Raw genomic sequence first — 125,577 nt, 5'->3', positions numbered from 1 at the left:
GGTAACTTAGGTTTTAGGCATAAATGTACTATAATTAAGCAATTAGGCACGACGCAACGCAGCCTTTAGCTGTGGTATATTGGCAATATACCACAAACCCCTGAGGTGCCTTATTGTTATTATAAACTGGTTACCAATGTAAATAGAGCAGAATTTTTTTAATGTTTTTGTCATAGCCATGGTATACGGTCTGATATACCACAGCTGTCAGCCAATCAGCATTCAGGGCTCGAACCACCCAGTTTAAAATCTTGTTTATAAGGTGTCTGAAGTGAGCTAACACAGAGCACAATTCCATAACACCCCATGGATCACTTTTTGTCATTTACATTTATTAATATGTTATTTTATCACCTATACGTGAAATATTTCATTGTCTATAGAAGTATAATACGTTTTCTACTCTGTGAACATTGTATGAAATGTTACATTACAGCATTATGATTGATATTTCCTCATGGTTGCGAAATGTATCAGAAAAGTAAGTGATTCTGGGTCAGTCATTCTTTAGTCTTGTTTGCTGAGAAACTTTCCTGGGAAATGATGTGCTAATGTCCAGGTGTAATGGAAATGGAAGATTAGGCTTTTTAAAGAAGATTAGTGTAACACTGTCTAGCCAGACCCTCGCTGGATAAAAGCGAGAACAGATTTAAAGTTTCTGTCTTGCAGACGGCTTTGTAAAGTTGTTCAGACATGGTCTAAGTTTTCAGATTAATCCCAAGTGTTCATCTGTCTGCATACTAATATTTGTCTGGGACAGACAGGGATAGAGACAGTCAGAGCAATTGGAAATGGACTTAACTACTTTTTAAATATAGTTTCTCGCCCGAGACAGAATGCTTGTTGTTATAAGAATGATTGAAGAAAGTAAAAGTACCATTGTTTCATTTCAAGTAATTAGCATTTCTCAGCAGTGAGAGAATGTTTTCAAGCTCTGTTAAATCTAGAAACAAAGAGAATGACTTTTAGTACAAATGAGGAAAGAATTTCTCTATCCTGTCCTTCAAACTGTGGTTCTAGACAGCATATTTTGGGAAGGTTTATATTCTGTTCAGTAGCATTGATTTGATCATATATCTATGTACAGTATTATATAACTATAAAATATATTGATTGGATCCATCAATCCATGCAACATCAAGGCCAACTAGTGTATGACATTTCAACCATGAACAATTTACTTAGTCTGACACACATATCATATAGATTTCCATCGAACGGTCATCAACCAAGCGGTGTGAACTCCTACATGTATGAATGTCACCATTTAGACATGCAAGGACATATCACTGAATATAGAACATAGTGTTACATACAGTCAGGGTTTACCCCAAACAAACATCTGTCAATTGTCCTGGCATTCAGATCAAAGAATGTAAAAAGATAGAGACAACATATCCAAATAAGGACTTCCTGACAGAAAACTACCCTGTGACCTCAACATGGTATTCACTCGGCACGAAACGGAAGAAAATACGACGAAACGGTAAGGTACTATCTGAACTTCTGAACTCTATCCAATAAACACTCATTTTAGTTTTCTGTTGCGCAGCGGTTTGCAACATGTTGCTACTATGTGCCCTATGAAAAGGACCCATGTTTGTCAAGCTAAACAATGACATGGTACATGTAATAGGGACTTCCTGACTAAAAACGAACACCTGTGACGTCTTGTCTGGCACGAGATATACAGTGGGCTCCGAAATTATTGACACCCTTGATAAAGATGAGCAAAAATAACTGTATAAAATAAATAAATCAAATACTGAGCTATATTTGTATTTAATTATATAATTATGATATTTTATACTTATACAATTGCTCAGAGAAAGAGATTTTGTTCAACAAGTGATACCATACATTTTTTTAAAGGTGGGAGTAAAAATTATTGACACCCCTGTTTCATTTCCTCACCTTGCGGATAACTGCACTGAGACTTTTTCTAAAATGTTTTATGAGGGAGAACACATTCGGAGGGAGATCATTCCATAGAGAATCCTTCCAGATTATAGATATCCTTCGTCTGCGCTTATGGACTTGCCCTCTTCAATTCAAAACACAGATTTTGAATGGGTTTCAAGTCCAGAGACTGAGATGGCCATTGCAAAATGTTGATTATTTTGTGGCCAATTAGCCATTTCTTTGTGGGTTTTAATGTGTGCTTGGGGTTATTGTCTTGCTGGAAGATATACTTTTGACCAAGTTCTAGCCTCCTAGCAGAGGCAACCAGGTTTTTGGCTAAAATGTCCTTGTACTAGGTAAAGTTCATGATGCCGTTGACCTTAACAAGGGTCCCAGGACCCTTGGAAGCCAAAAAAAGACCCTTGGAAGCAGAAAAGGACCCCATATCTAATGTAAAATATGGTGGTGGATATTTCATGTAACAGGGAAATTTTGCTTCCACTGGTCCTGGGGGCCTTGTTAAGGTCAACACTCAACAGCATCATGAACTTTGGACAGTACCCAGGACATTTTAGTCGAAAACTTGGTTGCATCTGCCAGGAGGCTGAAAATTGGCCTGAAGTGGATCTTCCAAAAAGATATTAACCCCATGCACAGATCAATTGGCCACAAAATCTATATTTTGCAATGGCCATCTCTCCGGACTTGAAACCCGTGCAAAAGCGGTACCGGAGCGCCATGTCTAGGTCCAAGAGGCTTCTAAACAGCTTCTATCCCCAAGCCATAAGACTACTGAACATCTAATCAAATGGCTACCCAGACTATTTGCATTGCCCTTAACTCTACCTACATGTACATACTACCTCAACTAACCGGTAGTATGTACACACATCGACTCTGTACCGGCACCCCCCTGTATATATTGTTATCTTTTACTGCTGCTCTTTAATTACTTGTTACATTTATCTCTTATTCTTATCCGTATTTTTTGAAACTGCACTGTTGGTTAGGTGCTCGTAAGTAAGCATTTCACTGTAAGGTCGACTGTTGTATTCTGCGCATGTGACTAATACATTTGATTTGAAGACCTGTGGTTTGAATTGAAGAGGGCAGTCCATAAGAGCAGATGAAGGATATCAAGGATCTGGAGAGATTCTGTATGGAGGAATTGTCTAAGATCCCTCCCAATGTGTTCTCCAATCTAATAAAACATTTGAGACAAAGGCTCAGTGCCGTTTTCCTCATAAGGTGAGGTAGTGAAAGGTGTTGAAAACAGTGGTGTCAATTTATAACCCCTACATTTTTGCGAATTTTTCTTTTTTTGTTGTTGAACAAAATCACTTTCTCTAAACAATTGAATAAACTAACATAATTATATAATTAAATACAAATATAGCTCAGTATTTGATTTATTTATTTTATACAGTTATTTTTGCTCATCTTTATCAAGGGTGTCAATAATTTCGGAGCCCACTGTATATCTCGTGCCAGACAAGACGTCACAGGTGTTCGTTTTTAGTCAGGAAGTCCCTATTACATGTACCATGTCATTGTTTAGCTTGACAAACATGGGTCCTTTTCATAGGGCACATAGTAGCAACATGTTGCAAACCGCTGCGCAACAGAAAACTAAAATGAGTGTTTATTGGATAGAGTTCAGAAGTTCAGATAGTACCTTACCGTTTCGTGCCGAGTGAATACCATGTTGACGTCACAGGGTAGTTTTCTGTCAGGAAGTCCTTATTTGGATATGTTGTCTCTATCTTTTTATATTCTTTGATCTGAATGCCAGGACAATTAAGATTGTTTGTTTGGGGTAAACCCTGACTGTATACTGTACTACTGTATGATTCATCACTGTACACAACACACACACGCATGCATGTACACACACACACACACACTTGGGGTAAGCCCTGACCGTAAACTGTACTGAATGAGTCACCATTAGAGAAATACTATGAGCAGTTCCTCTTGCTTATGGCTCTAAGTGTAGCAGGCTGCCGGCAGAGGGTTTGTGGCCTCAGTGTAGCAGGCTGCCGGCAGAGGGTTTGTGTCCTCAGTGTAGCAGGCTGCCGGCAGAGGGTTTGTGGCCTCAGTGTAGCAGGCTGCCGGCAGAGGGTTTGTGGCCTCAGTGTAGCAGGCTGCCGGCAGAGGGTTTGTGGCCTCAGTGTAGCAGGCTGCCGGCAGAGGGTTTGTGGCCTCAGTGTAGCAGGCTGCCGGCAGAGGGTTTGTGGCCTCAGTGTAGCAGGCTGCCGGCAGAGGGTTTGTGGCCTCAGTGTAGCAGGCTGCCGGCAGAGGGTTTGTGGCCTCAGTGTAGCAGGTTGCCGGCAGAGGGTTTGTGGCCTCAGTGTAGCAGGCTGCCGGCAGAGGGTTTGTGGCCTCAGTGTAGCAGGCTGTCGGCAGAGGGTTTGTGGCCTCAGTATAGCAGGTTGCCGGCAGAGGGTTTGTGGCCTCAGTGTAGCAGGCTGTTGGCAGAGGGTTTGTGGCCTCAGTGTAGCAGGCTGTTGGCAGAGGGTTTGAAAACCTCAGTGTAGCAGGCTGTCGGCAGAGGGTTTGTGGCCTCAGTGAAGCAGGTTGCCGGCAGAGGGTTTGTGGCCTCAGTGTAGCAGGCTGCCGGCAGAGGGTTTGTGGCCTCAGTGTAGCAGGCTGCCGGCAGAGGGTTTGTGGCCTCAGTGTAGCAGGCTGCCGGCAGAGGGTTTGTGGCCTCAGTGTAGCAGGCTGCCGGCAGAGGATTTGTGGCCTCAGTGTAGCAGGCTGCCGGCAGAGGGTTTGTGGCCTCAGTGTAGCAGGCTGCCGGCAGAGGGTTTGTGGCCTCAGTGTAGCAGGCTGCCGGCAGAGGGTTTGTGGCCTCAGTGTAGCAGGCTGCCGGCAGAGGGTTTGTGGCCTCAGTGTAGCAGGTTGCCGGCAGAGGGTTTGTGGCCTCAGTGTAGCAGGCTGCCGGCAGAGGGTTTGTGGCCTCAGTGTAGCAGGCTGTCGGCAGAGGGTTTGTGGCCTCAGTATAGCAGGTTGCCGGCAGAGGGTTTGTGGCCTCAGTGTAGCAGGCTGTTGGCAGAGGGTTTGTGGCCTCAGTGTAGCAGGCTGTTGGCAGAGGGTTTGAAAACCTCAGTGTAGCAGGCTGTCGGCAGAGGGTTTGTGGCCTCAGTGAAGCAGGTTGCCGGCAGAGGGTTTGTGGCCTCAGTGTAGCAGGCTGCCGGCAGAGGGTTTGTGGCCTCAGTGTAGCAGGCTGCCGGCAGAGGGTTTGTGGCCTCAGTGTAGCAGGCTGCCGGCAGAGGGTTTGTGGCCTCAGTGTAGCAGGCTGCCGGCAGAGGATTTGTGGCCTCAGTGTAGCAGGCTGCCGGCAGAGGGTTTGTGGCCTCAGTGTAGCAGGCTGCCGGCAGAGGGTTTGTGGCCTCAGTGTAGCAGGCTGCCGGCAGAGGGTTTGTGGCCTCAGTGTAGCAGGCTGCCGGCAGAGGATTTGTGGCCTCAGTGTAGCAGGCTGCCGGCAGAGGGTTTGTGGCCTCAGTGTAGCAGGCTGCCGGCAGAGGAGTTCCTTGTTCCTACACACAAGAGGCTCAGTCTAGTCCAGGGGAAGAAATAAATGCAACAGAACAATAAAACAAATCATGCTTTTTCAAATGTCAAACAAAATCTGATCGAGAGAATAATATTAAAAACATCCTATCAATGACTCCAGAATAACAATTAATCTTTAAGTTGCATAAGTATTAGATAGTTCTTGACAGGGCCATATCTCTTTATATGGCTCTGATTCTTGATACTTAAGGTATCCTAGCAACCTGACACAATGAAATAATTGATGGAGTGTACACAAATGTCCTTTTTTTTTTGCCTTTATTGTCCATGTTGCCAAGTGGAGTTATGCATAAATTATGTATATACACAGTAGACCTTCAGAATAGACTAAGCCAGTAAAGCAAACCGCTAAATGTAAATTTCTTCTTCCAGTATAAACACAGACATGTGCCTGCCCTTGCAGATTATAACAAAACCATCTGTAACAAAATGTACAAATTGATCTTGATATAGATATAAATGAATTAGAAAACAGGCAGCTTGAAGAGTTTGGCTATCAGGGTATAAACACTTGGATCGATACATTACTATAAATACAACATGTTTAGATATTGGTATACTTCGCTCTAAAAAGACTAAACATATACCAGATATCCTACTTCTAGCACTCGAGACACACCTGTGGCACACGGCCGGTCTGGTAACCACGGAAACCAGGTGGGTCATCTCAAAGGTTCAGGGGGGCGGAGCAACCAAACATATGACGTCATCAGTAAGGAACAGCAGTCGCAGATAATTGACAACATTGGTAATAATAATGAATGATTGACAGCATTGAGGCACTAATTGACAACATTAGGTGTTGACATGCTCAGGTACAGGAGTGTTTTTCTTACATTCAAGTGACAGTTGCAACATCATCACTGTACACGAAACACACACCGTCCACTGTGAAGACTCTGTACTATTATTTGAAAATCTTCATCCTGATATAAATGTAATTGGCTGTGCCGTGCAAACTGCATCCAATCGCACACTACACTTTTTCTTAAAACACAGAGGGGCAGGAGTTTTGCCCCTTGTTAACAAGACTATCACATTTTTCAAATACTTAAACATAATATCTAAAGTTAATTCTACACAATATGTATTTCAGTGAAAACAGTGGGAGAAAGCTTTTAACTCAAACTAAAATGAAGTCTCACCTCTATCTGCATCCAGCAAATTGATGTTGTGGAGTTCTAACCAACACTTGTTTGTGAAGACACTTATAAAAGGCTTGGCTTTAAAACACATTAAGGCAGTGAAGTAGAAACATTTGTTACAGACCAGAAAGTGTTGTGGGACAAATCACTACTGAGCATGATACACTGAGTGTACAAAATATTACAAACACCTTCCTAATACTGAGTTGCATCCCTTTTGCCCTAATACTGAGCCCCAATTCGTCAGGGATGCTGGCCCATGTTGACTCCAATGCTTCCCACAGTTGTATCAAGTTGTCTGGATGTCCTTTGGGTGGTGGATCATTCTTGATATAGATGGGAAACTGTTGAGTGTGAAAAACCCTGCAGCATTGCAATTCTTAACACAAACCGGTGAGCCTGGCACCTACCACCATACCCAGGTCAAAAGGCACTTAAATATTTAGTCTTGCCCATTCACCCTCTGAATAGCACACATACACAATCCATGTCTCAATTTTCTCAAGGCTTAAAAATCATGATTTAACCCGTCTCCTCTCCTTCATCCACACTGATTGAAGTGGATTCATAAAGGGATCATAGCTTTCACCTGGATTCTCCTTGTCAGTCTATGTCATGGAAAGAGCAGGTGTTCCTAATGTTTTGTACACTCAGTGTATATTTGTATAGAAAACATATTTGCGTTCTTATCTCTCCCCTTAAGTTATTTTATTTGTCAAGCACTTTGAAATGCATTCTCTGTAAGAAATGTGCTACAGAGATAAAGCGTATTCCAGTTATTCTAAACGCCACGCAAACGTGTTCACTTACTACAGACAGTCTAGTAGCAATGTGCAACTATCAGTCATTCAATGTACAAGAACAATTATGAGTGAATAACAAGAATTATAATAACACATTACAGATAGTGTCATACTAGTGTTCTGTAAGTCTTAAATAGGGATATTTATTTTGAGTGGAGGCAATGCATTTCCAACATGAAACGTCCTTCTTTCGTGGAGTCCACTAGGTCTCTACAGCTTGAAAACCGTAGTAGACTTTTCCTCCTCTTACCATGAAAACCCTGGAGGCCCATAGATTCTCGGTGCCGGGGAATGACTCCATGCTCTATGACTCCTCTGGGATCAGGTTGCTCCATTGTGGTTTGCCATCCCATTGGCTTTGTAGCTATGATGTAGCTCCTGTTCGGTCCGACTATAGACCGATGTGGGGTTCATAGTTCCTATGGTTTAACAGGGCCTGTGGGGGTTTGTAGTTCTTGTGGCTCAGCACGTCCTGTGAGATCTGTGGGATTTGTAGTCTCTGTAGCTCAGCAGGTCCTGTGGGACCTGTTAGTTTCGTAGTACCCAGAAGATGTACAGGACCTATGGGGATTGTAGTTCATGTACTCGGCAGGTCTTCTGGGATTTGTAGTTCCCTGTAGATGTGCAGGTCATGTGGAGTCTGTAGTTCCTGTGGGATTTGTAGTTCATAGTAGATGTGCACATCCTGGCTCATATCCTGCCTGTGTCTTGGTCCTTGTCCTCCAGCAGCTCAATAAGCTGAGTGAAGCTCCGCTTCACGGCATCTATGTTGTCCACTGAGCTGCCCTCTAGAATCCAGCTCTTCCCTCGGGCCAGGGGCTCCAGTTCAAAATACTTCTTTATCTAACAGAGAAGCAGACATAGAAGGAGAGAGGACAGAGTTTTAACACCATCATTTCAAGTAACATATCAACAAGACAGAGAGAGAGAGAGACAGAAACCGACAGAGCAGAGAGAGAGAAACCAACAGAGAGGAGAGAGAGAGAGAGAGGAGAGAGAGAGAGACAGAAACCGACAGACCAGAGAGAGAGAAACCAACAGAGAGGAGAGGGAGAGAGAGAGAGAGAGAGAGAGAGCAGAAACCGACAGACAGAGAGAGAGAAACCAACAGAGAGGAGAGAGAGAGAGAGAGAGAGAGGAGAGAGAGAGAGAGAGACAGAAACCGACAGAGCAGAGAGAGAGAAACCAACAGAGAGGAGAGAGAGAGAGAGAGGAGAGAGAGAGAGACAGAAACCGACAGAGCAGAGAGAGAGAAACCAACAGAGAGGAGAGAGAGAGAGAGAGAGAGGAGAGAGAGAGAGACAGAAACCGACAGAGCAGAGAGAGAGAAACCAACAGAGAGGCGAGAGAGAGAGACAGACACAGAGAGAGAGAGAGACACAGAAAGAGGGAGATTGAGAGCTCAGCGATTTGGACACATTGAAAAACACATAACAGTGAATAAATATCTGTAACAGTATCTCATTTGGTATTTCCTTCTTGACGCGCGGGTGTACGGCATAGTATAAGATAACTGATTTTGAATAAATAGTTTTAATTCCTATGTAATTACACCAATATCTGCCAAAAGCTTGCATTCCATCTAACAAGAGCCAAGTGGAGACCACAAACTAGTCCAAAGTTGTACAAAAAGAGTGTCTAAAGAAATTAAGCAATACAACTACGTCCAACCATGGAAGCAGGTCCCATGTTGAAAGTCTGCACGAGAGCAAAACAATACCAATCAATCCTGAATCAAACGGAAAAGTTTACCCTTGTGGTTTCTGCTAACTCCCGGTTGAGCTTAAATACACACAATTTTGAAAACAAGAACAGCGTCCAGCTATATCAAAATGTTGGAAAAGACAAAAACCCGGCTACGATTCTCTCAACACTTTAAAAACTTCTGCAAACACTTGACTCACATTGATAGGTGGTCAAGCCATCATAGCAGACAGTTTCTGGGAAGGTTTACTACTTGGTACCAGGCATCCCAGGAATATATGTGAACCACACAGGACCCCTTATATATGAGTCAGTAAGCCTAAGGCCGTAGTGGTCCGTCTCTGTGGTGGTTTACTACCGGGGGGGGGGGATGAGGCAAGGCCACCAGGCCATAACCTTATAAATAGAATGAGGGGCTTTTCCATTCTACTAGTTATATTTCTATAGCCATAAGTAGGGCATCAGACAGTTTCAGTGAGGGTTTACTACCAAGGTGATGTAAGGCCATGCTGGTCTCCTAGTCATCAGACAGTGCGGTGACAGAATGCTACTTGTTGCCCTCTCCGGGTAATAATGATCTGAGAGAGCAGAGTAGTGTCTAGAGTACCTTTACCCCACAAAGTCCCCCCCCCCCCCCCCCCCCCCCCCGAGTGTCAGGTCAGTACTCGGAGGAGTCATTTTTCACATTTGGAATACAACTGGTCTGGATAGTGGATACTATAGCAGGGTCGTGGTAAGTAGGGCAAGAAAACGCTTAGAAACGGAGCAAAACGAGGAGCTGCTAAATGCTGGTTTTCGGGGGGTTAATGGCAAAATGTTTTGCTACGTTGTGCCCTAAGGAACATGACTCAGCACTTGGATAAAAGGAATAGGAAATTAGGTCAAATAAATAAAACAATTTGAGTAAACAGAGCCTTAACAGTTAACTTCTCCAACAGATTCTGTCCATCTGTGTTTAAAGAGGAGAGTCCAGTGTTTGGCTGTGTGTGCCTGTGTGTCTGTCAGTGCCAGTCAGTAGGGACAACTTCCTCTTCTCTGTGCAGACTGAGGAGGGGGGAGATATCATGTTCAAACCCATTCAGAGAACAGGACTAGGGAGGATATCATAGGATACCCTAGGACACCACACTGCACTGATGGCCAAACCGACAGGAACAAGAGAGACTAGAATCTGCACTGACAGGCTGTAAAAAGCTCTCCAGAAAGTGCTGGAGCTGCTCTTGCCCTTTTCCTTTCAGAGCAGAGAGAAAGAGAATAAATAAATAATCAAACAAAACATCCTTTGAGCCAAAGCTCCCATAGCATGCCAAGAATGCTGATTAAGATTTCCCTGTCTGGGACTTCATCGCTCGCTGCTATGAAATTACACAATCCTCCTCCTCCGAGAGAGAGAGAGAGAGAAGAGAGAGAGAGAGAGAGAGAGAGAGAGAGAGAGAGAGAGAGAGAGAGAGAGAGAGAGAGAGAGAGAGAGAGGAGAGGAGAACAGCCTTAGAAGGCGCCGCAGCTTTTGTCTATTGTTTTTATTTTTGTGTGTGTACTGTGTGTGTGTGCGTGTGTGCGTGTGTGTGTGTAGCAGTGGGATGAATGTTGATGAAATTCAACATGGAGAAATCAACAGGTCTATGAAGGAGAGGTTGAGAGAGGTTAGGGGTTATAGAGGGGTTTGAGGCTAGCCTGATACAGTACAACAATCCACTGTCTGGTGGAAAAGGCTGACACAGCAGAAACCTTCCCATTACAAGTCTCTCTTTGCTGGACATCTCAACGGGGTCATGATCGGCAAGCTGGCAGCCTCGCTTGGCCCAACTTAGCCTACATGTAGGCTGAGCTAGCTAACGCAAGACTTTGCTAACAAGCCGGAGGAGAGATGTTGGTGGGACAATCAGTAAGACCAGAGAGTTTCTCTTTACAGACTGGGATTTACCTATCAGCTAGTCTTGTGCACCAGACAATTAGCCTGGGGACAAAGTTACCTGTCAGGTACATGAGTTTCTCTCTGCTTGATGTCTCAGCAGGGTCATGATGATGGGCAAGCTGGCAAGCTTCGCTTAGCCTGACTTAGATGTAGGCGGAGCTAGCTAACACACAGCAAGTATAGGGTGCGAGGCTAATAAGATGAAGTAGATGTGGGAAGGTCATTCAGTGTGAACAACAGATAAAGGGTTGAAGACATAGAAATACAACGATTAGAAAGGGCTTGGAACCTCTAACCCTGGCAATTTGACTGGTAAACTCATGGGTACACTCGCAATGGCTGCCTCGAATTGTGATGCAATATTTTCCATGGTAATGTAGAATATTCCAGCAACTGATGCTGGATTACCATGGTACTGTAGAATATTAATTAACATTTTGCTAACTGATGTGGCTCATGCAATGGAATGTACTTGTTGTATTGTCAGTTGAGTTGATTCAACAAATCACAGCACAGACTGATGTGTACCCTTCCTGATTTTACTTCCTGCTTTGCTCCTATGGGTACAATCGCAATGTCCACCAGTCCACCCATTATGCCATCATTGACTTGAATGGGGACTCCTTTTCTATTCATTATATTTCTATTGTTTGACTCTACGGACTGTGGTGGTGTGACCTATACGTCATACAGCCCCAGAACAACCTGCTCAAAGCTGGGATCAATTGGATATTTTTCCAGGGCTGACGAGATCTAATCTGATCAAGATCAAGTCTGGTGAAAAACGGTGGGAGGCTGGGAGCTGAAACCACAATAAGATGGTGTTAGCCTGAGGAAGGGCTGTGTGCTTCATACATGATGATCAAAGTGGTAAGAGTTCATTTGAGGAAAGACAAACTAAACTCTTCCAAAACATGATTGTTCCTCCCGTGGTGACAGTTCACAACTGCGCAAATCCAGACCTGCATCTGGAAGACGACTGGGTCATGTCCAGTAGACAACATTTTTTGAAACAGGAAGGTATTACCTTAAGCTGTTCCATAAGAAATGCTTGTTTTGTTCTTCCTTGTGCCCTACTAAATATGACCCTGAAGTAGCTAGTAGAACCAGCCACTTCCTGTTCTGCTCAGAGAGTATGGTAGATTTTATATGGGTATAGATATGAAACAGGGTGCTGACTGACTGACTGACTGACTTCCTGTATAACCATAATGCTTAGAGTGGAGGCTATAGCTCTGTTTAAGCCTTTCCTCCAATGCGCCTTGAGAGGGAGGTGAGGAATCAAGGACAGGAGAAATCAAGGATTTGACCTCTTAAACACTTTGACAGACCCTATTGGTACCATAGGGTGCTGCTGAGTGACTCCTGTATAACCCCCTGTGTAGAAACAGGGGCCTCCCTCTAAAAAGGAGAGCGGTTTCCCAACAGGTCTCGAGGGGATGTGGAGGAGGCAGCGAAACACCCCTGGTAGATTTACAGTAACTCAATTTTACAGGGGGGCTACGACTACGAGCCGCCTGAACGGGCTGACAGCAAACATCTGGTCCTGAGGCTGGAGCTGGGCTGGGGAGCTGGCAACATGCCATGTCATCAGCAGTATCAGTGGAAGGGAGAGGGCCCCAGACTCCAGCCCTCACAGGTCTCCCTCCTTCCCTTCCTCCCTCACCGCCCTCTGTCCATCCATCTATTCATCCATGAATTGAGAAATCCACGCAAGGCTTCACAAAGAAAACAAACCATTGATTGACAGGTGACCCAATACTTCAACACCGAGATACTCTGAAATCTACCAATCATCCTGAAGGTGATTTACACACACATAAGGTAAAACTGATGTCTTTTTAATGGCTTACATTCTACATAACTTTCATAGTCATGGGAGACCTTTCCAGGAACGTTCTTATTAAGTGGAGGCTGATGACAGCCAAAGTAACATGCAATATTTGACTAAATATCTCACTGATTAGGGGGAATATAACCAGGAAGATCATGTAAATCCGTAATACTGAAAACATCTCAGAAAAAGAACTTCAGCCCACCAACAACACAGCTCCATCTGAAAAGTGAGATTCAATTGTGATGGTCTGACGTACCTCTCATATTTCAGACCAAGGTCTGATCTTTGGGGTAGCTCCAGTTTTGTATAAAATATGTGAAAATCCAGACTGTTCCAAACCAAACCTCCTGTAAAGACCTGTAACCTCCACAAACAAGCCTTGGGATCATCCCTGCTATTTCCCCACAGCAGTGGAGGGAATAATATTTCATGGTGGAGCAGTAGAGGGCCAAGCATTGGGGATTCCTCAGCGGTAAAACATTCTCGTCGAGGTAGCTCAGTAACCAACGCTGAGCCAAGACCTGATTCACATTTTAAAACAGCAGAGACGCTACGCACACTAATATTCCAACAAGGCCTGTGTTTATCCCATGAACTTGTTCTGTATGTACATTGACGTTCTTACTTACGCACCATATTAAATCGAATGACATATTACAGACATTTCGCACGACAGTTTTCACAGAGCACAAGGCCTGGATGAATTAACCTAGGTAGCCTATTATGTACTAGTACCTACACATGCATCGATAAAACGCTGCTTTCATACACGACTTATGAACCATGTCAAATCTAACAGCAAACTTCTGAGGAGCACTTAACTCTTTTCCTCTCTCATTCCTTCGGTCCCAGTCTCCCCTTTCAAAATGGCAGATTGAGGGTACGTCCCAAATGGCACCCCTATTCCCTATATGGTGCTGTACGCCATTTGGAATGCAGCCGGAGTCCAAAGCGAAATGTTATGTGTGAGTGGGGTTGAGAGGCAGTGATAGCCCAGTGAGCCCCGTGAGTAACAGTGGCCAACATAAGCCCACCTGAGATAAAAGGCCCCATCTGGTGCCATCATTCATCTGTGTGATGAATCTCTCCTCACGTCATGACTAGTGACGCCACTCCATTACGCAAGGCTGATGTGTGAGTTTTGGCTGCTGAGTGGAGTGGATGGCTGGGGTAGGCAGTCCATAACTCACACACGGTGTAGTAGACTGGGTCCGGCTGGTTGGGGCCCTCAGAGGCTTCAGCGCCAGAACAACTGAAACACATCGGGGGTGCGGCAGGAGCCTCCATCGGTCGGGGGCCACAGTGTAGGGTTGTGTACCAAACGGCATCCTATTCCCTATATAATGCAATGCTTTTGACCGGAGCCATTTGGGACACAACCTAGTACAGTTAGACACACATCTTGGAGCACATGCCACAGTAACACACTCCCTCCAGGGTTGGCCATCAGACAGAGAGGCCCCTGGGAACACAGGAGCTATTGCAGACCTCAATTACAAAACGCATGTAGTTCGATCCCTGTGATGTACTTGTCTATTAATGTTAACTATTATGTCATGTTTTGTGTGGACCCCAGGAAGAGTAGCTGCAGCTTTAGCAGTAGCTAATGGGGATCCTAATAAATTACTAAATCGATATAAACAACACGCACGCACACATGTACATGTTCAATTCATCCATCGATTCATGCACACACACAATGCCGTGCACCCAGTAACACACACACTCACAAAACCAGACTTCCCACTCAGACATACAGACCTGGAAATCTAATTGGATAAAAATACCTATTGGTGAAAGTTGTCTACTCTACTGCCATGAGAAGAAGTCTAGCAGTTAATGTGATTAGTCTGCATGCTCTGGCCAAATGGGATCTGGCCAGACACACATGCACACACGCACACACACACACGCACACACACACACACACACACACACACACACACACACACACACACACACACACACACACACACACACACACACACACACACACACACACACACACACACACACACACACACACAAACGGCGTAGTGAGATAGATGTCAGCAGGCTGTCTGGGTCTGGGGCTGTCTGGCTGGTGAAGACAGGGTCGAGGGGAACAGAGGGACAGAGGGCCCGTGTTGTTCCTGTTACTCGAGCATCGTGGGTAAAGAATGTGGAACTGTCGGTCTGCAATAGGTGAAGTTTACATTTAGCCCAATGCTGTTGGTTTGAGTGGCTGTACATAAAGCCTGGTGGGAGGAAATATTACGCACGACGTTGGTTTGAATGCCTGTATAATTCTCAGGAGACATGATGGCGAGACGTATACATCAGCCATGTATCCACACATATGTATGACTGCATCCTGTAATGACAGTGAAGGCCAATACGTAATGTGTGTGTATATGTCTGTAAATGCATGTCAGACACACACACACACAGAGCCTGTGTGACAGCAGCAGTCTAGACAGTACTAGCTGCTACAAGGTAGACGTAACACAGGTGGCGTTGGGGACAGCAACAAAAGGAGCCAGAGGGTTCAGCAGACCTGGCCAATGCCTCCAGACAGTGTGTGTGTGCGTGCGTGCGTGGACCTGGCCAGTCATGACAACCCCTGTCTGTGTGACCGACTGGCGCGGCAACCTTTCTCCAAGAATGGGAGCGCCACACAATGGTGTCTGGACTCCTCTCCCTTCTCTCACTCTCCCTTAAACTCTCTTTTTTCCCCCCCTCTCTCCTTCTCCCCCCTCTCTCTCGCTCCCTTTCTGCCGCTCTCCCTCTCTCAGGGCAGACAGAATGTAACACACCCCAGGACATGCCACTGTCACAGTCCCGCCTCTGTCTGTCTGTGAGACACACAACATGGCCTTTGTCTGCCGCATCTTTCAATAAGTAGAAAAGAAAATCTACAGCCCCCCCCAAAAAAAAATTGTCTAAATGATCGAGCCTGAATGCAATGAAAAGCTCGCTCGTTCTTTTCTTTTCTCCTCTCCTCTTTCTTTCCCCTCTCTCTTTTTACATCTAAAGCATGGGTACTATTCACTTTGAGCAGTGCCTTTACACCTACGCTGATCGGTTTAACGCTGCATCTTTCCGAGTAAAAAAAATCACTCACCTGCAACAGTTTCACGTATCAAAGGGAATACGAGTATCTCGGTTACGCTACACTTGCGGTACGAGCGACCTAGGGACAGAGAACACACCAGAAGGTCGCTGGAGAGATCGTTATCTGGACGAGGTCTTCCTCTACTAGCGGGCCCCATGTGTGGTGGGTTTCCTAGGCATCCGTCTCTATCAGTCAGTCATAACTCTATTAGGTGCAGATGCTGGGTAGGGATGCTCTGTCTAGTCTCTCAAACTGAGGTAATTCTATTATTATTCTAAATTACCAGCCAGCCAGATCAGGGACAGGAGGAAGGGAGATGGGGGAGGGGGGGGTGAGACCCCAGCAGATTATTTTAAAGGAAAGGCATTGACCCCCATTACTGCACAGAGGGAGGGCAGCCTCCCCAGACGGGTGGGGGGGGGGGGGGGGGGGCAGTAAATGACCCCAGATAGTCAAGCCTGGGCTGGGTAGAGTTTCAGCTGCCACGGGGGTTAGTTATGGAGAAAGTGGAGGCTTAAGGGCACCGCACATCAATAATCAAAGAGCAAAAGCCTTAGTTTTATAACGATAAGAGCACAGAGGTTTACTCACCAACTGTGCATGTGTGCTCATGATGTGCATGGGCGGAATGCATACACACATGCACACACACACACACAGCAGTACGTTGAGGAGGCAGCTGAGGTGATTGTCTTTCTTACCCCAAAATATCTGCATACGTTCTACCTAAAGCTATGAGTGAAAATGTTCTTTATAAAGGGACTGCCAAGACATGTTGCCTTGCCTTGTTGTCTTGGGCTTCAGACAGAGAAAGGGGTGTCACTGTCCCTGTGTGCTTCCTGCGGTATTACCATCCATGGTGGTTCTTCCTGACACTAGGAAGTGTCATAGGATGGGTGGGGGGGGGGGGTTCCTGACAGACAGAGGAGGGAGGGAGGACGGGGGTTGTTGCTGTGGTTTGGTGTTCCTTCTGCTGATCAGACACTGGCCTTGGCACCCATATTAGGCATCGATGCCAACGTCGCCTGAGTGAATTCCCATCCCTCTGCAGAAAACAAACGGGCCCGTTGTGGTCGGACCGGAGAGCGGAGGGCGTGCCGTCTGTCGGAATTGCTGAACACAGGGACAAACAAGGACACAAACACAGATTCCAACAGACTCCAGAGACTCTGGGTGGGCCCTCCCCCACCCCCCCAGACCGGGCTTCAAGTACTATTCAAAATAATCTGTTCTACTTCTACTGTAATAGAAACATCCCAAAAGTGCCAAACCAGCCTATCGGCGAACTCCAAGCAGGCTAAAGCAAACACACAAAGTATCTGAACACTTTCAAATTGTATTTGAACCCATTTTTTTGCCCATTGGAATATAGAATCCAGAACATTCCACTTGAGTTTCAGGAGGGAACAAGAGCAGGTTGATTCCAGACCCAAATTATTTTTCTTCCGAGTCCAACCCCTACCTACAGTGGGGGAAAAAAGTATTTAGTCAGCCACCAATTGTGCAAGTTCTCCCACTTAAAAAGATGAGAGGCCTGTAATTTTCGTCATAGGTACACGTCAACTATGACAGACAAAATTAGAAAAAAAATCCAGAAAATCACATTGTAGGATTTTTAATGAATTTATTTGCAAATTATGGTGGAAAATAAGTATTTGGTCACCTACAAACAAGCAAGATTTCTGGCTCTCACAGACCTGTAACTTCTTCTTTAAGAGGCTCCTCTGTCCTCCACTTGTTACCTGTATTAATGGTACTTGTTTGAACTTGTTATCAGTATAAAAGACACCTGTCCACAACCTCAAACAGTCACACTCCAAACTCCACTATGGCCAAGACCAAAGAGCTGTCAAAGGACACCAGAAACAAAATTGTAGACCTGCACCAGGCTGGGAAGACTGAATCTGCAATAGGTAAGCAGCTTGGTTTGAAGAAATCAACTGTGGGAGCAATTATTAGGAAATGGAAGACATACAAGACCACTGATAATCTCCCTCGGTCTGGGGCTCCACGCAAGATCTCACCCGTGGGGTCAAAATTATCACAAGAACGGTGAGCAAAAATCCCAGAACCACACGGGGGGACCTAGTGAATGACCTGCAGAGAGCTGGGACCAAAGTAACAAAGCCTACCATCAGTAACACACTATGCCACCAGGGACTCAAATCCTGCAGTGCCAGACGTGTCCCCCTGCTTAAGCCAGTACATGTCCAGGCCCGTCTGAAGTTTGCTAGAGAGCATTTGGATGATCCAGAAGAGGATTGGGAGAATGTCATATGGTCAGATGAAACCAAAATATAACTTTTTGGTAAAATCTCAACTCGTCGTGTTTGGAGGACAAAGAATGCTGAGTTGCATCCAAAGAACACCATACCTACTGTGAAGCATGGGGGTGGAAACATCATGCTTTGGGGCTGTTTTTCTGCAAAAGGACCAGGACGACTGATCCGTGTAAAGGAAAGAATGAATGGGGCCATGTATTGTGAGATTTTGAGTGAAAACCCCCTTCCATCAGCAAGGGCATTGAAGATGAAATGTGGCTGGGTCTTCCAGCATGACAATGATCCCAAACACACCGCCCGGGCAATGAAGGAGTGGCTTCGTAAGAAGCATTTCAAGGTCCTGGAGTGGCCTAGCCAGTCTCCAGATCTCAACCCCATAGAAAATCTTTGGAGGGAGTTGAAAGTCTGTGTTGCCCAGCGACAGCCCCAAAACATCACTGCTCTAGAGGAGATCTGGAAGGAGGAATGGGCCAAAATACCAGCAACAGTGTGTGAAAACCTTGTGAAGACTTACAGAAAACGTTTGACCTGTGTCATTGCCAACAAAGGGTATATAACAAAGTATTGAGATAAACTTTTGTTATTGACCAAATACTTATTTTCCACCATAATTTGCAAATAAATTCATTTAAAATCCTACAATGTGATTTTCTGGATTTCTTTTCTCATTTTGTCTGTCATTGTTGACGTGTACCTATGATGAAAATTACAGGCCTCTCTCATCTTTTTAAGTGGGAGAACTTGCACAATTGGTGGCTGACTAAATACTTTTTTCCCCCACTGTACCTACCACCCATGGTACAGACTGGCATACAGTTTGTGGTATATCATATTTGTTTCTTATCTGCCGTAATATCAAATGAAAATTCCAACAAAGTATTTTTCATTAAAAGGCTTTTGAGTTATGGAGGGATTCAACTGAGTTACTAATTTATGCCATTCCCTTAAAAGCTTGTTCATGTGAATTTACACAGTTTCAAAAGTGCTCTATTTTTGTTGACTGTGACACCAGCTGACCTCAGTCACCCACACTCTAAAACAGACTCAAAAACACACAGCTTTTCCCTATTCAAAATATTATAGATTTCTTTGTTGATCCTCCTAAAAAGAAACGTGCTTTTGTTGGCCCCGACCCAAACATTCACAAGAAAGTGGTTCTGTTGGCTTTCTAAGTCTCTTCGGCAGTGATACCTTACCTGCTTCACCTGCAATACAGACACATGGCCATTGGGACGATCACTCTGCAAAACTCATCCTTCTTGAATATACCGTGCAATGAACTGTATCGCAGTGAACGATTTACATGACCTTCTCATTTGTGTCTCCCCTTCCATACACATGTTCGTGGTATTGCACATTGTAAACACAGCGCAGATTTGCTGCGTTCAATTGTCTGTATGCTATTGAATTACACCTGCATCATCTGCTACAGTGCACATGCCGGACTGTGTGCAGAGGCACTGAAACAACATTTATACTGCAAACTAACACAGTCCATTACGCCGTGGTGTTAAAATGAGTAGCCTTACTATAACAACAGAATACTGAATTAAGACGCCACTCTTCAAGTGGACAGGTATAACGCTTTATGAGCATGAACAAGCAACTGTTACAAAACTTGCTTGATCCTTTTGGTGAACAATAACTCTACACAGCGCTTCCTCTGCAACCTGAAAGGTGCTGCTCTTACACAGTCCATATTGCTTTGTTTCATCATAATTGGGTCCTGGTATTGCTTCTGTCTGGATCGGCCCCTCTCCTCCATGACTCAACCAAAGAGTGCGTCTGTCTGCAATCGCTCTGCCCCCTGCGGAGTGATCCAACTCTGTAATAAAGAGCTTATGACACCCCCCCAGCTATGCAGCATGTTGAGGATGGAGGGAACTGAAGGGAGCAGAGTGTGTGTTTGTCTGTCTGTGGCTCAGGGACCAATGTAAGCCTGGAGGTCTGGCTCGGATAGAAAGGGACTAAAGGCTGGTGTGTGTGTGTGTGTGTGGCTGTGTGGGTGGCAGGGTGATTTGCGCGACTTCAGTCACATGGCGAGGCTATCACCACATTCCACTTGCAGTGTCCGCCTCATATCCACATAACGGACAAGGCCATTTCACCTGTAGAGCCCTAGTTACCCAGACCATGCAGGTTGCAGCCACACAGAGATAAGTGCTTCCTAGTGTCCACAACAAGTGTTCCAGCCAGGTGGGTCTTGCTTGGGTCTGCCCGTCAGTTCTGCTAAGGGCAGCATCTCATAAGTCCACAGTGGCTTACTCTCCTTGTCTCCTTCCCTTAGCTTTCCCGTCAGTCCTCTTAGAACTGGGCTCAATCTCAATAGTCTACAGCTTCTTCCTCTCCTTGTCTCTTTACCGTAATTTGCACTGATTGGAAAAGACTTGACAGGTCAAATTGTATTTGTCACATGCAACGGATGTAGACTTGACCATGAAATGCTTTCTTAAGAGCCCTTTCCAAACAATGCAGAGTAAAAAAAATTATAATACAAAGCAAAATATGAACACAAGAGGAATAACATGCACAAGAATGAAGCTACAGACAGGGAGTACCAGTACCAGACCAATGTGCAGGGGTACAAGGTACTTGAGGAAGATATGTACATGAAGGCAGGGTAAAGTGACTAGGCAAAATAAAAACAAACAGAATAGCAGCAGCATATAATGACTATAAAAGTGTGTGTGTATGTGTTGTGTCGTATGTGTTAGCACATGTAGTGTATGTGGATGTGTGTTGGTTTTGTGTGAGATACACACACACACAGTCAAAAGTTTGGACACAGCTAAGCATTCATGGGTTTTCTCTATTTTCTACATTGTAGAATAATAGTGAAGACATAAAAATGATGGAATAACACATATGGAATCATGTAGTAATCAAAAAAGTATTAAACAAATCAAAATATATTTAAATTTGACATTTTTTAAAGTAGCCACCCTTTGCCTTGATGACAGCTTTGCACACTCTTGGCATTCGCTCAACCAGCTTCATGAGGTAGTCACCTGGAATGCATTTCAATTAACAGGTGTGCCTTGTTAAAAGTTAATTTCTGGAATTTCTTTCCTTCTTAATGTGTTTGAGCCAATCAGTTGTGTTGTGACCAGGTAGGGTTGGTATACAGAAGATAGCTCTATTTGGTAAAAGACAAAGTCCATATTATGGCAAGAACAGCTCAAATAAGCAAAGAGAAACAACAGCCCATCATAACTTTAAGACATGAAGGTCAGTCAACGCGAAAAATTTCAAGAACTTTTAAAGTTTCAAGTGCAGTCGCAAAAACCATAAAGCGCAATGATGAAACTGGCTCTCATGAGGACCACCACTGTCACGTCTACTCCCGCTCCTCCGGTATACTAACCACCGATCCTGGGATCCATCATTACGCACACCTGGCATCAATCATTATGCGCACCTGCACATCATCATTAGGCACACCTGGACTCCATTACCTCACTTATTACCTCCCCTATATTCTTTCCCCATTCAGTATTGTTCATGTGTTTATGCATAGACAATACTGTTATGTTGTCTCGTTCCTTGTTTGTTGTTTTATTAAACGTTTCACCTGCTTCAACTCACAGCGTCTTTGTTACAGCCACAGGAAAGGAAGACCCAGAGTTAGCTCTGCAGAGGATAAGTTCATTAGATTTACCAGCCTCAGAAAGTGCAGCCCAAATAAAGGAGCATTTAAGAGTTCAAGTAACATGCATTTCAACATCAACTGTTCAGAGGAGACTGTGTGAATCTGGCCTTCATGGTCAAATTGCTGCAAAGAAACCACTACTAAAGGACACCAATAAGAAGAAGACTTGCTTGGACCAAGAAACATGAGCAATGGACATTAAATCAGTGAAAATCTGTCCTTTGGTCTGATGAGTACAAATTTGAGACTTTTGCTTCCAACCGCCGTGTCTTTGTGAGACGCAGAGTAGGTGATTGGATGATCTCTGCTTCCCACCATGAAGCATGGAGGAGGTGGTGTGATGGTGCTTTGCTGGTGACTGTCTGTGATTTATTTAGAATTCAAGGCACACTTAACCAGCATGACTACCACAGCATTCTGCAGCGATACGCCATCCCATCTGGTTTGCACTTAGGACTATCATTTGTTTTCAACAGGACAATTACCCAACACACCTCCAGGCTGTGTAAGGGCTATTTGAACAAGCTGGAGAGTGATGACCTGGCCATCAGATGACCTGGCCTCCACAATCACCCGACCTCAACCCAATTGAGATGGCTTGGAATGAGTTGGACCGCAGAGCGAAGGAATAGCAGCCAACAAGTGCTCAGCATATGTGGGAACTCCTTCAAGACTGTTGGAAAAGCATTCCAGGTGAAGCTGGTTGAGAGAATACCAAGTGTCCAAAGCTGTCATCAAGGCAAAGGGGGGCCACTTTGAAGAATGTAAAATACATTTTGATTTGTTTGACACTTTTTTGGTTACTATATGATTCCATATATGTTATTTCATAATTTTGATGTCTTCACTATTAATTCTCCAATGTAGAAAATAGATATTTGACGTTGAGACTGGTGTTTTGTGCACCGGGGCCTCCCACTCTTTCTATTCTGGTTAGAGCCAGTTTGCACTGTTCTGTGAAGGGAGTAGTACACAGTGCTGTACGAGATCTTCAGTTTCTTGGCAATTACTTGCATTGAATAGCCTTCATTTCTCAGAACAAGAATAGACTGACGAGTTTTAGAAGGAAGGTCTTTGTTTCTGGCCATGTTGAGCCTGTGATCGAACCCACAAATGCTGATGCTCCAGATACTCAACTAGTCTGAAGAAGGCCAGTTTTATTGCTTCTTTAATCAGAACAACAGTTTCAGCTGTGCTAACATAATTGCAAATATGGTTTTCTAATGATCAATTAGCCTTTTTAAAATGATAAACTTGGATTAACTAACACAACGTGCCATTGGAACAGTGATGGTTGCTGATAATGGGCCTCTGTACGCCAATGTAGACATTCCATTAAATATCAGCTGTTTCCAGCTACAATAGTAATTTACAACATTAACAATGTCTACATTGTATTTCTGATCAATCATGTCGTCATTTTAAAATGGACAACAAAAAAAAAAACGTGCTTTTCTTTCAAAAACAAGGACATTTGTAAGTGACCCCAAACTTTTGAATGGTAGTGCGTGTGTGTGTGTGTGTGTGTGTGTGTGTGTGTGTGTGTGTGTGTGTGTGTGTGTGCATGCATGCATGCATGCATGCATGTATGTATGTATGTATGTATGTATGTATGTATGTATGTGTTCCCACATATGCTGAACACTTGTTGTCTGCTTTGGCGTATCGCTCCAGAATGCTGTGGTAGCCATGCTGGTTAAGTGTGCCTTGAATTCTAGATAAATCACCAAAAGTGTCATCAGCAAAGCAACCCCACACCATGTTTTGTACACTCAGTGTATATAGTATAGTATGTGAGTCAGTGCAACATAAGGACAATGCAGATAGTCCTGGTAACCATTTAATGAACTATTTAGCAGTTTTATGGCTTGGGGGTAGAAGCTGTCCAGGAGCCTGTTGGTCTGAGTGTCGATGCTCCAGTACTGTTTGCCGGGCGGTAGCCGAGTGAACAGTCTATGGCTTGGATGGCTGAAGTCTTTGGCAATTTTTCAGGCCTTCATCTGATACCGCCTGATATAGTGGTTCTTGGAGCTCGGACCCCGTGATGTACTGTGATGTCCACACCACCCTCCCTAGCGCTTTGCGGTTGGGAGTGGTGCCTTTGCAATACCAAGAGGTGATACAGCCAGTCAACAATTTTTTTCAGCTTCTTGAGGGGCAAGAGGCGCTGTCGTGTCCTCTTCACGACTGTGCGGGTGTGTGATCATGTTAAGTCTTTGTGGACACCAAGGAACTTGAAGCTCTCGACCCGCTTCACTACTGCCCCGTTGATGTGGACGGGGGCGTTCTTGGCCCTCTGTTTCCTGTAGTCCACGATCAGCTCCTTTGTCTTGCTGATGTTGAGGGAGAGGTTGTTGTTCTGGCACCACACTTCCAGGTCTCTGACCTCCTCCCTATTGGTTGTCTCATCGCGGTCAGTGATCAGGCCTACCACCGTTGTGTTGTCAGCAAACTTGATGATGGAGTCGTGGGTGAACAAGGAGTACAGGAGGGGACTAAGCACACATCCTTGAGGTGCCCCCCCATGTTGAAGGTCAACGTGGCAGAGGTGTTGTTGCCTACCCTGACCACCTGGGGCCGGCACATCAGGAAGTCCAGGATCCAGTTGCAGAGGCAGATGTTCAGTCCCAGGGTCCCTTGCTTGTGATGAGCTTGGGAGGGGACTATGGTGTTGAACGCTGAGCTGTAGTCTATGAACAGCATTCTCACATAGTTATTTCATTTATTGTCCAGTTGGGAGAGGGAAGTGTGAAGTTAAATTGAGATTGCTTCATCTGTGAATCTGTTGGGGCGGTATGTGAAACTGGAGTGGGTCCAGGGTGTCTGGGATAATGCTCTTGATGTGTCTCATGACGCAGCCTTTTAAAGCAAGATCACACAGGAGAAGGCTCATCATAAGACTGGCTTTCACCTGGTCAGGGATGAGGCTAAACTAGAAAGAGACTTTAGACTATTGAGAAATAGGCTACCCCTGGACACAGGCTATCCTACCTGCTAGAGGGAGGCAGAATGAGGTCCTGGACCGAGTGAACATCTCTCTATAGCTTAACCTACAGCATACATCAAAACCTACAGACTACATTCCCCATACATAACTACTGGTCATCAAACTGTTATGGGCTTTGATGTTCCAAGAACAAAGACAGGTAGTGAAAGAAAGCTGACTCGAGCTCATTTGAACTCTAATGCTGAACAAATGTTTCGCTACAACAAATCAAGTTACAAAAGTCAACCAAGAGGACCATAATTCAATGAAGCGCTTGCCTTGCCTGTCAGGCAACCACAGCAGCGCTAAACAATACAATATTACTGCCCAAAACACAGCAGGGAGTACTGTTGGACAAAAACACATTATCAAATGGCCGTTCCAAGTCAACGTGTTCCGAGCCAGCCAGATAATCCATCATCATTATCCCCCTTAAGTATCACATAGAACAGGCCACTGGCCCCCACATCCTCGCTCATCATGTACACACACACACACGCACACTCACACCATACAAACATACACACACCCACCCATGCAAACACACACACACATGCACAGACACGCGCACACACATCCCTATCGCTTCTAATGTATCGGATGGATACTCCATCCGATACTGCCCGCATCCCAGAGGTGTTTGAATTGCAAAGGTGAAATATTTGAGGGCAGTATTTCGGAAGAAAAGTATCACCTCACAGGAACGGTAGAATAGGGGAATTGTATTTCATGCAAGTGTGTTGCACATTTTTGCACCATACATTTGGCTGACTGTACTGAGCTGAGTCTAGCTAAACTGCAGGATAAATGCTGTGCACTTCTATAGAGAAAGCACAATAAAGTTTGATTTACCTCATTGAGAAGTAGACTATTGTAACGATTCAGACTGACTGGTTCAATTATCTTTAAAAGTTAGATAAGATTATACATTGTGCAAGGTGTGCTAAGCTCCCCTCTCTAGCAGTGTGCACATGCAGGGTTATAAATCAGATGGAGTCTGGATTACGGTTGCTGATGGAAGTTTTTCATGTTAGTTTCATTGCACATCATTAGCTGTTGGTATCATATGCAAGCCTCCTGCAGCTGATCTGATATGAGACAAATCTGAGTGCAACACTGCCCAAGAAAGTGCACACACAGTGTATAAAGAGAGAGACGCACGCACACACACGTATTGGGAGGTGAGGTGATACTCTGTAAGGGGCTGATATTTACTACCCACCTAGGACTACTGCTCAGCCAGGTCATTAGAGCTCTGGGTTTTCACTTCCCCCCTGGAGCCTTCTATAGCCCCAGCCTGATACAGACCCATTTCACCATGACCTGCAGTGCCGAACACACACATTCAAGCAAGCAAATACACAAGCACGCACACGAGTGCAAGCAGACAGACACACAATTTCCATGCTCACTACAAACTACGCACCTAGAAAACATTCCATTCAAACCTGATCTACTTCCACCACAAAATGGGGGGGAAAAACACCCGAGCCTCAGAAAAATGACAATGTGAAAAAGTACATTATGACAAAAAGCATTGAGAGATAATACAGTGTTAAAGACAACAGAAAACATCTGCACCTCTGGTTAGTGCATCGAGACAGGCAGACTGCAGATCATGAATAAGGTTGCAAAGTTACCGGAATCTTTAAAACAGTTGCAGAGTTTAATGGCCGCGATAGGAGAAAACTGTGGATGGATCAACAACATTGTGGTTACTTCACAATACTAAGCTAAATGTCAGAGTGAAAAGAAGTAAGCCTATACATAATACAATTTCCCAAAACATACATCCTGTTTGCAATTAGGCACTAAAGTAAAACTGCAAAAAATGTGGCAAAGAAATGAACTTTAAGTCCTAAATACAAAGCGTTACGTTTGGGGCAAATCCAACACAACATCACTGAGTACCACTGTCAATTTTCCAAGCATGGTGGTGGATGCATCCTGTTATGGGTATGCTTGTCATCGGCAAGGTCTAGGGAGTTTTATTTAGGATAAAAATAAACAATAGAGCTAAGCACAGGCTGAATCCTTGAGGAAAACCTGATTCAGTCTGCATTCCACCAGACACTGGGAGACAAATGCATCTTTCAGCAGAACAATAACCTAAAACCCAAGTCCAAAAATACACAGGAGTTGCTTACCAAAACAACATTTTATGTTCCCGAGTGGCCTAGTTACAGTTTTTACTTAACCCATTATGTAAGTTCCAAAGCGTTAGTTGTTTTATGCACGTAATGTCAGAAGGCACTCACTCTTCCAAAATGTGATTGTTACACAACAGGACAGTTAATACTAATTATCTATAGGCTATGTTTCAATTTCAAATTATTTTCGAACAAGTTTTATTTTCGAACAGCAGTTTGAATTGAGGTGTGTTCCCGCCTACCACTTTAATTCACATGGAAGTAGCTCATTTCAGTGTTGCGGACATTTATGTTTGAGGCTTTACTGAGCCGGACAAACTTCTCTCTTCGAGGACAGCCCATGCACTTTAACAATGTTTCTGCAGATCAAGTACGCAAATATTTGCGCAGTTTTGCACATTTTCTGGCTGGCGCTTGCATTGCCTGCCTTGTTGTTTTCCTTACAAATAATAACTTTGGACATGTGTGCATTCCTATCAAAGTAAGTGCCTTATTTTCTGTATATTGTGTTTCCATTGTAGCATATGTATGGAGCATAATGTATTTACAGTTTTATTCACGTTTTCAAGTATTTGGTGACAAATAATGCACTCCGATTATTGCATAGATTGTAAAGGACACCTGTGATGTGTGTAAAATACTTTCTGGAAGATTCTACAATTATAATGAGCTTGTGCTAAGCTATTTGCCACCTATGTGTGGCGCAATGTTTGTTGACATTATACAATGCATTCTGGGTATCATGTAAACGTCTGTCAGACCTAAGATGTAATAATGAGGTGAAGGGTAAACTTCTGGAAGTGGATGATCATAGACGACACAAACCCGTCAACATGCATACTGCAAACGGACCAAACTCATCTTGTCTCCTCTTATTATCATCTATGGTTGATGAGAAAAAACAAACATGGCGGTGCGCACAAACTACCCCACGTCGGATTACTTTCGATTTCATTTTTTTTTTACTGAATTATTTAGATCAATGGTGAGCTCACCCGTGATGTGATAAATTAAACAGTAATTGCTATTGGCTAATTCATATTGCCGTTTCCGCTTGTGCTTTGTCATTTTCCCGGTTTGGATGATTGTGTATGCTGTCGCTACTGAACTGGTCACATTCAGGACATACAGTTCAAGTCGGAAGATTACATAGACTTAGGTTGGAGTCATTAAAACTAGTTTTTTCAACCACTCCACAAATTTCTTGTTAACAAACTATAGTTTTGGCAAGTCGGTTACGGCATCTACTTTATGCATGACATGTAATTTTTCCAACAATTGTTTACAGGCAATGCTACCAACTACTAATTGAGTGTATGTAAACTTCTGACCCACTGGGAATGTGATGAAAGAAATAAAAGCTGAAATAAATCTCTCTACTATTAGTCTGACATTTCACATTCTTAAAATAAAGTGGTGATCCTGTCTGACCTAAGACAGGGAATTTTTACTAGGATTAAATGTCATGAATTGTGAAAAACTTAGTTTAAATGTATTTGGCTAAGGTGTATGTAAACTTCCGACTTCAACTGTAACTTTGTAAGGACTGTGTTTCTGCAAAATGTTTCTGTGAAAAAACTGTGTGACTAGCTCAAATGCTGAATGTTGCGCGTCAATCGAAACTGTACTTTCTAAATAAGCGTTCTAGTCACACCGATTGGAGCGTACGCTGCAGGGACCACTGTAGAACGATCACACCCATTTGTTGGTATGTGTGAAAAGGTTCAATCGGTTTGAAAATATATGGCAAGACATGAAAGTGGCTGTCTAGCAATGATCTACAAGCAACTTGACAGAGTGAAGAATTTTAAAAATAATAATGTGCAAATATTGTACAATCCATGTGTGCAAAGCTCTTAGAGACTTACCCAAAAAGACTCACAGCTATAATCGATGCAAAAGGTGATTCTAACATGTATTGACTCATGGGTGTGAATACTTAGTGGACACATCATCTCAATCCAGGGTTTCTCTTATTTTTACTATTTTCTACATTGTAGAATAATAGTGTAGACATCACAACTATGAAATAACACATATGTAATCATGTAGTAACCAAAAAATGTGTTAAACAAATCAAAATATATTTTAGATTCTTCAAAGTAGCCCCCTTGCCTTGATGACAGCTTTAGACACTCTTGGCATTGCCTTGACCAGCTATACCTGGAATGCTTTACCAACAGTCTTGAAGGAGTTCCCACATATGCTGAGCACTTGTTGGCTGCTTTTCCTTCACTCTGCGGTCCAACTCATCCCAAACCATCTCAATTGGGTTGAGGTTGGGTGATTGTGGAGGCCAGGTCATCTGATGCAGCACCATCACTCTCCTTCTTGGTCAAATATCTCCAGGCTGTGTAAGGGCTATGTTGGGTCATTGTCCTGTTGAAAACAAATTATAATCCCACTAAGCACAAACCAGATGAGATGGTGTATCGCTGCAGAATGGTGTAGGAGCCATGCTGGTTCAGTGTGCCTTGAATTCTAAATAAATCACAGACAGTGTCATCAGCAAATTACCATCACACCTCTTCCTCCATGCTTCACGGTGGGAACCACACATGCGGAGACCATCCGATTCCTAACTCCTTTGTATAATATCTCTGGCAACTGCTAGACCCTACGTTAAATTACACATTTCTCGAGGTAATAAAAACATGTGATCAATGGCTCGTTCGAGAGAAGACATCCTCCTGAGATAGACATTTTCGATCTAAAAGCGACTTTACCACAGTGCTACTTAACATAAAACGGATTTCTGCCTGCTTGAACACCAATAACTCAGATACATGAAAACATGAAATTACCCAGGCAATCGATAGAACATCACTCAGAGATGCACAAAAACAATATAACATTCAAAATGGGTGAACCTTTATTTTAAGATATGTGTACCAGGCAGGGTCAGTGACTGAGACAGACAAGAGTTACATCCTAAAATAGCACCCTATTCCCTATATAGTGTACTACGTTTGAACAGAACCCAGTCAGTCCTGGTCAAAAGTAGTCCACTACATAGGGAATAAGGTGTCATTTGGGATATATAGGGACTGATCGCAAGACATAACAATGAATGTACATCCTGTTTACAACTTGGGACAGAACTTTTACTTTTTGTTTGTTGTTGGTTTTTACCTCAGATCAATATGAGAACTCTCCAGTCCCTAGCTGAAACAGCAGGAGAGAAGTGCGGTGAGGGCAGGCATGAGAAGGTGTGAGACGAGACATGATTAAAAACCTCACAGACCTTTATTCTTCCCTGTTTTTTGTGTTGTTTTATTGGGATAGGATAGTGAAGAGGAGCCAGGAAAGGTAGGACAGAGTGCGAGTCAGAAAGGCAGCGGTTTGGATTCAAACCCACACCAATGGCGACTCTCGTATACATGTGTGCCGGGGTCCACGACACTAACTCCTGGACCACACAGGCCTCACATACCTGACAAACAATTACTTAGCCTCCATGACCAAATCCTCTTCGTTGTTAAAACTAAAACACAGCAGAACCACACCGCCAGCCACAGCTGAGGCAGTAACGCAATTACCATTTACCGGCTGCTTTAAAATAGGCAGGTTAACAAGGGTAATCAGACAGCTACTTTAATTGGTTTAGCTCGCATGAGCACGGCTAACCTTAAAACAACTCTATAGTGGTATCCATGACGACAGCCTGACCCCCACTGTAATCACAGGGCTGCGCTGGGGCATCATGGAATTCTGAGAAGTTAGTGCAGGTCAGGCAGAGTCTCTATTCTATTAAACACAAAAACAATATGTTTTGTGTGAGAAGTAGGCACCGCCTACTGTTGGTCTATCGTACTTCAAACAAGGTGTAGGCAGGTTACTTAGGATTCAAAGCTCAAAAAGCCTTATTCATACTCTTAGAGAAGGTACTCCCACAATAATGTGATTTGCAATTTGTGAGTTGCAATGATATCATTATGATGTCTTTTAGAGCTTCATAGTCTGGTTGATTGTATAAAACATGTTTATTTGATTGTAATCTTGATTGTAATCTTCTCAACCAGAAGTTAGTGCAGGTCAGTGCCTTGCAAAAGTATTCAGACCCATGGATTTCTTAAAGTGGGATAAACATTTTGAATTGTAATTTTTTTGTCAACAATCTACACAAACTACTAATGTCAAAGTGGAAGAAATATTTAATAAAAAACTTTAAAAAATGAATAAAAATTAAATATGTCAAATATAGTCGCTTCCCTGAGTCAATACATGTTAGAAACACCTGTGGCATCAATTACAGCTGTCAGTCTTCTTGGGTGAGTCTATAGGAGATTTGCACACCTGCACTGTGCAGTATTTGGCCATTATTCCAGATGTTAGGGATCATGGCTAGACAGCAATTTTCAAGTCTTGCCATAGATTTTAAAGCAGATTTAAGTCAGAACTAACAGAACTAAATTATTGTTAAGCCACTCCAGTGTATAATTGGCCTTGTGTTGTAGGTTATTGTCCTGCTGAAAGGTGAATTCCTCTCCCAGTCTGTGGTGTAAAGCAGATTGAAGCAGGTTTTCCTCTAGGATTTTGCATGAGCTTAACTCCCCAGTATTTGCCGATGTCAAGCATACCCATACCACGATGCAGCCACCACTATGCTTGAAAAAAAGGAGGCAGTTACACAGTGATGTGTTGTATTGGAATTGCCCCTAACATAAGGCTTTGCATTTAGGCCAAAAAGTGTATTCCTTTGCTTTGGTTTTTTTGCAGTATTACTTTAGTGCCTTGTTGCATACAAGATGCATGTTTTGGAATAGATCTTTTCACGCTGTCATTTAGATCATTATTGCGGAGTCTATGTTGTTTATGTTGTTGATCCATCCTCAGTCGTCTCCCATCACAGCCATTGAACGCTGTAACTGTTTTAAAAACTCCAATGGCCTCATAGTAACTTATTTAGCCAAATTCTACACCTGAAATGATTTAGGCTTGCCTAAACAAAATGTGCTTAATACTTATGCAATGACTATATATTAAAAAATAGTATTTTGTATAGATTGTTGACAAAAAATAACAAATACATTTTAATCCCACTTTGTAACACAAACTCAGCAAAAAAGAAACGTCCTCTCACTGTCAACTGCATTTATTTTCAGCAAACTTAACATGAGTAAATATTTGTATGAACATAACAAGATTCAACAACTGAGACATAAACTGAACAAGTTCCACAGACATGTGACTAACGTAAATGGAATAATGTGTCCCTGAACAACGGGGGGGGTCAAAATCAAATGTAACAGTCAGTATCTGGTGTGGCCACCAGCTGCATTAAGTAGTGCAGTGCATCTCCTCCTCGTGGACTGCACCAGATTTGCACCAGTTCTTGCTGTGAGATGTTACCCCACTCTTCCACCAAGGCACCTGCAAGTTCCCGGACATTTCTGGGGGGAATGGCCCTAGACCTCACCCTCCGATTCAACAGGTCCCAGACGTGCTCAATGGGATTGAGATCCGGGCTCTTCGCTGGCCATGGCAGAACACTGACATTCCTGTCTTGCAGGAAATCACACACAAAACGAGCAGTATGGCTGGTGGCATTGTAATGCTGGAGGGTCATGTCAGGATGAGCCTGCAGGAAGGGTACCACATGAGGGAGGAAGATGTCTTCCCTGTAACGCACAGCGTTGAGATTGCCTGCAATGACATCAAGCTCAGTCCGATGATGTTGTGACACACCGCCCCAGACCATGACGGACCCTCCACCTCCAAATCGACACCGCTCCAGAGTACAGGCTCGGTGTGACGCTCATTCCTTCGACGATAAACGCGAATCCGACCATCACCCCTGGTGAGACAAAACCAGGACTCGTCAGTGAAGAGCACTTTTTGCCAGTCCTGTCTGGTCCAGCGACGGTGGGTTTGTGCCCATAGGCGACGTTGTTGCCGGTGATGTCTGGTGAGGACCTGCTTTACAACAGGCCTACAAGCCCTCAGTCCAGCCTCTCTCAGCCTATTGAGGACAGTCTGAGCACTGATGGAGGGATTGTGCGTTCCTGGTGTAACTCGGGCAGTTGATGTTGCCATCCTGTACCTGTCCCACAGGTGTGATTTTCGGATGTACCGATCCTGTGCAGGTGTTGTTACACGTGGTCTGCCACTGCGAGGATGATCAGCTGTCCGTCCTGTCTCCCTGTAGCACTGTCTTAGGCGTCTCACAGTACAGACATTGCAATTTATTGCCCTGGCCACATCTGCAGTCCTCGTGCCTCCTTGCAGTATGCCTAAGTCACGTTCACGCAGATGAGCAGGGACTCTGGGCATCTTTCTTTTGGTGTTTTTCAGAGTCAGTAGAAAGGCCTCTTTAGTGCCCTAAGTTTTCATAACTGTGACCTTAATTGCCTACCGTCTGTAAGCTGTTAGTGTCTTCGACCGTTCCACAGGTGCATGTTCATGAATTGTTTATGGTTCATTGAACAAGCATGGGAAACAGTATTTAAACCCTTTACAATGAAGATCTGAAGTTACTTGGATTTTTACGAATTATCTTTGAAAGACAGGGTCCTGAAAGAGAGACGTTTCTTTTTTTTGCTGAGTTTATAATGTGAAGAAATCCAAGGGGTCTGAATACTTTTGTAAAGGCTCTGTAAGTTAGAACTCTATATGGTGTCTACTGGCCTATAACCAGCATCTATAACTGGTTAGAGTGACATCATTACAATGTCTTTCATGACTCCATTGGCAGGTTGTATACTGGTTGTATGGGGAAGACGTCTTTACCTGATCGTAATGTGCCAAATTATGCCTGCTAGGTATGGTTTTTAGTATTCATTGTCTGTTTGAATTCAAAATGTGCGAAAAGAGGTGCGTAAAAAGCCCACTGTCTAAGTGTTATGTTACCATAATTGATCTACTTGAGTGTGAAGCTGCGTCCCCAGGCCCAGGGTTGGTGTTAGTTTGTATGTCAGTGTTGCCATAAGTTGCCTTGTCTGGGCCAGAACATCCCTGTAACCCTGAGGCAGCTTGATGTACAAGTACACCCCCTGGATAGGTAGCTAGTCTATCGTTACCATAGATATACACTGAGTGTCCATGACAGACTGACCAGGCGAATCCAGGTGAAAGCTATGATCCCTTACTAATGTCACTTGTTAAATCGACTTCAATTAGTGTAGGTGAAGGGGAGGAGACAGGTTAAAGAAGGATTTTTAAGCCTTGAGACAAATGAGTCATTGATTGTGTATGTGTGCCATTCAGAGGGAGAATAAGCAAGACAAAATATTTAAGTGCCTTTGAACGGGGTATGGTAGTAGGTACCAGGCACACCTGTTTAAGTGAGTCAAGAACTGCATCGCTGCTGGGTTTTTCAGGCTCAACAGTTTCCCATCTGTATCAAGAATGGTCCACCACCCAAAGGACATCCAGCCAACTTGACACAGCTGTGGGAAGCATTGGAGTTAACATGGGCCAGCATCCCTGTGGAACGCTTTTGACACCTTGTAGAGTCCATTCCCCAACGAATTGAGTCTGTTCTGAGGGCACATGGGGGTGCAACTCAATATTAGGAAGATGTTCCTAATGTTTTGTCCACTCAGTGTACATATTCTACTACATATATATTATACCATCATCTATAGCGTTGATATGCATCATTGGTTGTTTCTTCCTGTTCGGAGTGTGTAGCAGGTTTGTGTGAGTGTGCACCTGTGTGTGTGTTCGGCCTACCTCTTGTGTGGTGCGAGCAGCTGGTTTGTCCTGGTGGTTGGCCAGTATGAGGAAGGGCAAGGTACAGAGCTGGGGGTGCTGCAGGGCAGAGTGAAGCTCAGTTCGGGCCATCTCCAGATCCTCGTCTGTGGAGGCGCTGTCCAGGACAAACACCACCCCCTGGGAACCCTGGTAGTACCGCGACCAGTACTTCTTTATCGAGTCCGCTCCTGGAGACAGCGACGGACAGGCAGTCAGACACAGACATGTACACATAGACACACGGACAGTCAGGGGCACACACACACACACACACAGTACAAGTACCTCTTAATTTAATCAGCCCCTTCAAAAATTGAAAGATAGGCCCCCTATACAAACTATACAAACACACACATATATACTGTATTTACAGTGCATTTGGAAAATATTCCGACCCCTTAACTTTTTCCACATTTTGTTACGTTAAAGCCTTAATATAAATGTATTCATTTGTCCGTCCCCCCCCCCCCCCCATCAATCTACACACAATACCTCATAATGACAAAGCAAAAGCAGGTTTAGACATTTTTGCAAAAAAAAAAAATATATATATATAAACACATTTACATAAGTATTCAGACCCTTAACACAGTACTTTGTTGAAGCACCTTTGGCAGTTATTACAGCCTCGAGTCTTCTTGGGCATGACGCTACAAGCTTGGGACACCTATATTCTTCTCTTTAGATCCTCTCAAGCTCTGTCAGGTTGGATGGGGAGCTTCACTGCAGTCTGAGGTCCTGAGCGCTCTGGAGCAGGTTTTCATCAAGGATCTCGCCGTACTTTGCTCCGTTCATCTTTGTCTCAATCCTGACTAGTCTCCCAGTCCCCGCCGGTGAAAAACATCCCCACAGCATGATGCTGCCACCACCATGCTTCACTGTAGGGATGGTGCCAGGCTTCCTCCAGACGTGACACGGCATTCAGGCCAAAGAGTTCAATCTTGGTTTCATCAAACCAGAGAATCTTGTTTCTCATGGTCTTAGAGTCTAGGTGCTTTTTGGCAAACTCCAAGCGGGCTGTCATGTACCTTTTACTGAGGAGTGGCTTCCGTCTGGCCACTCTACCTTAAAGGCCTAATTGGTGGAGTGCTGCAGAGATGGTTGTCCTTCTGGAAGGTTCTACCCATCTCCACAGATGAACTCTGGAGCTCTATCAGAGTGATCATTGCGTTCTTGGTCACCTCCCTGACCAAGGCCCTTCTCCCCCATTTGCTCAGTTTGGCCGGGAGGCTAGCTCTAGGAAGATTCTTGGTGGTTCCAAACTTCTTCCATTTAAGAATGATGGAGGCCACTGTGTTCTTGGGAACCTTCAATACTGGAGACATTTTTTGTGCCCTTTTCAGATCTGTGCCTCGACACAATCCTGTCTCAGAGCTCTCCAGACAATTCTTTCCACCTCATGGCTTGGTTTTTGCTCTGACATGCACTGTCAACTGTGGGACCTTATATAGACAGGTGTGTGCCTTTCCAAATCATGTCCAATCAATTAAATTTACCACAGGTGGACTCGTATCAAGTTGTAGAAACATCTCAAGGATGATCAATGGGAACAGGATGCACCTGACCTTAATTTTGAGTCTCATAGCAAAGGGTCTGAATACTTATGTAAATAAAAACCTGTTTTTGCTTTGTCATTATGGGGTGTTGTGTGTAGATTGTTAAGGAAAAACATGAATTTAATCCATTGTAGAATAAAGCTGTAACGTAACAAAATGTGGAAAAAGTCAAGGGGTCTGAAAACTTTCCCGAAAGCACAGCACTGCACACACACACTCTTGGCACTGCCTGCAGCATTCTTATCAAAGTTAACACACTGTCAAAAACTATAAAATATTTAAATTTTAGTGCCTGTCACGTTTTCCCGCAACGAAACTGGCTTTTCAACCTCAACTTCCAGAGGATCATTCCACCTAATTCAATTGTACGTTGATAATCCGGCAAATAAAATGGATACCTATGAGTAATGGAGACCTCCAGCAAGAAAAGGGTAAAAACGCATTGAATTTCAGCATCGTTTCAATCGGAGCACGTCTGGAGTGCATTTTGCAAACGCTTCCACCCTCCTTTCATAAAATCTTTGCGGATATTGCATTATATATTTTTCAGACTTCAGGACTGCATGCCAACTTTTAGCCTTCTGCACTGCGCTGGGGGCCGGTGGGAAAACGACATGTCTGTCTAAATGAAGTGTGTTCAACACACAAAATCTGTGGCCCAATGACAACCTATTCCCTTTATAGTGCACTACTTTTGACCAGCGCCCAATAGGGGCCTGGTCAAAAGTAGTGCACTCTAAATGGAATAGTGTGCCATTTGGGACACATCCCAAGACTCTCTTTAAAGCAGAAACAACTCAGAGAGCACATTAAAGCAGTTTCCTATGCTGGCCACTCTACAGCACAGTTCAAATGAACCTTCTTCTTTTACAATGAACATATGGTTCCTTTTCTGCACAGCAATTTGGGGGTACAAAAATGTGGCCACCAAGGCTCACAAGGCAGGGCATGGCTTTGGTTAGCGTTGAGTGACAGAGTGGTGGAATAGAACCAGAAACTCATAGGAAAAGGGTCAGTTGTGTCAGTTAAATTACTCTCCCTGAGTGTGGCTGGAAAAACAACCACTTATTTTTCTGAAATCTAAAGAGGAAGAGGAGGAAGCCATGGTTTAACTCTTCCATCTCTGGGGCTATAGTAAAAGTGGACCTGACTGCAACTTGACCACGCCCACCATCATCGCTAGTACAAAAAAAGGTTCCTCATCTCGGTGGCAGTCATTAATTAGGGCATCAAACATTTCTGAAACAGGGAGGGACTACCTGGGCTTGTTTTCGTTTTCCCATTGCAAATCACATTAAAACATTTCGTACAAAAAGGGCCCCAACGAACACGACCCAGGCTAGTTTACGGTGAAACGCCGCCCCTCGTTACAAGTGTTTACAGGCGATTAGCCTACTACGACCCTGTGAGAATCCATGAACCACTCCACCCCTAAACACTTGACCAATATGCCTGCTCTAAAATGAAATAATATTGCGTGGCAGTAGTATTATGAGCTGAAACAGATTAACTATTAAGTTTCAAAACACCTCCAATAATTGTGTGAGGGGGATGAGGGTTAGAGGGGAGGAAGGAAGTTAAGTCTCAACCAGGCCATATTATCAAGGACTAATGTATTGCTCAAGAACAGATGCTGAAAAATCTGCCAAGCATAAGAGCTAGGCTATCCATCACAATTGTGGCCTGGACTGTTCAATTCTGCCTCCTCCTGGTTCTAGCTGCAAAAACCGAAAGAGACTTCGGCGGTTGTGCGCCGAGGCTTTAGAGGAATTTACAACATGAATCTAGGGATGAATATCGAAACCAATGTTCAAACGTCATCCTGCTGAGTGATGTTTTACAGGCTATTAAAGCAACAAGTCTCCATTCATTCCTGTAACAATGTAGGCTATTGGCTATTGTGTTTATCTCACTCTCTACTAGATGTAGCTTTAGAGTAACAAAAACATGACCACAAGCCAGTTTACCAGAAAACATATTGTGTTACAATCACGTGTGACAGTAACAGAAACCACACTTTCCACAAATGGCATTACATCATGCTTGGTTTCTCAGGAAAATAAAGAGTGTGAGATAAGTGGTTTCAGATGCCTGGGCTACACACTAACTGACTGACTGCTACACAGTGGTGTAGTCTACACCGGAGCATCTGGGCACTCAGAGCATCTTTCCAGCGCGATCTGCCAACCGACCAGGTAGACAGGCTCCATCTCAATTCCATCTTTCAACGATTCCTCACATCCTATTTCCTCACCTTGTTCTCAACCTTATTGCCGAATGTCCAACCCACTGGGCACAGATGTCAATTCAACGTCTAATTCCACGTTCATTTTCGTTATAATTTCATTGAAATGACGTGGAAACAACATTGAGTCAACCAGTGTACGCCCAGTGGGAAGTCCCCCCCCCTTGTCACTTCTTCTCCAAAGCATCAAAATATGCTTGACAAGGTGGACAAAAAAAAAAAAAAAGTCAGCGAAATAGATTATACGACATAAATAAACAAAATGTATTTATGTGTAAATATTGACCTAATAGCATCATGTCGAAGTAAACTTGGAGTCACCAGCTGATATGTTACATTTAGGAATGTCACAGGATTATCGCATCTCTGATTTCATGATGGGCATATAGCCTACGGTACAGGGGTTTTTACACACATCCAAAATAACAATAAGAGCTGGCTAAAATAATGTACAATAGCCTACATAGATAAAAAATAAAAAAATAAAAAAGGTGGATGTCCGCTCACTGTTTTGTTGCTCCCAAACGTGATCTTTGAATAACCTAAGCGCAAGCGAGCTCATATAAGACAGGTAAATTACCAATCCTGGCGCTGGAAAAAGTGCCGGCGGCTATAACAGGTCGAAATTGCAAACGAGCGTGCAATAGAGCACTGAAACTAAGTGCAAAAGTGCTTTTATGTACACTACATCATCACGCACAGAATTTTTTTATACTCAACAAGTCAATTTGATGGAAACATACCTCGTGGGAAAATGTGCATATATTTTCTATACAGATTTTAGAACCTTCCCATGAAAATCTGTTGCCAATTGGATGGAAACCTAGCTACAGACAGACGGGCAGACAGACGGACAGAGGAATCACACACACAGTATGGTGTCACCATCCCATTGATGGGAAACTGGCTTTGAACTCCTATCTCATAAACACACACACACACACACACACACACACACACACACACACACACACACACACACACACACACACACACACACACACACACACACACACACACACACACACACACACACACACACACACACACACACACAGGCACACACACACACAGGCACACACACACACACACACACAGGCACACACACACACACACACACACACACAGGCACACACACACACACACACACACACACACACACAGGCACACACACACACACACACACACACACACACACACACACACACACACAAACAAACCAAAAACATCCCAGCCAGGGGGCAGACGAACCAACAACACTAAAACCTGTAGCAGACAGACAAGACCACAGTCATGGAGATAGAGAGTGAAACCCAAACAGAAACAAACATTACCAGTACTGTTTGACCTGTTGACCTCCAAACACCCCACAGATAACCTAGAAAAACATTACTGTACTGTCTCCCGAACTACACGAGAGACCCAATGATTCATTCTTTAGTGATGGACTAAATTACAAAATAGACAGTGCCGACGAATGGCTAAAAGCAGCGGGTGCCGGGTGGCCATTCTATCTAACAACATTATCGGCCATTATTTTCTGTTAGTTTACCGACAATTCTACATGTTGAATTACCGCCATTCGTCGACACCCAGCAGGTGATCTATTGCGCAAGGCCGGCGTTCGTTATGGTGTGTCCTTAACATTTCAGCACACAAATGCTTTCTTCCAAACCTTGGTTTGGTCCCTAAAGAATAAGGGAGTAGGTCTAATACATTAAACTGATTAGAGGGTGCGGCGATCATTGTTTTCTTCCAGGTTTATGGACTGTTACTCTGCACCTTGTCAACATTTTGGGGTGTGTGTCTCCAGCTTCTAACTGTAGGATGAGAGGCTGAATGTTCCCAACTCCAGGGTGCATCCCAAATAAGGGAGAGTCCCTGTCCACACCAATGATGTTATACAGCCCCCCCAACACACACACACACCACAGAAAGGACTTACGCATTACTGCCTCTCTGACACACACAGTTGCACGCCCAGCAGGCGAGTGACATTTGAGAGAATGTGTTAGCTACTTCATTTGCGTGTTGTCTGTCTGACACGTTGCTTTCTGATGCAAAGATCATCAATTGAGAGATAACTATGACTCATCTTCACAGAGGATGTGTGTCATTCGAGGTCTCAATAACATTTACTATCTTAGGGGATTCTAACATTTATCGAGCAAAGGAAAAGTTCCTTAACATTGTTTTAGAACCTTTAGGGTTTCCTATATGTTTATATTTTGCAGATATTCTTGGACGGTGCACAGCTAGGGTCATGTTCAGTTGGCACGGAATGGGAGTCAACTTTTTGTGAAACGGAGGAAGTCCCATTGACACTTGTCCAATAAGAAGACTCAATAAGTGTAAAAAAATATATGTTTTGCCCACTGAACTACAAAACTTGAGTACCCTGACAACGGGAATACTGTGTTCACATCATAATGGAAAATAGGTGAAAAAATACCTCCAAGCTCTTTCACGTTCAGAATGGCATTCTGGAATGGAACAGCTTTGATGCTGAAACCTAGAAAGGAGAATTACATGTAAAGCTTCACACAGGAAGACATGGCAGACATTGCTTAAAAAGAGGCAAGAGAAAGAATGTATAAGTGTTGGAAAATACTCATATCGTGCTCTTTTCTGCAGGTAGGGAATAGGTCCCGAAAGCTCATCACTTAACTACTGACGCTAAATTGATTCAATGCATAGGATACTTGACTGCTGTACTGCAAAAAAAACTAATGCAGAGTAAGGAGAACTGTATAAGGAGCATTTGGACTGTGATTTCATCAGGTGGAGTTGAACCTCACCCGTGGTTGGCCCAATGTTGTCTGTGGCTTCACTGCAGAGTCTTGACAGTAGGCTGGTCTTCCCAGAGCCTGTGAGTCCAATACACACCAGGTCATACTCTGGTCTGGGAGGGGGCTGTCCTTTACAGCACAGTGTCCTGAAACACTGGAGGTAGGAGGGAGAGGGGGGGGTGGAGAGAGAAAGAGAGAAAAGAGGTGATCGAGAGCGGGGGAGAAGAGGGATGGAGAGAAGGGACACAGAGTCAGAGATCAGTCATGAGAGGTGTGATGGGCAGAACTAGTGCACAGTGAGTCCGTGTTTTTGGCGTTTGGACACTGCACCCACGTCACCCACCGATCTACTCTGTGACACTACTGACGTCTGTTCTGTCACTGAGCACGCCACTCGCCACTCTGGAGACGCCGGGCAGGATCACATCTGCTAACGCCATCTGTTTCCAGCCAAAGATACTGTAAGATCTGGAGAGGAAAAAACATTGTGTCCTCTCTCTCTCCTCTCCGCTTTCATTTCAATTCAGATGTGCTCAGCCACACTACATGTCCTTTGAACTCACATAACCACTGTGATAAAAAGAACCTTTGAGTCGTATATAGCCTATAGAATGCACACTACAGGCACCGTGTGCATAGTAAGAGCAGACACATTGATACTTGTATAGGGGCACAGGATGTTGTGAGTGAAGTAAACCTCAAGATGTGGTATGCAACATGGTCAAGGGACTGAGGGACTGCTACTCCGTCAACACGGAAGATCAAAGAAAAAGGGGGCCTCCTATTGAAATAGAAACCAGGGACGCTGGTCACGGTCTCACGCACACGCACAGAGCACACACAGGGACAGTAAGGGCCCGATAGAGGTGATGTCACGTTTCTTCCTACACAACAAGCAAAAATCAGCCTCCAGCCTCCGGTTTGTTCAGTATAAACAGATCCCAGGTCCCTCACCTTTCTCTGGGTGCTGATAAAGGACATGACAAGGGTCAGACTCTGTAGATTTACTGGAGACTTCTCTGCAGGGTCTCTCGGCAGACTACGCAGCTCAAACACAGAAACCCAAACCAGAAGCATGCTCTGCTCTGTAAAAAACAGCAGCCCCACTGACCTCTTTTTGTGCAACGAGATAAGACAAGGCAAACCTTTCATGATGCACAGATGCTGCACCAGATAAGCATGTGCATCACTGGTACATACCACTTACAGACCTGCGTGTCTACCAGAGTCTGAAATAACAACTTAAAATGTATCGTAACATAACATATACAGGAATTAAAAGGTAGGTCAGGTTGAGATTTTGAAAGTCTACATCAGTATATGATTGATAACAGCACAGGGACAGTGTAATCAATGCGCCGTAACTGTTGGCTACCATTGCAAGGGAAGAGACTGCTCTCTGGTGGTGATTATAGGAACTGCGCCAATCTACACTGAATATATGGGAGATTCTCTTTTGGGTAAAAGACCGTTCTCTGTCTTGTCTCCTCCATCCTCTCTCCTCCATAACCCGGAACCCAATAAGTGGTTGAGGAGTGTGTCAATTCGTTAGTAGGCTTATGGAAGAGTGTCGTCCGCTCCTCGATAGTCACCTTTCATCGAGGATAGAAATATGTATCCAACCATAGAAGAGTCTTGAAATTTGCCACACCACCTTTGAATCAGCCTTTTGTTTTGTCAGAGGAGAAAAACATGCACACATCTAAAAACAAATGTTACTTATTGTTATCTACAAAATAGTAACTTCATTTGTTATGAGCACTTTGGGATCCACCCCTGCAAACGTAAAAGTTGGCTAATGACGCACGAGTGGAGAAGGACCATTTCATTGCAAGTGCATTTCCATTCATTCACGTCAACTCTTCTCCTTGACCGTTTTCAGGAGGCGAGACAGGTCAGAGTGGAGGAGAGAGGGTGCAGGAGGTGAGCAAATCTAATTGATGAAAGGCCAAAAGCTCATTCTCTCACATCACTATTATGAGATATGGTTATGGCAGGACCAGTCTGGAACAGAATCTATAAAATAAAATAAAAAATGTTCTAAAAAGAGGTGGCAGGCTCATGAAGTATACCTAAATCAGGTGCTTTTCCAAAGCTGAAAAGATGGTTGACAATATTACAATTTTCAGAAGAAAAAAAAAGAAATGATGATCCTCAACTACCCCAAAATAAAATGTCCATCTTGTGAATTGCACTGAACAAAAATATACAGTGCTTTCGGAAAGTATTCAGACCCTTTGACTTTTTCCACATTTTGTTACGTCACAGCCTTATTCTAAAATGGATTGATAAAAAATGTTCCTCAGCAATCTACACACAATACCCCATAATGACAAAGCAAAAACAGTTAAAAAAAAAATATGTATTACATAAAAAACTGAAATATCTTATTTACATACAGTGGGGCAAAAAAGTATTTAGTCAGCCACCAATTGTGCAAGTTCTCCCACTTAAAAATATGAGAGGCCTGTAATTTTCATCATAGGTACACGTCAACAAATATTGTGTAGATAAATTGTTGGTTAGAAAAAACTAAATCAATTTTAGAATAAGGCTGCAAGGTAACAAAATGTGGAAAAAGTCAAGGGGTCTGAATACTTTCCGAAGACACCGTAAATGCAACAATTTCAAAGATTTTACTGAGTTAAATTAACTGTAAGGAAATCAGTGAATTGAAATAATTCCATTAGGCCCTTATATACACACACACACACACACAGACACACACACACACACACAGTTGAAGTTCACATACACCTTAGCCAAATACATTTAAACTCAGTTTTTCATAATTCCTGAAATGTAATCCAAGTACAAATTCCCTGTTTTAGGTCAGTTAGGATCACCACTTTATTTTAAGAATGTGAAATGTCAGAATATTAGTAAAGAGAAGGACTTATTTCAGCTTTTATTTCTTTCATCACATTCCCAGTGGGTCAGAAGTTTACATACACTCAATTAGTATTTGGTAGCATTGCCTTTAAATTGTTTAACTTGGGTCAAACGTTTTGGGGAGCGTTCCACAAGCTTCCCACAATAAGTTGGGTGAATTTTGTCCCATTCCTCCTGACAGAGCTGGTGTAACTGAGTCAGGTTTGTAGGCCTCCTTGCTCGCACATGCTATTTCAGTTTTGCCCACATTTCTATAGGATTGAGGTCAGGGCTTTGTGATGGCCACTCCAATACCTTGACTTTGTTGTCCTTAATCCATTTTGCCACAACTTTGGAAGTATGCTTGGGGTTATTGTCCATTTGGAAGACCAATTTGCGACCAAGCTTTAGCATCCTGACTGATGTCTTGAGATGTTGCTTCAATATATCCACATAATTTTCCTACCTCATGATGCCATCTATTTTGTTAAGTGCACCAGTTCCTCCTGCAGCAAAGCACCCCCACAACATGATGCTGCCACCCCCGTGATTCACGGTTGGGATGGTGTTCTTCGGCTTGCAAGCATCCCCCTTTTTCCTCCAAACATAACAATGGTCATTATAGCCAAACAGTTCTATTTTTGTTTCATCAGACCAGGGGACATTTCTCCAAAAAGTACAGTCTTTGTCCCCATGATATCGGACTCGTATTACTGTGAATATAGATACTTTTGTACCTGTTTCCTCCAGCATCTTCACAAGGTCCTTTGCTGTTGTTCTGGGATTGATTTGCACCAAAGTATGTTCATCTCTAGGAGACAGAACGCGTCTCCTTCCTGAGCGGTATGACGGCTGCATGGTCCCATGGTGTTTATAGTTGCGTACTATTGTTTGTTACAGATGAATGTGGTACCTTCAGGCGTTTGGAAATTGCTCCCAAGGATGAACCAGACTTGTGGAGGTCCACAATTCTTTCTGAGGTCTTGGACTAATTTCTTTTGATTTTCCCATGATGTCAAGCAAAGAGGCACTGAGTTTGAAGGTAGGCCTTGAAATACATTCACAGGTACAACTCCAATTGACTCAAATGATGTCAATTTGCCTATCAGAAGCTTCTAAAGCCATGACATCATTTTCTGGAATTTTCCAAGCTGTTTAAAGGCACAGTCAACTTGGTGTATGTAAACTCTGACCCACTGGAATTGTGATACAGTGAATTATAAGTGAAATAATCTGTCTGTAAACAATTGTTGGAAAAATTACTTGTGTCATGCACAAAGTAGATGTCCTAACCGACTTGCCAAAACTATAGTTTGTTAACAAGAAATTTGTGGAGTGGTTGAAAAAAACGAGTTTTAATGACTCCAACCTAAGTGTATGTAAACTTCAACTGTATGTATGTATGTATGTATGTATGTATGTATGTATGTATGTATGTATGTATGTATATTTTTTATTTCACATGACTGGGAGTACAGATATGCATTTTGGTCACAGATATCTTCTTTTTTTTTAAGTAGGGGCATGGATCAGAAAACCAGTCAGTATCAGGTGTGACCATTTGCCTCATTCAGCGAGACACCTCCTTCAAATTATCCCACTCCTCTTCAATGGCTGTGCAAAGTTGCTGGACATTGGTGGGAAATGGAATGTGCTGTTGTATACGTCGATGCAGGGCAATGCATTATCATGCTGAAACATGAGGTGATGGCGGCGAATTAATGGCACGACAATGGGCCGGCCACAGGACCTCATCACGGCATCTCTGTGCATTCAAATTCCCATCGATAAAATGCAACAGTGTTCTTTGTCTGCAGCTTATGTCTGCCCATACCATAACCCCATCGCCACCATGGGGCACTCTTGTTCACAACGTTGACATCAGCAAACTGCTCGCCCACACAATGCCATACACGCTGTCTGCCATCTGCCCAATACAGTTGAAACCGTGATTTAGCTGTGAAGAGGACACTTCTCCAGTGTGCCAGTGGCCATTGAAGGTGAGCATTTGCCCACATACAATGCCAAACTGCAGTCAGGTCAAGACCCTGGTGAGGACGACGAGCATGCAGATGGGCTTCCCTGAGACGGTTTTTGACAGTTTCTGCAGAAATTATTCAGTTGTGCAAACCCACAATTTCATGGGCTGTCTGGTTGGCTGGTCTCAGAACATCCTGCAGGTGAATAAGCCGGTCCTGGGCTGGCGTGGATACATGTGGTCTGCGAATGTGAGGCCGGTTGGACGTACTGCCAAATTCTCTAAAAGGATGGCGGCTTATGGTAGAGAAATTAACATTAAATTCTCTGGCAACAGCCCTGGTGGACATTCCAGCAGTCAGCATGCCAACTGCATGCTCCCTCAAAACTTGAGACATCTGTGGCATTTTGTGACAAAACTGCACACCTTTTATTGTCCCCGGCACAAATAAGCTTTTTGTGTGTATAGAACATTTCAGGGATGTTAGTGCCGCTTTTGATACCATCGATCACCACATTCTTTTGGAGAGATTGGAAACCCAAATTGGTCTACATGGACAAGTTCTGGCCTGGTTTAGATCTTATCTGTCGGAAAGATATCAGTTTGTCTCTGTGAATGGTTTGTCCTCTGACAAATCAATTGTAAATTTCGGTGTTCCTCAAGGTTCCGTTTTAGGACCACTATTGTTTTCACTATATATTTTACCTCTTGGGGATGTCATTCGAAAACATAATGTTAAATTTCACTGCTATGCGGACGACACACAGCTGTACATTTCAATGAAACATGGTGAAGCCCCAAAATTGCCCTCGCTAGAAGCCTGTGTTTCAGACATAAAGAAGTGGATGGCTGCAAACTTTCTACTTTTAAACTCGGACAAAACAGAGATGCTTGTTCTAGGTCCCAAGAAACAAAGAGATCTTCTGTTGAATCTGACAATTAATCTGGATGGTTGTACAGTCGTCTCAAATAAAACTGTGAAGGACCTCGGCGTTACTCTGGACCCTGATCTCTCTTTTGAAGAACATATCAAGACTGTTTCAAGGACAGCTTTTTTCCATCTACGTAACACTGCAAAAATCAGAAATTTTCTGTCCAAAAATGACGCAGAAAAATTAATCCATGCTTTTGTTACTTCTAGGCTGGACTACTGCAATGCTCTACTTTCCGGCTACCCGGATAAAGCACTAAATAAACTTCAGTTAGTGCTAAATACGGCTGCTAGAATCCTGACTAGAACCAAAAAATGTGATCATATTACTCCAGTGCTAGCCTCCCTACACTGGCTTCCTGTTAAGGCAAGGGCTGATTTCAAGGTTTTACTGCTAACCTACAAAGCATTACATGGGCTTGCTCCTACCTATCTTTCCGATTTGGTCCTGCCGTACATACCTACACGTACGCTACGGTCACAAGACGCAGGCCTCCTAATTGTCCCTAGAATTTCTAAGCAAACGGCTGGAGGTAGGGCTTTCTCCTATAGAGCTCCATTTTTATGGAATGGTCTGCCTACCAATGTGAGAGACGCAGACTCAGTCTCAACCTTTAAGTCTTTACTGAAGACTTATCTCTTCAGTAGGTCCTATGATTAAGTATAGTCTGGCCCAGGAGTGTGAAGGTGAACGGAAAGGCTGGAGCAACGAACCGCCCTTGCTGTCTCTGCCTTGCCGGTTCCCCTCTTTCAACTGGGATTCTCTGCCTCTAACCCTTTTACAGGGGCTGAGTCACTGGCCTACTGGTGTTCTTCCATGCCGTCCATGGGAGGGGTGCGTCACTTGAGTGGGTTGAGTCACTGACGTGGTCTTCCTGTCTGGGTTGGCGCCCCCCCCTTGGGTTGTGCCATGGCGGAGATCGTTGTGGGCTATACTCGGCCTTGTCTTAGGACGGTAAGTTGGTGGTTGGAGACATCCCTCTAGTGGTGTGGGGGCTGTGCTTTGGCAAAGTGGGTGGGGTTATATCCTGCCTGTTTGGCCCTGTCCGGGGGTATCATCGGATGGGGCCACAGTGTCTTCTGATCCCTCCTGTCTCAGCCTCCAGTATTTATGCTGCAGTAGTTTATGTGTCGGGGGGCTAGGGTCAGTCTGTTACATCTGGAGTATTTCTCTTGTCTTATCCGGTGTCCTGTGTGAATTTAAATATGCTCTCTCTAATTCTCTCTTCTCTCGTCTTTCTCTCGGATGACCTGAGCCCTAGGACCATGCCTCAGGACTACCTGGTATGATGACTCCTTGCTGTCCCCAGTCCACCTGGCCGTGCTGCTGCTCCAGTTTCAACTGTTCTGCCTGCGGCTATGGAACCCTGACCTGTTCACCGGACGTGCTTGTTGCACCCTCGACAACTACTATGATTATTATTATTTGACCATGCTGGTCATTTATGAACATTTTAACATTTTGACCATGTTCTGTTATAATATCCACCCTGCACAGCCAGAAGAGGACTGGCCACCCCTCATAGCCTGGTTCCTCTCTAGGTTTCTTCCTAGGTTTTTGGCCTTTCTAGGGAGTTTTTCCTAGGGAGTTTTTCCTAGCCACCGTGCTTCTTTCACATGCTTTGCTTGCTGTTTGGGGTTTTAGGCTGGGTTTCTGTACAGCACTTTGAGAATATCAGCTGATGTACGAAGGGCTATATAAAAATACATTTGATTTGATTTTATTTCAGCTCATGAAACATGGGACCAACATTTTACATGCTGTGTTTATATTTTTGTTCAGTGTAGTTTATTATTTCAACTCCAACACCAGGTGGCATGTGCCAGCAAGTTATTCCATTACTGAGAATTTCAAGATCAGACGACAAAGCTCTAGCAGTCCTATACCAGGCAAGTCTAAGAACAAACAGACAACTTGACTAGTGTATTTGTAGTTGGGCTCCGATGGAGATAGAGGGCTGTGGGGGTTTTAGGAGCATGAACAACAGGTTGAACCAACTGATCAATAGCCAATGAGTCCTACCTGAGGGAGTCCTTGCAGACCGCTACTGCAGGATTGCTATAAGAGGTGGTCAGGAGCAACACGACACACCCACACTAACACAAACATAAACTGAGTGTACAAAACATTAGGAACATGCTCTTTCCATGATAAACTGACCAGGTGAATCCAGGTGAAAGCTATGATCCCTTATTGATGTCCACTTCAAAATCAGTATAGATGAAGGGGAGGAGACAGTTAAATAATATTTTTTTAAGCCTTTAGACAATTGAGTCATTGATTGTGTATGTGTGCCATTCAGAAGGTGAAATGGGCAAGACAAAATATTTAAGTTCCTTTGAATGGTGTATGGTAGTAGGTGCCAGGCGTACTGGTTTGAGTGTGTCCAGAAGGGCAACGCTGCTGTGTGTGTCAAGAATGGTCCACCAGCGAAAAGGACATCCAGCCAACTTGGTTACTTAGGTAATGAACCACGTGCATTGAATCCACTGTACTACACAACAACAAAGACCTTAATGGTGTAATAATAGACGTTGCGTAGGCTGCTTGCTGTGACCTGAGAGATTTCTCTGGCCTATTCTTAGCCGACTCTGAAAATATCCCAGAAAGAAGGAAATTGAGGCGTGTGAGATTGCTTCCATGTCATCGGAGCGGATGACACCAGGCTTTGTTAAGGAAGCATTTTTACCTCCTCACTGACAGAAAAATGCTGCCTTGAGGACACACAGGGTCCAGGATAGACTCACTTGCCAGACTCATGGCATGCCACCCCCTGAGTGTCAAAGGCATAATGGCTGTGGGAAAAGCCTGGTCCATGACAAACTTAGTAACGTGTAGGTAGAGGCTGAGCCCTCTTCAAAACTTAACAATCATAACCAAAATAGGCCTAGTTCTTAAAATCTTTTTTTATATATATACACACTGCTCAAAAAAATAAAGGGAACACTTAAACAACACAATGTAACTCCAAGTCAATCACACTTCTGTGAAATCAAACTGTCCACTTAGGAAGCAACACTGATTGACAATAAATTTCACATGCTATTGTGCAAATGGAATAGACAACAGGTGGAAATTATAGGCAATTAGCAAGACACCCCCAATAAAGGAGTGGTTCTGCAGGTGGGGACCACAGACCACTTCTCAGTTCCTATGCTTCCTGGCTGATGTTTTGGTCACTTTTGAATGCTGGCGGTGCTTTCACTCTAGTGGTAGCATGAGACGGAGTCTACAACCCACACAAGTGGCTCAGGTAGTGCAGCTCACCCAGGATGGCACATCAATGCGAGCTGTGGCAAGAAGGTTTGCTGTGTCTGTCAGCATAGTGTCCAGAGCATGGAGGCGCTACCAGGAGACAGGCCAGTACATCAGGAGACGTGGAGGAGGCCATAGGAGGGCAACAACCCAGCAGCAGGACCGCTACCTCCGCCTTTGTGCAAGGAGGAGCAGGAGAAGCACTGCCAGAGCCCTGCAAAATGACCTCCAGCAGGCCACAAATGTGCATGTGTCTGCTCAAACGGTCAGAAACAGACTCCATGAGGGTGGTATGAGGGCCCGACGTCCACAGGTGGGGGTTGTGCTTACAGCCCAACACCGTGCAGGACGTTTGGCATTTGCCAGAGAACACCAAGATTGGCAAATTCGCCACTGGCGCCCTGTGCTCTTCACAGATGAAAGCAGGTTCACACTGAGCACGTGACAGACGTGACAGAGTCTGGAGACGCTGCCTGCAACATCCTCCAGCATGACCGGTTTGGCGGTGGGTCAGTCATGGTGTGGGGTGGCATTTCTTTGGGGGGCCGCACAGCCCTCCATGTGCTCGCCAGAGGTAGCCTGACTGCCATTAGGTACCGAGATGAGATCCTCAGACCCCTTGTGAGACCATATGCTGGTGCGGTTGGCCCTGGGTTCCTCCTAATGCAAGACAATGCTAAACCTCATGTGGCTGGAGTGTGTCAGCAGTTCCTGCAAGAGGAAGGCATTGATGCTATGGACTGGCCCGCCCGTTCCCCAGACCTGAATCCAATTGAGCACATCTGGGACATCATGTCTCAATCCATCCACCAACGCCACGTTGCACCACAGACTGTCCAGGAGTTGGCGGATGCTTTAGTCCAGGTCTGGGAGGAGATATATATATATATTCTGTATGTTCCATAGATTGCTCTTCAATCAACTGTAGGTAGGGACTGAGCCGAGCTCACTCTCCAACCCTTTACAATCAACATCAAAATAGTTAATCAAATATTTTCAAACAATGACATAGCCTTTTTAAAGGGAAACTTAACAGCTAGACATAATTTGGGGTGTTTTTCCAGTCTCCCTACATAATTATGAATGATGAGAGGGCGTTTCAGACATTAATATGCACAATAGCTGTATTTTAGAATTTTCGTGCCGGGAGAGTTCAACCAATGATATCATTGGTTGATTGAGCTTGCTGTCTGATCTAAACATTTATGGAGTCATGTTTTGTATCAATTTTTGTGGCCTTTGTGTTTCGCCGATCACGCGAGTAGATATGGTAGTCCTTCAATAGAGCAATTGGACTTTACTCAACGATGTTCCTATCTGCCAAGACATTGTAGGATATCTAGGTTGACTCATTTTCCCTGGCTTTGTAAAGACTACAGCCTGAAGGGAGCCATACTTCCTTGTTCCCACCCTCGAAGGCAGGCTTTTCAAAACGGGGATTAAAAGCTACCCATCCCATCCCCCCAATTGCTGTAAACTTAAGAAATAAGTGCCATCGCAACACAAACAATGTGAAGAATGGACTTTGTCCTTCAGTTACTAAAATATTGACACCTTGTTTGTCAGGATCAACCTGACTGAATACAAGCGGCTGTGGGTCATTCTCCACACTCATCCTCACACTCTCTGAATGTGGAAAATACCTTTGTCAGATATACACAATAACTGTAATGCCTCATCTTAGCATGTAAAGATTTGTGTTTGCTTTGTGTTGATAGTAAAGATAATAGGTAAAGAAAATGATCAAGGAGGGCAATTGCACAGTAACAGAATGAGGCTGACTCATTTTTCACTATAAAAGTACGCCAAACAAAAACCATTGATTGCAAGTTCAACAAAATCATACAATTCTATGAACCAAGGACTACTGTTAAGAATTTACACTGAAAGTAAAAAAAAAAATTTATTCAAAGAACAGTGCAGATGTAAAGTTTGGTAACAGAATGACGGTGAAAGCTCCCTCAGTTTTCCAAAAACTCTTAAATATCTACTCTGAACTAGATGGTAACTTTACAAGTAAAGTTGTGGGGCTTGCTAAAGCTCTTTAAAATACTTTTTGTGGTAGCGGAAGAAGTTAAAAAAAGTTGTACTAATAATGATATTACTAGAATAGTGAAATCATTTCAAATGCCCATCCCTAGTCAGTAGTGTTCTTTAGTTTGTCAGTAGTAGAGGTCAGTAAATGTGTGGTTGTGGTTAGTAGTTGCAATTTGTAGTCAGCAGTTATTTGGTTGTGGTCAGTAGTTGTGTGGTCACTAGGTGTGTGGTCAGGTAGTTGTGTGGGTCAGCAGTTGTGTGGTTGTGGTCAGAAGTTGTGTGGTCAGTAGTTATGGTCAGTATTTGTCGTCAGTAGTTTTGGATAGTAGTTGTGTGGTCAATATTTGTGTGGTTGTGGTCGGTGGTTGTGGTGAAGAGTTGTGTGGTTAGTAGTTGTGTGCTTGTGGTCAGTAGTTGTGTGCTTGTTGTCAGTAGTTGTGGTCAGTATGTGTGTGGTTTTGGCCAATAGTTGTGTGATTGTGGTCATTAATCGCAGTCGGTAGCTGTGGTCTGTGGTTGTGTTGTTATGGTAAGTAGTTGTGTGGTCAGTAGTTGCGTTGTTGTGGTCAGTAGTTGTGCGGTTGTGGTCAGTAGTCGTGTGGTTGTGGTGAGTAATTGTAGACACTCTTCACCCTCGTCATAATTTTTGCCCTCTGCATCTGAGTATCCATAGCAACAGCTCCGTTTGCGCAGCTCAATAATGACAGAGAGCTGTTAGCTGACGTTACCTAGCCACGTTGTCCCTCTAAACTCCCACAAACAGCTGTTACCTTTTTATTCCTAAATTTTCTCTATCCAATCAGAGGCATACAGCTCACCATTCTCTTTACAGACAGGAAAACTGGCCAGTTGAGGACGAAGCCAGTGAGCATTAGAAATCGACTCTTTATCATTCCAGGTCGTCCAGACGGGAAGCATTAGAAATCTTAGCGCTAGCTGTTCGGTTCTAAACAGATTCACAAATCATGGGAATTTGTCGAGCTATGAAGAAGTTCTCCCTCCGAGTCAAGTTGATAGGCAACAACAAAGTGTTTCTATTAAACTAAAGAAAAACTGCACTCTGACCCACACAACTTATTTGCTAGATTCATGAGTGTTGTTAGACAAAGCAAGAAAAGTCAGAGTGATTAGAGGGACAATATAGTGCTGAGTACCAGGCAGTTAGCCAGTTCGGTAGACTACTAATGACCATCAGCAGCATCAGAGTTTGGAGAAGCCTAATTACGTGACTAAACGGTCACGTGGAATTTGACTGCCATCATGACTCGTGACCGCCGGTGTGGCAGTAATACGAACACCGTAACAGCCCTAGGATGCACCCTTGTGGGGCCCACATGTTTCGGATCAGTGTGGAGGAGGTAATGTTGCCTACCTTTACCACCTGAAGACGGCCGGTCAGGAAGTTCAGGACCCAGTTGCATAGGGAGAAGTTCAGTCGCTGGGTGATATGGCCTAAAACTCATATCTCAATTTTTTCCAAATGTATGGACAATATATATATATAAATAAACAACAAAAAAATCCCCTAAGGATCGGACACTTAAAAAAAAAAATAGCCTACAAATGACATACCCAAATCTAACTGTCTGTAGCTTAGGACCTAAAGCAAGGATATGCATACTCTTGATACCATTTGAAAGGAAACACTTTGAAGTTTATGGAAATGTGAAATTAATGTAGGAGAATATAACACATTAGATCTGATCTTTGAAATGCTAGAGAAAGGCCATAATGTATTATTCCAGCCCATGCACAATTTAGATTTTGGCCACTAGATGACAGCAGTGTATGTGCAAAGTTTTAGACTTATCCAATGAACCATTGCATATCTGTTCAAAATGTTGTATCAAGACTGCCCAAATGTGCCTAATTGGTTTATTAATACATTTTCAAGTTCATAATTGTGCACTCTCCTCAATCAATAGCATGGTATTATTTCACTGTAATAGCTACTGTAAATTGGACAGTGCAGTTAGATTAACAAGAATGTAAGCTTTCTGCCCATATCAGATATGTCTATGTCCTGGGAAATGTTCTTGTTATTTACAACCTCATGCTAATCACATTAGCCTACGTTAGCTCAACTGTCCCGCGGGGGGCGACACCGATCCCGTAGAGGTTAAAGGTAAAATACACTGCATTTCAAACAGTCAACAATAATCGAATGATTTCAGGGCTTGTGAAATTAAACCAAGGCCGTGAGCTTTGTTGTGAGTTTAAAGGGCACTATGGTATTGAAGGCCAAGCTGTAGTCAATGAACAGCATCCTCACATATGCATTCCTTGTCCGGGTGGGTAAGAGCAGTGTACAGTGCAATAGCGACTGCGTTGTCCGTGGATTTGTCGAGCGGTAGACGAATTGGAGCAGGTTGAGTGTGTCTGTGAGGGAGGTGATGTGGTCTTTGACTAGCCTTGGAAAGCACTTCATGATGACAGAAGTGAGTTGTGCAAAGTTGATAGAGTTTTATTCAACATGATTCACAGCTTTAATGGCTGCCAAAGGTGCTTCCACCAAGTACGTTCAATAACTTTCTTTCACTTCGAAAGAAAATGTGGAGTAGGTTGTGTAGATCTAATTTAATCCCTTTTTAGATTAAATTTTCAGACAGCAAAATGTGAAAAAAAAGTTGAAAAGGGTGTAGACTTTCTATAGGCACTGTACACTTTTTCTTGAGCAGATGGTCTGGGGGCCAGAACATAATTACAAATAATTTGTAGACTGCAAATTGGCCTGCAAGAAGCCCAAACAGTTATACTATTTGACTAAAACAAAATCATTTCAAACCTTGTTTACATTTGTATATGATAACATCTATTATGCGTGGGAATACTTTGGAACAGATTTACTCAATTAAATCACTTGTAGCTGATTTGCTGGGATTTTTACAGTCTTTTAAGTCCAACTATAAAAAAAATAAACCGGTTTTAAGGACAATTACTTGAATTGTAGCTATACAAACCTAGTTAAATAAAAAATGTATTTAAAAAACCCAGCAGAGAACAGGTAGGACAGGCTTCTGTAGCTTTCCCATGTGAATGCACAGTCATAAACTCATTAGCTACAGAACTATACAAAACCAAGAAACAAGATTCAACATTGTCATGTGTTATCAATAGACATTGTTTGACAATAGCAATGTGTGTTGTAACCGTACTTGCCACAGATGGAACAAGGAGCCAGATGTTTAACTGTATGGGTGAAACACTTTAAAAAGCAGACTAACTCAATTGCCGGAGAGGAAGGAAAACACTCAGGGAATTCACCATGAGGCCAATGTTGACTATAAAACAGTTACAGTGTTTAATGTCTACGATAGGAGAAAACTCAGGACGGATCAAAAACATTGTAGCTACTCCACAATACTAACCTAATTGACAGCACCATGTTATGGGTATGCTTGTAATTGTTAAGGACTAGGGAGTTTTTCCAGGATAAAAAATAAACGGAGTGGAGCGAAGCACGGGCTAAATTCCAGAGTAAAACATGGTTCAATCTGCTTTCCACCAGCCACTGGGAGATGAACTCACTTTTCAGCAGGACAATAACCTAAAACACAAGGCCAAATCTACACTGGAGTCGCTTACCAAGAAGACAGTGAATGTTCCGGAGTGGACGAGTTACAGTTTTGACTAATCTGCTTAAATACCTATGGCAAGACCTGAAAATGGTTGTCAAGGAATGATGGGCAACCAATTTGACAGAACTTGAAGAACTTTGAAAATAATAAATGAGAAAATGTTACAGGTGTGGAAAGCTCTTAGAGACCTACCCAGAAAGACTCAGCTGTAATCACTGCCAAAAGGTGATTCTAACATGTATTATCTCAGGGGGATGAATACTTACCTAATTAAGTTTAAATGTTTGACAGAGTATTTTGTGTAGATCTTTGATAAAAAAAAAGACAAATAAATACATTTTCATCCCATTTTGTAAAAAAAGTCAAGAGGTGTGAATACTTTCTGAAAGCACTGTATGCCTTAATTTCTCAAAAATAGACTCCTACCTTTCATTCAATACCGAATTTTACATGCTCCTATGAACTTCACATCTTAGTGCTCACGGGTTTTTTTTTACACGTAAATGCTTAGGATCCTAAATCAGAGAGACAGTGTAAAAGTTCAAAGATCTGGCAGTTTCAGGTTTGCCTCATCATCAACAGCTAGGTTTCCATCCAATTGGCGACAGATTTTCATGTGAATATTGAAAAAAATTGACTTGTTGCGAATGCGTGATGACATAGTGCCCCTAAAAATAACTTTTGCGTTCAAATTCCCATTTACCGAATAAAAAATACAAGTTAAATGAGTTTTCATCGTATTTTCAACTCTACTGATGGTTTTGTCACAAAAATGTTTGCGTTATATAGCGAATGTGCCCACTCTGGTGTTAGCACCTGCACTCTACCCAACAACTCGCAGATACAGCGCGGGTATAGCCTACAGGATTATTATGGTCATAATAGCAATACTTTTTTTGATTTGTCAAACGGCAGCCAGGCATTGATCATTACGCCACCAGAATAAGACTCAATATTTATTGGAAAGGAGCATCAAGCTCATCCCCTTGCATTTTCATCATAATCTATTTAATCTGTAGCCTAATAAACTGCATGCTTTCCTGATGCGTAGTGGGAGGTCCACACGACATATCGTTTCCACTGCCAATTCTCACATAATTAATATTGCAGACACAAAAAGATCAGACCTTCTAGCATTTTTAGACATTTTGAAGGTTTACCGACAAATTTGCTGTTTCCATCATGCCTGTCGTGACATTTTTTTTTTATCCGACATGTACTTTACTTGCATAAACGGGTTGGATGGAAACCTGGTTACAAACACACTACATTCTTCAAACTGAACAAACATCCTGTATTGCACATGGGGGAAGAACATCGCTAATGCAAAACTAGCCTGGTTCCACACTATTGGCTATTTGCTGTAGCATATAGCCATTTATGATACATCATGATGATTGTCATGCCAAACAACAATGAACCATAGACTGCAATGAACGAACAAAGAGGCGTTGGCTAGCCACTAAAGCACAAACAGGCTGGACCACAAGGCTAGACCTAATGCAAAACCACAGGTATAGAATCACAACAGGAAGTTGCCCGCTGCGTGAAGTGAGTTTTCATATTCTGGTCACCATGGTAACCGTGTGCAGTGCCAGGCCAAGGCCAGAGAATCCGGACAGTTTGACAACTGGACAGGACCGGGGGAACAACAGGAAACAGGAAAGGGACTTTGAATTGGAGGTTGAAAAGACTGGGACTCAACTGAACTGAGGAAGTGCAGAATTGGACTTGAAAACAATCAAAAGGCTACAGAAATACACATTAACAGCACACAAACCCATAGCAGAGATGTTTAAATCACTTCAAACTATATTTGGTCTTTAAACCCATGTCTTCTGTGAATGGACATATCATCAATGCTGACCTATAGACGCATCTTTACGAGAAAGAAGTGGATACCTTTTTTTTTTTTCACACGACAATTCTGAAAGAGATTATGTCTTTGAGATACCCTACCCCAAGGAAATAAGGAAATCTGTACAGTATAGATGCCATATCATCCAATAGACATGGAGAAGTGTACATGAGGACATTAGCCCACATTAGTCCTCTCCAGTACGTACTCTCTCTCTCCACTCAGTGGTGAAGTAGAGTCCTACATCATGCAACAGAGCGCAGGAGGGATTTGTTTCTGTATTCATATTTCAGGATTTTACAACTAGCGTCAGACTCCGCAAAGCCCCTGCTAAGAGCTAAACTGTGAGGTGGTCCCCTTCTGTCTATAGCCCAGTATCATGCACATGCCGTCCGTTCGGTTTGGCAGAGAAAGCTGGTGTGAATCCCAAATGGCAACCTATTCCCTATATATATTGCACTATTTTTGACTAGAGCGAATAGGGTGAGAAGCCTATTCCCATTTGGGAAGCAGCGCTACAGTGCATTTTTTCTCCCTGGCTGGCCCTGCATTCAGACAGTCTTGCTAAGGCTCAGAGCTCTGGCTAATCTACACTGAGTGTACAAAACATTAAGGACACCTTCCTAATTGAGTTGCACTCCAATGCTTCCCACAGTTGTGCCAGGTTGGCTGGATGTCCTTTGGGTGGTGGACCATTCTTGATAGAAAACGGGAAACTGTTGAGTGTGAAAAACGCTGCAGCGTTGCAGTTCTTGACACAAACCGGTGCACCTGGCACCTACTACTATACCCCGTCCAAAGGCACTTCAATATAATGTCTTGTCAATTCACCCTCTGAATGGTACACATACACAATCCATGTCTCAATTGTCTCACAGCTTAAAAATCCTTCTGAACCTGCCTTCTCCCCTTAATCTACACTGATTGAAGTGGAATTAACAAGTGGCATCAATAAGAGATCATAGCTTTCACCTGGTCAGTCTGTCATGGAAAAGAGCAGGTGTCCTTACTGTTTTCTACACACAGTGCATGATCGTAACTCAAATTCTGACCAAAACAGAAAAAGCTGTTGAGAGGGTAAATCATGAGCTAAATCTGTAAATCATCAGCTGAGTAAATCAGAATCTGTTGACGAGAGGGGTTGGATAAACCTTTGATTAAGTGTAGAATGGCCAGTCAGTATGTTGGGTAACTGACTGGCCAGACTACCTCCTCCACCCAAGTCTCTTCCCACAGCCACCCTGTCTCACATCTGGCAAACAAGGCTGCCTCCACCGTGGCCTATGGGTTAATGTTCCAGACCCGTGAGAAGCACAAAGCAGACGTCAATCTTTGTTTCCCCTAACTCAAACAGCCCATTCAGTGGATGTTTTTCTCCAATAGCTTCCTGTTTGGGCTTGTTAAGGCCCTCATTTCCCAGAAGGCCATAGGGGTGGTTGCCTTGGCCGCATAACGGCAGGGTCAATCTAAGCTGAATATCTGAACCGTGGGATATTCCCCTTGGTGGGGTGGAACGACCGACAGGCCGGCCGGCCTGCCACATCCTGCTTTATCAAAGTGAGGAAGTGCAGTGAGCAGGGTGGAGCCCAGTAGCCTATATTCAGCATCCCCCTCCCTCCAGAGTCCAGACATCACCTTTCTCCACTCCACTCTATGACCCATCAACTGTATACCAACACATAACAGGGGTTGGGATTTGAGACCACATAAATATTTCAGAATCACAGTAGGCCTAAGTTTCACCATTCAAGCTTGAACTGACAGCTTTTAGGCCTTTACAAATTCCCTGTTGTAGGAAACTTGAGATGTTCTTACATCAATCAATCAATCAATCAAATGTATTTATAAAGCCCTTCTTACATCAGCTGATGTCACAAAGTGCTGTACAGAAACCCAGCCTAAAACCCCAAACAGCGAGCAATGCAGGTGTAGAAGCACGGTGGCTAGGAAAAACTCCCTAGAAAGGCCGGAACTTAGGAAGAAACCTAGAGAGGAACCAGGCTATGAGGGGGTACCCAGTCCCCTTCTGGCTGTGCCAGGTGGAGATCATAACAGAACATGGTCAAGCTGTTCAAATGTTCATAGATGACCAGCAGGGTCAAATAATAATAATAATAATAACAGGCCTAGTTGCCTACTGTATGTGACACGTCTTTGAGTAGCCTAATGTGTCTGGTTTTTTCCAGTTCATTGAGCACAGTTCCCCGAGGCTGTTGAATAATGATGATATCTGTGACTTCTAGAACAAGGTTCCGGTTACCCCGTTTCCCCCTTTAGGGAGAGATCAGGCAGATAAAAGCGATTTTAAAACACAATTACCACTTCCACTAAAGACCAGTGAGCTCTAATGACAGACATTAACACCCACAGCCACGAGCTCTGGCCACTCAACCAAACCTACCTATTATCACACGGCCTAGGCCTAACCAGAGCCCCAAAAATCGCTCAAAACCACTCAAACACAACTGCTGAAAAGTGTTAAACGAAGCAGCGCAGTGTACTGTAATAACAGCGTAATACATTTTTTTTCCCATCGGATGGCTTGCTGATAGGTCATCATCTTTCAAAAGGTCAACTGACCAAGGAACATCTGATAAAACACACGTGATAACAACTGACTCCAGTCCAAGCATAACAAGCTAAGACATTTCCACACTCTGGCACTGGTTGGATTTAATTTTATACTGCAACCTCATACTGAACATAAACAGACAAGCCCAGTAAACTACCACACTCATAATACTCTAGCTCCTTTAACACAAATCTGATGTACTTCAGTTCAGCAGCAGGGGAAGCATTGCCACCCGACTTCTGAGATCAAAAGATTCTTTCCCAGCACAGCTGGAATGTCAGAGATCAGGTGGATTCCAGCTGATCACTCTGTGCCAGACAGACCTGAGCAGAGCATTCCTGAAGGTAAGCATGACTGGACATGCCTGATCAGAGTTCTCTTCTGGAATCCTGCCTAGAGAGTGAGAGGAGGCCTTGGAGCAGAGGTGGGTCTCTGCCCACAGCCCACTGCACTAGCTGATCTCTCAAGCTACAGTACAAGCACAAAATAGGCCAAGTATACAATCAACGCACATTCCAAGGGTGGAGCAGAAGGAAATAGTTCATATACATTTCATGAGGGGTCTTGAAGATCACACAATCTTATCAACTGACATGAGACTTATCACCAACGTAACAACAGACAGGACAGAAGAGACGAGGGAAGATGCACTCAAAGCTATTATGCTAAAGACAGATGCTATTGTCCTTACCGTATAGGCGCCAATCCTGCAAATGCATAGGGTGAGATGCATGCACTCAGACATTGTCCACGGCTAAAGGCAAGTGCTTTCCTCAACAACTAACGAGTCACTGACAGCAACAGAGGACACAGTCAGAGAGGAAGACAGAACAGAGTGAGACAGAGCAGCAGCAGGGGGAAAGCGACAGGACTCTAGTCAAGAGTTATGATCCAACGAAGCCCATCGCCAGCTCTCAGCAACTTCATCTGGGAAGTAGAGGCTAGAGAGAGAGAGAGAGAGAGGAGAGAGAGAGAGAGACAGGAAATCTGTTCACACTAATTTCGATCAAACCACAGTTATGACACTGGTGATTCAGCAAACTATACAAGGCATATGGCTGCTAGGCTATGTCTGATCTACAAAAGGTTAGACTAGCGGATTACAGATAACTGGTCCCGTCAACTCAATATCCAGTTTGAAGATTAACAGGTCTTCATAATACAGTCAACATGTCCAGTTTAAAAAAAAAAATCCTTATAATACAGTCAACATGCGAAAAACATCTACCATCCACTGTCCTTCCAAACCCTGATTCCACTGAGCTACAGTGAGCTGGTAAAGTCTGTAAGGCCCTGCAGAAGAGTTTATTCGAAGCAGATCTGGAAAGGTACCTCTGTTTACCGTCTGTTCTCTCACAGTCTGTGTCACACTACTATCCTCAAAAACCTTCCCATACGAATGTGAACCAATAGGCTAGTCTTTCACTCCTGTCTTGGTAATGTTTTACAAACTGGTTTCCACACCTCTCACCAATAACCAATTTCTCAGAGTTCTTCGGGGACTCTTGGACTGCAAGCTAAACTGTTGGATGAAAGGAGGCAGAGGCACTTGAAAAGCCCAAGCTTCATTATTATAAGGATATCTTACTAAGACTGACTTATGAAAAACAAGACATAAAAAGTACAGATACTTGAGTCAAAATTCACTAGTCAAGAAAGTTACTTATTTTTGTAATAGGTATGTATGCGCCTAGAAAAATCATTGAGAGGAAAGAGAGAGAGAGTGTGGAATGTTTGAGACTCTAGAACTGAACTGTGTTCACCTGTGGTTCTAAATCCCATCCAAAGAAAGAGAGTTGAAACTAAGACTTCTAGATCCAAAATGACCTCACTTCCGTAAGAGGATGTAGGCCTAGTTTATCCTCTGAGTAGGCAGCTCGAGATAATGTAGCCTTCTGTACACAGACGTATTTTTATATAATAATGAGGATAATAATGATGATACAGGGTGACTAATTCCCCACATGCTAGCACTACCAGACCCATACAGTATATTCAGATAATAGCCTACATAAATGTAATCTAAATGACATCTAAATAGGCTATATGGGCGATTCCCCGCCAGCGTAAGCTAAAAATTCTATGATCTGTGAATGCTACATGGTACAGACGACATCTTGGTGTCGTTATACTTCTTATAGCATGCTTTAAAATAAGGACTACGTTCAGATTCTGAAATATAACTTCTCACATTCATTTATTTAAGATGAAATATATTATTATTAAAAGCTCAAAAGTACCCTTTTTGATATTGCTTATTTTCTGACATATTGCTAAGGACAATATAAAATGATTTGTGATACAACATCCTGCCTCCCAATGAAGTTACAACGTGAGAATAGCTTACGCTGGCGTGGAAATCGCCCATATGACTCTGATCTAGGCTGTGATTGGTCTTTAGACCAATCAGTTCAGAAAAAGATCTGCTGTGAAAAGATCTGAGGTAACTGGTCAAAAGACCAATTAGTGGGGGAAAAAGATCAGTATTGCGCTGCTGGTGTGAACGCAGCCTTTGTGATATCGCTGATCTTTCCCAAGATCCGGGTAACAAAACTAGGCTGGCTGCAAGCATGAAGTGCGGCCATGACGTCAACTGAACTGTGTGGATATTTCGTCCTATTGCCCTGCTCAGTCATGCAGGCATTGTGGACATTAAAATCTCTTCAGTGATCAAAGGTCACCATCTGATCATCTGCGTTAAACAGGTGGGGCTGCATCCCAAATAGCATGCATTCCCTATAAAGTGCGCTACTTTTGACCAGGGCTCATAGGACTCTAGACAAAAGTAGTGCACTATATAGATTCCTTGACACGAATCAACAGCATCTTTCATGGAGGTGACCTGTTCCTTCTGTGAGGTAAGGGCAGATAACTTCGTGCTATTCAAAAAAAATGAATTTGACAATGTCAGGCCAAATCCAGAAATGAATCCGTGTCCATAATACAACAATTGAAAGGACTGTAGTGATGGGAAAAGACAGAAGTTGTAAAATGTGAAAAACATAATAACGATAAAAGAAGCGCCCACCCTCTACTCCACCTCACACAGTGGAGGAAGCCAAGCTCTCTGAAAAAACACAACTGGCAGTTTAAAAAAAACACTCGTCTCCGTGCCAACCGTTAAGGGCAACGGGTCCACCCATTCCATGTAAGCTGAAAATCTCCCGTGGATGTTTTTTTCTTCCATCAAAACAGCTGTGATGCACTGCAGGGCTCCAATAATGTTTTTCCGTAACAAATTCTATGGAAAATTGTAATCCTTGAGGTTAAGTAGAGAGTGGACTGGAGAGTGAGTAGCTAATCTTTAATTTAACTGTTTATTGCCTGTGATCCAGTCGAGTGGGGTTCAGTTCCTCTCCATGCACAGTAATATCACTATCCTGATCCCAGATCTGTGTGTGCCGTCTTGCCAACTCCTCTGTATGCTTGGGGAATTTCCAGGATAAAAAGAAAAGGGAATGTAGCTAAGGTGGGGGCGGGGGTACTTATCTCATCAAAACATAGTAGGGTATTATTTTTCATTAGTTACAATTTTTTTATTGCATTTTTCCTTCCACTTTGACATTAGAGCATTTTGTGTACAATTCTTGACAAAACAATTTTACAATTCAATCCATTTTAACCCCAAAATGTGGAAAAAGTCACTGTATCTTTAAGATATTTTCTCATTTCTCGCATCATAAGGAAGGAGGATAAGGAAAGTTCACAGAAGTAACAAGAAAAAGTAGACTTATCAGTTAGTGTTTTTACTGATATCAATTTTGTTGATCAATTCTTAAGGGATTACAACTCGAAATTCCGTTACCAAAAATCGTTGGCTACAATGGGAAATTAAAGTAGTTACAAACCAGTTGGGTTCATAAATTTGGACAGCACAATACTATACAGTACAGCACAGTAGAACACAGTAGAGTGCAGTAGAGAAAAGTAGGTAAGTATAGTTCTGTACAGTACTATACACAGAGTAGAGTACTGAACTATATTCTACTGCACTGAACTCTACTGTTGGGCTGAGCGATATTTTGAATGAAGCTGATTAATTCCTATGTATGTTCTTGTGCGATATTCCAAATGCCTGTATCGCAGAATCGAGTTTTTTTTGTTGTACATTTCGTTTTTATGAGCGTTCATTTCCACTTGTTCTCATGTCGTCTTTTTGGTCTCGTCTGCTCCTTCTGTGTTGGGCACCTTCCCATTTACACCAGAGATGTGTATATAATGACGAGATTCTCATGTCTCCACCCTAACAATGGGAGTCGTTGTCCCAAAGGCGGGAAGGCAGGCGACAAGCTTTGGTTCAAAATAAGAGCATAGGGCTAATCTTGGAAAAAATGTTGGACCCATTTTTGGGAGAGTGAATCTTCTCGCTTCGCCTCTTTCTCCCAAGCCCCTCCCTCTACCACTCGCAACAACAAAGATGAGAGATCACGTCTTCCTCTCTGACAAACAGTTTCAACACGCAATTTGGACACCAAATATAGACACCGAAACACGGAGACATTATTTTACTGTAATAGAGGAGAAGTTAACCTTTCGAACCATACCTTGTATATGCTTCAACTCCTCAAATTTCAATCATAACAGACAATAATAAAACGGATGCACCATTCCGGAAAATTAACGCTCAGTTTGTTGCGCGCACATTACGGTACCAAGTTTCGCTAGTAGCATTTTAGTCTTATGGTTGTGGAAGGCATATATTTCTGCCTAGGTATAATTTCAAACTCTGAATTCATTCGATTATTGCTGTTTAAAATGCAGTATATTTGACTTTTAAATTGTACAAAGTTTATTTAGATAATTCTAATTTGTTTTAATCGAGATATATCTCAATCGCCCAAAGGTTAGGAAAAAAAATTGAGATATCAAATCATTTATTTATTTATATAGTCCTTCTTACATCAGCTGATATCTCAAAGTGCTGTACAGAAACCCAACCTAAACCCCCAAACAGCAAGTAATGCAGGTGTAGAAGCACGGTGGCTAGGAAAAACTCAGATATGAGTTTTAGGCCATATCGCCCAGCCCTACTCTACTGTAGTGTACTCTAGTATACTCTACTGAACTCAACTTTACTGTTATGTGCTGTACTCTACTTAGCTGTGCTTTGATGTCCAAAGTTGTGAAACAGATGTCTATGATTGGTTCAGATTTGTTCCGGAGCAACCAAATGTGGTCTTGCTTGGGGGCAAATAATAGCCAGCGTGTAGAATAATACCTCAAATATGCAAAGGTGGATATTGCATATTTATACATTTGTGTACCTATTTAGGATTCATCACCATAACCATAATTATGCATTTCTGTGTTGTACAGATCAGGCGTTACAGGGTGTAAATCCAGTACACTTACTGTAGTTCAATAATCTAAATACATTTTGTCAGTGTCATGTCATAGCTGACACCCCATTCTTTCTGCAGACATCGCTGAATCTTAATTCGTTTCAGATTTTTAACAGAGTTTTTGGAAAACGTGGACACATTTTTAAAAAAAAATGAGGGACATTTTACCAAAATTCTGTTTGCATCTGAACAGTTCTTCCAGTAAATGTGTTCTTGTAAAATGCTTAGTGTGAAATTGTTAAAAGTAGTCCTTGTGCATAGAGCTGTATGGTTTGTTAAACTGTGAAATCAATGTTTTTTGTTTGGCATACATTTTAAGTGAACGTGGAATTGCCAATACCACAACACCAAAGACAAAACCTCCTCATCTGTAACAGTAATAAGAGAAGGGCTTCTGCCAATGGCCCTGCAAGTTACACAATCAAATGAGAAAGGAGAACACCTAAGATGCCTATTCTGTTTAGTTGTCAGGCCTACCTAAACAATCCCTTTTTTCTAAGCTTGTCACCTGCCTTCCCGCCTTTGGGACAATGACTCCCATTGGGGTGGTGCACACAGGACAAAAGGAGCGAAAGAGACGAGACCAAAAATACAACATGAGAACAAGCGGACATAAACGCATATAAAAAAAAAACAGGATTAATCAAATTAATTTGACATATCGCTCAGCCCTAGTTCCTTACTAATCACTGACTTTAAATTCATCAATCAAGTAAAAGGGAGGAGCGAAAACTTGACACACACACACACACACACACACACACACACACAGCGGCCTAAGGCACTGCATCTCAGTGCAAGAGGCGTCACCACAGTCCCTGGTTCGAATCCATGCTGTATCACATCCAGCCATGATTGGGAGTCCTTTAGGGCAGCGCACAATTGGCCCAGCGTCGTCTGGGTTTGGCAGGAGTAGGCCGTCATTGTAAATAAAAATTTGTTCTTAACTGACTTGCCTAGTTAAATAAAGGTTCAATAAAAAATATATATATATATACCTCAATTACCTGGTACCCCTGCACATTGACATGGTACTGTTACACCTTGTATATAGCAAAGTTATTGTTACTCATTGTGTGTCTATTATTACTTTAGTTTTTTGCTTTTCTATTATTTCTCCCCAAAAAGAAATTCTCTGCATTGTTGGGAAGGGCCCGTAAGTAAAAATTTGACTGTTAGTCCACACCTGTTGCTTATTGGATTTGATTTTACTGCAAGCTCATTATCTTTCTCCCTCGGTTGGTTTGAAGCCAACATTTGCAGTGCTATTTTCAGCCTTGTTAGTTCTTCAGGAAGAGCTCCATCCTACGACAACTTCTTATCAGCTCTTCCCATGGGAGAAAACACAAGGACCTTTACAGTTCAAGGGACAACAAGCTAATGAATGGCATGATTCTGCATTCATGCAGGAGTACTGAACTTCGTGGCTATGCCTGTAAACTAAAAAGACAGTCATACTGGCAGACAGGTCAAAAGCATTAGCCATATAGCCCCTAAACACAAACAAGGCTGGTAAAGGCAGCCCCCTCATACCCCTTGAATTGTTCCACATTTTGTTGGGTTACAGCCTGAATTTAAAATGGATTACGTTTAGATTTGTCACTGGCCTACACACAATACTCCAGAATGTCAAAGTGGAATTACGTTTTTCAAAAATGTTACAAATAAAAAAATAAAAGTTTAAATGTATTGAGTCAATAAGTACTCAACCCCTTTGTTATGACAAGTCTACATTAGTTCAGGAATAAAAATGTGCTTAACAATTCACATATTAAGTTGCAATAATTGTGTTTAACATTATTTTTGAATGACTACCTCATCTCTGTACACATAATAAGGTCCCTCAGTCAAGTAGTGAATTTAAAACACAGATTCAACAGCAAACACCAGAGAGGTTTTACAATGCCTCAAAGAAAGGCACCTATAGGTAGATGAAAAAATTAAAAAGCTGACATTGAATATAAATGTTTTAAAAAATTGTACAACATCCTGTTTGCAACAAGGCACTAAAGCAATACTACAAAAAATGTGGCAAAGCAATTAAGCTTCGGTCCTGAATAGAAAGTGTTTTGTTTGTCGCAAATCCAATACAACCCATTATTGAGTACCACTCTCCATATTGTCAAGCCTAGTAATGACTGCATCATGTTATGGGTATTCTTGTAATCGTTAAGGACTGGGGAGTTTTTTAGGATAAAAAAGAAACAGAATGGAGCTAAGCACAGGGAAACCAGAATAGAAAGAGGAGTGGGAGGCCCCGGTGCACAACTGAGCAAGACGACAAGTACATTAGAGTGTCTATTTTGAGAAAAATACGCCTCACACAACGTCAACAGTGAAGAGGCAACTCCGGGATGCTGGCCTTCTAGGCAGAGTTGAAAAGAAAAAGCCATATCTCAGACTGGCCAATAAAAATAAAAAATTAAGATGGGCAAGAGAACAGACAGTGGACAGAGGAACTCTGCCTAGAAGGCCAGCATCCCAGAGTTGCCTATTCTTCACTGTTGACATTGAGACTGGTGTTTTGCGGGTACTATTTAATGAAGCTGCCAGTTGAGGACTTGTGAGGCGTCTGTTTCTCAAACTAGACACTAATGTACCTGTCCTCTTGCTCAGTTGTGCACCGGGGCCTCCCACTCCTCTTTCTATTCTGGTTAGAGATAGTTTGCGCTGTTCTGTGAAGAGAGTAGTACACAGCGTTGTACCAGAGCTTCAGTTTCTTGGCAATTTCTTCCATGGAATAGCCTTCATTTCTCAGAACAAGAATAGACTGACGAGTTTCTGAATAAAGGTTTTTGGCCATTTTGAGCCTGTAATTGAACCCACAAATGCTGATGCTCCAGATTCTCAACTAGTCTAAAGGCAAGTTTTATTGCTTCTTTAAATCAGAACAACAGTTTTCAGCTGTGCTAAGATAATTGCAAAACGTATTCTAATGATCAAGTAGCCTTTTAAAATGATAAACTTGGGTTAGCGAACACAACGTGCCATTGGAACACAGGAGTGATGGTTGCTGATAATGGTCCTCTGTACGCCTATGTATATATTACATAAAAATTGCAGTTTCCAGCTACAATAGTCATTTACAACATTAACAACGTCTACACTGTACTTCTGATCATTTTAATGGACAAAAAAAGTGTTTTTCTTTCAAAAACAAGAACATTTCTAAGTGACACCAAACTTATGAACGGTAGTGTACATACATACATACATACATACATACATACATACATACATACATACATTGGATGAAGGCCATATAATGTGATAAAAAAAATATTAGAATGAAATCAAGCTTTAAACAGCTGGCCTAATAGCCATTATGACTAGGCTACCGACTTTCTGACTAGGCTACTAGCCTATTATGGCTAAAACTACAGGCAGTCCAAGATTGTTTGTTGGCCCAGCTTTAATGGTTGCAATTTTTGTTGGTGTAAAATGGTCAATAAACTAGTGCTCCTCCAAGCAGATCAGATCGATAGACTGACCCCAAAATCCTTTATACGGTGTTCAATTAATCAATTATAAAAACACCAAAATTGGCTAATTGTCTGAAATTAAGGTAAACTAAAGCCACACATGGCAGCATGAAAAGCAAAGGAAAATACCATACCAGATAATCCATGAAATACTTCAGTTTGACGTTCTCTTCAAAAATACAAATTTCAATTACGAAGTTGGTTGGGGTCGGCGTATTCCAGGTAAAATGGATGCATTCAAATCTTGATTTGGTGTAAACTATTTTGCCTTTGTATTCCCCACCTTGGCCAAAAACAGCAATATAATCAATGTGTGCAGAGCGTGTTGGTTTCGACGCGTTGAAACTCTGTGGGTTATGCAATTACTATTGTCTTATAGTCTAGCTAACATAAATCTAAACATGATATTCTATGCACGGCCTTATTTTCATCTGGCTTTGTTTTGGTCCTTATTCCCTAGCAAGAATCCGAGTTCAGGCTGTACAGGATATGTTGCAGGAAGTATGGATAGTTTTTTCAAGGTCTTCCCTAGTTACCACAGACACAAAGTCATAATTACGGCTAAACCCCGCCCATTTCTATAATTTATCTTCTTAAAATCTTATTTTAAACCTAACATTAACCACACTGCTAATCTTATTCCTAACACTACCCTTATATCGAGAGCAAAAATCACATTTGTGCTTTCATGATTTTTTACGATATAGCCGTTTTTACTTTGTGGCTGTGGTAACTAGTGATAGCCCTTTTTCAGGCGCAGCATTATGAAAGATATTCGAGCGAAACGGTGATATCCGGCTATAGTCTTAATTTGGTTAGACCTGACTATATGATATATCGCAGACATTTGAAACCCTATATATTAAAATAAATTAAATTATGTTGATGCTATACTATCGATTAAAGTTGGATGGGTTAAAATCAAAACCTCAACCACCGTTTTGAAACTTGGTCGAAACCCGGAAACGTACTTAAGTTGGTTTTCTTGGATTTTATGACCTCCCCCACTCGTCATTAGACGTCACGTGACCTGTGTACAGGATTTGCTTCATTTACTTGAACGATTAAACATTTTTGCAAGGCTGTCCCATTTGCTACACTAAACCAGTCACCATCGTTACATCTGGGTTTTATTATTTGAAAAACATGACAATTTACTGTATCTTCAAAGTAAGAGAATTTCCTCCCTCCTCCAATAATGTGTGTATCTTGACCTCTAGTGGTTTATACGTGACGATACAAGTTGTGCTTGAGGCACTCTCTTCACAATGTTAACATCAGCAAACCGCTCGAACACATGACGCGATACAGGTGGTTTACGGTTGTGAGGCAGGTTGGATGTAGGGTCAAATTCTCTAGAGAAATGAACATTACATTCTCTGGCAACAGCTCTGATGGACATTCCTGCAGTCAGCACACCCATTGCACACTTCTTGATATGCCACACCTGTCAGGTGGATGGATTATCTTGATAAAGGAGAAATGCTCACTAACAGGCATGTAAACAAATGTGTGTGCAACATTTAAGAGAATTATGCTTTTTGTGCGTATGGAACATTTCTGGGATCTTTTATTTCAGCTCATGAAACATGGAACCAACACTTTACATGTTGCGTATATATTTTTGTTCAGTATAATTTACAAATTAAGCAATTTTCATTAGTGAGTCTGCCAGATCAGAGGCAGCAGATAGATCACCAGGGATGTTATCTTGATAAGTGCATGAATTGGGCCATTTTCCTGTCCTCCTAACCATTCAAAATGTAATGAGTACTTTTGGGTGTCAGGGACAATGGATGGAGTAAAAAGTACAATATTTTCTTTTGGAATGTAGTGGAGTAAAAGTTGTCAAACATATAAATAGTAAAGTACAGATACCCTCAAAAACGACTTAAATGGTACCCCTCAGAGCCTGGTTCCTCACTAGGTTTGTTCCTAGGTTCCTTCCTTTCTAGGGAGTTTTTCCTAGCCACCGTGCTTCTACATCTGCATTGCTTGCTATTTGGGGTTTTAGGCTGGGTTTCTCTATAAGCACTTTGTGACATCTGCTGATGTAAAAATTGCTTTATAAACTGGATGGTTCGAGCCCTGAATGCTGATTGGCTGACAGCCACGGTATATCAGACCATATACCACGGGTATGACAAAAAACATATTTTGACTTCTCTAATTACATTGGTAACCAGTTTGTAATAGCAATGAATCAAATCAAATTGTATTTGTCACATGAGCCGAATAAAACAAGTGTAGACCGGCAGGTACGTAGCCTAGTGGTTAGAGCGTTGGGACAGTAACTGAAAGGTTGCTAGATAGAATCCCCGAGTTGACAAGGTAAAAATCTGTCATTCTGCCCCTGAACAAGGCAGTTAACCCACTGTTCCCAGGCTGTCATTGTAAAAAATAATTTGTTCTTAACTGACTTGCCTAGTTAAATAAAGGTTAAAACAAGTTTTTGTTTTACCGTGAAATGCTTAATTACAAGCCCTTAACCAACAATGCAGTTCAAGAAATAGAGTTAATAAAATATTTACTAAATAAACTAAAGCAAAAACGAAAATAAAAAGTAATAAAATAACAATAAGGAGGCTATATACAGGGGTTACCGGTACATGTGCTGGGGTGCCCATTTGATTAATTGTTCAGCAGTCTTATGGCTTAGGGGTAGAAGCTGTTAAGGAGCCTTTTGGACCTAGACTTGGCGCCCCGGTACTGCTTGCCGTGCGGTAGCAGAGAAAAGTCTATGACTTGGGTGACTGGAGTTTTTGACAATTTTTTGGGCATTCCTCTGACACCGCCTAGTATATATGTACTGGGCCGTACAGACTGCCCTCTGTAAGGCCGTCAGATGCCGAGCTGTTGCCATACATGGCGGTGAAGCAAGCGGTCAGGATGCTCTCGATGGTACAGCTGTAGAACTTTTTGAGGATCTGGAGACCCATGGGGGTTTGTGGTATATGGCCAATATACCGCGGCTAAGGGCTGTATCCAGGCACTCCACGTTGCGTCATACTAAGAACAGCACTTAGCCGTGGTATACACCACATCCCCTCGGGCGTTATTGCTTAATTATAAATACCTTTGATTTGACATATTTTTACTTAAGTACTTTACACTCCTGCATTGTAGCCTAATGAAAATATACAATATATAAACGATGAATATGAGGTGACTTCATGAGATAACATAGCACAGATAACAGAGAAACAATCAATGTTAGGCCACACTTCACAGACCTATGTTACATTATCACACAGCCGTGGTATAATTTCAGGTTTTGATTATTCTTGGTTAATTTGAATGATATAACAAATATGGGACAGTGAAAATCCCGCAGTAGCGGCTACCCAGATGTTGCAAATGCCCCAAACTTCTCAAAATAGTAAAACAGACAGACTCCAGTTGCATGAAATTGTTACGTTTGTTTTGCCAAAGTCCCAATGCACACTGCATGCATAGTGCAGTAATAATAATTATAGCGACGTTATAACAGTATTGCAACATTGTAACAATACGGCAACTTGACCAAATCTGTTTGTGACTGCTGCTGTGTTGCCTATTGAATGCATAGACATTAAAACCAGGTTGAATATAACCTAGAACTAGCTCCACCCTCGACTATTCAGGCTTATTACGTGTGAGGACTAGTCCTGTTACGAGCCTGAAGCATCTGGAATAGGACTTTCTCCCTCCTACCTATTCATGAAGAAAAATATGACATTGTTCTTTGCCTTTTACGCATGAATTTACAGACTACAGACGCATGCTTTACAACTCGAAACTTATTTTCGGACGAGATTCTACAGCCGCATTGCAAAGGACTAAAACTAAAAACTAAAGAGGTTGGTGCTGAATACAAAGTGATACGGTGATCCCATGTTTCGCTCGCATGACTAATTAATATCAGTACTCAGTCTCGCGCGCTCCTATTTTTTTAATATAAACTATGGCGTTTAGAGCGAGAGCGTTGTACGACTTTAGTTCCGAAAATCCAGGAGAGATATCGATTACTGAGAACGAAGTTGTTACTTTGTACAGCGAACAAGATGTCGAGGGATGGTTAGAGGGAACTAACAGCAGAGGGGAGACTGGTCTTTTTCCAGCCTCATATGTGGAGATTCTCACAAATGATTCATCTGACATCTCCTCCAACAACAATGGTATGTCGGGAGATCATGGTCAAGCCGAGTTGCCATCAAGTGGATATGATTCATCATACCATTCCCAGTCCCACTCTCGTGCTGAGAGCATTACAGTTCCGAACCCCACCCACTCTGCTTATTCTGTGCAAACTTCACAGCACCACAGTTACCCGACCAGTCAAGGTAGTGATGACGACTGGGATGATGACTGGGATGACAGCTCGACTGTGGCGGATGAACCTGGAACGATACATGACAATGATGGCACTAGTTCCACAGCATACACGGTCACTACCACTTTGCCTGAGAGACGTAGCAGTGCCCAAGCCAAAAGTTCAGCCACAGTGGGTAAAAACCTCAACAGGTTTTCAACCTTTGTGAAATCTGGCGGAGAAGCTTTTGTGTTGGGCGAGGCGGCTGCCTTCGTCAAGGACGGGGACAAGATCTGTGTTGTCATGGGCCAGTATGGGCCAGAGTGGCAAGAAGACCCATATCCTTTCGCCTGCTCCATCGATGACCCAACCAAACAGACTAAATTCAAAGGCATGAAGAGTTACATGTCATACAGACTGACTCCCTCTCATACCCAGAGCCAGGTGAATAGAAGGTACAAGCACTTTGACTGGCTCTATGCCCGCCTAGTCGAACGATTCCCTGTCATATCAGTCCCCCATCTGCCCGAGAAACAGGCCACGGGGCGCTTCGAACAGGACTTTGTCTCCAAGCGCAGAAAAGGTTTAATATGGTGGATGAACCACATGACGAGCCATCCTGTCCTGGCCAGGTGTGACGTCTTCCAGCACTTCCTCACCTGCCCCAGCACAGACGAGAAGACGTGGAAGATGGGCAAGCGAAAGGCAGAGAAGGATGAGTTGACTGGAGCTAACTTCTTTCTGACCATCTCCACCCCGGCGGTTCCACTGGACCTACAGGAGGTAGAGAGCAAAATAGATGGTTTCAAAGCCTTCACTAAGAAGATGGATGAGAATTGTCTGTTCGTCAACGCTACCATCAACGAGTTCGCCAGGAAGCAGATCACCGGCTTTAAGAAGGAGTATCAGAAAGTGGGCCAGTCCTTCAAACTGCTGGGCCAAGCCTTTGAGATGGACCAACAGGCCTATTCTGTAGGACTGAACCGTGCCATAGCATTCACAGGAGAGGCCTACGAGGTTATAGGAGACTACTTTGCTGAGCAGCCCAGACAGGATTTGGACCCCATATCGGACCTGTTGGACCTGTACAAGGGACACCTGGCCAACTACCCTGATATCATACATGTGCAGAAAGGTACAGTATGGTGTCACAGCTGTCTCTGGTCTATGCCATAGAAATGCCATTGTCCATAGACCAGTCGAAGCCCCTCTGACCATGGCCATTTGAGTGTAACCTCATAGGTATTTGATTTCTATGGTCACTACCCTCATAGGGGTCATGTCATGCAGATGTTATGTTAATGATGAACAAAAACAAATGTTGCCTTGGCATTCCATGAAATCCCTTGCATCAAAATCCTTTATGTTTTTAATGTTACTTCAGTTCATGTAACATTTATTTAACCTTTATTTAACTACGCAAGTCAGTTAAGAACAAAATCTTATTTACAATGACGGCCTGCCCCAGCCAAACCCTCCCCTAACCCGGACAACACTGGGCCAATTGTGCGCCGCCCTATGGGACTCCTGATCACGGCCAGTTGTGATACAGCCCGGGATTGAACCAGGGTCTGTAGTGACGCATCTACCACTGCAATGCAGTGCCTTAGACCGCTCCACCACTCAGGAGTTTGATGCACATATGTTTTGTATTATGTTAAACTTTTGTGCGTGCTGGCAAAAGTTTGCTGTTACAGTTTATGCTGTTGAGTAATGCACTCGAACATGACTGGAAGGCATGATATTTAATTACCTCTCCTTGCAGAAATGTTGTTTCACACCCACTCAAGAGAGTGAGATCAGAGGTTGGGGCTTTGGCACATAAACCTCTGACATCTGCCAAATGCTGAAGTAACTAACTTTTTGAATAGAACTCTGATAAAGGAGCCTACAATCACAGCGCAGGGCTCGAAGACACTGCAGATAGGCCTAGTCTTCAAGGAAGGAAACATGGTTCGACGGAACTCTCTCGTTCTCGTTTTACCAAGTAAGACAACATTCTCTGATTTGTCACTTTGATTTATCACACAGTAGGTACATAAATATGGGGAACTGTTTGTTACATGCTATGCAGTCCAAGTTCAATTGAGACAGTGAAGGTTAGGTTATCCTACATCTGAATAGAATGAGGAGGAGGAGATTCCGGGGCCCCTTGTCCGGCGTTGCCCTGGGAATGTTGGAATGCGGAATGGAAGCAGCCTCAGGATTAAATTATTTTCCTCTCCAAGGGTGGGGATCTGGGGAGCTGCTCCACAATATGCCTGGACAAATTTATTCCCACTGGCACCGGTGAAACAGTTCAGCTTATTGGTGCTTTGGTACTGTAATCGCATGCGAGCGCTGAAAATAACCAAGTTAATTTCATATCACTAGTATATTTATTAATCCAAGTTTGTGTGGGAGCCTGTCTGCGTGAGTGTGACGTGTGTGGTATTTATATTCCCCAGATAAGAGTCAATTCTAATGGCTGTAGAGAAAGTTATTTCAGTAAGGCAGTGGCCAAGTCTTAAGTCAGATCTTCCGTTTACACATTCAGAGCTCAAGTATGTGTCCTTCACTGCAACATTTTTATGGTTCATATCTCATTACAACTTGTAAAACTATCGCTGTCTTTAGCTATTCACTTAGAAAAAGGTTGCTCAGTGTTTGTGGCCTTGGAGAACCTCTTAGCCTGAATACTCCACAGTGCAATAAATTGTAAATTAGACAGACTGCTTTTTGTTAGAAGATTATAACTCTGTGTGAGTGGGACAATAGAGCATTGGCTTCAGTCTACTACTCTATGGCCAGAAAGGGCATGAAACCATGGTCAACTCTTTTCCCTGAGTCATGTTAAAACTTTTCAGAGACAGATTTAGGATTCAACTAGAGTTTGCATGACTAAAGATAACCTTTTTCCTTTTTACCACTTAAAGGAATAGTTTTGATACCCTTCTCTTGAAACCCCTTCCATGCCCCCTTTCCCACCCATGTTTTTCCCCTCTCCCTCTCTGCCACCTCTCTCCTCAGGTGCCCTTACCAAAGTGAAGGAGTGCCAGAAACAGGAAGGGGAGGGGTCAACCATCAACGAGCGCTGTAACATCATTTCCTGCGCCACGCTGGCTGAGATCCAGCACTTCCACCGTACGCGCGTACGTGACTTCAAGAGCCAGATGCAACACCACCTCCAGCAGCAGATCAGCTTCTTCCAGAAGATCACTGGGAAGCTAGAGGAGGCACTGCAAAAGTACGACGAATATATAATATAAGGGCCTGAAGAAAGGAGGGTGGCTACAGAGGGATGGAGAGAGGATGGTGGGGACAGAGAGAGAGAGAGAGAGGGGGGAAGAGGGGTCTTAGAGAGGGAGAGAAAGAAAGATGGATAGAGATGATAAATAAAGTGCCCGGAGGAGATAGGGCACTTGAATGACTTGTTCAGTTCTCCATGACCAGATTATTCATCCATTCTACAGTCGGAAGTGAGTGGATCTATGCAGGTGACGCAGTGACGGATGGGAAAATGGGGGAGAAAGATACTGAAGATACTCCTTCATTAACGTTGTTTTCCGCAAAACTTGATCATGTAGTCTAGCTTGACAGGATATGTTAAGTCATCACATATAAGAAGTGTCACTTCAGAAATGAGTGGGATGTCTTCCATAAGGAACTGTATAGAATTGCAAAGATATCTCTTAAAAGACATGTTTAACCTGTTGCATTGAATCCCCCTCATTTGCCTTTTTCTCTGAACAAATATAACAATTTCAGTTTCATGGCAAATATGAATGACATGTCTCTTTGTGTGTGTGTGTGTGTGTGTGTGTGTGTGTGTGTGTGTGTGTGTGTGTGTGTGTGTGTGTGTGTACATGTGTCTTATCATAGAGGGGGCAACCAAGGGGGGATTGGTATTTCAATATTCTGTTGTAGTTTCTGAACCTCATTATTTGAGACCTCCCAGAGAGCTCTGTGCCAGGAACAAGCTTTAAGATTGTAGAACACTGGAGGAGAACAGAACACCTGATTTTCCATTCCTTCTTATTGTTCCCAATGGAGAGGGAGGAGGGAGGCACAAATAACTCAACCAGAATAATACTGCAAATGATGTCTCTGTGGGATTCCCTGATGTCGAAGGACATTGTTGAAATTAAATCCTTCCTCCTACACATGTACTGTATGTGAATTTGACGATTGAAGGACCATTGATTGGTATCCCCCCAAAACACAGTTGTTCGATGATAGCCAAAATTCTAATGTATGTAAGTTATTTTACCAGGTTGATTAGGGTAGTGCTAGATGACTTGGCACACATCGCCCCTGAACAGCCTAATACATGTAGGAGGGACCTTTATCACAGTATATTCACTTGATCACACAAGGAACACTGTGTGGTCCTTTTTCTCATGTTTGCCCGGTCTACATTCAGCGGACAGCATGGCTGCAATTCAGGTACTACTACTGTTATTGATATAGGACACCATCTCTTCTCCTCTCCCAATAGGTCAAGTTACTCCACCTCCATTGCGTTCATTATTTAGACCAGATTCCTTTTCCACTAGCTCTGGGTCAAGTTACATTTGAAACACTTTAAGGGAATTTAAATGGTTTGTTGTTCTTGTTAACACACAGCTATCTTGCTGAACTGGGTTTGTTGTATTTGCTCACCCATGTCCAGTGCTTGACTTGGGATGAAAGAAGTGCAGGAGCTGTCTTTTCCCAAGTCCATCCATTAGATTTTGTTTACCGAAATTCAGTGGTGTAAAGTACTTAAGTGAAAATACTTTTAAGTACTACTTAAATTGTTTTTTGGGGTATCTGTACTTTACTATTTATATTTTTGACAAATTTTACTCCACTACATTCCTAAACAAAATAATGTACATTAAAAAGTACATTATTTTCTTTAGGAATGTAGTGAAGTAAAAGTTGTCAAAAATGTAAATAGTAAAGTAAAGTATTCTGTAATGAATGTATTGTAATGTAAAAAAATAAATAATAATAATTGTATAATTGCCTTAATTTTGCCTTGGCAGTAGCTAATGGGAATCCATAATAAATACTGACAAGGTAAAAATATGTCGTTCTGCCCCTGAGCAAGGCAGTTAACCCACTGTTCCCCGGGCGCCAAAGACGTGGATGTCGATTAAGACAGCCCCCCGCACCTCTCTGATTCAGAGGGGTTGGGTTAAATGCGGAAGACACATTTCAGTTGAAGGCATTCAGTTGTACAACTGACTAGGTATCCCCCTTTTCCTTTCCCTACAGTATATAAGGTCCCACAGTTGACAGTCAGAGCAAAAACAAGCCATGAGGTCGAAGGAATTGTCCGTAGAGTTCCGAGACAGGATTATGTTGAGGCACAGATCTGGGGAAGGGTACCTGAATGCTAAGTGTCACTTCTGGAGGAAACCTGACACCATCCCTACGGTGAAGCATGGTGGTGGCAGTATCATGCTGTGGTGATGTTTTTCAGTGGCAGGGACTGGGAGACTAGTCAGGATCGAGGCAAAGATGAACAGAGCAAAGTACAGAGAGATCCTTGATGAAAACCAGCTGCAGAGCGCTCAGGACCTCAGACTGGGGCGAAGGTTCACCTTCCAATAGGACAATAACCATAAACACACAGTCAAGAGAATGCAGGAGTGGCTTTGGGACAAGTCTCTGAAGGTCCTTGAGTGGCCCTGACAGAGCCCGGACTTGAACCCGATCGAACATCTCTGGAGAGACCTGAAAATAGCAGCAACGCACCCCATCCAACCTGACAGAGCTTGAGAGGATCTGCAGAGAAAAATGGGTTCAAGTCCGGGCTCTGGGCCGGTGATGGGCTACTTTGTTTTATAGAGGTATTGGTATGGCTATCGGGACAGCTCCAGCCCAAATCAAGCACTGCCCATGTCCTGATAATCGTTGGACATGCACATTACGCTTTTGAAGTAAGAGGGAAACAGTAATCCTCCAGATCCCTATTCAAGTTTGTCCTCACGGAAGTTCACATTCACAAACATTGCCTGGGTGGGTTAAGTTAGTCAGGAAAAGCAGCAACCAAACAGCTTTTGGTCATACGCTCTCTCTCTCAGAGCAAAGTTCAAAGCACAGCACAACCAGCTGACTCAGTCATTACTCATTGCTACACAGGCTGGTTGTTCTTCTCTCTCAGAAGGACTGCATTTTTGAGATCGACTACATTGCAGTCCGGCTGTGAAGGGTGTTTCTGAATGTGAAATTCAGACTATTATAGCACTCTTCTGAACTGTGCAGCCAAACTGCAATGGCATCAATGTCAAACACACTGTCTCTATACAGTTGGAGTGATTTCCGCTACCATCACACCCGTTTAATTATTAATGTGAGCCGAACTTACAGTTTATGTAATGTCCACAGTCCACAATCATTGAAGACTGTTTTGTGGCGACTCCTTTTTGAAGTTACTGTTCATGCTCACAAAGAAGTATAAGTCCATTCATTACCCAGAACAAAGGAAGACATTTTATTTCCACTGCCTGGGGCTCTTGGGTAGTCCCTCTCTGTGGAAACAGACTAAGCCTGTTAGAACTTGATTTAAATAATATTCCTAACTGTCAAAAAATGGGCCCGATGTCCTTTCTGATAGTAATCAGAAGCATATTGCAATGTTTGTGGAATGTTACTTTTCAATCTTTCTTAAACCTTGTTGAGTTCCCTTTAACAGAGTTTGTGAATGTGAAATCATATCCTCCCCCTTCGTGTGTACCTCACTCTTCCTCAGTCCAGCCCACATCGCCCCCATGAACTGGTCTGCTGGAAAAGTGTAGTGCTTAATGGAAGGATATAAAGAAACAAAAGCTGTACTATATTCTTTAAGGAAACTAAAAAGGTCAGTCAAGACCAACATAGGCTACTCATTTAAGATGATGTTTAAAGGTATGCAATACTGGGCTGGCATAAGTTACAACATAAACAACATGCAGAGGGTGAAACAACACAACCTACACTACATGACCTCGTCGACCATCTCGTTCCAAAATCATGGGAATTAATATGGAGTTGGTCCCCCCTTTGCTGCTATAACAGCCTCCACTCTTCTGGGAAGGTGTTGCAACCGAGGACAGACGATTTTTACACGCTACGCGCTTCAGCGGTCCAGTTCTGTGAGCTTGTGTGGCTTAACACTTCGTGGTTGAGCCGTTGTTGTTCCCAGACATATCCACTTCCCAATAACAGCACTTACAGTTAACCGGGGCAGCCCTAGCAAGGCAGAAATTTGACAAACTGACAAACTGACCTGTTGGAAAGGTGGCATCCTATGACTGTGCCACATTGAAAGTCACTGAGCTCTTCAGTAAGGCCATTCTACTGCCAATGTTTGTTTATGAAGATTGCATGGCTGTGCGCTCGATTTTATACACCTGTCAGCAACGGGTGTGGCTGAAATAGACAAATCCATTCAGTTTTCTGTTAGGGAACTCCTCTGTGATCCGCTCGTGTGCAATAACTCAATTCGCCTTTGCGTTCCCTCTAAACATCCCTATGAAAAACGTTAAAAAAATTTGCAAAGGGTAAAGTCTACAAAACTTCGTCCACTCTGTTCATAGCAGATTTTAGTTTTGGGAACAGAAAACTGTATTAATTGGTTCCAAGATGGCGTAGCAGTTCAGACGTCCTCTACCCTCCTCTTGTCGTGTCCCGTGTATATATATATTTACATATTTTTCTTCACTTATCTTTTTACATTTTTTTCTTCTAAAAACTCAACCTCAAAGCACTCTCCTGCAACCCGCCTCACCAATTTAAAAAAGAAAGTATTATTTACCTCATCTGAATTCCACAACAGAAGCTAGCCAGAGGTTAGCCATTTTTCACTGGCTAACGTTGGAGTTCAGCTAGCCACGGTTAGCTGTCCTCAGCTATCCATGAGCTTGAAAAGCTATCGCCAGTTTTGTACAGCGCGACTCAGACCAGAGCATACCGGACCTATTCTCTCTCCTTTCCCCGATTTCTACCGCAGGCTCTGGACATTTACACCTGGATCTTGCAGCTAACTAGCTGCTACCTGAGTGACTATTGACAATGTCGGTCACGGAATTAACACACATTATTACGGAGCTAGCCAGCTGAAGAGTTCCGTCAGCCACTCGTGGGCTTTTCCTGAGCTAGCCAGCTGAAGTGTCTCCTGGGCTACAATCACCTATCCTGACCCTTTTTACTGCCGATGCGGAGCCCCATCGGGTCTTCACGACTGGACCACCGACGTTATCTGCCCGTGGGAGTTATCCAACTGGCCCCTCCGTCGCGACGTAAACTGATCGCCTATCTGCGGCCGGCTAATCGTTAGCTGTCTTATCGGCTGCGATCTGAACAGGTCTATCGGACACTTTTCTTGGGCCACTATAACTAACTATTTTGCCAACTTGGACGGGTCCCCCCTTCCACACGGAACCCCACTAACCCACAGACGGAAACGCACGAGGTGGCTAAAAACAGACCTCCCTCCATCTTCCACCAGCTTGCTACCTATGTCCCGGCTAGCTGTCTGAATCTCACTGGACCCTTTGATCACTCGGCTAAACATGCCTCTCCTTAATGTCAATATGCAATGTCCATTGCTGTTCTGGTTAGTGTTTATTGGCTTATTTCACTGTAGAGCCTCTAGCCCTGCTCATTATACCTTATCCAACCTCTCAGTTCCTCCACCCACACATGCTATGACATCTTCTGGTTTCAATGATGTTTCTAGAGACAATATCTCTCTCATAATCACTAAATGCCTAGGTTTACCTCCTCTGTACTCACATCCCACCATACCTTTGTCTGTACATTATACCTTGAAGCTATTTTATCGCCCCCAGAAACCTGCTCCTTTTTCTCTCTATTCTGGACGTCACAGACGACCAATTCTTATAGCTTTTAGCCATACCCTCATACTTATTCTTCTCTGCTCCTCTGGGGATGTAGAGGTGAATCCAGGCCCTGCAGTGCCTGGCTCCACTCCTACTCCCCAGGCGCTCTCTTTTGATGACTTCTGTAACCGTAATAACCTTGGTTTCATGCATGTTAACCTGTTAGGGCTAGGGGGCAGTATTGACACGGCCGGATAAAAAACGTACCCGATTTAATCTGGTTACTACTCCTGCCCAGTAACTAGAATATGCATATAATTATTGGCTTTGGATAGAAAACACCCTAAAGTTTCTAAAACTGTTTGAATGGTGTCTGTGAGTATAACAGAACTCATATGGCAGGCCAAAACCTGAGAAGATTCCATGCAGGAAGTGGCCTGTCTGACAATTTCTTGCCCTTCTTGATTATCTCTATCCATTACAGAGGATCTCTACTGTTACGTGACACTTACTACGGCTCCCATGGGCTCTCAGAAGGCGGCAAAAAGCTGAATCGTGGCTTTGCAGGCTCTGGTTGAAAAAAAGTAGCGCGTTTGGGTAGTGGCTGGTTACAGTACTGTGAGACTCAGGTGCGTGCCCGCGTCGACCGAATGCTTTGTTTTCTTTCCTCTGTTTACCTAAACGCAGATTCCCGGTCGGAATATTATCGCTTTTTTACGAGAAAAATGGCATAAAAATGGATTTTACACAGCGGTTGACATGCTTCAAAGTACGGTAATGGAATATTTAGAATTTTTTTGTCACGAATTGCGCCATGCTCGTGACCCTTATTTACACTTCAGATAGTGTCTTGAACGCACGAACAAAACGCCGCTATTTGGATATAACGATGGATTATTTTGCACCAAACCAACATTTGTTATTGAAGTAGCAGTCCTGGGAGTGCATTCTGACGAAGAACATGAAAGGTAATCAAACTTTTGTAATAGTAAATCGGAGTTTGGTCAGGGCTAAACTTGGTGGGTGTCTAAATAGCTAGCCGTGATGGCTGGGCTATGTACTCAGAATATTGCAAAATGTGCTTTCACCGAAAAGCTATTTTAAAATCGGACACCTCGATTGCACAAAGGAGTTCTGTATCTATAATTCTTAAAATAATTGTTATGTTTTTTGTGAACGTTTATCGTGAGTAATTTAGTAAATTCACCGGAGGTTTGCGGGGGGTATGCTAGTTCTGAACGTCACATGCTAATGTAAAAAGCTGGTTTTTGATATAAATATGAACTTGATTGAACAAAACATGCATGTATTGTATAACATAATGTCCTAGGTGTGTCATCTGATGAAGATCATCAAAGGTTAGTGCTGCATTTAGCTGTCTTCTGGGTTTTTGTGACATTATATGCTAGCTTGAAAAATGGGTGTCTGATTATTTCTGGCTGGGTACTCTGCTGACATAATCTAATGTTTTGCTTTCGTTGTAAAGCCTTTTTGAAATCGGACAGTGTGGTTAGATTAACGAGAGTCTTGTCTTTAAAATGGTGTAAAATAGTCATATGTTTGAGAAATTGAAGTAATAGCATTTCTAAGGTATTTGAAAATCGCGCCATGGGATTACACTGGCTGTTGCGTAGGTGGGACGATTTCGTCCCGCCTAGCCCAGAGAGGTTAACATTAGAAGCCTCCTCCCTAAGTTTGTTTTATTCACTGCTTTAGCACACTCTGCCAACCCGGATGTCCTAGCTGTGTCTGAATCTTGGTTTAGGAAGTCCACCAAAAACTCTGAAATCTTCATCCCTAACTACAACGTTTTCAGACAAGATAGAACGACCAAAGGGGGCGGTGTTGCAATCTACTGCAGAGATAGCCTGCAGAGTTCTGTCCTGCTATCCAGGTCTGTACCCAAACAATTTGAACTTCTACTTTTAAAAATCCACCTCTCCAAAAACAAGTCTCTCACCATTGCCGCCTGCTATAGACCCCCCTCGGCCCCTAGCTGTGCTCTGGACACCATATGTGAACTGATTGCCCTGGAGAATAAGAACACCTCCTCCCAACTGCCCACTGCACTGAGGATAGGAAACTCTGTCACCACCGATAAGCCCACTATAATTGAGAATTTCAATAAGCATTTTTCTACGGCTGGCCATGCTTTCCACCTAACTACCCCTACTGCATTCAACAGCACTGCACCCCCCACAGCTATTCGCCCAAGCCTCCCCCATTTCTCCTTCTCCCAAATCCATTCAGCTGATGTTCTGAAAGAGCTGCAAAATCTGGACCCCTACAAATCAGCTGGGCTTGACAATCTGGACCCTTTCTTTCTAAAATTATCTGCCGAAATTATTGCAACCCCTATTACTAGCCTGTTCAACCTCTCTTTCGTGTCGTCTGAGATTCCCATAGATTGGAAAGCAGCTGCTGTCATCCCCCTCTTCAAAGGAGGTGACACTCTTGACCCAAATTGCTACAGACCTATATCCATCCTACCCTACCTTTCTAAGGTCTTCGAAAGCCAAGTCAACAAACAGATTACCGACCATTTCGAATCCCACCGCACCCTCTCCGCTATGCAATCTGGTTTCAGAGCTGGTCATGGGTGCACCTCAGCCACGCTCAAGGTCCTAAACGACATCGTAACCGCCATCGATAAGAAACAATACTGTGCTACCGTATTCATTGACCTGGCCAAAGCTTTTGACTCTGTTAATCACCACATCCTCATCGGCAGACTCAGTAGCCTTGGTTTCTCAAACGATTGCGTCGCCTGGTTCACCAACTACTTCTCTGACAGAGTTCAGTGTGTCAAATCGGAGGGCCTACTGTCCGGACCTCTGGCAGTCTCTATGGGAGTACCACAGGGTTCAATTCTTGGGCCAACTCTTTTCTCTGTATACATCAATGATGTCGCTCTTGCTGCTGGTGAATCTCTGATCCACCTCTACGCAGACGACACCATTCTGTATACTTCTGGCCCTTCTTTGGACACTGTGTTAACAACCCTCCAGACGAGCTTCAATGCCATTCAACTCTCCTTCCGTGGTCTCCAACTGCTCCTAAACACAAGTAAAACTAAATGCATGCTCTTCAACCGATCGCTGCCTGCACCTGCCCGCCTGTCCAGCATCACTTCTCTGGACGGTTCTAACTTAGAATTTGTGGACAACTACAAATACCTAGGTGTCTGGTTAGACTGTAAACTCTCCTTCCAGACTCACATCAATCATCTCCAATCCAAAGTTAAATCTAGAATTGGCTTCCTATTTCGCAACAAAGCATCCTTCACTCATGCTGCCAAACCTACCCTCGTAAAACTGACCATCCTACCAATCCTCGACTTCGGCGATGTCATTTACAAAATAGCCTCCAATACCCTACTCAACAAGCTGGATGCAGTCTATCACAGTGCCATCCGTTTTGTCACCAAAGCCCCATATACTACCCACCATTGCGACCTGTATGCTCTCGTTGGCTGGCCTTCGCTTCATAATCGTCGCCAAACACATTGGCTCCAGGTCATCTACAAGACCCTGCTAGGTAAAGTCCCCCCTTATCTCCGCTCACTGGTCACCATAGCAGCACCCACCTGTAGCACGCGCTCCAGCAGGTATATCTCTCTGGTCACCCCTAAAGCCAACTCCTCCTTTGGTCGTCTCTCCTTCCAGTTCTCTGCTGCCAATGACTGGAACGAACTACAAAAATCTCTGAAACTGGAAACACTTATCTCCCTCACTAGCTTTAAGCACCAGCTATCAGAGCAGCTCCCAGATCACTGCACCTGTACATAGCCCATCTATAATTTAGCCCAAACTACTACCTCTTCCCCTACTGTATTTATTTATTTTATTTATTTTGCTCCTTTGCACCATATTATTTATATTTTAACTTTGAACTTTCTTCAAACTACAAATCTACCATTCCAGTGTTTTACTTGCTATACTTTATTTACTTTGCCACCATGGCCTTTTTTGCCTTTACCTCCCTTATCTCACATCATTTGCTCACATTTTATATAGTCTTATTTTTTTTCTACTGCATCATTGATTGTATGTTGTTTTACTCCATGTGTAACTCTGTGTTTTTGTATGTTGTCGAACTGCTTTGCTTTATCTTGGCCAGGTCGCAATTGTAAATGAGAACTTGTTCTCAACTTGCCTACCTGGTTAAATAAAGGTGAAATAAAATAAAAAAATAAAAATTTGAAGGGGTGTCCACATACTTTTGTATATATAATGTATATTTCATTTAATTTACACCGATCTTTTGCCATATAATTACGTATATAATGTATAGGATATCTGTGTCTTTTGCAATACATGCAGAACTTCTGAAATGACAATGAGATTTCTGCAAGCTGCAGCACAGAAAGCTCCTCGACGGGGGTGGAGTAAGTGTGAAAAGATACTGGGTGTTCTCATCATAGCTATCCTCGAGGGTGTAGATCTGACCTTAGTACAGCCTTACCATGGTAACAACGTATCAGGGCCAGAGACATCTGCCAAGTCACTTCATTTGAATTTCATCAGAATTATGAACAATATGACACTGAGTCAAACAGAAAAGTTATAACAGATTTACGCAGTAATACTGCAGTAATCAAATGCTGTATATTCATTTCCATAGAAATAGTGGACCGCAGACTGAATTTACTTGCCTGTACAGTAGGCTACTTTGCATTCAGTCATTTAAAACACTGATTGGGGTATGGCATGCCCGAATCAAAGGCATGATACAGTTATCATTTGGTTATCAAAAATACTGGATGAAGTATTATTATTTACAAACAAAAGTGTGTATTAGTCAAGTCTGTTGTTCCTAACAAGACTAGAAGACGTGTATCATTACAACATGATGGCTGGCTGACTGCATTTAAACTAAAGACACCTCCTTGAAACCCTCGACCTCCTTGACCTCGCCTTCTGGATGGTAGCGGGGTGAACAGGCAGTGGCCCATGTGGTTGTTGTCCTTTATGATCTTTTTGGCCTTCCTGTGACATCGGGTGCTGTAGGTGTCCTGGAGGGCAGGTAGTTTGCCCCCGGTGATGCATTGGACAGACCGCACCACCTTCTGGAGAGCCCTGCGGTTGCGGGCGGTGCAGTTCCCGTACCAGGCGGTGATACAGCCCGACAGGATGCTCTCAATTGTGCATCTATAAAACGTTTGTGAGGGTTTTAGGTGTCAAGTCAAATTTCTTCAGCCTCTTGAGGTTGAAGAGGCGCTGTTGCGCCTTCTTCACCACACTGTCTGTGTGGGTGGACGCCGAGGAACTTGAAGCTTTCCACCTTTCCCACTGCGGTCATGTCGATGTGGATAGGGGGGTGCTCCCTCTGCTGTTTCCTGAAGTCCACGATCAGCTCCTTTGTTTTGTTGACGTCGAGTGAGAGGTCATTTTCCTGGCACCACACTCCCAGAGCCCTCACCTCCTCCCTGTAGGCTGTCTCGTTATTGTTGGTAATCAAGCCTAAGTCCGACCATAAGTAAAACATTGTAACAAAGGGCGAATAGTAGAACCAATTTAGAACTTTCCATATAAGAAATTGCCCCATTCACACAAAATGGGTCATTGAAGCAGGTTCAACAACACCTTGGGAACAAGAGCCCTGCTGCCAGCTAACAGCAGACAGCAGCAACACTGAAAATATCTAAATGTGACTCACCACCTGGATTCGGTCTTATGTAGCAATAACGGAAAATGTGTTTTTTTACATTGGATGAAAGTAAAGACTCAGAAATGGTATATCATACACCGCATTTTTAAGGAACAATGGCAAAGTAATTTTGCATTGAAAGTTGATAAACTTGTAAACTTACTTTTGAGAAAATGGCATTTGATTGTTTTGGTATCTAGTGAAGGGCTCTTCTTTGTCTACACCCATTCAGCATCGTTGATGCCCGCTTAAGCTTTAGCCCCACCCATCTCGTTTTGCTCTCAGGAGCGTTCAGAGCCCACACTTGACGCTCTGGCCGATGATTTGTTTACCTATGGATAACATGAAAACAGCCTAACCAGCTCTGCTGGAAACAACTTTATTCAGCTTTTTTGCAGATGTTTACTGACACCGGCCATATTCAACGGGTGTTGTACATTTTAGCTTCAGACATGTAGCTAGCTCGCTAGGTGGTAAACAATGAACCTAGCTAGTTAAACAATATGTAAGATCACACGTCACATAACGTTAGCTAGTTAAACAACAATGAACATAGTCCCAAATCATGTCGTTACTACACTGCATGAATATGCTTGGAGCTAACCAACCAGGTTCAATGTTAGCTAGCTAACATTAGGCTCTAACTAGCAAAGCAAACAGCTCTGGGTTACGAATAATAATGTCAGCTAGGGAGCCAGCCAGCTAACATTAGCTAGCTAGCTAACAATACACTTTAGCTTAAGACATGTAGCTATCTAGCTAGGTAAACAATGAACCTAGCTAGGTAAACAATGTGTAAGATCACACACACGTCACATAACGTTATCTAATGAGCCATCCAGCTAACGTTAGCTAGTTAAACAACAATAAACATAGTGCCACATAATGTCATTACTACACTGCATGAATATGCTGGGTGCTAACCAACCAGGTTCAATGTTAGCTAGCTAACATTAGGCTCTAACTAGCAAAGCAAACAACTCTGGGATACGAATAGGGAGCCAGCCAGCTAACGCTAGCCCTTAGTTTGAAGATGTAATCCGGAGGCAGGTGTTTTCCCCACCTCTTTAGCTATCATACTCTAAGTCCACTGACTTGATCCTCCAGAAAGTGGAGAGCAACACTTATGCAGCTCCACTACACAACACATTTCCTACATTTAAAAAAAGCTGTGTTTGACAGGATCACCAACACAGACTGACCAGCTCAAATAGGCAGAAGCCTTCTATATGGCAGACCAATCCGAACTCCTCTGTCGACATGTCCAGCCCACTCACTCATTATCTCAACCAATCATGGCTAGTGGGAAGGTTGCTGTCGTAATTTAACAATTTTATTTGTATTTACGTATCATACAGGTTTGTTATTAATGCACATGAACATTCACATGTTCCAGAAGGTATTTCTGCCAAAAAACACATTTTGATAAAAGAAGAACATTTTTAAAATGGCTCTCCTGTGAAGTCATGACTTAAGACATACATCTAGTTTCCTGAAACGGGTCACAAATGTGGAATGTGTCAGTAGTCAATAGTCACATTGGGTACAAGCTGAGGTTAAACCTCTGAGGTTAAACTGCTTCTCTAGGGTATTTTTGTTGTGGGTCTTGTGGTTCGTGTTGTGAGGGTGGGTAGCAGAGTGCATTTTAGTCCCTGTGTCGCCTGTGGTTCGATTGTGCGTGGGGACCTGGTCGTGAGGTTTAAACTCTCGTCATATGGCACGATGCTAAACAGAAACTCTCCCACAGCTGGCTGGACATTATCTGCCCTCGGAAGGAACGTGAATGAGTCATTGAGCATGGACACATGGACCTCTGTTGTGTTGTGGTCGGCAAAATTGTGACAGTAAAGATGTTGATTGATTGGCGGTGTTGTTGTTGTGTCCTTGATGTACCAGGGCCTCCTCCATGGCCACCCTGCCCTGTGACCAGCTTGCCGTGTTTGGGAGGTGACAAGTTGTGGAAGACGGGGTCGCTGTCGCTGAGTGCGGCAAGCTCTGTGGTGTCCATAGCGTCTTTCCTCAGCTTCACGGCGATGCAGCTGGGGATCAGGAGGCGTTTGCTGAGATGGATGAACGGTCGAACCGTGACGACCGTCACAGCAGTTAGGTTACTTTCCGCGGTCAAGACCGTGAATTCAAAGCGATCAGAGGAAGAAGTGAGGTCTGTCATGTGGTAGGACAATCTGCCTGAGTGGAGATCCTCCTGGTTAAACTCACTGACTGGCAGGTCAGACATGAGGAGACTGCCATGGTGTGGCAGTGTGGTCACTGTGTAGTGTATGGTAATGCTGTCTCCCATTGGTCTCTACCGCCACATGTTCTGCTGTCAAGGTAGCGGTGGTCTGACCCTGAACTAGCTTCACGCCCGTGTTGTTCACCATGGATACGATTGCCACAGCGACCTCCAGGTTGAAGAGCTTGTAGAGAGGCCGATGAACACCCGTAAAGATGGCTTCCCATCCTGGATGAAATGGACCCTGCCTTCGTGGATGTCCGCCTAGGAGAAGACAGAGACTGTCTCTTTCAGGTGCTCTCCAAGACCCAGGTAGCCATTGGTGGGTTTGTTGATCACATAAATAAAATCTCAACGAATGTACATTTATTTCCAGTGCATTTCACAGACATGTCGCAACACACTTTACAGCAAAAGGAGGGAGGGAAACAATGTTCCCTAATTTTTTTTGTCACTGATTTCAGGTCTACCGAGTGGAAACTTAAACGTTGTGAAAATTCTGTGCAACTTCCGGCGCGCGTTTACTGTGAACAAGCTTTAAGTTAGTTTTAACAGTGGCCAAGTTGGCTACTGTGGCTATTTTATCATAATGAGTGGCCTACCATTTATTCATCCCATGACATTTTCACATGGAAATAGAATAGCTATTTCAATCTATGATACAGCCTATAGAAGCAGCCATGTGTGGTGTTCAATGTAGGCCTAATTCCATGAGACTTTTTAAAAACATTGTGTGGGGCTTGACAACCTTTTTATCGACTTGTTCTACAGACAAGTAGGTGACTGAAAATGCTGTGTGATGCAAGAAATCACTTTACAAAAGAAAATACATTATTATTCCATTAATATTACAGAGAACCGTACAAAAATGTAGGCTATGCTACCCTCTGCCTATTGGCTTCTTAGCTTATTCAAGTCTGTCTCAAAATACAACACTGCCGCTTTAAGACATAAAGCTTTTCAAAGATGGCTAGAAATCTACGTGTTTTGTGCTCTTGTAGGAAGCAATCACTCCCCCATTGCTATCCAGAAATGTGCTATAACCGGGCTAATATCTTACTAACTAACTAAGAATATCAACAAAGGTGCACACGCGGCTCCACGTGGATCTGCGCTTTGATCTCAAAACAAGCGCATCTACACTCGACTGCACATGCCTGTCAATGCAATAGAATCCTCTGATGCGCCTTGCCTAAAATAAAATCACAGACTAAGTCTTGCATAGTTAGATTTGTTTTGGTATGTTGCATTTAAAGGAGCTAATATTACGCTGATTCGATCACAAACATTGATAGTGTAAACTACACGGGTGAAAATAGAATCACTGTAAAAATGACAACAATAATAAGTAAGGTAAAAACAACGAGGGGCTGTGAGTCCTATAGAAATAATGCATGGACGGGGTAAAGCAAGGCACAAAGCATATAACGGAAAAGAAAGAAGGGTAAATAAAAACGAGTATAGACCTTGAAGTGGATCTCCTCTGGAGGCGCATCCAGATCCTCCACCTGGAGGTTCTCAGGGCTGAGACCACCGTGTCCCCCTGCACCAACCTCAGACTGGGGGCTTTGGTCTGGAGCAGGGGTGGCTGGTCATTGACGGGGGTCACCGTGAGGTCAAAGGACTCTGTCACTATCAGGCTGTGCTCTGAGGGTCGCTGGGGAGGTTGGCCTATGCGGTTTAGTCAAGCATCGATGGTGAACAAGTCTTGGATCGTCTCGGAGTCGTCATGCTGGTATGCGATGCTGAACTTATCCAGGATGAACTAAAAGAAGTTGGGTTTGGTGCTGGTCAGGTTGTTACCCCCACGATGATGACTCCGTGCTGGGGTAGAGAGGTGACGTGGTACCAGACCTCATAAGAATGTCGCTGGGGTTCCAATAGCTTATCCAGCAGGTTAGAGGAATCAATCAAATGTATTTATAAAGCCCTTCTTACATCAGCTGATATCTCAAAGTGCTGTCCAGAAACCCAGCTTAAAACCCTAAACAGCAAGCAATGCAGGTGTAGAAGCACGGTGGCAAGGAAAAACTCCCTAGAAAGGCCAGAACCTAGTGGGAGAAGCTATAAGAGGACAGGCTCATTGTAATGGCTGCAATTGAATAAATGGAACGGAGTCAAACGTGGTTTACATATGTTTGATACCGTTCCATGAATTCCATTCCAGTCCATACAATGAGCCCGTCCACCTATAGCTCCTCCCACAAGCCTCATCTGCTAGGCAGGATATCTAGGAAGATTACACTATTGAAAACATAAACAGGAGGCAGACAAACTGAGAATATCATGTGATAAGCTTTGTTGTTGAAGTATGCATAGATAACAGGAAGCATCACATACTGTATCACTATTAGAATGGTTTCAAGGGTGATTGGACTGCTTTACTGTATAATGTAGGACTATGCCACCTTCTTTATCGTATAAAGGTACCGTGTGGCTCAGTTGGTAGAGCATGGTGTTTGCAATGCCAGGGTTGTGGGTTCGATTCCCACGGGGGACCAGTACGGAGAAATAAATGTATGAAATGTATGCATTCACTACTGTAAGTCGCTCTGGATAAGAGCGTCTGCTAAATGACTAAAATGTAAATGTAAAATGTATAACCTTAATAAACCAGGACTCTGACCAGTAGCCGTAATTACTGAAACATTAAGTATGATTGTGATTAAGTTACTTAGTAGTTTACCACATTACCAGCTGGTACAGGCTGGCAGCTCGCACCTTGATCATTTGATTCAGTACAGGCTGAGAATGACTATTATGCAGCAGAAAGACTAAGGCTTTACTAACCTGGTCCCAGATCTGTACGTGCTGTCTTGCCAATGCCTATGGTCACTGTCACGTGAGTTGACAAGACAGCACAAACAGATCTGGGACCAGGCTAGAGAATAGGGCTATAGTTCTATTTCCTATTATGTTACCTGGGAACACCTTAAGTGTCTGGTTCAAGGTCTATATATCCATTTCCTGTTGTGATACCTGGGAACACCGTGAGGACGTGGTTACTCTCCAGGCTGAGAACCACTGAAGATCTGACAGGGGTAATGTTCACCCCATTATTGACCTGGAAGTGAAATCCTCCTGACAGGGCACCTGCATTAATAATCAATCTTTATTAATTTATGGTGAAACAATCCCAAACCTTTGTTAGTCTTCTCAGGTGTGACATATTTCACTATCAAACATACAGTGACTTGCAAAAGTATTCATCCCCCTTGGCGTTTTTCCTATTTTGTTGCATTACAACCTGTAATTTAAATGGATTTTTCTTTGAGTTTCATGTAATGGACATACACAAAATAGACCAAATTAGTGAAGTGAAATGAACAAAAATAACTTGTTTAAAAAAATTATCTAAAATAAAAAACTGAAAAGTGGTGCATGCATATGTATTCACCCCCTTTGCTATGAAGCCCCTAAATAAGATCTGGTGTAAACAATTAACTTCAGTAGTCACATAATTAGTTAAATAAAGTCCAGCTGTGAGCAATCTGTGTCACGTGATCAGTCACATGATCTCAGTATATTTATACATGTTCTGAAAGGCCCCAGAGTCTGCAACACCACTAAGCAAGGGGCACCACCAAGCAAACAACACCATGAAGACCAAAGAGCTCTCCAACAGGTCAGGGACAAAGTTGTGGAGAAGTACAGATCAGGGTTGGGTTATAAAAAAATATCCTAAACTTTGAACATCCCACGGAGCACCGTTAAATCCATTATTAAAAAATGGAAAGAATATGTCACCACAACAAACCTGCCCAGAGAGGGCCGCCCACCAAAACTCACGGACCAGGCAAGGAGGGAATTAATCAGATAGGCAACAAAAATACAAAATATAACCCTGAAGGAGTTGCAAAGCTCCACAGTGGAGATTGGAGTATCTGTCTATAGGACCACTTTAAGCTGTAAACTCCACAGAGCTGGGCTTTACAGAGAAGTTGCCAGAAAAAAAGCCATTGCTTAAAGAAAAAAATAAGCAAGCACGTTTGGTGTTCGCCAAAAGGCATGTGGGAGACTCCCCAAACATATGGAAGAAGGTACTCTGGTCAGATGAGATAAAAATGTAGTTTTTTGGCCATCAAGGAAAATGCTATGTCTGGCGCAAACCCAACACCTCTCATCACCCCGAGAACAACATCCTCATAGTGAAGCATAGTGGTGGCAGCATCATGCTGTGGGTATGTATTTCATCGGCAGGGACTGGGAAACTGGTCAGAATTGAAGGAATGATGGATGGCGCTAAATACAGGGAAATTCTTCCAGAGATTTGAGACTGGGACGGAGGATCATCTTCCAGCAGGACAATGACCCTAAGCATACTGCTGAAGCAACACTTGAGTGGTTTAAGGGGAAACATTTAAATGTCTTGGAATGGCCTAGTCAATGCCCAGACCTCAATCCAATTGAGAATCTGTGGTATGACTTAAAGATTGCTGTACACCAGCGGAACCCATCCAACTTGAAGGAGCTGGAGCAGTTTTGCCTTGAAGAATGGGAAAAAAATCCAGTGGCTAGATGTGCCAAGCTTATAGAGACATACCCCAAGAGACTTGCAGCTGTAATTGCTGCAAAAGGTGGCTCTACAAAGTATTGACTTTGGGGGCAGTGAATAATTATGCACGCTCAAGTTTTCCGTTTTTTTGGTCTTATTTCTTGTTCGTTTCACAATAAAAATATGTAGCATCTTCAAAGTGTTGTCATGTTGTGTAAATCAAATGATACAACCCCCCTCAAAAAATCTATTTTAATTCATGGTTCTAAGGCAACAAAATAGGAAAAATGCCAAGGGGATTGAATACTTTCACAAGCCACTGTAAATCATCCCTTGCACATGCAGTCTTTCTTTTTAGTTTCCTATTCAGCACACCCAACCTCAGCTACCATAAGGGCAGAGGTGCAGCGACCCCTTGCCTTGAACAGGACTGAAGAATCTACAGCCATGTCTCAGGGCAAAGCAACACCCTTAATGATATTTATCTATTGTAGCATTCTCACCACTGTGCACAAACACCAGTCCCCAAAGGATGTGTGTCTGGGTGAAGTTCAGGATGTGCCTGAAGGGGGAGCTCTTCAGGGCCCGGTGTCTGTTGCTAGGCGGGGTTTCGATGAACTCTAGGTCCTCAGGAGGAGAGGCACTGTCCTCAACACTCAGGTCATCTACGCAGATCTCTGCGACTGAGTTCACCCACACCTGTATGGGGGAAAGCTACAGTAGAGGACAGAGGGTTAAAGCATTACACAAACCCTGACAAAACATAACATAACATAACACACACCTGGAAGTAATGGTGAAACACAATTATATCTGTGGAGTGGAGTGCTATGATGCCCTTGAATGATGTGTCGGTGGAAATAAATGTGGCTCATGTGCACCTCCTGGTGGACATTTTGGGAACTTCAATAAAACAGATTGAACTGTTGGATGGTGGCTCAGAAATGTGAACAAAAAATCTAGGATTATCTCTTTTCCCAGATCATTTTACTCCATAGGTCATTAATTTTCTTATTATCATACTCAGCTACTCTAAGGAGGTGTTTGGTAGCTGAGAGAATGTGAGGTATTCCAAGTATTTAATCAATTCGGGCAAGCTTTAAACTATAACCCTCTGCACTTACACAATGATTTTCCATGACAGAAGTTGAAAAGTAAAAGATGTTGCCAAGTACCCAGTGACACAGTTTCCTCAACCCACCTAAAAATCAAATCCAATGACACATTTTCCTTATAAATCCCATCCACAAAACCATGAGACTAAAGCAACTTTTAGGTAACCTCATACATTCTCCACTGTACTCTGTTTTGGGCCAGTTTCTCAAGTTCCTTCCAATGCGTATTTCAGTTCTTCCATCTCTGTTATTACACATATGTGTTTTAAACACACTAAAACACTCAACCGTAATATCCCGTTGGCTGTTATGACCGGGGCCTCATCGTTGACAGGCGTCACATGGACAAACACCGTGCAGGGCTGGCTGGGCTTCCTGGATGTCGGTGTCGTTGGCCATGATGTTGAAGTTATCTGCCAGTGTATCACTTCCATCATGGACATAATAAATATGTCCTGAATCCACCTGAAACCACAGAAATGACCCAGACGTTAGGAAATCTATCTGCCCAGTAGAGACACTACTCTCAAAACCCTACTGGTAGAACAGGTTCTACATCAATCATATCCTCCTGAAGAAGATAAGAACTTACAGTAGATGACCTTCAACATTTTACTAACTTGTTTACGTGTGAAGAAAGGAATGGCGAGTCCAGGAATGCATGCATGTTCAACACATTGTGTAGACCTTACCGTGAAATGCTTACTTACAAGCCCTTAACCAACAATGCAGTTCAAGAAATAGAGTTATGAAAATATTTACTAAATAAACTAAAGTAAAAAAAATGTGAAAAAGTAACACCATGAAATAACAATAACGAGGCTATATACAGGTGGTACCGGTACCGAGTCAACGTGCGGGGATACAGGTTAGTCAAGGTAATTTGTACATGTAGGTAGAGGTAAGGTGAAGCTGAGAGAAGTGTCTGTTGTTGACCTGTATGACCTCCTTGGTCAGGGCCTCTGATGACCCTTCCTCCAGGGTCACTTTAAAGACAGGGAGCGGGATGATATCCACAGAGACCCTGATGTCATGGACCTCTGACGCCATTGGAGTTTGTCCAGGAGGAAAGTGTCATGGCTCTGGTCCGGATCCACCTGAATTTAATGACATTTAAATTAAATACATTTGAATGTCATTTAATTTTGAATTGCAAATTAAACGATATATAACAAGATGTGCATTTCAATAACAGAATATAAAGAGTTACATGAAAACACTTTCCTGAGTGGTCCTCATTGGTCATATAATCCATTACCTGGAGGTGCTGGATGTGGCCAGTGTTGACATGCGCTTGGAAGAAACTCTCTGGTCCCCTGGTAGTGGTGATCTTCTCCCTGGTGTTGACCTATGCAGGAAACCATGGAATGGAGCCATCTTCACCGTCAACACTATCTTAGAGGGGAGGCTGTCCTTATGGGTTACCTGAAAAAAAAAGAGGTGAGATGAAAGACGTGAGATTACTTAAATTATTTGGTGGTATTTGGGAAGTTCGGTGTTTTACAATAGCAAAAAGTAGTATCTTTCAGTTATTAGTTTAGACATCTCACTAGTGGGATTCACTAGATTATCTAAATAGCTCTAAGAACCAATCATACACGTCTGTCAGAGACAGACAGGTCGAGTGGCGAATGAGAGAGCCTCTCCCCTCATACTAAAAACTTGCCTGCCCTCTGATCATTCTCACCTACTGTGTCTTCCTCACAGAAGAGTTCTACCTAGCTCTCCTCTGCAAGAAATTATCTGTTTTCCTGTTTTCCTTTTACCGCAGTAGGTTAAATCAGGGTCACACAGAGTGATTCTTGGTAGTATTAAACAAATCTACTTTGAAACAAAAGTATACACCTCACACACATGGTTATGGGCTTAAAAAAAGAAGAAGACACCTCTACCATGTCAGATATAGAGTTTATCACGTTTCAGAAGACGACTCAGATGCAGACAGTGTCGAAGTAGCAAAAGTTTATTAGAGAACAGCATGCAGTCTCGGGGTCAGGGCAGGCAGAGGTCAATAATCCAGGGTGGCTTGACAAGGTACAGAACGGCAGGCAGACTCAGGATCAGGGCAGTCACAATGGTCAAAGGTGGTAAGGATGGTCTCGGGATCCGGGGGTGTAGCCGAGGGTCTATAGCGGCGTGACAGCGCATCCGGCTTGACATTATTGGATCCCGGTCGGTATGAGGGGGAGAAGTTGAACTGGGTGAAAGCAGATTCCACCTAGCTTGCCTGGAATTGAGACGCTTGGCGGTGCGGAGATATTCCAGGTTGTTGTTGTCTGTCTACACAATGAACGAATATTCCGCCCCCTCCAGCCAGTGCCTCCACTCCTCCAATGCCATCTTCACTGCGAAAAGCTCACGATTCCCCACATCATAGTTCCTCTCCATGGCGTTGGGAGAAGAAGGCGCAGGGGTGTAACTTGAGGTTCAGGGCAGAACGCTGGGACAGGACAGCCCCCACTCCGACATCCAAATTATCAGCCTCCACCACAAACTGGCAGGATGAGTCAGGATGAACCAAGATGGGCGCTGTGGTAAAACGGTGTTTCTGGGGACCACGTGAACAGAACCTTGGGAGAGATGAGTGCAGACAGGGGGAAGCCAGGGTGCTGTAACCCCAAATAAAGTGGCGATAAATCCACCACCACTCTCACCTTCCTGGGATCCATCTGTACACTCCCTTCAGCGATGATGTAACCCAGGAAGGGGATGGTGGAGCGATGGAATTCACACTTCTCTGCTTTCACAAAAAGCTGGTTCTCCAGGAGGCGTAGGAGAGAGAACCTGTCGGACGTGGAGCATGTGTTCTTGGGCGGAGCGGGAGAAAACAAGGATGTAATTGAGGTAGACGAAGATGACAGCCTGGATCACAGCAGGGGCATTGTTAAGGCCAAATGGCATGACTAGATACTTGTAGTGACCGCTGGCCATGTTGAAGGCAGTCTTCCACTCGGCCCCTTCCCGTATCCGCACCAGGTGGTAGGCGTTCTATAGGTCCAGCTTGGAGAAAACGGTGGCCCCCTGGAGCAGCTCGAAGGCCGAGGAGATGAGTGGTAGCGGGTAGGGGTTCTTCACCGTGATGTCGTTGAGGCCCCGGTAGTCGATACACGGGCGCACGGTTTTGTCCTTCTCCATAAGGAAGAACCCTGCACCTGCGGGGGAGGCAGAAGGACAGATGAATGTGAAGGTCTCCTTCCCCAAAGCATAGCCCCCTATGTACGGTACCTCTGGCGGTGATTATACATTTTAAATATTTATTCAAATCCTCCTGCTGCAGGATTATTTTCCTCCTGCGACGAAATGGTCATATTAAGATCCGACATCTGTAGTGAACATAACAATGCTGGAAAAAGGTATGATCACAAGAGCACTAGTCCCTGGTGAGAAAGAAAGATGGTAGAAAGAAAGATGCATTTCCCTTCCCTCTTACTAAAGACACATTGGCGTCCCTAACCGCAGATACTTTGTTCTCTGCCCTTGACCTAGCAAGTGGGCATTGGTAGGTGGAGGTAGACCTCCGTGACAGAGAAAAGACTGCCTTCACTACACCGCTAGGTTTGTATGAGTTCCAGAGGATGCTGTTTGGGTAATGTAACGGGCCTGCGACCTTCCAACGGTTAATGCAACATTGCCTGAGAGGATAAATTGCAGTCTCTACTGGTTTACCATGACGATATAATTGTGTACTCCGTAGATATTGACTCTCATTTGCAGCATTGCGAGGAGGTGTTTGAAAGACTCTGGAAACATGGCCTGAAGCTCTGTACTGACAAGTGCAAACTGCTCTAAACCCAAGTGACCTAAGGCGCATTTCAGTGTTGTTACCCCTAAAAATAGTGGCCCTGTACTTTTTGAGCCTAAGTAGACCTACCGACAAACACCACAATTTTAACATAGACTGACAAAGTTATTCATGATTCAGACATCATACTGTCACCAGTTTTCTCTGTCTCTTCTTGTTGTGGGAAGCCTTGACGCAACTCCCCTAGAACTCTGAACGATTGCCACAGACCATTCTTCAAGTGAACTACTGCTAATCTGCACTACGGCCTATGTTGATTTCATTATTTTTCCTTTGAAGATCAGTTTTAAATATTTTATTTGGCAAGTCAGTTCTTATTTACAATGACGGCCTACGCCGGCCAAACCCAGACGACACTGGGCCAATTGCGCACCACTTATGGGACACCCAATCACAACCAGGTCATGATACAGCCTGGATTCAAACCAGGGTGTCTGTAGTGAAGCCTCAAACATTGAGATGCAGTGTCTTAGACCACTTCGCCACCATTTTGGTGGTAACATTTTAAAAAGGTCATCAAAAGGGGACCATCGTGCTCTCCCAGAAGTTTGGCTGGTGCGCAAACACATGAATTCAGACGAATAAAAGGTGTGATTGGTCCGCACTCAAAAAAATGTCACATATTGCTTACTTAATATAACCATTTGAAAAAGAGACCTGTCCATAATAACCATTCAGAAGGTATTCCAGCCTGGAGGCCTCCCGAGTGACGCAGTGGTCCAAGGCACTGTATCGCAGTGCTAGCTGTGCCACTAGTAGAACCTGGTGTGAGTCCAGGCTCTGCTATAGCCAGCTGCAACCGGTAGACTCATGAGGCAGCACACAATTGGCCCAGCGTCATCTGGGTTAGGGGAGGGTTTGGCCGGCAGAGATGTTCCTGTGCACTAGTGACTCCTGTGGCAGGCCAGGTGCAATGCATGCTGACATAGTGTTTCTGCTGACACATTGGTGCAGCTGGCTTCCAGGTTAAGCGGGCATTGTGTCAAGAAACAGTGTGGCTTGGCTGGGTTGTGTTTCAGAGGACGCATGCCTCTCCTGAGTCTGTACGAGAGTTGCAGCAATGGGACAGGACTGTAACCACCAATTGGGGAGAAAAAGGGGTAAAAAAAATAATATCTAGATATTCATAATTAGTTAACTTGCATAAAACACTGTATGAAAGTGTAGGAATTTAGTCCAAGTTTATTTTTCCCTTTGTTAAAGCACATGTGAATGCTAACAACAAACATTTAGCCTACTGCAGCCAGCAAAAGGAGGTATTCTCTTCTGCTGCATCCCATTTAACAGCCTGGTCTCATAGACTACACCCAACATGGGTGGCAGGTAGCCTAGTGGTTAGAGTGTTGGGACAGTAACCAATAGGGTTCTAGATCAAATCCCTGAGCTGACAATGTAAATATCTGTCATTCTGCCCCTGAACAAGGCAGTTAACCCACTGTTCCTAGGTCGTCATTGTAAATAAGAATTTGTTCTTAACTGACTTACCTCATTTAATTAAAAAAACAGTAAATGTAAATCCTGGACACTCAAATTAGTTTGGTATGGTTATATGGGTTGGTATATAACTTGAATGTTTGAATCTCATCATGGACAATTTTAGGTTTTTTGCAACTACTTACTACTTTTTAGGTACTTTGCAACTACTTAGCATGTTGGCTAACCCTTCCCCTAACCCCTAAAGCTAGCTAACGTTAGCGTTAGCCACATAGCTAACATTAGCAACAGCAAATTGGAATTTGTAACATATCATAGGCTACGTTTGCAAATTCATAACATACTGTACATTTCGCAAATTAGTAACATATTCTATGAATTGCAATTCGTGACATATATGAATTGTAATTCGTAACATTTCATATGAAATGGATGATGGACAATTTATTACAAAATGTAGCATGTTTTTAATTTTTTTTATTTAACTAGGCAAGTCAGTTAAGAACAAATTATTCTTTACAATGACGGCCTACACATACCACACTAAATGGGGTTCTTGGTTTATGTACAGAATAATACGAAATGCTCTGATACCAGGTTGCATTTAACAGTATTGATCTCTTTGCTAGAAGGACTAAGTGCTTGCTACTGTTGTGCCTGTGACCTTTATCGCCTGTATCTGAATTAAATGAATGTAAGCTCTCGTGCCAAGAGTGTTATTCTAACTGGGGCCTAACTGGAAAACTAGACATCTTGTGCTGACCAGACATCATTCAGATTCTGAATATCTGGAGCAGTAGGCCAATGGATGGAAGAATTTAAGTGTAACGAGTGCACTTGGAGTGGGAAGCAAGTTCAAGGAGTGCATAATTGAATAAACAAATGAACATAACACGAACAACGCACAGACAGGAAACTGAGACATAAACAATAACGCCTGGGGAAGGAACCAAAGGGAGTGACATATGTAGGGAAGGTAATCAGGGAAGTGATGGAGTCCAGGTGAGTCTGATGACCCGCAGGTGTGAGTAACGATGTGTGCGGCATAACGAGCAGCCTGGTGACCTAGAGGCCGGAGAGGGAGCACACGTGACATTAGGTACTCATGGTAGGAACATGAGAGTGTGTGGAGAACATTTGTGGATGACCTACAGTATGCTCCCCACCCAGTCCCCATGGAGTAAAAGGATCAGGTAAGGCCAGACTAATGGTGACAACTGGTATTTGATGATTGCACACTGAACAGTGGAAATGTGCCATTTAATAAGGTCAGAAAGTACAACTTTGCAAACGCTGACCTAAAACATGTAGTCTGTCAGAACTGCATGTTTTTAAATAGTTAGTCATTGGCATCACGTTAGCATCATAAAAAAGCACCCATTGTATTGACTATTCTAGGTCTATTTGGGGAAACAGTATCAGACAGTTGCAACTCACTGACACTATAGCCTACATCTGTTATTATGGAAACAGCAGACTGTTACAAGGATAACACTTTACATTAGTTTATAAACAGTTAATTATTAGTTACCATCTGTCCAGTTTGGAGCATCAAATTCATACGATGTTTTTAGAGAATGGAGACTTCTGCATACAGAAATAATACGCCATGCTCTTGACAGGGTCGTGTCAGAGTTGTCCTCCTACCTTGTCTACAGATCCTAATTAATTAGATTCATATAAGGATCGGTGTCCCTCTAGCGGGACAACTTCCGGTGAAACTGGAGGGCACGTAATTCAAATAAATTCTAATAGTTATTATAGCGGTTAAATATGTAGGTACATATACTTATAGGTACCTAAATCCAGTCTTATATCGGCTGAAAGCTTAAATTCTTGTTAATCGAACTGCACTGTCCGATTTACAGTAGCTATTACAGCAAAAATATTTTTCCACCGGCACAAGTTTCATACATTCACATATAAAGAGTAAATATTCACTTACTTTTTGAAAATTTTCCTCTGATTTGTCATCAAGAGGGTCCCAGCATGTAGTTTTGTTAGATAAAATCATTTTTTATATCCCAAAAAAGTCAGTTTAGTTGGCGCCATCAATGAGTAATCCACTCATTCAACTTGCAGAGAAAGGAATCCGAAAATCTACCCCTTAAACTTTGTTTCAACAAGTCAAAATACATTTGTATTTACTACTCAGACACCCTAAAATGTAATCAAACTAGAATATTTATTTTGGAAAGAAGTATGTTCAATAGGAAACCGATTTTTTTTTTTTTTACAAGACTGTGTCCTCACACAAAAACTGTTATTTCTTATTCGTTTTTGAAGTTACAAGCCTGAAACCTTGAACATAGACTGCTGACACCCAGTGGAAGCCATAGAAATTGCATGATATTTTACAACATGAGCTTTCTCTTCCATTTCTAAGAGGATGGTCTCTCAAAAAAAGACAATTCTGGTTGGATTTTTCTGGGGATTTTCTCCTACCATATCTATTGTGTTATATTCTCCTACATTATTTTAACATTTCTACAAACTTCAACGTGTTTTCTTTCCAGTGGTACCAATTATATGCATATCCTGGCTTCAGGGCCAGAGCTACAGGCAGTTTACTTCGGGCATGTCATTCAGGAGGAAATTGAGAAAAAAGGGGCCTGTTCCCTAAGAAGTTTTAATCTGTCTACTTTAACACTGCCCCATATTGAATTGAATTATAAGCATATTCTCCTACTGTTATAACGGCAACATAACAATAATGGATCACGCAATGTATTATTACAATCTGACAAATGAATGTGTTTTGATCTATACATCGAAATTCCTAGATGCAAGCAATCGTATGCAAAAATAGATTACATCGCTACTACAGTTGGCCTACATTGCAACATACAAGTGAGTCAACAATGAAATAGATAGATGCAAATGGCATTATCATACCACAATAATAGTCATGGAAAATTCGAGATAACGTTTTGATAAGGCAAAAAAAAAAAACACAGGTTTTCTGCACTTTACCTCCTTGCACTTGTCCGCTGGAGAGAAATGGAAGAAAAAGCTTGATAATAAATAGCTTGTTCAATAAAATTAGGAATGTCCCCATAGTTTATTCTTTCATTCTTTTCCGTTAAAAGACAAATCTGGATACTTGCTAAAACTCCATTGTTTTCACCGGGTGGCACTATAATTCATCCCCTCATTCACAACTTTTAATGGCAGAGTGCACTGTGTATCCTACCTGTGCGTCTATCATGCAAAACAACGTCGGGGAGGGACATAGACTATAGTCCCGCCCTGCCACTTCACCTAGGGCTAGGCCATAGACAGTAAATATAAAGTGCTAGGCACTGTATTGCAGTCCACTGATACATGGACAACATTATTGCACTAAATAAAATGTTTTCCTCCAAAAACTAATTTGAAAAATCCTACCCTTGAAACACATGCATTTTGTTATTACATACCGGTAGACATGCAAATTATCCTACTGCTATTCAGTTTTCACCAGTGACGTATACTGTATAATCACTCAGCCATGAACATTGTTGTGGTAAAAGACACAGTAGTGTACATCGGTCTACTACAGATGTCTAATCTTAACTTGATCGCTCTTCTGAGGAGTCTGAGGCGATTGAATAAACCCCCACTCCCCTCAATTCTGCAAGCAAACGTGCAATCTTTGGAGAATAAAATAGATGACCTACGCGGAAGATTAAACTACCAACAGGACATTCAAACTGTAATATCTTATGCTTCACAGAGTTGTGGCTGAACGACGACACTATCAACATACAGCTGGCTGGTTATACGCTGTACCGGCAGGATAGAAAAGCGGTGTCTGGTAAGACAAGGGGCGGCGGACAATGTATTTTTGTAAATAACAGCTGGTGCACAATATCTGAGGAAGTCTCGCGCAATTGCTCGCCTGAGGTAGACTATCTCATGATAAGCTGTAGACCACACTATCGACCTAGAGAGTTTTCATCTGTATTTTTCGTAGCTGTTTATATACTGTACCACCACAGACTGAGGCTGGCACTAAGATAGCATTGAATGAGTTGTATTCCGCCATAAGCAAACAAGAAAACGCCCACCCAGAGGCGGTGCTCCTAGTAGCCGGGGACTTTAATGCAGTTTTACCAAATTTCTATCAGCATGTTAAATGTGCAGCCAGAGGGAAAAGAACTCTGGACCACCTATACTCCTCACACAGAGATGCATACAAAGCTCTCCCTCGCCCTCCATTTGGCAAATCTGACCAAAATTCCATCCTCCTGATTCCTGCTTACAGGCAAAAATTTAAGCAGGAAGCACCAGTGACTAGAACAATAAAAAAGTGGTCAGATGAAGCAGATGCTAAAATACAGGACTGTTTTGCTAGCACAGACTGGAATATGTTCCGGGATTCCTCCAATGGCATTGAGGAGTACACCACATCTGTCATTGGCTTCATCAATAATTGCATCGATGACGTCGTCCCCACAGTGACCGTACGTACATACCCCAACCAGAAGCCATGGATTACAGGCTGCATCCACACTGAGCTAAAGGCTAGAGCTGCCGCTTTCAAGGAACGGGACTCTAACCCGGAAGCTTATAAGAAATCTCGCTATGCCCTTCAACGAACCATCAAACAGGCAAAGCGTCAATACAAGACTAAGTCTAAGAATACAGCACTAACACCAGCACTAAGAGCACAATACAGCAATAACACCATAGTGCTTGTGCCCAAAAATACATCTACCACCTGCAAATATGAATTCACACAAGACGCCCTGTAGCCTGCATGTAGCCTACAAACACTACTCCAGCTGGACCCTGGCAGAGATTTTTTTTAATATATTTCGATATTCAAATCATCTTGCTGCAGGATTATTTTCCTCCTTCAACGAGAGAGTTCAAATTAAGATCCGACATCTGTATAGTTCAAGAAATTCACATAGCTCTGACAATTCCACATATGGCCATCAGAGAGTGCTGTTCAATCACTAACTCCATGGTCATTCACGTATGTTACACTGTATAAAACAACTGGATATACTGTAATATGCAATATTATGTCTTCGACAGCGGTGAAACACTTTATATTTGAAAAACATAACAAGTATTGGATGTTTTGAGGTATTATACAATTTAGGGACATACAAAACAACAGTAGATTTGGGGAGAAAATCGATTTTAATCCCATAATATAGTCTTAAACATGTTTGTGTTTTGTAACAGAGGGGCATTTTAATTTGTGGTGACTCAAAGTAGCCTGGTAAATTTCAAAACGAGAGAGGGAGAGAGAGAACAGCTTAAACAGGCCACTGCACAGCACAGGAGGTTAAGACCAGCGCGACCGTTGACTTATTCAAACTTAACACAACGTAACGCAGGCCTCAGCTGTATCCTGTGATAGAGAGAGAGCCCAGTGTGTGTCCGTTATAGACCAAGTATTCCCTCAGCAGTCAACACCGTATTAGTCCTTTAGCTGTGGCTCGAGAGAGAGGAATGTTGGTAAAGTTGAACATAAACATGGATGCAGTCAGGCAGTAGGCTAATGTAATTTGGCTGGGTGAGAGCCAACTGTCAGGTTGGGTACTGTACTGTGGCAGCGCAACATAAAGACTTAACGTTCAAATGAATTAAGATGTATTGTATTGGAACGGATGTAGTCAAGCGGCTTTCTGAAAAAGGAAAGTTATCCTACACAATGACCTAAATTCAACCTCTGATACAGTAATAGCTCTATTCATGGGCGTGTGTGGATGAATGAAAGTTCATAATCTAACAACTGAAACTAAAGCCTCTCCAGATCGATGCAATGCAAATGTCTATGTAAATGTAGGGAAATCATACGGCTGTGAGTGCATAGCAGACACTATTTGTGGCCGTTCGCGTAGGCTAAGAGATTGCATAAGACACCCCTGACTGCTGCACTGAGCCGAGGCCAGAGCTAAGTGCTACAGTGCCACAGAATCACTCAGTCTGGGGGTTTTCCAGCATGCAGGCAGCATTTTATACCACAAAGAATGTGTGGTGGATGAAAGGCCTTTAAAGAACTGTGATTACACAACTCTGGAGGAGCAGAGGAAAAACAAAGACATTAAACACAGCTGAAAGTTGTTTAAGATCAGCAATCTTTCTGTCTTTATAGACGACCGACTGGCCTGCACTTTGTTGCAATGCAATATTTGAGTTCTTGTAATCTTCTGTTGAAATAGTTTAAAATGACCCATTTTTTTGGTCTGTACTTTATGCAGTGCTTGAGTTGCTGTAATGTAAGAGCTTCCCGTAGAGATCTGGAAATCTCTCAATGGGAACAGCGAGCCGAGAAGCCCTACTTGAAGATTCCGGGTGCTCATTGGAATTCTTTTGACATTTGATCTCCCCTTTCGTCTCCCCTCCTCCCTTCATGCTATGTGATGCTGAGACCAGCTGGCACCCTTTATAGAGGACGTCTCTAGTTATTAGATCTCTCTAGTCTAACTAACTTAAACTTTGTTTGCTATGGGTCTGAGTCACAACTGCTTTGTCTTACACTAGAATAAAGAGAGTTAGGAGATGGAAGGTGGGTGGAGAGAGGGGGCTGCTTGCTGCTTTATCTAGCGTGAGTGGATGAGCCGAGCTGATTCTCTCCTGGCTGTGTGTTGTCTCTCACTAGACCAGATCACTCAAATGCATGGCGCTCTATAAATCCCTGCCTGCTTGCCCACCCACCTTGCCTGCCTGCCTGCTTGCCCACCCTGCTCTGCCTGCCTGCCTGTTCTTTCAGCAATGCTCTCTCTGACTGCCTGCCTTTCTGCTCTTTCTGTCTTTCTGCCTGTCTGCCTAACTGCCTGCCTGCAGCTCTGGAGCAGGTTAAGTTAGTGTGTTGAGTGAGTGTGGACCTCTGATCAGGAGGGATTAGTAATCAAAGCCCTGGAGGCCCCATTCTGTCTGTTTCCATGCATGTCTCCGGCAGAGAGGTGCTTCACTAGTCCCTCAGACGGGACTGGAGGGAGTCTGTGGTAGATTAATCTAATCCCACTGATGTCCATAGTGCACTGTGGCAGTGTGGTACGTATGTGGTATAACCAGAGAGGGTGGCAGAGGAGGGAGGGGGGCCCCGCCCTTTGTGGCTTATTGAGAAAACACTGTGTGTCCCCCAAATGGCGGGACATAGCCACTGAAGGGAGGAGCCAGCAGAGTGGATACCCAGCCTACTATAACTCTCTAATTGGGACTTCTCCAACTAGAACTGAGATACAATATTTTTTTTCAAACCCTTCACTGTGTGTGTGTTTTTCTCACATCAAAATGTTCCCCTGGCCCCTACAAACACAACTGCTTTTACATTGTCCAGAACACTTACACAGGGTGCACACCCATATAGACAGATTGATTCCATTTCCCTAAGATCAGCACTTTAGCTGAAGAGTGACATGGAGGGACAGGGGAAGGAAAGATGAGGAAGGAAGGATGGGGAAGAGTGGGGTGTTAAAAAGTATTGCCAAAGTGGACGAGAGATTTCCACTTGAACACTCTGTTTTCAAACTCAACGTTCAATGTTAACAGCGCTGAAGTGATCTGTTTATGTAGTCACTTGAAGAGTGCTTTGGTCACGTTCTCAAGCATCACTTTGATGCATCTGACAGGCCACTAGCACAATGGCTGACAACAACGGCTGCGCTTACTAATGTTCCAACCATTTGGCCTCATTTCCACTTTCTTAGGTTGGATACATTGTTAAAAACCTAAAAGGAAAACAGTCCCAGAGAGGCACTGACTTCAACCCCTCACTCCACTATTCATAACATTCCTCCTCCACATACCTCAACCCAAACAATGAGAAACGAATTATGGCCATTGGAAAGCCTTTCAGCCAGGGCACAAACAGAGCCATCAGCCAACAATGTGCTGCTTAGGTCAGCCCAGCTGAACGTGTTTCATTTTTAAGCACAGAACACACCAAAACGGTGTCAAAGTTGTAAGAACTCCTTCCAAAGATTTGTTCAAAATAAATAGCGTATTTGATTATCCATCAACTCTATTCCGTTAGATATTTTGGTAGCACTTATTCATGGCTCTGAAGAATTGGGTAACAACATGGTAATAACCAGATCATTGTTTTTCTTGTTACTGGTTACTATACTAGTAATTATCATAGTTATTACACAATTATTTAGAGCCATACACTAAGGTGGATAACGCTTTACATTACAATGCCTTTATTACTGTGTAATTACTTGTGTAAGTACAGTGTAACAAGTATTGTGCTCACTACTTCACTATGGCTGTCTATCTCTGTATACCTCAGCTAGTCCACACTGGTGCTCATTGCGGCCTACACAATACACAGCCTGGTGAGTCAGGGTCTGAAAGTATGATGAGTGTCCAGTGAAATCTGGATTTCATGTTCCCTTTGGGCAGAATCACTGCCACCAAACACGAAAACAAGTTCGTAGAACTCCTTATGGAATCACATTTGATTATCCGTCAACTCTATTCCATTAGGTAATTCATTGTCTATCTCAATATGTCAGGTTGCACTGGGGCTTGTTAAGGCCTACACACCATCCGCCTGGTGAGTAGTGAATCAGGGGCTGAGGGTGTGATGAGTGTCCAGTGAAATCTGGATTTCATGTTCCCTTCGGGCAGAAGGCTACAGTATGAACAGGAGGTCTTATGTAAGAGAGTGCTTGACGCTCTCCTCTCCTCCAGAACAGTAAGTACCCATTCAAGCCATATTGAATGATTTCTCACTGTGTTGCTGATTTAACTGAATTAGCATAGGGTACCGTGTACCTTGACAACTGCCTAAAGCACTAAGAGTACTGTCCATTGCCCAACACACACAGGCAGTCCTAGCAGGGTTAGAGGATGACAATAATATTGATTCTTAGGGTAAATAAAGATATGGTAACTAATGCTTGATAGCAATCATTCTGTCTGAAACCAGGAGGCAGATAGCCAAAATGCCAGTCTGTTTGAGCCATCATGCCCACTCGTTGTCATGCCAAATGTTTGTTTTGACAATGATGGCAATGGAGTTGGCAAAAGTAGAAACAACACTGGGATAAGGCTATTTATAATTTAAAGGCAAAGTACAGTGGTCTCATTAAAACAGCAATTAGGATCATTTAGGAACTCAACTGTTTAGTAAGTAGACAAAAATTTGACTAAATATGCAAAAGTGGCCAAGTCCCCTCCCAAAACAAACTGTCCTAAAAACATTCTTGTCCCACAGGCAATGTTTGCTGTAACAAGACAAGATGCATTATTTGTTGTGACGTGCTGTGATGCACTCATTGTTGAACCAGACCAGTCCAAACCGCCTCTCTTGTTGGGGATGGAGGAAGGAGGAGGGGGTCTGTGGGAACAGTTCTGTCTAGGGTGTTCTCTTCTAGTTTCCTCTTCTTCCTGAACACCCCCTCCCTCCTCCCCCATCCCCCCTTCTCTTTCCCGTTCAGCTGTACGCTCTGTTCCCACCCCATTTATGTCCAAATCAGGACAAGTCACCAGACTAGTACATGAGACACACACACACACACACACACACACACAGAGAGAGACACACACACACACACACATATATATATATATATATATATATACATATATATATAAAACCTGGTCAAAAACAGTTATGATCCAGAACCATATATAGTTGAAATCAGAAGTTTACTTACACTTATGTTGGAGTCATTAAAACTCGTTTTTTCAACCACTCCACAAATTTCTTGTTAACAAACTATATCAAATCAAATGTATTTATATAGCCCTTCTTAGATCAGCTGATATCTCAAAGTGCTGTACAGAAACCCAGCCTAAAACCCCAAACAGCAAGCAATGCAGGTGTAGAAGCACGGTGGCAAGGAAAAACTCCCTAGAAAGGCCAAAACCTAGGAAGAAACCTAGAAAGGAACCAGGCTATGAGGGGTGGCCAGTCCTCTTCCTTCTGTGCCGCGTGGAGATTATAACAGCACATGGCCTAGATGTTCAAATGTTCATAAATGACCAGCATGGTCAAATAATAATAATCACAGTTGTCGAGGGTGCAACAAGTCAGCACCTCAAGAGTAAATGTCAGTTGGCTTTTCATAGCCGATCATTGAGAGTATCTCTACCGCTCCTGCTGTCTCTAGAGAGTTGAAAACTGCAGGTCTGGGACAGGTAGCACGTCCGGTGAACAGGTCAGGGTTCCATAGGCGCAGGCAGAACAGTTGAAACTGGAGCAGCAGCACGGCCAGGTGGACTGGGGACAGCAAGGAGTCATCATGTCAGGTAGTCCTGAGGCATGGTCCTAGGGCTCAGGTCCTCCGAGAGAGAGAAAGAAAGAGAGAGAAAGAGAGAATTAGAGAGAGCATACTTAAATTCACACAGGGCACTGGATAAGACAGGAGAAATACTCCAGATATAACAGACTGACCCTAGTCCCCCGACACATAAACTACTGCAGCATAAAAACTGGAGGCTGAGACAGGAGGGGTCAGGAGACACTGTGGCCCCATCTGACGATACCCCCGGACAGGGCCAAACAGGAAATAACCCCACCCACTTTTCCAAAGCACAGCCCCCACACCGCTAGAGGGATATCTTCAACCACCAACTTACCATCCTGAGACAAGGCCGAGTATAGCCCACAAAGATCTCCGCCACGGCACAACCCAAGGGGGGGCGCCAACCCAGACAGGAAGACCACTTCAGTGACTCAACCCACTCAAGTGACGCACCCCTCCTAGGGACGGCATGGAAGAACACCAATAAGCCAGTGACTCAGCCCCTGTAATAGGGTTAGAGGCAGAGAATCCCAGTGGAGAGAGGGGAACCGGCCAGGCCGAGACAGCAAGGGCGGTTCGTTGCTCCAGAGCCTTTCCGTTCACCTTCACACTCCTGGGCCAGACTACACTCAATCATAGGACCCACTGAAGAGATGAGTCTTCAGAAAAGACTTAACGGTTGAGACCGAGTCTGCATCTCTCACATGGGTAGGCAGACTATTCCATAAAAATGGAGCTCTATAGGATAAAGCCCTGCCTCCAGCTGTTTGCTTAGAAATTCTAGGGACAATTAGGAGGCCTGCGTCTTGTGACCGTAGCGCACGTGTAGGTCTGTATGGCAGGACCAAATCGGAAAGATAGGTAGGAGCAAGCCCATGTAATGCTTTGTAGGTTACCAGTAAAACCTTGAAATCAGCCCTTTCCTTAACAGGAAGCCAGTGTAGGGAGGCTAACACTGGAGTAATATGATCAAATTTTTTGGTTCTAGTCAGGATTCTACCAGCCGTATTAAGCACTAACTGAAGTTTATTTAGTGCTTTATCCGGGTTGCCGGAAAGTAGAGCATTGCAGTAGTCCAACCTAGAAGTAACAAAAGCATGGATGAATTTTTGTGCATCATTTGTGGACAGAAAGTTTCTGATTTTTGCAATGTTACGTAGATGGAAAAAAGCTGCCCTTGAAACAGTCTTGATATGTTCTTCAAAAGAGATCAGGGTCCAGAGTAACGCTGAGGTCCTTCACAGTTTTATTTGAGACGACTGTACAACCATCCAGATTAATTGTCAGATTCAACAGAAGATCTCCTTGTTTCTTGGGACCTAGAACAAGCATCTCTGTTTTGTCCGAGTTTAAAAGTAGAAAGTTTGCAGCCATCCACTTCCTTATGTCTGAAACACAGGCTTCTAGCGAGGGCAATTTTGGAGCTTCACCATGTTTCATTGAAATGTACAGCTGTGTGTCATCCGCATAGCAGTGAAATTTAACATAATGCTTTCGAATGACATCCCCAAGAGGTAAAATATATAGTGAAAACAATAGTGGTCCTAAAACGGAACCTTGAGGAACACCGAAATTTACAGTTGATTTGTCAGAGGACAAACCATTCACAGAGACAAACTGATATCTTTCCAACAGATAAGATCTAAACCAGGCCAGAACTTGTCCGTGTAGACCAATTTGGGTTTCCAATCTCTCAAAAGCAGCACTAAGATCTAGGAGCACGAGGACAGATGCAGAGCCTCGGTCTGACATCATTAAAAGGTAATTTACCACCTTTACAAGTGCAGTCTCAGTGCTATGATGGGGTCTAAAACCAGACTGAAGCGTTTTGTATACATTGTTTGTCTTCAGGAAGGCAGTGAGTTGCAGCGCAACAGCTTTTTCAAAAATGTTTGAGAGGAATGGAAGATTCGATATAGGCCGATCGTTTTTTATATTTTCTGGGTCAAGGTTTGGCTTTTTCAAGAGAGGCTTTATTACTGCCACTTTAGTGAGTTTGGTACACATCCGGTGGATAGAGAGCCGTTTATTATGTTCAACATAGGAGGGCCAAGCACAGGAAGCAGCTCTTTCAGTAGTTTAGTTGGAATAGGGTCCAGTATGCAGCTTGAAGGTTTAGAGGCCATGATTTTTTTCATCATTGTGTCAAGAGATATAGTACTAAAACACTTTAGTGTCTCCCTTGATCCTAGGTCCTGGCAGAGTTGTAGAGACTCAGGACAACGGAGCTTTGGAGGAATACGCAGATTTAAAGAGGAGTCCGTAATTTGCTTTCTAATGATCATGATCTTTTCCTCAAAGAAGTTCATGAATTTATTACTGTTGAAGTGAAAGCCATCCTCTCTTGGGGAATGCTGCTTTTTAGTTAGCTTTGCGACAGTATCAAAAAGCTTGCTTCAGAGCTCGTGTATTTTCTGTATACCAGGGAGCTAGTTTCTTATGACAAATGTTTTTAGTTTTTAGGGGTGCAACTGCATCTAGGGTATTGCGCAAAATTAAATTGAGTTCCTCAGTTAGGTGGTTAACTGATTTTTGTCCTCTGATGTCTTTGGGTAGGCAGAGGGAGTCTGGAAGGGCATCAAGGAATCTTTGGCTTGTCTGAGAATTTATAGCACGACTTTTGATGCTCCTTGGTTGGGGTCTGAGCAGATTATTTGTTGCGATTGCAAACGTAATAAAATGGTGGTCCGATAGTCCAGGATTATGAGGAAAAACATTAAGATCCACAACATTTATTCCACGGGACAAAACTAGGTCCAGAGTATGACTGTGGCAGTGAGTAGGTCCAGAGACATGTTGGACAAAACCCACTGAGTCGATGATGGCTCCAAAAGCCATTTGGAGTGGGTCTGTGGACTTTTCCATGTGAATATTAAAGTAACCAAAAATTGGAATATTATCTGCTGTGACTACAATGTCCGATAGGAATTCAGGGAACTCAGTGAGGAACGCTGTATATGGCCCAGGAGGCCTGTAAACAGTAGCTATAAAAAGTGAGTGAGTAGGCTGCATAGATTTCATGACTAGAAGCTCAAAAGACGAAAACGTCGTTGGTTTTTTTTGTAAATTGAAATTTGCTATCGTAAATGTTAGCAACACTTCTGCCTTTGCGGATGCACGGGGGATATGGTCACTAGTGTAACCAGGAGGTGAGGCCCCATTTAACACAGTAAATTCATCAGGCTTAAGCCATGTTTCAGTCAGGCCAATCACATCAAGATTATGATCAGTGATTAGTTCATTGACTATAACTGCCTTTGAAGTGAGGGATCTAACATTAAGTAGCCCTATTTTGAGATGTGAGGTATCACGATCTCTTTCAATAATGGCAGGAATGGAGGTCTTTATTCTAGTGAGATTGCTAAGGCGAACACCGCCATATTTAGTTTTGCCCAACCTAGGTCGAGGCACAGACACGGTTTCAATGGGGATAGCTGAGCTGACTACACTGATTGTGCTAGTGGCAGACTCCACTAAGCTGGCAGGGTGTCTAACAGCCTGCTGCCTGGCCTGCACCCTATCTCATTGTGGAGCTAGAGGAGTTAGAGCCCTGTCTATGTTCGTAGATATGAGAGCACCCCTCCAGCTAGGATGGAGTCCGTCACTCCTCAACAGACCAGGCTTGGTCCTGTTTGTGGGTGAGTCCCAGAAAGAGGGCCAATTATCTACAAATTCTATCTTTTGGGAGTGGCAGAAAACAGTTTTCAACCAGCGATTGAGTTGTGAGACTCTGCTGTAGAGCTCATCACTCCCCCTAACTGGGAGGGGGCCAGAGACAATTACTCGATGCCGACACATCTTTCTAGCTGATTTACACGCTGAAGCTATGTTGCGCTTGGTGACCTCTGACTGTTTCATCCTAACATCGTTGGTGCCGACGTGGATAACAATATCTCTATACTCTCTACAGTCGCCAGTTTTAGCTTTAGCCAGCACCATCTTCAGATTTGCCTTAACGTCGGTAGCCCTGCCCCCTGGTAAACAGTGTATGATCGCTGGATGATTCGTTTTAAGTCTAATACTGCGGGTAATGGAGTCGCCAATGACTAGGGTTTTCAATTTGTCAGAGCTAACGGTGGGAAGCTTCGGCGTCTCAGACCCCGGAACGGGAGGAGTAGAGACCAGAGAAGGCTCGGCCTCTGACTCCGACTCGCTGCTTAATGGGGAGAACCGGTTGAAAGTTTCTGTCGGCTGAATGAGCGACACCGGTTGAGCATTTCCCTCCAGAAGCCATGAGAAAGTTGTCCGGCTGCGGGGACCATGCGAGGGGATTTATACTAACGTTACTATCTGTACTTACTGGTGGCACAGACGCTGTTTCATTCTTTCCTACACTGAAATTACCCTTGCCTAACGATTGCGTCTGAAGCTGGGCTTGCAGCACAGCTATCCTCGCCGTAAGGCGATCGTTCTCCTGTATATTATGAGTACAGAGACTGCATTTAGAAGGCATCATGTTAATGTTACTTAGCTTCGGCTGTTGTCCAGATGTCCAGATAAAATGTCCGGAGTGAAAAAGTTGAATGAAAAAAAGTTGAGTGAGGGAAAAACTAAAAATATAAACGGTAATTAAAAAGTAAAAACCGGGGGGAACAAAATGGCGCCGTAGAGAGAACACGGTGTTTCAGCGAGCTCACGCGGTATTCGTAAATTTATATTCTTTCATTAATCTCCTAGCTTGAAAAAGTGGTAGAATTGGCTAAATAAGTTACCCTACAATGAGTCTTGGCGACTATTTCTCAAAAATCTCCGACAACATGCCCAACAGAGCTACTAAGAAGTCGACCAAAACCGCCATCCATGTAGATGTGCAGGAGGAGCTAGCTAACGTTAGCGAATCTAACAACATTGCGGATCCAGGCACAATGGACCTGGTGATTCAAAGGATGACGGATAACATTACTAAAGTGATCGATGTTAAGATAGGAACGGTCCTGGAAGCAATAGCAGGCCATTCAGCTGAACTACAGAGGGTTGTCAAACGTGTTGATGAGGCGGAAGGAAGAATTGCTACTGTGGAAACTTCAACTACATCCATGGACACTAAGATAAAAGCACTTGAGAAACAGGTGCGAGAAATGGCGGAGCACATTGACGACTTGGATAATCAAGGACGCAGATGCAATATACGTGTTGTGGGACTCCCGGAAAATTCTGAAGGGACACGTTCAGTAAAATTTTTTGAGGAATGGATCCCTGGCTACCTACAAATGGACACTAAGGCTGGTCGGGTGAAGCTAGACAGAGCACATCGCTCTCAAGCACCGATACCTGGTCCCAATCAGCGCCCACGACCAGTGGTTATAAAGTTCCACAACTTTACCGACAAGCAGCGCGTCATGGATGCGGCTAGAAACATCGGTTCTGATGGTAGTCAACGTAAAGGTCCAAAGGTCTCATTCTTCAATGATTATTCCACAGCAGTTGTACGAAGGCGTAAAGCGTTTGAGGTGAAGGCCCGACTCAAGAGAATGAAGATCGACTACGCACTGCTGTACCCGGCCACATTGAAGATTATGGTCAACGGATCGCCTAAAAAACTCTACACATCTGAAGAGGCTGCTGCGTTTATTGACTCTCTCGGGTAAATAACCTTAAGCTGCACCTCCGCAGCATTGGATAATGTCTTATTTTATTTTTAATCTGATCATGAAACAGGGGTGTAAGTTCTCATGTGCTCCTGTTCAGTGACATTCGTATCGTTATTATTTTTCTTGCTAAAGTAACTGCCGCCTTAGCTCAGACTGAGATATGTGTGAACCTATATTGGTGCCCAGGCTTGGTTTTAGGTGGAATAGCCTCATTCTTCTATTGATTTTAATTCCCACATATATAAAGGATGAGGCTATTGAGTGGCAATGCGGACTTAAGAGTCTACATTGGAAAGTTGAAATCCCCTGCATGTTAGCTAGTGGGAAAACCCCCTTTTGGATCTTTTCATGTTTAATTTTTGGGTTTAGTATAGTTCGAGTTCAGGGTTCATATCGTTTGTTTACGCTCAGTGAGATAGAGGAGAGTTCAACACATGGAAAAAGGTACCACCCCCTTTTTTACAGTAGGATTCAGTCTGGATATTGAATGGTCAAAGCGCAATGGCAGGTAACAGATTACGTATATGTACATGGAACATTAGAGGGAGCCATAACCCCATTAAAAGGAAGAAGATACTGTCCTTTTTGAAAAAAGAAAATATTGATATTGCCCTATTACAAGAAACTCATTTGAATGATAAGGAGCATCTGAAATTACAACAAGGGGGGTATGGTCAAGTGTTTTTCTCATCATTTACATCCAGAAGTAGAGGTGTAGCAATTCTTGTGAAAAAGAACCTACCACTTAAGGTCTTGAAGTGTGTGAAAGATAAATTGGGTCGCTTTGTTACAATTAATGGTACTTTACAAGGGCAGAGCATTTCCATAATGAATATTTACTTCCCCCCTGCCCACCCCCCTGACTTCCTCACTAAGGTATTTCTAGACTTTTCAGAATTAAACTCAGACACTGCAGTGGTTGGAGGAGATTTTAACTGTTTGTTGAACCCCCTTATTGATAAGCTTCCCAGTGGTATAGCCTCACTCTCTCCTCAAGCTAAGTCACTTACAGCTATTTGTGACGATCTGGGGTATGCTGATGTTTGGAGAGCTTTTCATCCCTCCAACAGAGAGTTCACTTTTTTCTCTGCACCTCATGGATGTCAGACTAGAATAGATTACTTTTTTATGCCCAGGACGTCACTGCAGTCGGTTTTATCCGCTAGGATAGGAAGCATAGTCATATCTGATCATGCGGAGGTGATCCTGGACATAAAACTCAACGGGGCATTCAATCAGTCAAGACACTGGAGGTTGAATACAACCATTCTTAAAGACCATACATTCACATCATATTTTATTACAGAGTTTAAGGCATTTTTCTCTATTAACTCTCAATCAACAGATAACCCCTCACTCCTTTGGGAAACCTGTAAAGCGTACGCCAGGGGTCTGATTATGTCATACGCAGCCACTAAGAGGCGGAAAAAGCGTGAAAAGCAAAAAACACTAGAGGGTGAATTAGGAACTAAAGAGAAGGACTACATTGAAACTCCTACTCCTGCCCTATTAAAGGAAATATCAGTCATTAGATCAACGTTGGACTCCCTCCTAACACAGGACGCTGAAAAGAAAATGAGATTTGTCAAGCAAAAGCTATATGAACATGGCGATAAGCCAGGAAAGTACTTGGCGTACCTAGCTAAAAAGAGAGCTGACTCACAGTCAATTGCAGCTATTACTGATTCTGATCGCAATCATTTATATGAAAATAAATTGATAAATGACTCATTTAAGAAATTCTATGCAAATCTTTATGCCTCAGAACTGCCAAATGACGCACCCAAGTTAATGGAGAACTTCTTTTCTAAGATTGAGCTCCCTACTATCTCCGAAGAACAGAGGTCTCTCCTTAATGCTCCTATTACTGAGGAAGAGATAATGTCCGCAATTAAGAATCTGCAAAATGGTAAGGCCCCAGGACCGGACGGGTTTTGTAGTGAGTTCTATAAAGAATTCCATGGCCTGATCCTTGAGCCATTGCGTGATATGTTTAACCACTCATTTTCAAATGACCAGCTCCCCCAAACGCTGCGAGAAGCCAACATATCACTTATTCTCAAAAAGGGAAAATGCCCGGAGTCTTGTTCCTCGTACAGACCAATTTCCCTTCTGAATGTGGATAGAAAATTGCTTTCTAAAATTCTAGCCACAAGATTAGAGGACTCACTGCCGCTAATTGTGAAAGGAGACCAAACTGGCTTCATTAAGGGACGTAGGTCATGTAACAATGTCAGACGGCTTCTTAATGTAATTGAAGTCTACCAACGAAGTGCTATGGATGGTCTTGTGCTCTCCCTAGATGCTGAGAAAGCATTTGATCGTGTGGAGTGGTCTTACCTATTCTTTGCTCTAAATAAATTCGGACTGGGGGACAACTTTATAAAATGGGTGAAAGTTTTATATGATGACCCTCAGGCTGCTGTCCTTACTAATGGACTACGGTCAAATAGCTTCCCTATACACAGAGGTACCAGACAGGGCTGTCCTTTGTCCCCCCTCCTATTCGCACTTGTTATGGAACCACTGGCCGAGGCCATCAGGGCAACGCCTGCTATACAGGGGCTGCTCATTGGCGATGTTCACCATAAAATAAGCTTTTATGCTGATGATGTCCTGATATTCATTTCTAATCCCGAGACTTCAATCACATCTCTTATTAATATTATTGAGTTATTCAGCGAATTCTCAGGCTACAAGATTAACCTAACTAAATCAGAGGCTATGCCACTTGGTAACCTTCACTCTGTACCTAATATTTCTCCCCCCTTCCCTTTTAAATGGTCTCCCTCAGGTTTTACATATCTGGGTATATCTGTAACTCCTAAATTCCAACAAATGTACAAAGCCAATTTTGTTCCCTTGTTCGACACAATAAGACAGGATCTGGAGCGCTGGAACTCTCTTCCGATTTCATGGTTGGGTAGAATATCCCTCTTGAAAATGAACATTTGACCTAGGCTACTCTACCCAATCCAAATGATCCCAGTATTACTCTCCAATAAGGTAATAAAGGATGTAAATGGATGGCTAAGTTCCTTTATATGGAGTAAACGCAAGCCAAGACTTAAGATGGCAATATTGCAGCTGCCAAATTCTATGGGTGGCTTGGATCTGCCCAATATCAGGTTCTATCAGTGGTGTGCCCACCTATGTTATATTTCAGACTGGATCACAAACGATGACTCCTCTATTTGGTTAGACATTGAGACTTCTCTTTCAAAATACCCTTTACAGGATCTTCTGTTTTTCACAAGTTTCAAGTCTGTAAAAGATCATTGTAACAACCCCATTACACTTAACACACTCAAAGTATGGAAGTCAGTTCAACGTTTCCTGGGAAGGTCCAAACTAACCTCTGCTCTTACCCCAATTCTTAACAACCCAGATTTTGCCCCAGGATTGCTGGATGCTGGCTTTAACGTTTGGCTTAATAAGGGCATACGCAGACTAAATGACTTATTTGCAGATAAGATTTTATTGTCATTTGAGCAGATGGTCGAGAAATATCAACTCCCAAAGCAGGACTTTTTCCGTTTCCTACAAGTAAGGCATTATATTCTGAAGAGCACCACCTTAATTGGCAACCCTGATATGTCTGTCATTGAAAGAATGCTTTTTTTCCCACAAAGGAAAATGTCTGTAAGTCTGCTTTATGATGCTTTAAGGTCCTTTTCCGCTGTCGATACACAGAGGGTGAAACAAGTGTGGGAGAAAGAACTGTCTGTTACTATTGATGAAGAGATGTGGGAGGACATTTGGAAATATGCAAAAACAATATCTATATGTAATCGTACTAGAGCAATTCAATTAAGAATAATACACAGATTGCATATATCCCCAAATCGCAGACATGCTTTTAGCCCCTCTTCCTCCTCTCCTCAGTGTCTCAAATGTAAAACTGATACAGGCACCCTAACACATTGTTTATGGTCATGTACCAAAATACAAAGATATTGGTCTGGTGTTCTGCAAGAAATTGAAAAGATCCTAGGGGTCGATCTAGAATTGGACCCAGTCTCTCTACTGTTAGGTCTACCTAGTAGGCATGTAACTTCTGTGGGTAAGAGGAGGCTTTACAACATCCTCACCTTCGCAGCAAGGAAAAACATACTTTTACAGTGGATTAGTGATAAGGTTCCCTCTATTAAAGATTGGCATAAGATACTATTTGAATGGGTACCGCTGGAATATCTGACATGTACATTGCATTCTAAGACAGATCAGTTCTACAAAGTATGGGAACCTTACCTAAATTACCTAGAACCTGAAGTGTCAGCTATTATGCTGCGAGGATTCTCTTAGAATGGTGGTCTATGTATTTCAGAATTACCCAGTACGTTCCATGTGGGGAACTCAACTTCTTGTTTTAAACTGAGCTTTTTATTTTCATTTATTTTATTTTTTTTGTATTTTATTTATTTATTATTATTTATTTATTTATTTTTTCTGTTCATGTTTGATTAAATGTATGTATTGAGAGACGCAATGGGGGGGATGGGGTGAGAGAAGCGCTGAGCGGGGAGAGGAAAATGGTGTGTGTGGGTGTGTGTGTGTGTGTGTGTGTGTGTGTGTGTGTGTGTGTGTGTGTGTGGGTGCATGCATACATACGGATATGTGTGGGTGAGTGCGGGTTTTTTTTTTGCCTTGTCCTTGTTGTTGTATCTCTTAATATGGGTGAAAATTGTGAAACTCCAATAAAAATACTGTTACAAAAAAAAGTAAAAACCGTAAAGTTGTCAGGTAGCAAAGTAAGGTTGGCAACAAACTGCACAGCAGCACGTAAACAAGTCTGCAAGTCCGTTAGGACATCTACTTTTTGCAACAATTGTTTAAAGACAGATTATTTAACTTATAATTCACTGTATCACAATTCCAGTGGGTGAGAAGTTTACGTACACTAAGTTGATTGTGCCTTTAAACAGCTTGGAAAATTCCATGGCATTAGAAGCTTCTGATGGGCTAATTGACACCATTTGAGTCAATTGGAGGTGTACCTGTGGATGTATTTCAAGGCCTACCTTCAAACTCTGTGCCTCTTTGCTTGACATCATGGGAAAATCAAAAGAAATCAACCAAGACCTCAGAAAAAAATGTAGACCTCCACAAGTCTGGTTCATCCTTGGGAGCAATTTCCAAATGCCTGAAGGTACCACGTTCATCTGTACAAACAATAGTACGCAAGTATAAACACCATGGGACCACGCAGCCGTCATACCTCTCAGGAAGAAGACGCGATATGTCTCCTAGAGATGAACGTACTTTGGTGCGAAAAATGCAAATCAATCCCAGAACAACAGCAAAGGACCTTGTGAAGATGCTGGAGGAAACGGGTACAAAAGTATCTATATCCACAGTAAAACGAGTCCTATATCGACATAACCTGAAAGGCCGCTCAGCAAGGAAGAAGCCACTGCTCCAAAACCGCCATAAAAAGCCAGACTACGGTTTGCAGCTGCACATGGGGACAAAGATCGTACTTTTTGGAGAAATGTCCTCTGGTCATAATGACCATTGTTATGTTTGGAGGAAAAAGGGGGAGGTTTGCAAGCTGAAGAACACCATCCCAACCGTGAAGCACGGGGGTGGCAGCATCATGTTGTGGGGGTACTTTGCTGCAGGAGGGACTGGTGCACTTCACAAAATAGATGGCTTCGTGAGGAAGGAAAATTATGTGGATATATTGAAGCAACATCAGTCACGAAGTTAAAGCTTGGTCGCAAATTGGTCTTCCAAATGGACAATGACCCCAAGCATACTTCCAAAATGGCTTAAGGACAACAGTCAAGATATTGGAGTGGCCATCACAAAGCCCTGACCTCAATCCTATAGAAAGTTTGTGGGCAGAACTGAAAAAGCGTGTGTGAGCAAGGAGGCCTACAAACCTGACTCAGTTACACCAGCTCTGTCAGGAGGAATGGGTCAAAATTCACCAAACTTGTTGTGGGAAGCTTGTGGAAGGCTACGTGAAACGTTTGACCCAAGTTAAACAATATAAAGGCAATGCTACCAAATACTAATTGAGTGTATGTAAACTTCTGACCCACTGGGAATGTGATGAAAGAAATAAAAGCTGAAATAAATCATTGTCTCTACTATTATACTGACATTTCACATTCTTAAATAAAGTGGTGATCCTAACTGACCTAAGAGAGAATTTTTACTAGGATTAAATGTCAGGAATTGTGAAAAATTGAGTTTAAATGTATTTGGCTAAGATGTATGTAAACTTCCGACTTCAACTGTATATCACCTAACCAGAAACCAGAGGTCCTTGTGTGCCCAGTTGAGAACGGGATACTGTCTCTGAGGAGGTTGAATGCCATAGATGAAGAGGAGCGGCTATGTCCAGTCTTTGATTTGGGGGAGGTTGAGAATAAATTGCTATTTTTATTTTACTGTTCTTTACATGATGAGTAGCTTTGTTTGATAAAATGCAACAGCAGACACCGGAATTATTCTGGATAAGCGAGAAAGAGAAACTTGAATGGCTTTTCAGAAAATAAGTGTTCCTTTTTTTTCTAAAACTTGGAAGTTTGACAAGATAAGCTATATAGCTGAAATTGCAGGTTCTTGTGTTGTTTTTCAATGGTTTTTTAGTTTTGTATGATTGTATTTATGGAAGTGTATGTGTGCATACATCTACTGGTTTGTTTTGCTACAGAAAATACATATAATAGAACAATATTATTGTAAGTGTCACGCCCTGATCTGTTTCACCTGTCTTTGTGATTGTCTCCACCCACCTCCAGGTGTCTCCTGTTATCCCCATTAGTCCCTGGCGTATTTATCCCTGTGTTTCCTGTCTCTCTGTGCCAGTTCGTTTTGTTTTGCCAAGTCAACCAGCATTTTCTCCTAACTCCTATTTTTCCCAGTCTGTTTTTTTTCCTAGCCATCCTGGTTTTGACCCTTGCCTGCCCTGACGCCGAATCCGCCTGCCCGACCACTCTACCTGTTCTGACCTCGAGCCTGCTTATCCCCTGGTACTGCTTGGACTCGGACCTGGTTTAGGAACTCTCGCCTGTCCCCGACCTGCCTTTTGCCTACTCCTTTTGGTACAATAAATATGAGCTCAAGCATCTGCCTCCTGTGTCTGCGTTTGGGTCTCGCCTTGTGCCTTTATAATAAGCCCATGTGGGCTGTGCATCCTTGAAGATGCATGGACACTATAATAATAGAATTAATCAAAATCATCATACACGTGCGCACACACACACACTTCAGTAAACAGAATGGTTAACATCGCGCACTGACTCACTGAACTTATTCATAAGTGTTTGGAAGAGATTATACTGAGAAATCAACATGACACTGGTGAGTTCTCAGACGGAGGATTAACTATAGTGAAGGCCATGGGTATAACTGAAATGGTACCCTATAAGGTCCAATTTCAGACACAGGCAGTGAGTCCAGGGTGTCCCACAACAGGCCTGCAGAGAACACACCGTTTCCTGTTTGTGTCCCATTCAAATGCCTCCCCCTCCTCCGGGTCTAACCATGCACCTGCAGCAAGGCCCTGGCCCTGCCTGAAAAACACTTTCAGCCCAATTACTTTCTACCCGGGACACAGAGAAAAGAAAACAGCACGTGTTGTGAAACAATAGCATGGTGTACAAACACGCCTTGCCACTGGAGTAAACATACTCAACAAAACCCCATTGTACAACGCCTACAGACTGGCCCTGGTTTAATAAAAGAACACAATGATAGTTTGTTGGGGATGGATATAAAATACAAGGTATTTTCCACTTAAACTATGGTCTCTTAAGGAGCTGTACAACGGGCACGCAAGCTTTTGTTCTGGGTGCCAAGATCACTAAAACCAGTAGAAACACATCTGCAACATATGCATAGTTTTCAGTAAAATTGTAGTAAATCACAGTATAGTAAATCACCTTCAAATGGCCTTTGAATTGCATACCTCATCATGCACAGATGTTCCCATTGGGCCATCTCCAGAGACATGGCTTACGAGTTAGGCTCACACACATTTCCAATGAAACACAGCTATCCTCTTGTTTATGTATCATAATATTCTCCAATGGACGTGGAACATGGAAGTGGGGGTGCATGATTTTCCCCATTTCCTCATCAGTAAACGGGGACCTCCCACTGGCACTTTTCCATTTTACCAGAAGTCCTCATTGAAAACAGACCGAGGGGGAAAACAGAGGGTGGAGGAGGGGGGCTCGTTGTGGGGGCATATAAACAACAGCAGACTCCACCAAAAGAGTGTCTAACTCCTGGCTACGATCCAGCTAGTAACTGTCCGGCATCACTCTGAGACACAAAGAGCTCTGTGACTGTGATCTTCCATAGTGCTGTGTGCGTGTGTGTGTGTGTGTGTGTGTGTATGGGACTGTAATCCATAGTGTTGCAGGCAGAGTGAAAGTGTCAACTGACACCCATTAGGCCTACCCTCTGACAGTGGCTGCAGACAGAATACTTTGCGGGGTCGTTAAGTCTAAGTTGTCTAACAGAGAAAGTCCCGATGTTGGACCCAGTCGGGTCAAAGGGGAGCCATCATGGCAGCTGCTGACTCATAATGGGAGACTATAGGACTTACTGGAAGGTCTGTGAGTCAGATAGTCACCCCTCCCCCATATTGCCCTCTCCCTCAGCCAGTCTCTCCTCTGATCTCACACAGCCGTCTGTAATCTCCCTTAGACAATAACACACAAACGCCACCCTACCCATATGCTTGGTGAGCTCATGATTTCTTCCCCTTACAATTCCACCCAAT

General features: G+C 43.2%; 2 protein-coding genes across 5 annotated transcripts; one reads left to right on the top strand and one right to left on the bottom strand.

Annotated features, from left to right (window-relative positions):
* Positions 1–5,717: 5,717 nt before the first annotated feature.
* LOC100380425 (ADP-ribosylation factor-like 15) lies at positions 5,718–69,730 on the bottom strand. 4 transcript variants are annotated; one of them, NM_001173709.1, is given in 6 exon segments: positions 5,718–7,898; positions 7,943–8,269; positions 34,718–34,926; positions 40,992–41,051; positions 41,338–41,482; positions 69,368–69,637. In NM_001173709.1, coding segments are annotated over 5 exon segments (579 nt in total). In that variant the 5' UTR covers positions 69,380–69,637; the 3' UTR covers positions 5,718–7,898; positions 7,943–8,116.
* A 3,113-nt stretch (positions 69,731–72,843) lies between these two features.
* On the top strand, positions 72,844–77,666 carry LOC106561784 (sorting nexin-18). The gene is made up of 2 exons (XM_014126030.3): positions 72,844–74,659; positions 76,534–77,666. The coding sequence occupies exons 1-2, from the start codon at positions 73,177–73,179 to the stop codon at positions 76,770–76,772; spliced, it is 1,722 nt and encodes a 573-aa protein (XP_013981505.1). The 5' UTR covers positions 72,844–73,176; the 3' UTR covers positions 76,773–77,666.
* The last annotated feature ends 47,911 nt before the right edge of the window (positions 77,667–125,577 follow it).

The sequence above is a fragment of the Salmo salar genome, chromosome 01 (assembly GCF_965601325.2).
Source record: "Salmo salar chromosome 01, fSalSal1, whole genome shotgun sequence".
Lineage (NCBI taxonomy): Eukaryota > Metazoa > Chordata > Actinopteri > Salmoniformes > Salmonidae > Salmo > Salmo salar.
Note: the sequence above shows the minus strand (reverse complement) of the source record. Positions and strands in the feature narration are given on the sequence as shown.

Coding starts and splice junctions, on each gene's coding strand:
- LOC100380425 (XM_014124614.3), bottom strand. CDS start 61,154: ATGTCTGAGTGCATGCATCTCACCCTATGCATTTGCAGGATTGGCGCC. Junction 41,483..61,100: donor GCAGGATTGGCGCCTATACG/GTAAGGACAATA, acceptor TCCTACCTCCAG/TGTTTCAGGACACTGTGCTG. Junction 41,052..41,337: donor CAACATTGGGCCAACCACGG/GTGAGGTTCAAC, acceptor TCTCCTTTCTAG/GTTTCAGCATCAAAGCTGTT.
- LOC106561784 (XM_014126030.3), top strand. CDS start 73,177: ATGGCGTTTAGAGCGAGAGCGTTGTACGACTTTAGTTCCGAAAATCCA. Junction 74,660..76,533: donor TATCATACATGTGCAGAAAG/GTACAGTATGGT, acceptor CTCTCTCCTCAG/GTGCCCTTACCAAAGTGAAG.